Genomic DNA, 134,643 nt, shown 5'->3' with positions numbered 1-134,643 from the left:
TTTAGAAACTTTAGTTTCTCTTACATGGTGTCAGATCCTTATTGATTCAATGGCTAACTAAAACACAAAGAGAAGCAAGTATTTAAAAAAAGGATTCAAGGAAAAGTTAGAAACGACGGAAGCAACAATGCAACAAGTGATTCCCATATTTGTTGGAGAAAAATATGTTTTCTTGCGTATTAAAGTGACAAGAATTTTCAAAACTCGAAAATTATAGACAGTGATAGAGAATGAGGTTCCCTCCAACCGGTACAAACAGAGGAAACTCCTAGAATGTTGCAATTGAGAAATCAATGGGAAGAAGCATCATTACAAGATATGATGGCACTACAAATTCTTCAAACTGCTGTGTCTGAACAGATATTCTCTCTCATAGCACTATCAGTTACTTCAAAGGAAGCGTGGAATGCTTTGAAATCTGAATTCGAAAGAACTCCACAAGTTTGATTCATTAAACTGCAATCGTTAAGAAGGGAGTATGAAAACTTGAAGATGAATGAATGTGATAATATTAAAGTTTTCACTAATAAATTAATTGATTTAAGAAATCAATTGAAGGTTCATGGTGAATAGAAGTCAAACTATCAGATTTTCCAGAAAATTCTCATATCTCTCCAAGAAAGATTTGACAGCAATGTGCCTATGATGGATCAATACATAAGCATAAATGTTCCAATCAAAGTTGGAAATGGAGAAGCCGTAATGACAGCCAGGAAAGGAGATATCAATGTCATGAATAACAAAGGACAAAGAGTGATAAAGGATGTCTTTCTAGTTCCTGGATTAGAAAAACATTTTCTTAGTGTTCCGCAAATGATATCACGTGTATATCATGTTTTTTCAAAAACAAGTGGTGCATAATATCAGATCCTAAGGGGAAGAAGATTATAGAAATAGAAATGGTTTAGAAAAGTTTTACAATAAAGTTGAACTATTTTGAAGTAAGTGAAGGAATCGTTCATGAAGAAGAGATCATTTAAAAAATGGAATGGTGGAGATGTCAAGAGATGCGACACTTCAAGAAGATAATACATTTGAATCTACAAGAAGGTATCGATCAAAGAGTTAGCCACAAATGGCCCAAATGGTGCAGCTTGAAGATTTGGTTCAAGTACTTGAAGTTTCTTTTAGTGTTTCAGGTCAACTAAAATCACATGATGGAGTATTTGAGATCAATGCATGGAGAGATGATATAAGTGATGAAGTAAAGATGATAAGAACGAACACAACATACGAAAGCCAAGAAGAAAAATATTAACAAATTTGAAGTGGGTATATCGTATCAAGAGAGATGCATATAGAAATCCAATAAAGTACAAAGCAAGAAAGATTAAGGGTTTGAAGAAAACACAAACAATTTGGAGTTAAACAGAAAATCAATTAAGGAGAAGTGTTGGTTGTAATTGATTTTATTGAAAAAGTGCATGTGTTAAGAGTTGTGACTTTTAGTTAAATAGTTTTATTTAAGAGTTTTAAGGAGAAATAGACACAATTCTTCATTGAAGAGATGCAATGAAGAGATGCAAGTGTTCATTTTACAATGTTCCATTTTTTATAGAAACCCTTGTTATTGTGATGTAAAACAATATGTTCAGATTTTTATTTCCAATAATAATAAATAACTTTTTTGTTCATTAGATTTGTAGTGATCATAATCACATAGATTGTGATATAGAATTATTTCTTCTCTCTTTAAGAGATTCATCTCTTATTTATTTCTTATATTTTAGAAACTTTAGTTTCTTTTACATGATATTAGATCCTTCTTGATTCAAGGGCCAACTAAAATACAAAGAGAAGCAAGTATTTTGAAAAAAGGATCTAAGGAAAAATTAGAAACGATATAAGCAACAATGCAACAAGTAAAATCCCATATTTGATGGAGAAATATGACTTCTGACATATTAAAATCACAACAATGCAATAGTGATCACAATTATATATATATATATATATTGTGATATAGAATTATTCCTTCTCTCTTTAAATGATTCATCTCTTAATTCTTTGTTATATTTTAAAAACTTTAATTTCTTTTACAACTCAACATCTTATTTACTCACCGAAAAAACATCACATCGTTTAAACTAAAAACACATTCTGTCTTGGATTTAGTAAAAGAACCACAGCAAAACTTGAGGAAGTAAACCCAAATCCGATCCTCAAGATTTGGGTTCTGGAGCAATACACCAAGAAAACACCACACGAATTATGGTTACATTTTCGAAGCTGCAAAATATGACATCATTAACCGCTAGACACCAGAAAGATACCATACAAAATTGGATTAAAAAATAAGTTAAATGAAAACGAAAGACTATCAGTTGTTTCGCAGTTATGACGGAACGCGAACACTTGAAAGCAAGGAAACATCATTTGGTAATGTTATTATCGATAATCTGCATTCGCTTCCGGCCACCGATTTTATGATAGTTATTTCAACCACAAAATTAATAAGATTCTCTTGTTCTGATGACAAGTTGCCTTGTAGTATTCTTTGCATGTCTCAAGTTCGAGGCTTCAACATGCAATTTCAAACACATTTTATAAAAATATGCAAAGCAGCCAAAGAAAATTCTCTTGTTTGCAGTCTAAAAATATCTAAGACCGGCTCTGTTCCCGTTGAGATTCCTTTTTATACTTATTCTTGAATCTAAAATTCAAAATATGGCTCCACATTTTGCAATACACTATTATTATTAGGGAATTTGCATTGGATAACTATAAAACAATAATATATTAGTGATATGGATATTCACTATTACAATTTTTATAATGGCACCGATGCCCCTACGTCTATGTCTGACAATAGATACAAATCAAAGCAAATCACGCGCCTGAATTATGACTGGTTTGCGTGTAAGAATATCAAATATCGAAACCTTGAAACTGCAAGAAACCAGCGTATCATTTCACTCTCTGTCTCATCCGTGTAGCAAAAGAGATTAAACAATAGGGAATTTGCACTAAATACTTTTCTTTCATTTCACTTTCTCTTTCATCCGGGAAGCAGATGAGAAGAGATAATTAATTTTCCGATCGGTTCAATAATCTCAGATCAGATTAAGTTGGAAATGGTGGCTTCCAAGCTCGTAGAATCACCAACCTCAGCTGATAACGGTGATGATTTGCTGATTCCTGAGCTGATGTTCGCGCATGGTGAAGAACCTGTTGGGGTTAGGGTTCTAACATACCAATCTTCAAGAGCCATAGACTTTGTTGCAAGTTGGTTACTAATGCAGTTTTCATAATATGGAAGAAATAACTTGATATTCAACTTTGAAACCAGTTTTCAGTAGCGCAAGTTGGTTACTAATGCAGTTTTCATATTTAGTCATGTGCAAAATTTCCCAAATTTATATTCTTTAACAATTGAAGTGTAAACGCAAGTGGCTATTTGTTTGGGACAGCTGGCAAAACTTTATTAATATTAATAATCCCTTCCTCCTTCCTTGGCTCGCTCACAACACTTTCTCTTTGCTACTTTTCTTCTCTCTGTTATTTCCATGGCGGTTTCCCAGAGTTTAAGTTCTGTCTCATCCCTTCCAATTGACGGTCCTCCTTGTCATTGGTCCCGTCGAACCGTTGTGGTAATGGCTTGGACCGACGCAAATCCTGGGCGGCGCTTCTACAAGTGTTATATCCATGGATTTTTCAAGTGGGCGGATATGGAGGAACCACACGATTGGCAAAAACAGAGTCTTCTGGAGGCGAGAGACCAAATTAGACGACTGAGGGATGACAAGAAATCACTATACAACGAAATCGCCGAACTCGAGAAGCAGTTGGCGTTACATGCAACCAGAGGAGGTGGTTAACCCAATGAGGAGTCAGAAATTGATCTAGTCGGAATGCATAACTCGATCTACACTAACCGTGAGAAGATGTTACGCCAGTTTTTTTCATTTCATGGGGAGGTTTCATAGCAACTACGGCCATCATCATCTATATGTTGAAGCCCTAGATATAATCAGTTGTTTCTCCTTTGAAATCCTCGATCTGTTGTTGACTGAAGTTTGTATGCTTATGTTTTTGAATGTTATGTATTAGTTTTCTAAATGCTATAATCTTATGTTGTTATAAGTCTTTATTTTATGATGTTAAGCAAGTTGTCAGTTCTCGTTTGTTTTGAAATCAATATTATATGTTGTCTAATTCTGTTTATAATGTAATGTTCATTCCGATATTATGAAGTTTCTATAAGTTATTCCTATTATCTAACGTTGTTACGTGTATGATTTATTGTAATTATGTAACATTATGTATAATCATCACTAGGCATCTTAATTTGCAATTAAAGTTTTGATGTTTATAAATTGATGATATTTTCTTCTTACATTATCTAACTAAAAATATAACAAAATATAAGGGAATATGCCTATGTATAGATCAATGGCGGGTTTTCAAAGTTTCAAATTGTTATAAAAATATAAAATTGCAATCTCCATATGACGTTATCTTCCCCAGCATTTCTCTGACATTGTATCTAAAGAAATCTTGATACAGTATATTTGATAGGTGCGTTGATGGACGTGGGGGTTATTTTGGCAACGCAACCTCAACATTACTCCGATTCTGCAAATACATTCAAATTCTGCATTGTTGCCTAATTACCGGCCTTCATTTGGTTATTGAGGTAAATTGGCATTATTATTAACCACACAAGCGTAGTGGAGTGGTACGGCAAGTTTAGAAAGATGCTAAGCACTCGGATTCGAAATCTACTAAACTCAGATTTATCCGTGTGTGTGGCTAGGCGACATGGATATCTAATTCCCATTACGAATAATCTGATCTGTCTGGCACCGGTGGACATGTCCCCAGAAGATTAATCGGTTGGGTCTCGGCCCACCGGACATCTTCGGGTTATCAAAAAAAAATACACCATTATTATTTGATTTCTATTTAATTTGCTAAAAATCTCACATTTTGAAAGCTAGCAAGCTGACGGTTGAAAACATGACATACTCGTTGGTTTTAGAAACAAAACGTGTTATTTTTCTTCGTCAGTTTTATCTTTTTGATTTATTTACCTTTTAGTTTGTGTATTACGTCAAATCAAACATGATGAATGGTAAACAAAATTAGTTTTGACAGAAAAAGGATAATACTCTTTAGCAAAGGATAATACTCGCTATCTTTCAATGTTAAACAAAACCAGATTATTGCCACCACTCAACTTTTTTATAAAACCAGTGTATTGCCAGTTTGCCACCACTCAATTGTTTTATAAACTACTCGAAATTTGTTTAAAAAACATCAATATGTATATAATATATTATTGACAGTAACGGCCCTAGGTATTGATTCTATAGAAGTTATAGCTACAAATTTATTCTACCCCTTCATGACCATGGAAATTTGTTAGCTTAAAACACCCACCAGGTCTGATAAATATGTAAGATTTTGACAATATAATCATTATTAGAAATATTTGCTATAGCCATGACAAGTGACGGATGTAGGAAGCTAATTAGTTGGGGGCACAGTGATCTTTTGCATTATGATTTTTTTTAGAGTGGAAACATTTGATGAACTTTATAGTATTAAAGGAAGAAAATTTTAAAAAACAGTTGGGGGCACGTGCCCCATAACCGTTGTCTTGAGTCCGCCCCTGGACATGAAGTAGCCACGGATAAATCATAGTTATAATGTATAATTTTTCTTTTGCTTAAACAGTTATAATGTATAGTAATAATGTAAAAATCGTGATCATAAGAAAATAGGGAAAATTGGCGTATATACCATCACGCGCCCTCGATATTAAGAAAGTAACATTCATCTGTGAAACTAATTTCCATTCCAGAATTACCCCTATTCCTACATACCTAACCGACACTAGTTCTGACATAAAGCCTGTAATCCCACTTCCATCTACTGTTTGCTTCAGATAAAAAGTCATCTTCTTATTTTTACCAGTTTTCTCTCTTTCGTTCTCTCTCATGTCCTATTTCATATTTCTCTTTTTTTCTCCTCACATACGAAACGATTCTTATTATTTCACACTCATCTCACTTTTGATTCACCATCTATTTCATATAAGGATTCAATTTCTTGTGAGACCGATTGATTAAAAACATTTACATTGTTGATTTCTTTTAGTGAATTTTTTTATTTATTTAAAATCGAGACTAGCCACTGCGTTTGGGCTTCTTCTTCACCGGTGGACAACACCTGTCTGCGTTGTTCGTCCGCGTCGATGGCTCGAGCTCAGCCAACATCGTTGTTCACTCCGTTGTGTTCTCAGCCTTCGTCGTCGTCCAAATTAGCCTCACCGCAGAGTTGATCGCAAAAGCTTAGATGGTCTGTTTTTGCTTTATTACATGTATGGTCCTTAAATTTTGCCTCTTTTCTCCATTTGATCCCAACACTTTTGGATTTGCAGATATAGTTTCATTGACTATTGTTAAAAATAAAATTTTGCTTTAATTTTTCTCGTTTAACAATATGTATTATTGTTAACTACAAAATTTGCTTCTAACATTCTGTTTCTCAGTTAACATTGATCAGATATACTTATTACAATTATTGCTTACATACTAATGTTATTGTTAAATAATAAATTATACGTTAAATTAATTTATAACATCTACAAAATCATGTAACATCTACATGTTTTGTTAACAAGTTAAATTTTTTAATGTTAACAAATTGTGTACCATGTTAGCGAGACTATAGTTGATGTTATTTTACAGTTAACAAATTTTGTATCATGTTACAAAATTTGTTAACTCGCTAACATATTTTGTAACATGTAAACAAATTTTGTATCTTGTTACAAAATTTGCTAACCCTCCAATGTATTTTGTAACATGTTTAGTGGTCAAATTATTGATCAGTTATAATGTATTTCATCATAAATCCGAAAAAAGTATTTATCAGATTTTTATTTTTTATAAGTATATACCATAGTTTTATGCTGAGAAAATGATTTACACATAAAATTATAGGTGAAAAGAAAATTTAAAAAGAAAGATAGTGTAAAAATAAATAAATGAAGTGTGAAAAAAGAGCTAAGAGAGAAAATTTTAAAAGAAAGATAGTGTAAAAATAAAGAAATGAAGTGTGAAAAAGAGCTAAGAGAATTGTCAGAATCTTTGGACATTGAGTCCACGAGTGTTGACACAAGAAACCATGAAATTGTGTGGTTGGGATGAATTGTAGGACTTAGGGTCTATGACCAATGAGAGAGAGCTAAGAGAATTGTCAGATAATTTTTCTGACTTTGCACTGTATTGCAGACACAGGATAGCATTTCAGTTTGAGGTTATTTTCGTCATAAACGAAGACGGATTGTGCGAGTTGGGCCACAAACGTCAATCCTTGCATACAACGCCAATTTAAACCTCTAATATGGGTACTTGATAAATTGTCCCAAGAAAAAAAAAAAAAAAATATATATATATATATATATATATATATGAATTTCGACAATAAGATTTTTAGCTACGATTTTGTGCGTGTGGTTATTTACTCAAGACTATACCACAATCATTTCGTGAATAAATTAGTCCCAGTTTTGCTATTGATATTCCATGTATGATTATAACCATGATCCATTATTAAAAATTGTGTCTATGTCATATACTTTACAAACAAATATTTATTGAAAAATTAACAACCAAACGAAATTATAAAAGTATATATTAAAATTATTTATGTGTTAACTAATTATGTCATTTATCAGAAATTAATATATACTCAAATTGATTTAGAAATTGGTATAATTTATAAATTAAAAATTATTTACATGGTTTACAATTAGAAACTGATTTACAAATTAAACTAGTTTATTAACTAAACCTAACTAATCCTATCTTTAACTCCAGAACAACCACTGTGACCAAGCCATCCGATGCTTCTTATTAAGGGTGTTCAATCCGGATATCGGTTCGGTTTCGGTTCGGTTTTTCGGTTAGTAAAATACAACTACCATTCTAAATCCATATTTTACATCGGTTCGGTTCGGTTTATATACTGTCGGTTTTCAGTTTATTCGGTTTTATACCAAAAACATAATTCTTTATTTTGTGATCATATTATATGAATTTTAGAGTCATGTTGTCAACAGAGTCATTTATTAAAAATATTATATGTTTAAATAAAAGAACAAAAATATAAAAAACGCTTATACCATCTAATAAAATAATCAAATCTAGAATTAAAATCAAAGCTCAAAATTTTGAATAAAAGTAAACTAAAAACAAAACAGAAGCAGAAAACACTAAAGAAAATTTTTCTACTCTTCCATATTTAGCGTTCATCAAATTCATGTTTCTTCGATTGAACACGAATCTCTGTTCATTTATAGATTAAAAAAGTTTGTGAAGAATTTCTACTAATTGTTGTCCATCAAATTTATAATCTTTATTTCAATTTAGTCAATGCTAAAATAAAGCAAAAAGATCAAAAAGAAGACTAAAAAATAAGAAGCATCGGTTGCGATGAATTGTTATTTAATTATACTTCAAATGTTTTACAGATCATGACTTCTTTATTACTGTAAAAAATATGGTAATAGTTATTAGCAAACAAATTAACTTATGATTTTCATACGTCGTTATAAAATATATACATATTTACATGTTTCTATTTTTGATCGGTTTTATTCGGTTTATTTGGTTTTATCGGTTATATACCAAACCATATCCAAATCCTACGGTTTTTTAGAAAATTACATCTATTCGGTTTGTATGGTATATACCAAATCCAAACCATATTGTCTATTTCGGTTCGGTTCGGTTCGGTACGGTTCGGTTTTGCCATATTGAACAGCCCTACTTCTTATGCCTTCTCCGCCGCACTCAATCACCACTGTTGACGCCAAAACTATAACTTGCCTCCTCCGCCATGAAGATTTTTCTACTTTCTCCGCCGTTAAGCTTCTACTGACTCCGCCATTAAGAGTCAGCCTCCTTCATCTTCTTTTACTCAGAAGAAAAAAAACAAAATAGTGAGTGAGAGAAAAAGAGAAAGAGAGAGAACATATATAGTAGATGGATGCTCCTCAACTGTCACCGTTTCGTGTATCCGTCGATATCTCGTGTTACTGGAAACTCTCTAACAACGAAGAGGAGAAAGCCAAACACAGATAAAGCATAGATGTATTTAAGATGACGTCAATAAGAGTAAAAAAAAAGAGAGATGAAGAGCAAAAAAGAAGATGAAGAGAAGATGGAGAGAATTCGTGAGAGGATAAGAGAGATGAAAAAAAAACAAAATCAAATCAATTTGATCTATTGGATCAAATTATATCAACGTTTAAGAATAAAACTAGATTTTGATCCACATGAACGAGTAATTACTATAAATGTTTTAAATACATAAATTTTATATTAGTGTTATATATTGTGTAACTCTATAATATTATTGTCTATATTTATTATTCGGCATTATTAATATATAGTGATTTGTTTAATACATTTTACTTTACTCTTACTTTTATTACTTAGAATATATTTTTGAGTTATGTACGATAAATAACAATTTGAAATAATCAAATAGAGAAATTCCTCCAAAATATGTTTTTTTAATTTATACATTTTGAATATAATAAATTTTTAAAATGTATTTATTATTATATAAAATATATATGTTTAACATAATTTATATTTACATGTTGTGTTTTAAAATTTATACTTTAACATATATCATTTTAGTATTTTTTTGGGATTTATAAGTAAAACATTAATTTGTTTAAATAATTACCTTATTATTTTAGTAAATTTTATACATAATAACATCTATCATATTATTTAGTGATGTTTTGATATTACGCTTTTTTAATTAAGATTTCAAAATATTAGATCACTTTAATTTTTACAACATATATAGTTTGTTTTTCGTCGTGCAACTTCAAAAGATTATTCTATATTTATCTATGATTTTATCTTTTGTAAAATTTGAAATATTATCATTTTTATTTTGAATATTTATTTTCAAAATTGTAAATTTTATCAAGAAAACTTTAGAAAATTGCACCATTATTTTTGAGTTTGGAAGATTACATGAATTTAGATTTTACTACATTAATACATTATTTTATAGGGTGAATTAGGGAATTAGGCAACTTTTAAGTTTGAATTGGAAAATTGGGCAAGCCCAAGTTTTTATTAGGTTGTTAGGCAACCTAGTAGAGAGATAATAAATTTATGACATTTTTAACCTTTTTGCCTATTAAACTTGGCAATCTGGAAAAGTAATTTCGTGGGACCCAAAATCCACTTTGCCTATAAAAAATAAATTTTTTCCCACTCACTTTTAACAACTAACTTTTGTGGACCCCATAAACATTCTTTATTCATTAAACTTGTGGAACATATTTAATATTTAAAAATCATATATGAGCAACTACTTTTAATATAATACATGTTTTTTCATATATAAAGTCAACATAAATATATACGAATTAATATAAAATTGATGTAAACTCTAAAATTTATGAAAGTTACCCAATAAATTATACATTTTGACTCATAAAAGAAACTTTCATATTTATGAAATCTACCCAAATAAATGATAATTCATAAAATTATGTAAATTTATGGATAATTATCATAAATCTGAGTAAATTTAATAAACTTGGAAACCTTCATAGATCCTTCATTTTTTGCCAAAATGGCAGGAAAACAAATTTGTCTACATTTAATTTTAATATATTTGGGTAAATTTAATAAATTTGGAAACCTACGTGAATCTTACATTTTTTTGGTCAAAATTGATCTCACACTTTTTGTTTTTGCCAAAAATAGAAACACTCACGAAATGCTACATTTTTTTCCCAAAAATAAAATGACAAATTGGGATCTGGCGGCAAAGTGCATTCGTTATAATTTTTTATGTTTATAAAATGACAAAAATTGTTAATGAAATGACAAATTTGTTAATAAAATGACAAACTCTACACCTTTCACGATGAAGTGATCTAATAGCTTTAATTTTCAAGGATCATATCTACTTGCTAGAACCAATATAATCCCATATTGAGTACAACCTGCAGATTTGCAATCATCCCAAGTCCTTGATTAGTCATAGGTAGAGCCGTGCTTATACTCTATTGAAAAAGATATCCGCTATAGTGCTATTTCACTTCAAAAAATAGAGTTATCCTTAGGTTCACCCCTAGAGTGAACATTTAGGTTCACCCAACCAATAGGAATCAAGTATTTCATAATTAATATTTTTTAAAAAAGAAAAGAAAGTATTGTCAAGTTATATTATGTTTTTTAAATAAATAAAATAAAAACAAATAAAAATAATAGCCGTTACAAAAAATGAATTTTTGAAAACTATTTTTAATATCGTCAAAAACACTAAACCCTAAACCCTAAATCCTAAACCCTAAACCCTTGGGTATACCCTAAACCCTTAGATAATTTTAAACTCTAAACCCTAAACCCTAAATTCTAAACCCTAAACCCTAAATCCTAAACCATAAACCCTTGGGTATACCCTAAACCCTTTGATAATTTTAAACTCTAAACCCTAAACCCTAAATTCTAAACCCTAAACCCTTGGATAAATCATAAACACTTGGATAATCCTAAATTCTAATTCAAAAACACTAAACACTAAAACATTAAATCTTAAAAATACTATTATGGTTTAATGTTTTTAATTTAGGGTTTAGTATTTATCCAAGGGTTTAGGATTTAGAGTTTAGGGTTTAGTGTTTTGTTGACGAAATTAAAATCTTTTTAAAAATCTTTTTTTGCATATATTATTATTTTTATTTTTTTAATATTTTTATTTTAAAAATGTAATATAACTCGACAATATTTTGTTTACTTTTTTAAAAGATATCAATTGTGAAATGAGTGATTTCTATTGGTTGGTGAACCTTAAGGTTCACTCTAGGGGTGAACCAAGAATAAGTCCAAAAAATATAGGATAATTTGGGGCCTCCATGTCAAGTATCTAGTGATTTTTATGTCTTAAGAAGTTAAGACTCAACCTGAGTTTGACCAAATTCTCTCGCATAAACCTTTTATCTTAAATATTTAAAATCATCAACAAAACACTAAACCTAAAATCCTAAACTCTAAACCATGAATCCTAAATCCGGAACCCTTGGGTAAATCCGGAACCCTTGGATAAATCCGGAATCCGAATAAATTATACATTTTGACCCATAAAAGAAACTTTCATATTTATAAAATTTACCCAAATAAATGATAAATTATTCATAAAATTATATAAGGTGTACGAATATATAAGGTGTACGTATACATAAGTATACACAAGGTGTACGAATATATAAGGTGTACGTATACATAAGTATACATAAGGTGTACGAATACCTTAGGTGTACAAATACCTAAGGTGTACGATTACCTAAGGTATACAGAAGGTGTACGAATACATAAGGTGTACAAATATCAGCATAACCCATCTAATACTTAAGATGTACAAATACATAAATGTACGAATACCAACATAACCCATCGAATACTTAAGGTGTACGAATACATATATATATATATATATATATATATATATTTAAGGTATATGAATACATCGGTGTATGAATACATAACATATATGAATACCTTTTGTTTATATCCCTTATGGCATTGGAGAGTTTAAATAGATATTAAGTATAAAGTTTAAATAAATCTACGAATACAACGAGAGCACAGTGCTCTCCAAAACAATTATACGTTAATTATTTAGAAGTCACATTTTATTCTATATAAAATTTAAATATTTTGCTAATAACCTATTGGTATTATAATCTAAAATTTTGTCAATCTCATTATAAATGATCTAATTAACTAAAAGGTGGTAAAAACAATCAAATAATTTATAACAACATTTCATTTGTGAAAGCTGATATACCAAAATATTTTCATTAAATTCAATAAAATAAATTAACATATTAGTTTGATTGTGTTTTCATATATGTGAAGCACATTCATTTAGACAACATAATTTTTCATATAAAATTTAAGATTGTTTAGAAAGGAAATGTTGAAATAAATAAGTGAAATACATCTTATAATAAAAAAACTAAACAATTAAATATTTTTTATAATAAAAAGCTAAACAATTAAAAAAACTAAACAATTAAAGATTAAACAATAAATAATTGACATTAAAGACATCTAAAATGAAATATAATGAAAGATATCTTTAAAAAAAATACATCATATTTTTATTATGAAATATATAATACAGTTACAAAAAAAATCAATAAAATCGAAATAAAATCTAGATAATTTTATAATAGAAAAAGACATTTTCTATTAATTGTTTAGTTTTTTCAATAAAATCACAGCCATGAAAACTAGAATTTTAGATGGATATAAGATGTTTTAATAGAAAATAGACATTTTATATTATCTTGTATTATTCAAAGATTTTTTAAAAACTAAATTATTAAAAGATAATGAAATGTAATTTAAACAATTAAAATATAATGAAATATAATGAAAGATTTTTTTTTAAAACCAACAATTAAGAGAATGTAATATGTAATACAGTTACAATAAATTTCAATAAAATCGAAATCTAACCTAGATAATTTTTTCCATTAGATTACTTTTAAGAAATCAATTTTTAAATTTTAATAAACATTTTTAGTATTTATACTTTTAGTAATTAATAAATGATATATAGTATTTTTGTATGATATTAAGCATTCATTTTAATCATTTTTAGTGTATAAATATTGTATTTAGGTGCCATTAGGAATTGCATATGTATAAATTTCATAAACAGGGGCTTGAAGTGCACAGGGGCGTAATGGTTTTTTATTCTTCAGTTAAAGAAAACATTTTCTTCTTCTTTAGTTAATTACTGTAAAGGTGGTGGTGTAGAAAAGAATGAGAGAGAAAAAGAAGATGAGAGGAAAAGAAGGAGAGGGAGATGATTTCGTAGATGATGGTTGATGGTGTGAAAAAAAAAGAGAGAGAAAAAAAATGAAAAAGAAAAAGAATGAGAGAGGTGATGTGATGTGACAATTTTTATTTTATATATATTTTAATTAAAATGGCAAAGATGTAAATAATGAATCTGACAAAGGTCCCAAAGGATATTTAGACATAAGTTGACATGGGCAAATGCAAAAAGTTGCCCAATTGGCTAATTTAAACTTGAGGTCGCCCAACTGTCAAATTACAAACTTGCGATTTGCCCATTTTACCATTTTTTTCTATTTTATAAAACAATATTTGAACTTTTAGCAATGTTTTCTATATTTGAACTTTTGGTAATGTTTTCCAAATTTTTCTCAACATATTTTGTTATAATTAAAATAAAAATAAATTTATAATTAAAATTTGATTTGACATTAATTTTTTTAAATGAATTATTAAAATTTCATAGTTTTCTAATAACATATTTTCAAATAGTATATAAACTAAAGGTTATTATATACCATTTGTATATAAATTTTAAACAATATATTGTTGAGAGTTTCAAAATTTGTATAACACATCATATAGTTTACAATTTTAACACATTTTAATGATGAGTGATAAGTTATTTAAATGAAACAATTTAAAAAGATAAATTTGTTAATTTACCTATATAATATAAATTGGTTTATTATTTATGTAAATGATCAAATATGCCATATTAACTAATTCTTTAAGTGATGCTAATATGAGTTGTTAATAGTAGATAAAAATATGATCTTAAATTAATAGATTATATATGGTGATTCATACCCCCTTTTTTTACTCATAAACAACACTCATTTCACCATGACCTGAATACAAACTAGCTGACCAAAAGTGTTTATACCACTCATACAATGAGGCAATCTAGTTTGGAGTTCAGTCAGTAACTTGGACTTAATCCCAGCTTATTGAAACCCCCATTGTATTTGAGACCACTATGAGAATGAGATCACCCCAAGATCCGAAGTGATCCATCTCTTAAACCTCCTAAAATTGACTTCAGACACGACAACATTTACTAAAAGAGAGAGTACGTGATTAGATACGAGAATACAATTCTTAAATAAGCAAGTGGTACCAAAATATTGGCATGATGATCGTGACTCAAATGCATCTTCACCAAAGGCGTTTTCTCAAGATAATAACCGCATATCCTAGTTGTTCAATGTTCGGTCGTCCTCAGCCATAAACCGGACAAAAAGATCCAGACTGAAAAGTGGGCTCGACAACAAGCCTTGTGACAGTTAGCAATTTGTCTCCAGAAGTTTGGAGCTCGTACCGCCGAAGAACACGAACCGACCACCTCCAACGCTGGGATGTAGCAGCTCCACCACGTACCTTTGAGAGGCGAGCATCTCCGGTTGACAACTCCCTCGGTGGTCTTGATACATGATATCACCGAGATATCCCCGAGAACCGGAAGACATAGCTTCTGACCAATATTCCGACCAAATCTTCTCCGGTTGTTTCACCGCCTCGGGGTGGGGGGACGAAGTTCAAGCTTGAGAGACATCTCAGCACATCACGCGCCATCGTGGAAGTTAGAAATCTTAAAAAAATGAAAATTAGATCTGGCTCCTCCGAAACCCTAAATGACGACTTCCTCCTTCGCCAGCTTCCTAAGACCTCACCGTTTCTCCAAGGCTTGCCGAAACAAACCCCGTTGATCTCAAGCCGGCTGTCGGAGAGGTCCCATCAACCTCAGAGAAGCAAGTATATCAGCAAAGGTTGGACATGAAAGAAGAAAGCAAAGAGAAAACAAGGAGAAGGGTTTTCGGATTCTAGAGAGAAGGTAGAGTGTTTGTGTTTTAGAGAGAGAACTACCTTTTGTGATTCATACCTCTTTTAAATGAACCAAAAAAAAACAAGCTCTCTATTTTTTTTTTAATTTTATATAGAATATTTATAAAATGTCTTAAAATAAGATTCGGGGTTGAGATAAAATGTTAAAATTCAGGGTTACTATCTTTTAAATGCTATAACTTTTATAAATAATGGATATAAGTTTTATATTTTATTTATTTAGAATTTATGGTTTAATGTTTATATATATTCTATTAAACAGGAACATGACATATTGACAAATATAATGTCCAACTATGTATTTTATTTATTTAATGGATTATTCTATCAAATTAAATCAATATTAAACATAAATATTTTTACAAAAAACTCAAATATAAAAATTAATTTTTTTCAAAAAAATTAAAACAAAAAAATATACCCGCCCTTTGAAGGGCGGATCATAATCTAGTTTGAAGGGTTGAAATATAAATTGGGCTTTATATTTAAGATTAGTAAATAAGAATCATGATTAAGGATTGTATTCATGGTTTTGTAGTTTATAATTTAGTGTTTTATTTTTCCTATAAAGGTTAGTGTTTATGATTTTGTTTGGAATTTTTTTTGAGGTTTAGGATATGGTTTTAGTTTAATGGTTTAGTTTTATTTCTGAAGTGTATAATTTAACCTTTGAAATTTTGTATATAGGTTTGGGTATATACATATTATTGGAATTAGATTTTTTAAAAAATTCAAGATTTAATGTCTATGATATATGGTTTGAAGTATGTGGTTTATGATTTATCTTTAAGATTTAGGATTAAGTATGTGGTTTGAGATTACGTTTTGAAAAAGATTAAGTTTAGAGTTTTATGTTTAAGATCAGGAACTTACGTTTTAAAAATAACATAATTTCATTTTTTATTTAGGATATAGGGTTTAAATTATTTATTTTATTTATTTTGGTTTAAAGTATTTAGTTTAGATTTTTATATTTATAATTACTATGAATATTGGGGGTGTCAATTAGGTTGCAGTTGGGGTTCAATAAAGTTTTGGGTTTTTGAACTTCAGTCCTATTCGAATATTATAAAACTTGATTCTAATTTGGTTCAAGTTTATTTGAGTTCAATTTGGGTTTAGTACATTACCAAAAAAACCACTAAATTTTGAATTTTGGATCTTAATAAGTTTTTCAATCCTAAGAGATTTTTATATACTTAGTCAAAACCCAAAAACCAAATAAAGATTCAATGAAACAAATACCAAAAATAAAAAATTTGAAATCAAAAATTATCTTGTCACATTTTTTTGTTCTAGTGTAATTTTTAACAAATGAAATTAAAAATAAAAACAATGAAATTAGAAAACAAAACTCATAACTATGTGCAAGAACATTAAGCAAACAAACATCAAATTTAGTAAAATCAACTATATAGACGAAAGAAATGTACCAAATGCCAATAATGAGAAACTAAATAATATATAATTATTTCAAATCATGAAAACTCATTTGAATAGTTTCCCAAGATTGTTTCCAATCTTGAAAATTCTATTGAATAGCTTATTTAATAAGAAACTACTCAGATGGATTCTTAAGGTCTAAACTATCCACAAATTAATTTTATTTTTACATATTATTTATTTTATTACTTTCATAATTTTTATATATTTTTTTTTGCAAATTCTTTTATATATATTGAGTTGAAAATTTTCCAAATTTTAAATTTGATCAGGCAAAAAAATAACAAAAAATTTACAAGTAACTAATTTTGGTGATTATGTATAATGGAATTTTTTTTTAAAAAAAAAACGTGAGATGACATCTGAAACGTAAAAAAAATGCTTTCGAAATTTACCATACCGAACCCGCCATCCATTTTCACATCATCCGTTTGTTACATTGTGTGGCAGTGTCATTATTCCTTCTTTTTGGTCAAAGGCAATGTCATTATTCGTGGCCAACTTTTATGGCTTGCCACTTGTCGACTGGACTCATACTCAGAATAACATGGTACTATTGGCAGGCATGCATTTTGGTAATGCCCACACTTTTTTTTTTATCAACGCCCACATAATATAGAGTGATTTTGCTTTTTTTTGTAGCATTATCAAGATTGTCAAATTTTTCGTTTTCGCAATTTTTAGAAATGATTTTCCTATATATAATATTGGCCTAAAATATGGTTTAGAGAAGGAAAATATTATTAATTTACATAAGTTTAACTTACATTCATAACACTTTTACCAGAAAAAAGTTTAACTTACAGGGTTAAATTTTTTTTGGAACAACACTGTTTTATACTTATCTTACAAGTTTAATTGTCTTTTTCAGTTTCTCCGACGGTTAATTTCAAAATAAATTTGTACTTGTGATTGATAATTTTCTTACAAATATTTAAACGTTCAGTGGCGTTTCGTGTAAAATTAACGAGTAGGTATAATGTATGAGGTACATCAATAGATGAAAAAAGCAAGCGAAATCAATAGTGAACTTTCTAAAATGACTTTGGTGTTATTTTAATTTAGTAAAAAGACAAACACATATATGTATCGCTATCGTTGTTGATCGCAAATTCCACGTCATGGCCGCTCGTGTCGAGCCGCACTTCGAGCTTAATATGAACATTGAACTCATATTATAATGCATGGTTAAGAAAGTCATTATCTAATTCAAAATATCTCATGTACTTTAGTTAGTATGGTAATTAAACAGATTCGCCATGATAAGTCAAACTTTGTATACGTGTCGAAATGTTGTCATTTATCTGCTTTAAGTGCAAATTAAACCACGCTTAAACCGGCTGAATTATGGGGATCATGTATTATTATTAATTGGAAATATAGATTAAAACTTTATATTTTTAACAAAGAATAACTGATAAAATTTAGTCGACATATAAATTTGGGAAAACATTATTTATTATTATTATAAAATATATGAATAAAATACATTATTTTTATCAGCAATTGAATTTTAAAATATCATAATTCTAATATATCTAATATATTAATTTAGGGATTATCTACTATTTGAAGTTCTCATTTAAATTTTGGACTCTTTCATAGTTATTGCTAGAATATATCATGCCTCCTATACAATGCAACCTACCAACTTAAATTAAACCAAATCTTAACCAACATAGATTAGTTAAACCTAACCAGTAACACTTTTATAATATTTTTGGTTAATCTCTTAATATAATTAGATCATATAAAACTGAACCACTCTTAAATCAACGAGTTCCATATCATTCCAGACATAAGAGAAAAAATATCCGACTCATTTACAACGTAAGCATACAAAGACCGTATATGCTTATGCTCATTGATCTTCCAAAACCCAAATAATTGTGACATAAATCAACATAGGCTCATGTTCGTATCACTAACTTTACTTCCATATATTTACTCTTCACCTACATCATATCACAACATACACAGTTATGCAAGAACATGATTTTTTTTTGTTCAAACAACCAAATAATGGTGGCATATGGTCAGTAGATTTTTTAAATATGTTTTTTTATATATTACATTTTACGAGACTATGTGTATAAGTTTTTTTTGAAAAATGACATAACTATGTGTATAAGTTAAAAGGTAAAAGGTGTGACAAAATAAATTATTATACTAAAAATGAAAAAAGATTAAATACAAACTAATAACAAGTACAACACAAATGATAACACTATTAAATTCTATATATATTTAATAAAATATTATATATATGTCTAATATGTATATATATATATATATAAATGTTACACAAAATATATATAATATTATATACACATATTATATATACCATATATTATTAATTGAAATTTGACAAATCAATTTCCGCCATTTAGGGCGGGTCCTAATCTAGTAATTATTAAAAGAAACTATTTATAAATACATGTGGATACAATGGTGTACGTACAAAAGATTCCAGTGGATAAAAACCATTCATACTTGGGGTTTTTTTACTTATGCATCCATTTAATATACATGAGAGCTTAACGCCGACTCTCTCAAGAAAAGTGTCAAGCATCTCTCTTATCATTTTCTTTCTCACCAAATAAAGAAACTCCGATCAGTATTCAACCTATGGAGAGTACTGATTCTTCCGGTGGTCCGCCGCCGCAGCCAAATCTTCCTCCCGGATTCCGATTTCATCCGACCGACGAAGAACTCGTCATCCACTACCTCAAACGCAAAGCAGACTCTTCTCCTTTGCCCGTCGCGATCATCGCCGACGTCGATCTCTATAAACACGATCCATGGGAACTCCCCGGTAAGCTAAACCAAACCGGTCGGATCTGTATTGTTTTGGTTTTGATTCTGACTCTTGTTTCTTCTTACAGAGAAGGCTTTGTTCGGAGAACAAGAATGGTATTTTTTCAGTCCACGTGATCGGAAATATCCAAACGGAGCTAGACCAAACCGAGCAGCTACTTCCGGTTATTGGAAAGCGACCGGTACAGATAAACCGGTGATTTCAACCGGTGATGGTAGTAAAAAAGTTGGTGTCAAGAAAGCTCTCGTCTTCTACACTGGGAAGCCACCAAAAGGAGTTAAATCAGATTGGATCATGCATGAATATCGCTTAACCGATAATAAACCTAGTCTCAGATGTGACTTCGGTCACAAGAAAAACTCTCTCCGGGTAAATAATAATATTAAATATTATTATTATTTATGAATTCTTAATTAATATATTTTTCTAGGGATTGATGTTGTTTTTGATTGGTTCGAAACTCTGTAGCTTGATGATTGGGTGTTGTGTCGGATCTACAAGAAAAACAATAGTACATCATCCCGACATCATCATCGTCATCTGGATATAGATAAGGATCATCATCATCATCATTTTCACCATGACATGACGACCGATGATGATCTTTACCGTCTTCCTCTCTCGATTCCCGGTCAAAATGTTTCAAGAGTGAATATTTTCCCGGCGGGTTTCTCCGATAACAACGACCCGGCGGCTATATACAACGGAGGTGGCGGTTACTCGATGAATCACGATTTTGCAACGTCGTCTGGATTGAATCAGAAACCGAATATTCCAATGCCGTTTTGGGATCAAGATCCGGCTAAGAGGTTTAACGGCGGCGTTGGAGATTGTTCTGACATCGTCTCTTCAGTGGCGGCGGCGCCATTAATGCAGCAGCAAGGTGGGGTTTTGGAGGAAGGATTAGACCGGACCTCGTACCAATTAACCGGTTTGAATTGGTAATTATTGCCGGTCGGTTCGTTGTGAAAATTAGAAATCCAATTGAGATGGGTTCGGTTTACATATTTTGAAGATTTGTGTATACGGTTTGAGTAATTTGGGGAATTGGTTATTGTATAGTGGGGTTAGAACGAAGGAGATTAAAGAGATTAGAGAGGTGAGGCAACATATAGAACATATACAAGTTAATTTTATTTTCTTCTTAATTATGGTTACTATTTTCACTGAACGTAGGGTAGATGTTTCATGTCTGTATACTGTATAAATATAAAAGTAATAGTTGGAGATACTAGTATGTATCTAATTCAGATATTTATGCAATCGCACGAATGTTTCAATTGGTGCAAGTTTATTGGCGAAGAACATTATTTAGTACTTTATTAGATTCTGATATAAGTTTTCAAAGCGCAAATTTATTTTTAGATCAAACCAAATTTATTTGATATAAATTTATATTACTTACTGTATATCTACATTCAAATATTTGATATATATATTTTGATTCTGTTTTAATAGAACAGAAAGATAGATAATAAAACGACAATAAAAACACTTTCAAGATGAGATAGAAGTACTGTTTTTTTCATTTAAAATGTTTATAGATGGCCAAGTCCTGGAAGCTTAATGTCATGTTGAAGGAGTTTGATCCATGACCTACACCACCAATAATACATCCTTTTGAACATTTTATAAGGCGAACTCTCATAGGATTCAACAACACTAATTACCACTTGATTATTAATCGCCTGTTAAGACATGAATGGATAGTACTTCAAATACAATACCTAGCCGCCATGCAAATCCATCTCGATCGGTTGGTTATAAAAGATTATGTATGGATAGAACAAGTCTAACCAATATTTAGATGTACTTATATATGATTGCGAAAGTTTCATATTTTTTTTTAACCACTGATTTGGAATATTGCACGGTGAATATTTAATAAAATGACAATAAAAACACTTTTAAGATGAGATAGAAGTACTGTATTTTTTTTTCATTTAAAATGTTTATAGATGGCCAAGTGCTGGAAACATAATGTCATGTTGAAGGAGTTTGATCCATGACCTACACCACCAATAATACATCCTTTTGAACATTTTATAAGGCGAAATCTCATAGGATGCAAAAACACTAATTACCACTTGATTATTAATCTCCTGTTAAGACATGAATGGATAGTAGTACTTCAAATACAACACCTAGCCGCCATGCAAATCCATTTCGGTTGGTTATAAAAGATTATGTATGGATAGAAGAAGTCTAACCAATATTTGGAAGTTTCATATTAACCACTGATTTGGAATATTGCACGGTGAAGTTTATTCTTTTAGGTAAATGGTAGCTATACTTGATATCCTCGATCTTCAAGTTTGCTCCGACAAACAAAACTCACTAAAGCAGTCAACAACAAACAATTTCTAAAAGAGATATTCAGTATCCAAGCCGATGTAATCTGTTTCTCTCTCTTGTTTTCTTTAGTCTCCTTTGTATTTGTTCTGAGAATGAGGAAGCTGCTGAGTTTGCAAAGACCTCTCTTTTTATCTTAATTAATAAATCTTGTTTTGATCCGAAGAAAAAAAAAGTGACATGCATATAATTTATTTGCATTTAAAATCTCAAACTTATTGTCTTAAGAACTTTGTAACTCAAATAAAGAACTCGCTTTATTAAACTCTTCAAAAGAAACACTCAAAAACCTTTGACTCTCAAACTCAATCTCTAAAACTCTTAAAGGTATGCAACACTCTTGCAACTCTTTATATAGAGATGATAAGTCCTAAACTCATTAGAACTATGTTTTCCTAATCCTAATACTCTTAGGATAACTATAACTTGTACTCTAAGTTAAGCTTCATGATTATCTTCAACATTTTCCCCCTTAATCTTGAAGTTAACATTTTCTACACCAACTAGCTTTCTCATCTCGTGAAACTTTGTTTTACCGAGTGCCTTAGTAAACATGTCGGCTTTCTGCTCCACACCTGGTACATGCTGAACCTCTACTTGATCATTCTCCACGCATTCTCTGATGAAGTGATATCGCTTGTGAATATGCTTACTACGTCCGTGAAACACCGGGTTCTTTGTCAACGCTATCGCCGATTTGTTATTAATGCAAATCGTTACCTTCTTGCACGCCTGACCAGTGATCTCTTCCATGAGTTCTTGAAGCCATATAGCTTGCTTTGCAGCCTCAGTGGCAGCCATAAACTCCGCTTCACACGACGATAAGGCTACTGTCTCCTGCTTCTGAGAACACCATGTGATAGGACACTGATTCAGGTAGAAGATGTGCCCTGTAGTGCTTCTCCCATCATCTTTGTCAATGTTATGACTACTATCACTGAATCCAGTTAGCTTCATCTTGTCTGCTCGTTTGTATGTAAGTCCAAATGATGGAGTGCCTTTCAAGTACCGGAGTATCTGCTTCAGCGCGGCTGCGTGGGACACTTTAGGTTCGTGCATGTAGCGACTTAATAAGCCAACACTAAATGCGAGATCAGGTCGCGTATGCAAAAGATATCGCAGACACCCTATATTTCTTCTGAACTCCTTCTCATCGACGCTCTGTTCTTCAGGTGCTTTTGACAAAACCAAACCTGCATCCATTGGTGTAAGAACCGCATTGCAATCATCCATACCTGTCTCTTGAAGTATACGTTTCGCATATCTCGTTTGAGTCAAGGTTATCCCATCTTTGTTTTGCACAACCTCGATCCCTAGGTAGTATGTAAGTAAGCCTAGATCACTCATCTCGAAGATCGTAGACATCTGTTTCTTAAACTCGCTGATCATCGTAGTGCTCGATCCGGTAATAAGCAAGTCGTCGACGTATACTGCTACTAGGAGAAGGTCATCTTCTTCCTTTTTATGATACAAAGACGGTTCCTTCACACACTTGCTGAATCTTAACTTCTCGAGAGCTTTGTTTAACTTTTCGTTCCATGCTCGCGGAGCTTGCCTCAAACCATAAAGGGCTTTCTTCAACTTGTATACTTTGTTTTCGCTTCCTGCAACCACAAACCCTTCTGGCTGCATTACATACACATCCTCTTTAAGCTCACCATGTAAAAACGCAGTCTTGACGTCTAAGTGATGCACTTCCCACCCATAGCTGGCCGCAAACCCAATGATGAATCTTACTGTCTCAATACGTGCTACTGGTGCAAAGACTTCCTCGAAGTCTATACCATGTCTCTGTATGTAACCTTTCGCCACTAGCCTTGATTTATACTTATTTATGCTTCCGTCTGAATTTCTTTTGACCTTGAATATCCACTTGAGTCCTATAGCCTTAGCGCCTGCAGGAAGATCAACCAAGTCCCATGTATTGTTCTTGACAATAGACTCTATTTCATCTGCACAAGCATCTCGCCATACTTTTTCTTCTACTGCCTCAGTGAAATCAAACGGCTCCTCATTCAGAAGCAACAACAATCTCTCTCCCTCGGCTTCTGATAAACATATGTAATCACTCAAGTAGTTTGGCTTCTTGGTGATTCTAGTTGATCTTCTTAGATTTATCTCGTCACTGTAATCATCTTCTTCTTCAGACAAATCAACATCAACTTCTTTATCCTGTTTTTGTACCTCTGTTTCTTCTTCTTCATCTCTTATTCCCTGATTACCAAAGTTTCCAAACGTGATCTTGAACTTTCCTGGCTTGTCGTGACCTTTATTGACGTTGCTCCAGTTCCATGTCTTGTGTTCATCAAACACTACGTCTCGGCTAACCACTATCTTCTTGTTAGTAGGATCAAACATCCTATATGCTTTAGAACCAGGTTCTGTCCCAAGATGCACCAAAGTTCTCGATCTATCATCTAGTTTTCTTAGATGTGGTGCATCAACCTTTGCATATCCAATACACCCGAAGACTCTGAGGTGTTTAACGCTTGGTTTCCTCCCTTTAAACACTTCGTATGGTGTCTGGTTCTTCAAGGTTCTTGTCGCTACTCTGTTTATGAGATAAGTGGCGTGGCGTATGGCTTCTCCCCAAAGGTAGTTAGGTATGTTCATGTGCTTTAGGATGCTTCTTGTCATCTCTAATAGTGTTCTGTTACGTCTCTCCACTACCCCGTTCTGTTGTGGCGTGTACGGAGCAGTCAGATGGCGTTGAATTCCCGAGGCCTCACAGAATCTTTGAAACTCGTTAGAGGTGAATTCACCGCCTCTGTCAGTCCTTAGCGTCTTGATGCTTGTCTTAGCTTCTTGCTCAGCCATTATTTTGAAGTTTTTAAACTTCTGAAACGCGTCTCCTTTGTCTTTTAGCAGAATTGTCCACATGTAGCGCGAATGATCATCCACAAGTACAAATATATACTTGTTTCCTGCTGCAGTAGTTGGTGAAATCGGTCCACAAAGGTCAGCATGAACTAGCTCTAATACTTTAGAAGCACGAAAACTGGTTGCCTGTGGAAAAGTTTGTCTTGTTTGCTTGCCACGCAAACATGAGCCGCATATTTCTTTTTCAACATCTATCTGAGGTATCCCAAGGACCAGCTCCTTTTGTATCATCAGTTTCATAGAATCAACTCCAATGTGGCCTAACCGTGAATGCCATCTTGCAGAGTCACTCTGTATCTCTAGCTTTAAACACTTGTCATCGTCTATCTCCATAAGAACCTTGTAGAGTCGGTTCCTCGATCTGCTTGCTTTTACAATCAGTTTTCCATTCTTATCGTGAAGAGTAAGGTAATCTCCTCTCATCCTCACGTCACATCCAGCTTCCGTGGCCTGACCAAGACTGATTATATTGCTTCTCAGATTTGGCAGAAAGTATACATCAGACAAGAGCTTCTTCTCACCGGTTTGACTGATGAATAGGATGGATCCTTTTCCTTTAATTTCTATCCTTGAATCATCACCAAATCTTACTTTCCCTGTAATTGTCTCGTCGATGGAGCTGAAGTAGCTTTTGTTTCCTGTCATGTGATTGCTGGCTCCGTTGTCGAGGTACCATATCTTATCTCCATCCATACTTGACTCGAACTCTTTTGGTTTCACGTTTCTCTCATTAAGATAGACCACTTCGTGCATCATCAATGTATCTGCCTCCTGTGTATCATCTTCTTTGGTCTCTTGAACCTCTGATAACTTTAGCACTCTATCTGGACAGGTTGCAGCGAAGTGACCGATCTTATCGCATCGGAAACACGTTACTCGTGAAGCGTCTCCGCTATCCCAATACCCGCGACCTCGTCCTCTTCCTCTATAGTTACCTCGTCCTCCTCTACCTCTTCCTCTGTTCTCATTGTTGTAGTCACGTGGAGCCTCAGTGTTGGAGTACATCAATTTGTTTTGTTGATCATCCTGCGTCTCTTCTAGCGCTGAATTGACTCTCTCTTCGTATGCTTTCAGACGTCCCACAATATCTTCAAAGTTTGAGGTATTTAGATTAAGGAGTTGCTCTAACGATGCAACTATATGTATATATTTTTTGCTTGGTAGAGACGATAGAAACTTTTTAACCATCTTTGGTTCATCAATATCTTCTCCTAAGGCTGTTGATCTTGCTGAGAGTTCAGTGAGTTTCCCAACAAACTCATCAATAGTGTCGCTATCTTTCATTCTCAGACGATCAAACTCTGTTTTGCAAGTCTGTAACCTTGCTTCTCTTACTCTGTCGGCGCCAACATAACGAACCTTAACTGCATCCCATATCTTCTTTGCCGTAGTCAGATTCCCAATTTGAATAATTAGGGTTTCTGGTATTGCTTGGAACAACAGAGAGGTTGCCATAGTGTTTTTGTCGACCTCAGTTGTCTCTGTCTCGACTACTTCCCAAACCTTGTGAAGCTGGAGTACAACTTTCATTCTAATTGCCCAGACTGTATAGTTGGTTGCTGTCAGCATAGGGCACTTGAATGATGAGCCTCCTACTTCCTTAGGTTTATTAACAATTGTCGAAAGATCCCCCATGGTTCACGAACCTAAGCTCTGATACCACAATATTGTCTTAAGACCTTTGTAACTCAAATAAAGAACTCGCTTTATTAAACTCTTCAAAGGAAACACTCAAAAACCTTTGACTCTCAAACTCAATCTCTAAAACTCTTAAAGGTATGCAACACTCTTGCAACTCTTTATATAGAGATGATAAGTCCTAAACTCATTAGAACTATGTTTTCCTAATCCTAATACTCTTAGGATAACTATAACTTGTACTCCAAGTTAAGCTTCATGATTATCTTCAACAAAACTTACAGATCAGAGACTATGGAATAAAATTTACATTCAATAATAAAACCACATGACTCACCGGATCAATATAATACAAAAGAAGTTTGTTATCATTTGAATATGCAGTTATACACACGAGATAAGAAGACAATCATTCATAATTACTTGTAAAGATAATGAAAACCAGTAGACTTTCAAAACATCTGAAACTTGCTGGATATTGTGATAAGCATCAAGCTGAGCTTGTAGATAAGAAATTCAATTATTAATAGGAGAAATGTGTATGGTATAGTATGATGTGCGTGTGAATGAAGAATTGTGTTGACCATTGATGTCATTAGTGTACTCATCAAGAACTAATTATTTACCGTTAATTTGTAAAATCTAAAATTCTTTCATTTCACCAAATATCACTTAGCAATATGATTTGATTAGAAAAACATTGTTGATTTAACTTCTTATTTGTGATCATAATTGCCAATATAAAAAAAAAAATCCATTGTTTCTGAATGATATAATCGAAGATTTATGGAGAATTTTCAAATTTATTACAAATTTGATACCACTTTTAAAATTTATTTTGTAGATAACTATTTTCATAAATATCTTAAATTTTGTAATAAAAATTAAATTTTTTCTCCTGAATCATTTATTAATGTATAAGAATAATTTATAAAACTTTCATAGAAGTTTTTAAACCCAAATTCTACTCTCTAAATAATAAATCCTAAACAATAATTAATAAATTATAAATCTAAATGTTAAAATATTTTGATTAAATGTATTTTTGAAAAGTGGTAACCAACTTAAGGCTTTTAAAACAATTTTTCAAGATATTTTAGAAAATGCAAATATGAACCATAAAAGAAAAATAAAGTGAATACAAAAACGACCAAAGAAGTGCAAAAAAAGCCAAGACGGTGTTGCTAGTTGTTACCCTTTTCATTACAGATTACAGCTAATACGATTAGTTGGCAGAAATGTGAAAGCTTTTATTTTTTCTAAGTTTCCTTCTCATCGACAACCATTGTTTCGTAATTATTATACACTTTATCTGTGAATTAGGTTTACTTATATTTATTCAAACATTAACAATGAAAATTCATTATTACAATATTTTAAACTATAGGATCTTCAAAAGAAAAAGAAAAAGCCAGTCAGATTTGAATCCAGACCATACTGACCACTTCTTGTTCTGTAAGAAACGGACCACGTCAACGATATTTTGTTCTTATAAATATATATATGTAAATCATGCAAACCAATAACAAAGTTTTCTTTTCTAGAGACAGAGTAATGCAGTTTGCAAGAAGAAGATTCCCACAACGAGAAGGCCTAGAGATGCCGGCAGCAGAACCGAACCGTTCCGCCCGGAGAAATCACGGGTCGAGTCTAAGGACCCGGCTGGCATGCACGTGTTCAGGCCGGCCTGGCTCGGCTCGGTGCGTTCGGCACGGTTATATTGTTCCCAGCAGAGATAAGCTGATAAGGAGAGCAAGCGACGGAAACAGAGAGATATTGAAGCGAGCCTTGATGCCGTCTAGTCACCATCGGATGAGTCAGCGACGGTGGAATTTCCGGCCAACTCCAAGCCGACTCTGTAATATGTCTTCTGCTTGATTTATCTTTATCTTTCTTTTCTTGGAAAATCATTATTGGTTTTGCTCAAAGGTACCCATACAAAACCTTTTCTTACTTCATGTTATGCAAGTACAATTTTTTGATGGTTTGATGTATCGGAAAGACTTTTTATTTCCAGATCCAATCAGATAACAATGTGATCTGTTTTCTGAAGTTATGATATTTAAGTATTTAATAAAAATGTTTCAGTAGTTCAGGCTCTGGTTTATCTTATAAATAGATCCATCCATCTGAATATCTTTAACATCATTCTTGATGTCTACTTTCTGTGTTTATAAACTTTGTAACAATCATTTAATAAAGATATTTATGGGTATATTCAAGATACTGGTTAACTTTCTTACACATGGAGAGAACCATCCATTTGAAATTTTCAATATTTTCACCTCTTTTGTAACAATCTCAAATCTCTGGTCACTCTATTGTGGGCTAACTCTGTGTGTATATATATATACAATACCATGACCATAAACCCCAATCTTGGCATGCTGCTTTCTCATTCCTGTTATAAACCAACACCATGACTTTGTGTTAGATCAATGTTTTTGTCATCCAAATGAGAAAGTTTCAGGATGTAGTAAGCACCTTGGAGGGATCAATGGATGTAGTAGTAGAACTCGAAGAAGTCTCAATGACAGACTCCGAGATTCTAGCTTCTGATTTTTCGTTTGAGTAACTGAAATCAAGAAAAGTAAACAACAAAATAAGTTATATATATACTGGAGACTTGAAAAATTAGTTTGATACACTTACGTTGAAAGTATAGTGACCCAGATAAGTTCCACACAATCAACCCAGAGTAGCCGTTGTTCTACAGGAACCAAACCGTATGTGATCAAATGAGCAAACGGCCAAAGCTTCCACCCTGCCTGCATTAAAAAAAAAACAAAAGTATGTTTATTCCTAAATCTTAAAACCTACACAATTTAGGAGAGCCGGATCTAAGATTTAAGAGGCTATAAACATTTTCTAGTTAATAAATCTTTTTTTTTTGGTCAAACTAGTTAATAAATCTTTAAAATTTGAGGGTCAAGACGAATGTTTCATCCGGCTGCACATACATCTTGGCCATGCAAATGAGGGAGGACAGAGAGTTTCTTACTGTTAGCATAGGCAAGAACGTAGCTTTCAACTCTTTGAAGATGCTGAGAGGCGATTCAAGACGAAGAAACCCAAGAACCGTGAAGTAAATACTGTTCCATATAGCAGACCACACGGTTTGATCAAAAGCCACTTTAGCAGGAACCACCCACCAATCTTGAAAAGGGAAAAGCTCCTCGCAGAACTGGTAATAGAAATGAGACAAAGAGCCATGGAGAGTGAACCCCACTAGCCCTGATCTCAACGTTCTTGCTCTATCAATCTCAAACAAAGGTTTGCCTTCATAACACTGGAGACCAAGAAAGATTGTTAATACCATAAAAATTATCAGCTTAGAGCGGTAGAAAGAAAACAATAACCTGAGCTATCCAATCTCCTACAGAATACACAACTCCACTTATGACCATTTTGGCAAGAACAGGGTTTCTCTTTAAGGCTTCCTCGTAAGCAAGCCAGTTATGTTGAGGAGCGTATCTTAGTATCTCAAACAGTGTCCATCCCTGAGGATATAAAACCAATTAAAATAAAAAAACAAAGCTCAAGATTCTATACAAACCATTCAAGAACCAGAGTCATAATCTTTATTACTTGTCGTTCAAGCAACATCAGTATCAATACTTTTTTTTGAACACTCATCAGTATCAATACTTACATGCCAATAATCATGATCGATGGTGAGCAGTTTGGTGATGGCGTAAGTACCAGCAGCAAGAACGATCGTGGCGTTGATGCTCCTATCGATCATCTTCTCCATCTCTTCACTCTCTCTACTCTTGTCGTCTCCCATGTCAGCTGCTGCTGCAGAAGAAGGGAACCCTTCAAAGGAAAGCTGTTCAGCACCAAACCCAACAACCAACGGTTCGTTCACATCTCTCTCCGTCTCGTTGCTCATCACCACGGAGGAGCCTTCCTCGTGGTCCGTACGATCGCTGCTCTGCACTGGAACCACATCGGTTTCGTCATGGACCAACGCGCAAGAGACGCAGCTTCTCTGTTTGTTTCTGAGGAAGACTTGGGAGCGGTGGAGTTTCTGAGAAGGTTTCGAGAGAGGGATGAAGCTACGCGGAGAGATTGAGGTGTGGAGTGAAGAAGCAGCCATGGCGGAGAAGGAGAAGAAGCGAGTTGACTCGGTGGTAACTCTGAGTCAGACTCGCTCAGTTTCTCCGAGTTGTGGAGTTTTTAAACGGACGCTTATCTTTTATTACAAGATTTGTGAAGTCGTGAAGAGTTCCACGTAGCTGTGTTCTTGTACGATAATGTTAGATCTAATCTAACGGCTGTTATTTATTGTTTGACTTATTTAGGTATTTGACTTATATGATGAACGGTTACGATCAGAAGCTCTAGAATGTATCGGTCTGAACGAGAAGTACTGGTACTAGCTTATAGAAGATTCTTCGGATGATGGAAAGAGTACTGTCCACAAGTACATATATAAGATTCTTCGCGTAAATAAAATTTGAAAATAATTATGTCAATTGTCAAACAAATAAATAATGCTGAAAATATTCATAACTATAATAATATTCAATTTATATAATTCTCAAAATAATATGTGATGCAGATATTATATTAGTCCACAATATTTTTTAGTAGCCTTTTTTTTTGACATCGACTAATGCCTAGTAAGTAGTATCTGATTGTTCCCAAAGAAAGAGGACAGATATAAAAATAAAATTACAAAAGATACACTTGGTCTTGTGGCCTTCTTGTGGTTCAATTTAGTTTTGCAGATTCGATTGATAGTATGGGAACCAATCTAGTTATTTCAACATTAAAATATTATACATAGTCCCATACTATCAAATCCGACCTTAGCTCAGTTGGTAGAGCGGAAGACTGTAGTCTGTGACAGCAAATCTTTAGGTCGCTGGTTCGATTCCGGCAGGTCGGATATTAGTTTTGCTTTTTTTCTATTGCCTTGGATTAAGAAACGGCGTGGTGTTCTCATCTGAAAGTCACAGACGTTCTAAGAATTTGCTCCCGCACGCTTTGCTATCACAAGTGGGCTTTGGATACGATGCAACATAACATCAGGCTTCGTCCAACCCATTGCTTTTCTCTTCTTTTTTCTTTGCTCTACTCAGCACAGCCCAATAATTTTACCAACCATAGCCAAATCATTTTCCATTTTCGTTTTGGGCAAACTATTTTCACATAAGATTGAGTTAGCCATTTAGTGAACACTAGGGATATAGCTCCGCACTTGCGTGAATGTCTAAAAGAATTTTCGATCTGTGTTCATGAATTCGATATCTACCAACATTTTTTTCAAGAATATGTCAGACATAGACCATATATCCATTCAGATTTAACATCTGATACGCTGACTAATTGATATCCAGTAAATCCGCAACCTGTGTAAATATAAGAAAATAATAATCTATCACAATTTAGAAACCCCACACAATTGTAAAACCCTTTATTAAACATAGCGTAATAATATATACATATCCTCTCAGATCTATGCGAACTCTCTCGGTCTGTCCAAAAAAATTGTGTTTCTTTTTCATTGGTTTTTCCTGTAGTTATCAGCCGTGTAAACAATTTTGTTCGTCTCCTCCTTGAAACTACCAGTGTGTTCTAATTGAAATTTGAAGTATGAGAAATTAGTGAATCCCTCCATGGCGTACAGGTCTCAGCGGACAACTTCAAAAAGTAGAAAAAAAACATAGAAAGTTATACTAATCAAGTTTTCAGTAGGACTATGAAAAACTATCAATTTAAGGAGTTTCAATGATATGTGACACTTAATAGAACGGTTTAGAGTGTAATGTTTTATCATTGGATGTGAGAGTTAAGCGACAAAGTGGAGAACCATATGCCATATTCAAAGACAGTGCAAAAGAATAGACGATTAGGAAGTTTTTTGAGTATGTCTGACGCATCAGCCTCACCTTTTAAAAGTTATGTAGAAACTTAATGTCATAGGCCGCAAGTTAATTTAAAATGACCCAACAATCATTAATTCATTACATAATCACATTTGAAAACTCACTGCCGAGGACCGTAAAATAACCGGAAAACGTAATTCGGACACCAACGATGACGATTTAAACTGACTCAGTCTAAAAACCGAAATTCTTAAAAACTTAATTTTTCACTCATTTTATCCTATAATCGAATAGTACAGTGAAACCTCTATAAATTAATAATGTTGGGACTACACTAAAACTATAATTTTTATTAATTTATAGAGATTATTAATTTATCGAGATACTAATTGAATTAAAAATTCAATTTGGGACTATGAAATTATATTAATTTATAGAGATATTAATTTATAGATTATTAATTTAAAGATGTTATACTGTATATTTAAAAATTCATGAAGTTTTCATAAAAATGGCAAAACCGAAGAAACTGGTGTATAACTCTTGAAAAATTATGAGCTGTCGGGGTCAATATCGCAGAAAGTCTAAAAGTCTAAAGAAGTAGACGACTTGTAAAAATCATAATTGCCTTTCATTAAATTTAATCATAAAAAATGCAAAATGCACGTGTTCTCTATTCGAACCCGGATTGTGAGCTTTTTTAATGATACATAAACCACTGCACTAAGTGATATTTAGTGATATTCTTATGAATACATACTATTTTAAAACAAAAATATAAAGATGATTTCCATAAACATTTATTAAAATCTGATGTGGACACCTTAAGAAGAGAAAAGAGAAAAAAGTGTCTCATTATATATATGATTACTAGGGTTGGCCCGGACTACGCCCGGGATTTTTATTTAATTTTTAATTCTAAATATATATATATTTAACATATAAATATTATAAGCTATTATTAAAATATAATTTTCTAAAATTTTAAAATATTTAAATCACTCATTTCGTTTTGTCTTATAAAATTGAATTTTTTTTTATATTTTTGTTATTTAAAATTATATATAAGATATTGAGTAAAATGAAGAAAAAATAAGTTACATTTTAATTAGTTATAGCAATATTTCAATCACTTATCATTTTTTGTAACTTTTGTTGTTTGTGTATTAGGGTTGTGAACCGAAGTGATATGTATGCTATTAATTTATGTATCATCTTTTATTTGAGCATAGTATATGTGGCATGAGAATCCATATGATTTAAACCATCAGTTGGTAAAAACTATTATATGAAAACGTAAGGTTTTTGTTTTGATTATATATTTATAGTACGTTATTTTTTTGCATAGGTTATGAATCACCACTTGTTTTCAACAGCAACTAAGCAGGACCAATTGTTGAACGGCTTAAGATATGCTCAGTTAGATATACTTTGCTTCAGATGCATCGAAACACATCTCTGACTAATGTGGTTTTTAACGTATAGAAGATGTCATGTAGTGATGTAAACTATTTAGATCGTGTGATAGTTATCAGGATCAAATCGTATTGGTATGAATCACATAGGAATAATTTTTGTAAAGAAAAGAGAAGACTATGTTTGATCTATTACTTGCACACTTATTCGTATAGTATTAAATAATTTTTAGTAGACCCTTTTTCTTTCAAGCTGCGTATAAAAAACGAACCTTAGTGATTAAATGACATGATAAAAATATCAATTAATCTAAACTTAGACAAATTCTTTAAGTCGTTTGGACCCCTATTTCTATACTATTTTGTTATTTCATAGTTAACCAGAATTCTTTAGCGAGCGAGTGCTGCATAATATAAAGAAGAAGAAGTAAGCACTACAAACATGAAACAGTACATTCCATGGAAAAAAAATCGTAAAGATGCTCTCGAGACTTGCAAACTTGGTCACGTGAAAATGCAAAAAGATGATCCAAGCAACAAATTCGTTTTTCACAAAATAAATATAAACTAAAAAGTCTGAGAAACAACGCCAATCAATACTTTTAGTTCCCCAAGCTGCTTGCTTTGCCTAGCTGAATCTTTGATATTATCAGCTTCTGGAAACCATTCCGCAAACAAATAATGGTGATTATCATTGGTTTCAGGGAAGAAATTAAACCATCTTTCCGAGTGATACATATATATCTGTCTTATACTCTCGTAATCAAGTTTTTTTTCAATAAGCCCTCAAATTCGAGCCATATACTCTGGATGGTGACCTTTAAACTGTATCATGTCACAACGTAACAGCTTGGAAGATTAAGAGTAGATAGGCCTGGGCATAAAATCCGGAACCCGAAATCCGAACCGAACCCGAACCGAAAACCCGACCCGTTATCTGACCCAAAATGTAAAAATACCCAAATAGATCTTGTAGGGTGGTATAAAAAATATCCGAACCCAAAGTGTTATTAACCGAACCCGAACGGGTAACCCGAAAAACCTGAAACTAATAGTTAATATAAATATTTTGAAATATATATATAAGTATTTTAGTTATTAAATTTAATATTCGTGGTAATATGATATATAATAATAAATATTAACAATATTAAAAATATTTTAAGTACACAATTAGTTATAAATAAGTAATTTATAATCTGTTCATTGGAATAACAAGTCCACTCTCTATAATATAATGTATATTGTTTACAAATAATGTTTGTTTTTATACTTGATTTAATATTTTATTGTTATTTTAGCAATTTTATGTGTGATAGATTAATTTTTATTAATTTAGTTGTTTTTCTTTATGTTTTTCTTTAAGTTTTTCTTTTTTTTTATTTTGGTTATATCCGAACCGAACCGATATAACCCGAACCCGAATGATATATGGTTACTTTATGGGTTTTAGGATGCAATATAATTTTTAACCGAATCCGAAGTGTTATTATCCGAACCCGACCCGTACTAATGATTTTTTACTATGGGACCTAGGAACGTAAACCCGAAAACCCGAAAATCTGAAAAACCCGACCCGAACGCCAACGGGTACCCGAACGCCGAGGCGTAAGAGTAGATAAAGATTTAAAATTCGTTGGAAATGATGTAAAAACATTAGCCACCCTCATTTGTATTAGCGCAAATAAATTTATTCTAGTTCAGATATTAATTTTGAAAGTATAGAACTTAGTGCCAAACATTCTGAAATGGAGTAAATCTTATAACTGACAAGCAAGAACTCAAATGTTTTTAGCAAAAAAAAAAGAACGCAATGTAGATGTTTCAAAAGGAAAAAAAACACAAAGTTGTTCAGGAGAAACAAAAACAGAAGCAAAGACAAACCAACAAAAACAACTTATTCGTTAAAAAGCGGGAAACAGCATCCTCAACATCAATCGGCTTCACTCATGCCTTGCGGGCTTTCTTCACCTTCCGAGCAGCTCCATCATCATTGCTACCACCACAAGCTTCCACCTTAACAGGGACTGAGTTGCCACCGTCTTTTTCATCTCCATTGTCATCATCACCACCATAATCAATCCAAAAGAAGTCAAATATCTATGAATATAAAGCAGAGACGTTACTGGAAACTATAATGCTTACGTTGTCATCTAATTCAGGGTGTGGTAAACGGTCACCCGGTCAACCTCGCTGAGTATGCGGGAGATGGTGAAGGTCTGATGGTTAAGTTTGTTATATGGATGAAGAATGGTGGAAATTATCTACACATCAACTAATAGTCAGGACAATCATCTAATTACGTGAATATTCCTATGCGATATTGTTTAACAGAACTCCAAAAGCTACATATAAAATTTTAATACTCTAGTAATTACTCAGGTGTGAAAAATATGTATATTTTAAGAAAAACTTATTACTCATCAGAAGCCTGGAAATAGCTCAGCCAAATAACTACAGCAGAAACTCCCAAACACAACGGAAAATGAAAATCTACAATCTAAAAGGCGGAGATGGATTTAGAATTTAACCGGAGAACTATAAACAAAATTAGAACTTAAATAGTTTACAATGTTAAATACACTAACTGAGAATCAAGCAGGATCATGAGTTCTCCACCACGGCGTACATTCCTCGCTGCCCAGAAACGAAGCAGGCGAACTTGAACGGCGGAGAAAGAACGACCAGTCTGTAAGTCAGAGAGTAAGACCATTGCGTTAGCCATAATTCACAGTTTCTTGATAACTGTTTAGTTTAGAACGAAGGATGATTGAAAAGCACGAACTCATACCTATTTATAGTAGAACGTCATCGCCTTACAATCTCTAGGGTCGCGTTGAATATAGATCAGGTCTGGTTGATTAATGGAGGGTATTATGAGGGGAAATCGATAACAGTCTCATATTGAATCGCAAGAAGAAGATGAACGATCGGCTGCTCGATGAAGAATGGAGACGCCTATGGAGACGCGAGGAGCCTTAATCTTAAACGCATCGTTTAATACCGATAGTGTCTCTGTATATAGTTTGACATGGGCCTAATTAAGTGTAAAGTGTAGAGAAGCCCACGACTGAAGAAGACCAATTTTTGAGTTTAAACAAAAAGCCCACGACACATCCCGTTTAATGAAACGATGAGTTTTTGTGTATAGGGAACACGTGTTGCACTCTCCTTAACCTATTTTCTGAGCTGGCAAGAAGAGAATAGAGACACCTTTTCTTTATAGTAACAGATAGATACGTATTTGATGGAGTGTGGAAGTATCAATAAACATGTAACATCAGTGTGGAAATAATTTAACTCTAAACATGTAAAATCAAGTGGTTGCAATCAATTCAGCCATCGCAATGAACTCTTTGATTATGTTTAACTCTTTTTTTTTTGTGGAATGGTGATTTTTCTTTGACAGCAACCCTAACTAAATACTAAAGATCCAATTACAGCCATTTAAAATGTTTCAAACCTTATTACAAAAATGGATGATAGAAAATTCTCAAATGTATTCAATGATATAATGATGCATGCAGACACTTAAACATGGATGATAAAAAGTTCTCAACCATACTATGTTTAATTCGTTGATAAAACTATAATGATGCGAACACTTGGGAGAAAGTAATCAATCTTATCCCAAACATAGTTAATACTTGTAAAACACATTAGGTGTGTTAGAGATTGAACTTTCAACTTTTAAACAGGTTCCGTAATCTCAGAGTTTTCATTGAAGTTTCAAATATTAATTCACTTTATTAAACAATAAAAAATGAGTGCCGTTTGAAAATGTTGTACCATTTTTCAACATGTACATTAAATGTTTTTCTACGATTAAACAATATGATGTTTGTCATACCTGGCTGGAGCCGTGCCGTTTATCACCGAAATTTATTTGTACTATATGCATTAATAAATGCAATTTTCGTTGGTGAAATGAGAAGAAAACATATATAGTTCATATAAAACAAACATAAATAATTGAAGTTTTAGGAGGAGAGGTTTTGTCATGCATGACCTATCTTCTCATCTTTCTGAGAATGGACAATGACAAACTCAACATCCAACTGTTTTATTCACGTGTCAGCTACTCACACCTTCTTCATGATACAAATCCTTTGCCACTAAGGAAAATCATAATTACATAAATATGAAAGACTTCGTACTTACGTACCCTTTGTAATTTTCAAACCTATACAACTTTACTATAATTTTTTTTTGTTCTTGAGAACTACAAATAAAACTATTTCTTGCTACAATGTTAGTATAAGTTTATACACAAATAAAATTACTTTCTAATTAACATAGATGAAAATATACTAAAACACATTCATATAGTTGAGAAATTTTACACCTACAGTTTTATACCTTCATCTCTTTTCATAGTCTAATAAAAGATTAAAAAAATATTTTAGTCATAAAGTAGGATTAGTCTTTTTTTTACTAATAATAGATGTTATTCCCTTTTTGGATATAAACTATTTGTAATATTTTTATTTGATCGATTTGTTTTTTATTTTATTTTCTTTAAGTCAAGAACATGTTCTTTATTGAGAGGGCTGTACGTGTATATGGTCTAGTCTCTCAAATATTACTTTCTGAACTCCCCACACGAGTATTCGATTTAACTTTCAATAATTAATTACGCGTCCTATATTTCATTATTTATAAATTGAAAAGTTCCACAATACCATAAGTAACACCATCAAACTCCAAATCCACCACAACACCAAAAAAGAAAAAACAATCCCACAACATAATAAAACTCCAAACCCACCACTTCTACAATCAAAGAAAGGAAACACATAGAAACATTCCTCTCTGAAGCCGTATCTAAAAGAGTTCTCATTTCTGATTCTTGATTGGTCTAAACCTTAATCAAGAAGATATGGTATGTTTCTGTTTCTTGGTGGATCAGAAGAGGAAAGTGAAGCGGAGTAAACCGGCGGCAGGAACTTGCTCACGGTGCGGCCATGGTGCGAGCATCGCTGACATGAAGACGTCGACGAGATTTTGTTTCGTTCCAATTTACTGGAAATCTTGGAGAGCCGTCGTTTGCAGTTTTTGTGGGTCTGTTCTTAAGTCCTACCGTTGAAAGATTTTCTAGATTTTCATTATAATGTTTAACATAATTATAAAGTAACATATAAATATATATATATATCTATGTGTGTGGGTATAGAGATCATAGGTTTTCCTTTGAATAAAATTCTACGAGTCTACATGCAAGAGGGGTTTTGACCTGTTAAAACCTCTTGTAATTATTAAACGGAACAATATGGGTAGGGTTATCGTATACATATCATTAGTAAGGGTTAAAGTGATTAGTGTGCTGAATATGATTTTAATAGTATAGGATGTTATCTAATTTTGTATAATTATTTTCTTGATTATTATAACAAAGAGCCTTTTTGTTGTTAGTTGTTAGTAGCTTAAGTTATTTCTATCCATATATGGAAGTTTGAATATTTAGTTACGAAGTTTCAATGAAATGAGAATATTCGCTTTTGACTAATCTTCAATGTTCATATATGATGATCAATTTTTTCATTACTATAGTGGAACCCCAGTACATACCTACATATTACAATCCATTATCATTGCTGACTATCCTAAATTATGCTCTTTTGTTTTAGTATATTTAGCCTACAAGTGCAAATACGTCAAGTTCGAATATATAAGCTCTTCATGAAAATAGATTATACACGAAAGAAGAAACCAATTTTCTCATATTCTATGTACAAATTGTTAAATTTCTCATGTAGTAGATGAGATGGGATCTACTATAGAGTCCCAGTACTCATTATCCATCTAATCTATTAAAAGTGAAGTATATTTTGTACTTAATCCTGAATTTTGCACAATAATTACGGTGAAATATCACTGCTTTTAATTCTCGGTTACTAGCTATCTAATCTATTAAAAGTAAAGTACATTTTGTACTTAATCCTGAATTTTGCACAATAATTACAGTGAAATGCCGCTGCTTTTAATTCTCGGTTACCAGCTATATTATTATTCCATATCTAACCAAATTCAAACGTCATACATAACCAAGTATATCTCTTTTTTTTTGTAACAGACCAAGTATATTCTCGGTTAGGTATTATTTAAACAATCCAACTATTTCTATCCAAAATTCAATTAAATACTTATATATATACCATTTGGTTTAGGAACACATACACAATTGGTTTAGTGTTGTTAACATAATAGAATCAAACATTTCCAAAATTCAATTGACTACTTTTGTATACAAATTTTCTAAAACGTACCACAACAAATCGATCCATTATATAACATCGTTCTTCGAACATGCCATTATATGGTAGAAGAATATTAAAAATATAGTAAAACTAATATAATAAGTTAATAACCAATTATATCTCGGTTTTAATTATAATATATATGTTTGTTCTGCTTTTAAAGGAAAAAATAGATTGTGAATTAGGGGTGGCCTTTCGAATATCCATTCGTATTTGGTTCGGGTCTGTTTGGGTTTCGGGATTCCGAGGTCAAATATTTCAGTCCCATTCGGATATTTCTAAATTTTGGTTTGGATTCGATTCAGATCTTTGCGGGTTCCTTCTGGTTCAGATAACCCATTTAATTATTTTTAAAATTCATTATATACTTTAAATTTTTCAGAATAATATATTACATATAAATTTTAATAACATATATCAGAATACCTAAACTTAACATATAAATTGGTTTTATTTAAATATTTGGATAGATAATCAATAATTATTTTAAGTATTTTTGATGTTTTGAATATATTTAACTATTTTAAATATTTACATTTGACTATTTATATATATCTTAAATTATTTAAACCAACTTAAAAGTACCTTATATATTCTGGATGTTTTTATATACATTAAATCTAAAAATAATATATATAACTATATAATTTTTTTCAAATACATTCGGATATCCGAAATACTTCAGTTCAGATCGGATTCGGTTTCAGTTATCTAAATACCAAAATTTTGAATAATTTGGATATTTAATCAATTTCGGTTCGGATTGGTACTTTTTTTTGGATCGGGATCAATTTAATTTTTTGGATTCGAGTTTTTTTGCCAAATCATAATATTGAAATGAAAAATAAATAGCAATCACATTTTATAAAAATATATCTGCACGGGCGTGCGGGTCAAAATCTAGTATAAAATTATAGGATCATCCAATAAAAAAAATCACTTTAGTTAACAACTACTTTTGAATTCAAAGCCATAATCCATCAAAGAAGGGACAACTACTTTAAAATTGTTTTCTTTTTAGTAGCAAGTGGTAATATTTGATCCTTAAGAATATGATAAGAAAGAATTCTAACACTCATCAACATGAGAATCCCTTTTTCCGGATTAATCCGGTTCTCTTCACTTTCACGCTGTGTATCTTTTTTCTGAAACATTTTTTTGACTAAAACTTTCTTTCTTTCTTTATATACATACAAAAATGTTTTCCTTAGTATACATACAAGCTTTCTTTAGTATCTTTAAGATCTTTTCCTACAACTTGTAAATTTTTCATGTCATTTCGTCACTTTCACGCTACATACAAGCTTTGTTACAAAATAATTGCTTACTTTCACGCGTATTTTTGATATATATACTCGCAACTTATGGTACTTTCATGTCATTTTCTCAATATAAATTAGAACATATAGATGGAATCTGACAATTGGGATGCTTAGATCCGATTTAGTCTGATGAGAACATCATGGTGCATCTGTAGTTTAACGGCGTAATAAATAGCGTACCAAATTTTCAACCAGCAATACATTATCAACACATAGACACGTTCCCTGTCGGAAGCTTTCTCAAAGAGATGAGCAATGTAAAATAACTACGACAGGCATTTATTAATCTTCGTTAAAAGCTTATTGGTTGAACAAATGTTAGGCACACGTTAAGACAAAACAAACATTACTGATATTTTTCAATGTTTTTAAGGTGACAAAGACTATATATAACCTATCTCTATAGAAGCAAGGACCTAAAGCCATTAATTCGTCAATTTAAAAATATGTGAAATGGTCAATGATCAAAAAAATTGTTCGAAACATTTAGGAGTTATAAATCTATCATCAATGGTACGGGCAAAAGCCAAAATGAATTGAGGAAACACTCATTGTTATTTCTTCGCATTCTCCTACCTCTGATGGCCAATAAGCTTTTGTATTTGGTAACTTTGGGCATATTTTTGCTGTTTACGGTGTCACGTGTTTGGTGGGAAACCGCGAACGGACCACAAGGTTAGTATTCAATTTTGTATAGATCTACTTTGTTGTATGCATAGATAATATAATTTTGATACATGTTTGGTTGTGTGTATAGCAGCAGTTTACAGGAGAAACGAATGGTTTGACAAGCTTTTCGAATCTGGATTTGCATATCTTCGTGTTGGATTCCATGAAGATCAAAAGTATTTTAGGTCTTGTTTTCTCCAATAGATGATAATTAGTACATATCCTTCTCAGTGTCGCGTTTGAATACATTGTCGAGCAAACATGTATTTTTAAGTTTGTCAAAAGAAAAATATATATTTTTAAGAAATGTTCGTATGTTTTGGTTGTCTTGGGCTTCTTCGACGTGAAGACATTAATTCATGTGTGGTGGATCCGGGTCGGGCACAAAAGTCCAATAGCTTGGGTCAATCATAATAAGAGCATCCACAATGGTGTAACCCATTGTGGATACACCATCGTGGAATCCTTAGGATTAGTTTAATAATATTTTTTTTTTTTGAATAGTTAAAGATCTTCATCTAAAAAGTATGTCTAATGGTATTCCCGAATTAGGAGTTTTTAGGAATAAAAAATATTTTTTTTTTAAAAAGTGAAATTAATTTTTTTATTCCAAAAAATAAAATAAAATACAATAATTAAACATAAAAATACAATAATTATACATAAAGATATAATAATTATTCATCACCAAATTTGTTCTAAATATGCTCAATTAAATCTTTTTTCAGTGATTCATGTATATGCCTATCCCGAAGTTCTTTCTCGTTCTGATTGACAAATATGTTATTGAGATTTGTAGGCATGTCGGTTTGGGTTTCCACCTGTGAACTTCTGGTAACACTTCCTTCTTCAAATTCCGATATGTCGATGCGAGTGTATCCATTGCGTTCATTTTCGACTATCATATTGTGTATTATGATACATGCTCGCATAATCTTCCCTATCTTTTTTTGTCCCATGTAAGAGCCGGATTTTTGACAATCGCAAATCGAGCTTGCAAAACTCCAAAGGTCCGTTCCACATCTTTTCGGGCTGCTTCTTGTTTTTAGCAAATAACCGTGCTTTAGGACCTTGAGGACGTGAGATAGATTGGATAAATGTTGACCATTTTGAATATATACCGTCTGTGAGATAGTAAGCGAACTTATACTTGTGTCCGTTGACCACGTACTCTAACCTTGGAGCTCGACCTTCTATAATGTCATCAAAAACAAGGGATCGATCGAGGACATTAATATCGTTTAAGGTACCTGAAGGACCAAAAAAAGCGTGTCATATCCAAAGATCTTGTGAAGCTACAACCTCTAAGACAATTGTCGGTTTGCTTGATCCACGTGCGTACTGTCCTTTCCAAGTGGTTGGACAATTTTTTCACCTCCAATGCATACAATCAATACTTCCAACCATCCCAGGAAATCCGCGTTTCTCTCCAATGTCGAGTAGCCGTTGAAGATCCTCTGGTGTGGATCTGCGTAGATACTGATCCCCAGATAAATTGTATTATTCCATCAGTGAAATGATGTAAACACGAAAGTGTCGTGCTTTCACCAAGTCGGAGATATTCGTCAACCGCGTCAGCCGCCGAACCATATGCAAGCATACAAATTGCTGCCGTACATTTTTTTAGTGGAGAAAGACCAAGCCTCCCGGTAGCATCTGGTTTTTGTTGAAAGAATGGAACGTTCTTTGAGAGGCCATAGACAATACTCATGAATAATTCCTTGTTCATACGGAAACGGCGTCTGAATAAATGTGCTTCATATGTGGGATTTTCGGCAAAGTAGTCATTCCATAAACGGGTGTGTCCTTCTTCACGGTTTCGTTCTATATAAGCATGCTTCCTTTGCTTATCGGTTTGGGCCTCCAAGATGTTGTTGAATGTATCTTCGCATATTTCGTCGAAAACTTCATCCAATCTTTGGTTGAGTCCATCGGATGAAGATGATGACATCCTGCTTGAAAAAAAAATTATTTTAATCTATAATCTCAATATATGATTTTGAATATTTTTTTTTAATCTATATTTTTTATTTTAATCTATAATCTCAATATATGATTTAGAACATTATTTTTTTAATCTATAAGTAAAAATGTTGTATATATATTTTGAATTTTAATCTATAGCTCAATTTATGTTTTAGAATATTTTGTTTTAGTCTATATTTTTTTATTTTAATCTCAATATATGTTTTAGAACATTATTTTTTAATCTCAATTTATGTTTTAGAACATTTTTTTTAATCTCAATTTATCTATAATCTCAATTTATGTTTTAGAACATTTTTTTTAATCTATAAAGTGTTCTATATAAAGAGATGATGCAAGAGATGATAAGTTAAAATGTATATAAAGAGATGATGAGAAGCAAGAGATGATGTTGTATATAAAGAGATGATGAGAAGCAAGAGATGATACTTGTGTTAATGCAAGAGATGATACTTGTGTTAAAAATGATGATACGTGTGTTAAAATGTAAAGAGATGATACTTGTGTATATAAAGAGATGATGAGAAGCAAGCGATGCAAGAGATGATACTTGTGATACTTGATTGACAGAAGTGCTTCAGTCTTAAAAATATTACACTACAACCTCTCTGATACTTGATTAAACAGAAGTGCTTCAGTCTTACACTACAACCTCTCCGAGATGATACGAGAAAAAACAAGATAGATAATGAGTTTTGATGTAGGAAACAAGAGGATACAACTACAACTACTTATACTACATAACTGAACAGAAGATCCCGTGACTGTCTTGGTTCACATGTGCCAAAGACCAAAAGACTTTCCCATCTCCAAAGCACCCGTGACTTGGTTCACATGCCTACTGCTGAACCTGAAAAAAAGACAACAGTTAGCTAATGTAAAACATGATTGAAAAATATGCAAGATAGGTAATGTAAAACATGATTAAAAATATGCAAGAAAGCTACTGTAACTCCTAAACTCATACGACCAAGATAGCTAAATGACAATACCTAAACTCATAAAAGATCAGACATAAGTTTGAGTTTAAGAGTTGTTTCCATCTCATTGAGAGGCTCTTTTTTGGCAAGTAGACGTTCAAGGAGGTTCTGTGTTGAGATTTCTTTTTTCACTTGCATGATGGCCTCTATCTTCGTCAGAGCCTCTTCTTTACCACTCTTCTTCTTCTTAGCAGCCGCTTTAGCAGCCTTAACCCCCATAGGTCTAGCCTCTTCTCCCACTTCGTCTTGTGTATCAACCTCCAAGACTTTGCACTTATCCTTCCCACCGTCCTTAGCCACAAAAGTGGAGGACCATTTCTGGTCATGCCTCAGCTCCCTCCAGGCATGTTCCATGCTAAATCTCACCGAGTGCTGATTGAAGAAGCGGTCTAGTGCAGTTTTCATCACATCATCTTCGTTTTGACCACTTCTCTGCTCCCTCAAAGCCGCGTCGTAGCATCCAACGAACTTGCAGACTTGCTCATTAATCCTAGACCACCTCTGCTTGCACTGACCAAGCAGCCTAGGCTTTCTTCCCACCAGCTGGGGGCTTGCGTTGTAGTAGTCTACGATCCTGCTCCAGAACGTGTTAGCTTTCTGGTCATTGCTCACCACAAGATCTTTACTGGTGTTGAGCCAAGCACCAATGAGGATTTTATCGTCATTGGGAGACCATTTACTCCTCACCTTCACAGCAGACTCATCTTGACTGGGACCAATGGGACCACTCAACCAAACGGGTTCGGGGGATTCAAGGTCTACTGAATATTGACTATTCAGTTGGTTTACAAAACCAGGGGTCGTATTCATAGTGAGGGAATGCTTTGTGTCACTCTACTAGCAACACAAAACCTTAAGTAAGCGATCTAAACCTAAAGAAACATTTAACACAATAAATCTTGACAGGTAGGAAGGTAATCTCAACATTTAAAACTACAACTACAATAAATCAGACTAGTACTGATAATTAACTAAGCAAGACGGAAGTGATATATAACTATATTGCTTTAAAACTAACATTTAAAGCATTTCAGTATCATTTAACACCAATCAAATCTCACCAGTATCAAATCCTATACAAATTGATTCAGTAATCTCAACATTTAAAACTACAACTAGTATATGTTTTTATTATTCAAAAAAAGAGACTTCGAAGTTGATTGTAGAGTACCTTTTATTACAAACAGTCGGGACTTCAGATTGCCGCGTAAGACTTCAGATTGTAGGTACCCTTTGAAGCTCTTCCTGCAAACACACGAGATAAAAAAAGTTAAAAGCTTTTAAAAAATGCAGACACAACAATCAAAAGGAAGAGGACATAAACTCACCACGCAGAAAGATGAACACCAAACCCATTAACACTAATACAGAAACCAGTAGACAAACCACCATTGTCTTCTCTAGCTTAACCAGCTTCTGCTCACTCTTAATACCTTGATCCTTAAGCTGGCTGAGTTGTGTCTGCAAGTCATCACTCATCTCCTCCATAGCCATAAGGTCTGTTGAGTTGTGTCTGCTGAGTTGTGTAACAGCCTCAGTTCGAGGTGGGTACTCAGCCGGCTCTGTGATCATGTAGCTACTCTCAGCTTCATCAGCGTAGAGTGCAGCTTCTTCTACAAGAAGAGAGGTGATGTCGTACTCTGATGAAGAAGGCTGACTGTAACTGTAATCCTGTCCCATGTTAACCTGAAAGAGAAGAAGAAAAAATATTAATTTCACTGATAAGTCAAGAGGCAGAGCACAAGAAGCATCGTTTGAAAACCGTAAACACATAAGAACAAACGCAAAGATCATATAAGCCTCGATACAAACCAATCTCGTTTTGAAACCGTAAGAACAAACAAACCGATCCCCAAATCGAGTGATATCAAAATCGATTTGAAACCCTAACCACAAACGAAAAGATCCCGAAATCGATTGAAACCAAAACCTTTTTGAAACCCTAACCACAAACGAAATAATCCCCAAATCGATTGAAAATCCAAATCGTTTTGAAACCCTAAACTTCAAACGAAAAATCACCAAATCGATTGAAAACCAGAAAACGAACCCTTATTTGAGAGGAAACAAACATGCAACCTAATCTAAAACCGTAAATCAACAAGAAAAAACTTCAATTTACCTCGGGTTTTCACAATCGCGATTTCGCCTTTTCAGTGACCTTCGAGTCGAGACAAGTTTTTTTTTTTCGCCTTCGGAACAAATGAGATCGATATTTTTTAACTTCGCAAACACATGATCTCTCGGACCAATCACAGCGCGCCACGCCGCTAAGGATTGAGTCCTTAAAATCCTTAATGACGGACCAATCCTTAGCTAACTCGCGCCATTTAATATTTTTATTGCTTTAATCATAGGTTTATGCGCTAAGAATCATCTAAATCACACCGTTGCACATGGTCTAATACAAAAGAAACTTAGACCAGATATATTAGAACTTTAAAATAATTATTTGATGTGTTTTATAATTAAGAAAGTTTTTTCGAACTAGATTCAATTAATATTTGAATTAAGGTCTTTATTGGTACAACTGATGAAGAAATAATAGCATTATGCTGTAGAACTAATATGCTGCAAAAGTTATATGCTTTCATTAAAATCTTTAATAAGATGATTGGTAGAGAATCATCAGTATACAATTTCAAAATTGTTAAAATTTAATATATAATATATTTATTTAAAATAATATATATATATATATGTTTGTTATTAAAATGAATCTTATTTAATTATATAAATTAAATTAAATTTTAGATGACAAATTTTATTATTTAAAAATAAATGTAAAATTTATTTAAAATATAAATTTATTTTTGGATATAAAATAATTTGAATATTACTAAACAAAATCAATTAATTATATATATATATATATTATCATTATTTATTAATTGGTAAAGCAGTAAATGATTTATATAATATTATCATAAAATTTAAAATTAATATATAACATATGATTTATTTATTTCTAAATAATATAAATATGTTTATTTATAATATATAATATATAGTATATAAATATATATTATGTAATGTTATGTTTTTATTTAAAATAATGAATGATATGTGTAATTATATAAATTATATTATATTTAAATGTGAAATATTATTCTTTAAAAATATTTAATCTCAATTTTTATTTTTAAAATACTTTTATTACAAACATAATTTTTATGTTATTAAATAAAAATAAATTAATTATATATAATTTTTTTTATTTTTTTTTATATTCTAAATGCAAATGCTTTATCAAAAGCTCCATATGAGAGCATTGAGCAAAGAGCATTTGGAGAGCATTAGTATCTTGTAAATATTATTCTAAATTCTTTTGTAATAAATATTGATTGGATATTAACGAATATAATGTTTATGCTAATGCTCTATCAATCAAGCTCTAAATTGCCGTAAATTCTATTCTCTCTGTCACATTCTATAAGATCCTAGGAAGTTATTTTTCGTTTCATTTTATAATATGCATTAGTATGTGTTAAAAAAATCTGCTCTTTTTGCCAAAAAAAATTCAATGGAACATATAGAGATTTTTATTTTAAACCTTTTGAAGTTTTTATAAATTTTAATACTGACCATGATTTCAATTTTTTTTTGGTAAATCATCATTATGCTTTAAATCTTCTAACATAATTTAATCTATTAAACATAGGAATCCATTTTCACATCAGATTTAGTAAATACTAGAAACTAACTGATACGAGAATATATATATGAATTATTTCTAGATATCAGATAATAATTCTTTTTTATTTTATAATAAATATTTTAAATTTAATTTTTTAAGTTTTACTGTTTAAGACAAAAATAGATTAAGAAATTTTTTTATTTCTCAAAATGTTTTCTTTATATTTGTTTGATCTAATAAACAAAAATTATAATTATATCCTTACAAACTGTACACATAATTGATCAATACAACCATTGTTGGTAATTATTTACCTCTAATAATAATAATAATAATAATAATAACAATAATAATAATAGTAACTATAATAATAATAATAATAGTAATAATAACCAAACTGTGTGATTCTTGTTTAATCCTCTTATTATGATCTCTGACTGTTATTGACATAATATAAACTTTGATAAAGTTAATTATCAATTTATCATAATATAAAAATAACAGTAAACCGTTCTCCGACGAAGACATGTTAAATCATCGGTGACTATGTTTTAAGAATATAAATATTATGGATATCTGAGTATATGCGGATTCAAACTCAGACAAAATTTATTATCAATTTATCATAATATATATCATCACATAGTGGTAAATAATGAAAATTTTAAACTCCTTTATGATAATCAACCAAAAATTATACTGATTCTAGTTGTATATATAAGTACAAACCAAAATATATTTCAACTTGAGAGTTTTTAATTAATTTCACAAGAATTATTATATAAGCCAAACTAATAATATATTTCAACTTGAATGTCAGAGTTCATGCGGTTCCATCATTTGGTTACGCGATGCAGGAACATAGTTGTACTTTTATTTTTCATTTGGTAGTGCGCTTGTTCTCAACTAAATCACGTGGGAAATTACACAAAAGGATTTTGGGCAGATACGTATTATTAGTGTATCCAGCATCCAGTACAATATAGTAAATGAATTAGTGAGATATAAATGAATGGGAACTTGGGGGAAGTAGTGTAACACTTGGCTACCAATGTTGTTAGATATGAAGTGGAAATAACGCGTTTGCCTACTGGTTATGATTAATAGTATCTCACATGGACCAACTTGCTGTTCTTCATCATGGAGAGTCAAGTCAAATCAAGCTCACATTTTTTTTTCAAATATTTTAACAACGGATATTTTTATGGCAAAAGGTATATATATTAGCGTTCCGATGTGATCGCAAAACTATGTTCTGAGAGGAAACTAATTGAGCAAAGAACCCGATATGCGCATGGCACGTCTATTCATGCTACATATTTCGTTTATATGGTCACCTAGGACATTAAGAAATTGCTTTAAAATAACATTTTTAATAATTCCGAGTATCCGGCTGGCCGATATCCAACCGGCTAGTCCCTTGGAAGTTGACCACCGGCGCCAACCAGATCGATTGCTCGCAAAGAAAATATACCTATGTTGCCTAATCATGAATAAATCTGAATTACCGCGAATTCGAATTGAAATTCCTTAGAAACACTTAAGATGCCTTGCACCACCTACTAGACCAATGTGGTTTTTAAAACTACATTTTCCAGTCATTAGAACACAAAACGCATCGGTAATGCTATATGCAAGGATCTATATGACAATTTTAATTATTACCAAAAAGAAGTAGAATATGAACTAGTTAACAACAATAAGCTGAAAAACAACTTACACATCATAAGTTACAAATTAAAGTTGTAAATAAACAACGATTACAAGAATCTTAAATATTCAAATTGAAGAGGACACATGGGATGTTTGAGAAAATTAGATATCAGGAGGGTTACCGAAAAATCTTATCAAAACCTAACAAATATTAACAGCCTTAAGATCTCTGTTCCCTTAATTTAACTCTTTTATAAACAAGGACTCAACTTATGTCTCTCATGTGACCAACACCACATCCTCATTTGACCTGTCTTTGGTCTAACCTTGTCTTCCTCTACAAAGCTAAATAGAAAAAAATTAAATACTAATGACGTTGAAATTAGTATATCCCACGTGTCAATATGTTGTTGGGCTTTGTTTAACCAACTAGACAACACATAAAACCACAAAGACATTACATAACCATCATTTGCACCAAGCGTATTATAAATATTTTCTATAATCATAGGCAAAAAAAGAAGAAAAAATACAAATGTCAAAGGAGGGTTTAGGACATGAGATTACTGAGCTAAGATTGGGGCTTCCAGTAGATAACAATGCTGAAAGATTAGTTAGCGAATCGAAGAAGACAAAGAGGGTGTTCTCAGAGATGATGATACCATCATCATTAGATACTGACGGTGATAACAGCGTCATTTCGTCTGTCGACATTGTCAACGGTGAGGTAGAGGATGACTCTGCACCGAAGGCTAAGAGTCAGGCGGTAGGGTGGCCACCGGTGTGTTCTTATAGGACAAAGAAGAACAACAATAAAGAATCATCCAAAGCGATAGGGTACGTGAAAGTGAGCATGTATGGTGTGCCATACTTGAGGAAGGTTGACCTTGGTTCCAGCAAAGGTTATACTCATCTAGCCACCGTTCTTGAGAAACTCTTCGGCTGTCTTGGTCTAGGTTCGTCCTGTTTCATTTCTGTGATTAATATATATATTGTCATGCTGGAGAAAAGAATCCATCATATTGAGAATCGGATATGAGATTTAGAAAAACACTAACATTTTAAATTTAATCATTATAGAAAAACAGTTCGACAGTTTCGAAGTTATATGCGACCTATATAGTTTAAAGTTTGAGGTCCAAAACAAATGTTACATTTGGTTGTACCCAGAAAGGGCCCTCATCCTATTGTCCTGCTCATCTCCATTACAATTATCAAAAAACTATGAGTTGGAGCCTTTCGCGTATAAATTTTGCAGGAGTGGCATTGAAGGAGGGGGAGAAATTTGAATACGTTATTATATATGAGGATAAGGATAGAGACTGGATGCTCGTCGGAGATGTTCCTTGGCAGTACGTTTATATAACCCTACATTACGTGATCATATTTTGCTTGTATTACTATCGATTATCAACCTTATTGAAATAAAATAGTCACATGCAAATTTTTCTTTTAAAAAGATTCAAGTTTTCTTTTAATGTTGGCAGGATGTTCAAAGAGTCATGCATGAGGCTGAGGATCGTGAAGAGATCAGATGCAACCGGTTTTGGTCTGCAGCGAGATTTACCAATGGAGTGATATTCATCGATGATGATCTATAGTTGACCATAAAAGGTTTTAAAAAATTGAGTTAAGTTGTCCACTATAGTAGATTTTCAAGAATTTAATTTTTTTTGATGATCATAGTGGATAAAAGAAATGTTTGCTTCAAGAATAAATAAATTTCTTGATGATCATAGTGGATCATATTGTATGTTTTATATTTACCTTTAAAGGTTTTTTAGTCTCACGTAGACTAAGATCAATACAATGTAAGTTGTTTTTTTTAATAATCAAGCTGTATTATTGCTTATAATCCTATATAGGATATGTTATAGTTTTCTTTTATTTGCGGATCCAGAAAATCAGATTTTCTTCTTTTGGAGCAAATTGTAGAAACCTATGAACCTTTTCAAATCATTTAAAAAATCAAAAAAAGAAAACGTAAAAGTTTCACATGCACGTAAAGTTGGGTGAAGTTTCTAACTACTTTGTCGGTCCAAATAAATGATGCATATCTTTATTAAATGATCATATCAATGTAGGTAACAGATTTGAAGTTTATATATACTTCACACAATACAATGAATCCAACTTATTGTCAAGACACCGAAAAGAAAAAAATGAAGGCACCTTCACAACAGGACATGGCTTACTTCGACCACATCAAGAAACGGCAAGATGATAAAGGCTGTTTATACGCAACGTACGTACTACTATTGTCTCTTCTCTATCTTTTTGTTTGTCTTGTAAATTCTTCTTTTAAATTTTGTAGTTCTTGATGAAATTAACTGGATATATGTTGTTGCAGCCTTTACGGATTGTTCTGTTGCTGTTGCTGTTACGAGACATGTGCTTGTTGTTGCTGCGTCTGATTCTTATGATCATCTTACAATAATATCATCTTTATGTCTCTTTCTTGTTTTATCCAAATCTTTTTCAATGTAATAAAGCGCCAAAAAATAATAAAAAGTAAAGCGCCAAAAAAAGCGAGTAATTGTTTTTGGGTTAATTCGGTTAGTTTTGGGAATGGATAAGTTCAGTTTGGCTTGGTTCTAGATTAAAATATGTAATAAAAATAAATAAATATAGTTTTTAATTAATATTATATAGATTTGTATATTTTATTGTTTTGTGCATGTAGTTTATTTTTCCAAACCTGCATCTAGTTGAGTGAAAATATTTTATTGATGTAAAAGGACGTTCTGGAAGCAAGCAAACAAGAAAGCTTTTATTGTTTTTACATTCCACAGTAAGTTTTGAGAGCAGATTGAGATCTTTGTCCAGCTTCTGTGTAGTAGAATTGAAGGAACTCAACATGATCAAAGGGCTTAAAGATTCGAGGATGCTCTACGTCCACGAGCTCATCTGGTGAACTCACGATATGTCCTGCTTTAGGAATCGAGAACAGCCCGAGTGAGTATCTTGTCTCTGTTCCAGTCATCATGACACGGTGATATGGAGAGTATAATCGACCATTCAGCAATGCCTACGACATACAAAAACATCAATTAGCTGTTATTAGAGCCGGTTCCGAGTATAGCTAAGTAAAACATTTTGATCAAAAAAAAAAAGCTAAGTAAAACATTGATCTTGTGCTTCCAAAAATTTTAAATTAATATATATGAACATAAATCTCCATATCGTATTAGTTTTTTTTTTGTACTAATAAAGCCTCTAAAGTTTCAAGATCATGTCATGGTTGTTATTGTTGTCAAGCATTGATTCTGTTTTAAAAGGAAGTTAAAACCAAAGGCTTCTTACGTGGAGAGAATCTCCTATCATGACGATGAAAGAGTCTTGTGATGGCTTCACTTTGATCCAGTTGTTGTCTTTGGTCTGCACCTCCAGACCTTCGACATGGTTTTGGTAGAGTATAGTGACAATGTTTTTGTCGGTATGAGCATTTAGCCCTAGTTTGGTCTCTTCTGTATCAGGTCCTTTGTACTTCATAACTCGAAGGAGGTAGTTCGTTGACTGAAGATGTTCATCGATGTACTTCACGAGTCCAAAGCTCTCCATGATCATTCTTCTTATAGTTATGTCTAGCTCTGATAACTTCTTTGAAAACGAATGAATCGTTGTGCTGGTAGTAACAAAGTTTTGATCAAAAACATGTTTATGCTAATGGTAATAAAGAACATAAGCCTACTGACCTGAAGTTGTTGTTGCCTTGAGGCCATAGCTTTTGAGTAAAGGCTTCAACTTTGTCTACAACATCAGAGTCATCAATGCCCATGCTCTCGTACAGTGGAACCATTGGGTATTGACCCACGTATCCATGGAAAGGTTTCTTGGATACGTTCCTCAGTTTGGTCTGTAAAGGTAAGTCGAAAAGCTCTTCCAAGGCCTTGAATATCGATTTCCTTAGCTCGATAGGGACTTTATCAAAAGAAGCCTCGAAACAGCCATAGTCTTGTAGAGCTTTCTGGACATCAGCTTTGGTTAAGTCCCATTGAGGATCTCCTGGTTTTAAGTTTTTGTTTGAGAAATCAATGACCGGGAGGTGAAGAGGAGTTTCAGAACCCATTTTCTTAGAGAAAGATAGTTGGATATGGAGTTACTCAAGTGAAATGTAACAAGCCATATATATGTATATTATATTGAATGAAGCCTCAAGGAATCTGTGTTCTGATGATTCTCCGCACAAGATGTCAAATGTCTATATGGTTATGTAAAAGCCATTAGTTTATGTAAATAGGTGAATCAGTTTCAATATACAATGTAAATATATTTTTATGTTTTTTTTTATCTCCATTTCAGAGAACATTGTTTTTTCAGCAACAGTTGTTACCAAATCTCTCAAGTTGAGAATACTCATTCTATCTTTTTCCATGTGGAATAAGAATATTATGACTCTGAAGTCAATTATTCCAGAAGCAATTGAAGACAAAACATCACTATCACGTCTGGTATGAACTTTGTTTTATTCTGAAAACACAGAGAATAGTTTTTTAGGTCATGGATTTGATTTAGAGAATGTTCTCAAGCTAAGACATAACTTTATTCGATTAGATAACATATGGAAACACAACTCAAGAGTCAAAAAGAAAAGAAGAGAAGTTTTCTTATTTCATGAGGCTACAATAAGTCCTGAAACCAGATATATCTCTCCTTTGATCCCTTGCAGGTGAACTTATAGCATTCCTCAAAATCAATGTACTCAGTTTATACTCCGAAGGACTGGAAAAACCAAATTTTGTTCTTTTTGGAATTAACACAACAATGGAGAGTGGAGACTATGGAAAAGTCGGAATGTGCTCCTATTTCAACGGACTGCTATTCCATGGGGAAAACCTTTACGAGCTGATGGAAAGGAATGGTACGAGAACACTTTGGTCATGGATACACCCGGAAGGAGTTATCATGGGAACTATACTAATACCACGCACTTGAAGTGGAAACGATCGATAGAAGGATGAGTGAAGTGTAATGTTGATGCCTTTTTTAAAGATACAAACACTCCTAGTCAAGCAGGTTGGGTTGTTCGCAAAAATTTAGAGAAACAGCACTGTACAGGAAGTTAAACAACCACCAAGACACTGGGATGTGATGTGTCTCCAAGCGGTGTCACCGAAGAAGATGAAGCTCAGAGACAACTCGAACCTTAAACCACCTCGCCACTTGCGGGTTTCCGAGAACCGGAATACGGTAACTTCACACTGCTACGCTAAGAGGATACTCTGGTGACAACAGAACATCCAAATCAAAGAGAAACAAAAGCTGAACCATTAAAGAAGCCGGCTGAGATTCAATGGAGACTAGAGTCGAAACCAAGGTAGAGGGACCTTGTGCAAGGTTTAACTTTTTCAAGAACAAAAAAAAAAATAATTTGCAAAACAGGACACTAATTATGTAAAATAGACCTTAAATCTTAACTAAAAAATTCATAAAGTTTTGAGCTACATATGATTCAAGGTTAGGTCTGGAAACAAAAATTCAAGTCCATAGCATCTTTAACTGTCACGATTCATCTTCTCACGAGCTTCTTTAACAAGCTTCACCATCTGAAACACACACCAATAAAATTAAAACAATAAAAAGGGGGCAAATATGATGAATTAATATATAGCATCTGATCAATTACCTCAGCATTCACAGCTTCCTGTTTTACGAGAAAACGTTCGGACACGACCCCACAATCCCTTGCCGCATCATGAATCCGTCTCCTAATACTTCGCTTATCGTTATAGGCTGCAAGAGTGAGTTTCCGTCCATCAGATCTATATCTATTTTTGTTCCAACGAAATTTTAATTAAAAAAAAAAATCAATTGGAATCTACTACACATACCAGCCCAAACGGCACCGCACGTCGCTGACAAGACTAGCGTCATGTAGCAACTCGGTAGCTTCTGTATCAGCTCTTCTGACAAGAAACGTCTCATGCTCGACAACATCATCGCCATATAGGAACACGATTATCTTCTTCGCCGTCTCTTTCTATTTTCCTCTCTCCCAACTAAATTATTACAAACTTAAAAGTTGCCCAATTTGCCAAATTTTTCTTACTTATACAGAAGCAGCGGCGGCACTTATTAAGCACCGTCAATTTAATAGAATTTTAATATTGGAGTAAATTGTTAGGATATACTATAAATCTGTAAAAATAATGACTATGAGATAAAGGTTAAATACATATCAATTAATTTAACCTTAATTTATGTGAATAATGTTTTTCAAAATCCAATTTAAAGGTTCTGATAATATTTTAAAATAATAACATATTTTATTATAATTTAATAAAATTCATATTTTTGGTTAAACTTGAATTTTGAAATGAAACACATATTAAATTTACGAAGATGTATGAATGACTCAAATGACTGTAATCGTTGGAAATGTCTTGAATCTAACCTAAATCCTCCTAAAATAATTATAGACTGCCATAGATTTATTTGGTGAAATTATTGACGAGTATTAATTTATATCTTCCTAATATGAGAAATATATTAGGCATTATATTTCTTGTGACTAACTAAATTATACACCTTATACTAGATAAAGGCTTGTACCTTATGCGAATTAATATGTATCTAACTAACTCAAATTTAACATATATTTTTAGTTTTAATCTAAATTATTTTATTAGTTTCAAATTTAGAATTAATCATAAAATATAATTTGTCTTTTTATTGCAAAGCAACATATATAATGGTTTGGTATTTGCAAAAAAATTAATTTATTTTATCTCCAAACCACACATGTAAAAAATATCATCATCGTAATAACCTAATAAAGTTTAATTAATACTTTAAATAACATAAAAATAAATCTATAAAATTAAACCATAATTACCAATTATCATTGAAATCTATAAAATCTTCTTTATCAAAATCTTAATTGCATTTTATAAGAGTTTCTTCATTATAAGAGTTCATTGTGACACATATCTTATTATATAAAGTTTAGTTCTTCAAAATTACTAATTAATATGATCATGGCACTTGGAATTTTTATATTTAAGATTGTGACATGTATTAAAATAATAACAAAAGATATTTTAAAAATATAATTATAAATATTATTTATAGTAATTTTCTATTTTTAAATCCTAAACAAAAGATAATTGTAAAATATTATCTGATAGTAATTTTCCTTTTAACATTGTGACATATGTTAAAATATATAATGATTAAAATATATATACTAAAATATAAGATGATAAAAAAGAATTTTATAAAAACAGTAATTATAAATTTATTTAATAGTATAAAATAATAATTTAAAAATTGTTTCGTAGTAATTTTTGTAGAAATTTTCCTTTTAAAATATCATAAACAAAAAAGATCTGAAAATATTTTATTTAATACTAATTTCTTTTACTAAAATCCTAAAGAATATATAATTTTAAAACATTATATTGAGTTTGGTTCTTCAAAGTTGCTAGTTAATATGATTAAATATATATAGTGAGAATTATAAAATTGATAAAAGTCTATGATAAAAATATATATTGATAACAAATTTTTTTTCTGAAATTCTAAAGAGAAGATAACTATAATAGGTTATATGAACGATTTTCCTTTTCTAACATTTTAAACAAAAATGTAAAAGAGTATTTAATATTATTTTTTATTTTTAATTGTAAATAAAAGGGAGATTTACAAAATAGAACTTTTAAAAACTTACTTAGTAAAGCATTAAGTTAGTACATAAGAATGTGTATAATGTTGTCATTGACTAGATTGGTGTATTTGACTTGCATTTCATTTTACTTTTCATTCAATTTCTTATTTTGAGTTGTGTTGAGTTAAAACGTTTAAGTATAGTATATTATTTAATCTTAAGTACAAATTTTATAACATTCATCTATGTACTATGATTATAAAATATAAATATTAATTTGAATTTATGTGTAAAAACGGGTTTAATAAATCTCACACAGTGTATGCAAAATAATCATAAAACTATAATAATAGTTATTATTTTATGTTTTTTGTATTAAACTAAAACATCAAATAAATTCCGTTGCAACGGGCTCATATCTTGTTAACAAAATATATAATAATTAAAAACATACTTGTATTTAACTAATTTTTTATAAATTATATATTTCTTGTAAAAGCTTGATTTTTAATTATAAGGGCATAACATTATATTTATTTGGACTCATATATTTTATTGGTAAGATGATTCTTCACATAAAAGAGATGAAAACTTCTTTTTAAAAATAATAAATAAAAGATATTAAACAATTTAATATTATTAAAGTAAACATAAGATGAATAAAATTATAAAACATCAAATAAAATCCGTTGCAACGGGCTCATATCTTTTTAACAAAATATATAATAATTAAAAACATACTTGTATTTAACTAAATTTTTATAAATTATATATATATCTTGTAAAAGCTTGATTTTAATTATAAAGGCAAAACATTATATTATTTGGACTCATATATTTTATTGGTAAGATTATTCTTCACATAAAAGAGATGAAAACTTCTTTAAATAATAAATAAAAGATATTAAACAATTTAATATTATTAAAGTAAACATAAGATGAATAAAATTATAAAATTATTGCTAAAATTTGATAATTCTCGTTAATAATAATTATTCTTGAAGATAATGAAAGATTTACTAGGGGTTTGCATTATATACAACTTTTCCCACACGTCATCGGAAAAGAAAGTTCAGGGGTTTGCGATTTAAATATAGATTGGGGGGTTGAGGAGCAGCGGCGGTGCACTTAACCCTAGTTGCTAAATCTCAAGTACTGGAATCTAAGAAGATGATGACGTTGAGGGCACTTGCTGTTAAAGGGACACTAGCGTTCCTTGGATTCAAGGCTGGTATGAATTGGTTCTTCTCTCATTATTATAATTCAGTTAAGAGCAAACAACTTTGGTACAATTCTTTTTGTTTTGGTCTTCTCTTTAGGAGTCGCCATGTACCCTCCATTGCCGGTAGATGTAGAATCGCCGCATGTCGTCTTTTTGGGTACGCACCTGAACATGACGAAAGAAAGGTTGCAAGCAGCGGAAAGCAATATGGAGAAGAATCTGAAAGACATCAAGGAGTATCTTACAAAGGAGTAAGGGGAAGAGCTTTAAAATAATTTGTGTTATGATCTCTCTTGTAGGTTGAAATAATAATTAACTTGACTCTTTTGCCTGTATGCTTTCCTTTCCTCTGGTGAATGTAACAATGTTCAGCTAAGCTTGGTTTTCGACTAATATATAAAGATATTTGTGTAAAATCATTCATTGCCACTTGGTTTTGAGAATGCGTTAAGTTCCTTCATCATAATTTTTTTTTTTTTTGATCAACTTCCTTCATCATAAATTTAAAAGAACGAAAGCTAATATAAATTGGATTTGGACAAATCCAATTTTTAATTGATTTTAAGTTGGAAACACATAACTCTTTAGCTTTCTCTTCTAAACCCATCTTTTAATTCACAAAAAACCCCATCTTTTACATCGTTTTGGCGAAGTATGGTTAACATGTTTCTTTATGTACTGTATGATAGTATGAGCCTCCATTCTTAGCTCTTCCTTCTTTTCTTCGGTTCCTTGGTATTTCCTCATGCTAATGTAGTTTTCATCGAGGCCAAAGCTCTTCACTAGAGTTCTCCAGGCCAAGAAGTCTTAATTCTGATACCTATTCAGACAAGCTTTTTGTACATCGCCTCTAACTGAGTCCCACTCTTAAGTTCCAGGCTACTAGGTCTCCACTTCTTAAATCAATGACTAGGAGATGAAGAAGAAATTTGGTTTCAAAACTCATCATTTCTTGTTTTGAAGACCGCTAGGGTCCGATATTATGCGGTTGGATATTAAACATCATTAATTATTGTTATCATAGTGTCCACAGTGAAGTTCTATCTTCACTATTAATTTATTCTGATGGAGATGGGTTTACATAAAAGGTTCGAAATAGCAAATCAAACAAGTTTCTTCTTATTCTTGTTTCTATTTTTGAAGAAAGACGTTATTATTGTATTCTCAAAGGCCACAGTAACCCCTGAGTGAAGCTACATCTCTCCTTCCAGGTCCCTCAGTGGTGAACTGAAAGTATGCTTCAAAATCAAATGGCTTATACAAACGAGGATGTTCAGCATCAACCATTTCATCTGGTGCACATATCAAATCCTCTGTTTTCGGAACAGAGAACAATCCAGCTGAAAATCTTGTGTTCGTTCCCATCCTCATCACTCGGTGAACACCAGTAAGCACCCGACCATTAAGAAGCACCTGAACAAATACTTGTTACATCATGAACATTAAAATAAGAATCGTGATTTTGAGCTTACGTGTAGTGTGGCTCCTCCAAGAACGATGAACGAAGAATCTTGGGAAGGATTGGCTTTGATCCATTGTTTATCATCACTAGTTCTCACTTCGAGTCCATCTTTTACATCGTTCTGACAGAGTATGGTGAGCATGTTTCTGTCTGTATGAGTCTCCAGACCTAACTCTTCTTCCGCTTCTTCAACTCCTTGGTACTTCATCATTCTCACAAGACATTTGGTCGAGTTCAAATGTTTCTCTATGTAGTTTTCATTGATCCCAAAACTCTCCATTATCATTCTCCTGGTCATGAAGTCCAGTCCAGACACTTTCTCGGAGAATGACATGACCGTCTCACTGCAGAAACAGAGTTATTTTAGAGTTCTGTTTCAAGTTAAGAAGAGAAGAAAAGGTTTAAAGAACCCTAAACCTGAAATTTGCATTGCCTTGGGGCCAAAGCTTGTGAGTAAATTCATTGACTTTATCTTCATTTTCTGCAAAGTCAACACCCAAGACTTCAAAAAGAGGTAAAGTCGGAATATGACCAACATATCCTCTGTATTTTCTCCTTGAGACAACTCTTTGTTTGGTCTCTAAAGGCAGCTGAAAAGCCTCCTCGGAGACATCGAAAACCGCTTTTCGAAGTTCAACAGGGACTTTGTCAAACAAGGCCTCAAAACATCCATACTCTTCTAGAGCTCTTCGGACACCGCCTCTCACTGAGTCCCATTCTACAGTTCCTGGTTTTAGGTTTGGACTTGTGAAATCGATGACCGGGAGCTGAAGAGCAGGAGTGGGTTCCAAGCTAACCATTTTTTTTTGTTTTAGAAACTTGTTGTGTGTTAAGATATCTCTCTATGTGTTCTTATATATGGTTTTGAAGACCACTTGATCTTTAAAAAATATTATCATACTTTTAGGTTTCACTACAAATTTATGGTGCCTGGCGAACTTTTTTGTTTTAAATCTTTATAATGTAGAAAAATCGTAAATTTGACACTTATTGTTGTAATACACAACTGTAGAACGGTTTTGATTGGCTCAAAATTTATAAATGATCTGAACTTTTTATCCTACCTTGTTGAAAGTGAAACTTTGTAAGTACGGAGCCAATCAGATAACATTCAGATATATAAAACATTATCATTTTGATCAATGGGATGCCATTCAGATTTAACATTATCACTTTGCATCAATCTTTCTATGCATAAAGCTTTTAAGATACCTCTATATGTTTTGTGATAAATTCTTGGGTTCACCCCTAGAGTGAACCTTTAGGTTCACCCAACCAATAGAATTTCGTTATTTCATATTCAGTATTTTTCAAAAAGGAAATAAAATATTGTCAAGTTATATTATCTTTTTAAACTAAAAAATAAAATAAATAAAAAATAATATTAATTTCAAACAAAAACACATTTAAAAAAAAATTAATACCGTCAGCTAAACACTAAATCTTAAACTCTAAATTCTAAACTCTAAATTCTTGGGTAAATCTCAAACCTTTAGGTAAATCCCAAACACTTGAATAAATTCTAAATCATAGAGTTTAGGATTTATCCACAGGTTTAAGGTTTATCCAAAGGTTTAGGGTTTAGTATTTAGGATTTAGGATTTAGGGTTTAGTATTTAGGGTTTAGGGTTTAGTGTTTTGTTGACTGTGTTAAAAATATTTAAAAAAAAAATCCAAAGATTTAAGATTTATTCAAGGGTTTAGAGTTTACAAAGGATTTAAAGTTTATGATTTAAGGCTTAAGGTTCAGTGTTTTGTTGACGGTATTTTAAATATAAATTTTTTTTTGCGACTAATAATATTTTCTATTTTTTATTTTAAAAACATAATAAAACTTGACAATATTTTGTTTCTTTTTTTAAAAGATATTAAATATAAAATAAAGAAATCTTATTGGTTGGGTGAAACTAAATGTTCACTATTGGGGTGAACCCAAGTATTTCTCATATTTTGTGGCCTCGTAGAATTTTATGAGAGCTGTGCTCTCGAATGGCTTATAAATATGAGGATGTTCATTTCTTCAGGAGACGAAACCGTGCCCGTGACGAACGGAAAAAGGCTAACTTCTATTGTACATGTCTTCTCACCAGCCATTGTCAGTCTATGTTCACAAGAATGTATATCGTCATTGCTCCAACCCTAGATAAATCTACGTGATTTTTTAAATAAACAAATCCAAAGTTCGTTGTTAAATATTAGGAAGGTACGTGGGTTTTCATCTTAAAATCAATTAGGAGATGTCACCGGCCATGACAACATAATTGGATGCGATTTTCAGCGAAATCCATTTACCGTTCTTTAGTTTAACTTCTAAACCATGCATATCAATATGCTTATAATCTGGTATAGGTATTAGTTAGCCGGGAATCTCAAATACCTTCAACTTCCAATGATAAAATCTCCCTTTTTTAACTTGTAAATGTAACCACATTAAAATTTTTGTGTCGTTTACTTTATGAATCTCTGCACTGTTTTCTCGCATCCGTTCTAAATAGATTTGGGCACAGATCGAATAGTAGTATATTTTTCAGTATTTATGAATTTTTTGTACTTCACGGATATCTGATTTTTTTTTGCTTTTTTTTGTTTCACAAAAATACGAATATTCGATTTTCAAGATATCCGATTTTTTTATATATTTACTGATATTCACGGATATTTACGGATAATTCATCCAATTTGTTCAATACAAGTAATTTTTAAAAATAATACCAATTTATATTTTAGAAATATCTTCCACATAATAAATATATAAAGTAAAAACTAATGAAATTATATGTTTTCTTAATTTTAAAATTAATAATTTTTCTTATAAAACAAATGTTTGTAGAAAAATGTAGTTTTGTATAAAAAATAATATTCATTTTTAGTTTAATATTTTATAAGTAACTTTTAAAATAAATTTAATAAATTATATGTTAAATAATAATTATGTAATATTATACATTTAAATTTCTATATTTAATTACAGATATACATATATTTGTATAAAAATCGGAGCGAACTGGATATTCGTCTCTAATTTTTTTAGTATTTGTGATTTACTTTGTTTTTAACGGATATTGATTTTTTAGTATTGGTTTTGCTTCGAAGACTTACAGATATTCAGATTTTTTTCGAATCAAATCAAAACGAAGAACGAATTGAATCAAATTAACTGATAAAATGTCGAGTCCTAGATATAGAAGTTATACTGAGGTAGCGAAAAGAAAGTTTTATCAGTGTTCTCACGAAGAGCTAGTTTGGAAGTAGATATTTGGAATTAAAGGCAGCTTTACTGGTAAGTTTGTAAAAGAATTTACAAAAAAAATAGTTAAAATATATAAGAAATAGGAATATAGAGACAGGTAAGACACTATTCTTTAACCCAATTTGCTAATTTTTAATAGACATTCTCATAACATTTGTCAATAATTCATTAGTTAAGAATATTTTATTGTGAAAATATTAAAGATTTCTAGACAATGCTGGTGGCCTAAGTCGAGAAACCTGAGCAGAGAAAACTATGATTCACTGTGCTCTGAGCATCTTCTTTGTTCGTAACATAGTCAACTGCAAGACCTTCTAAAAGAGGGAACACGTGCATGATGCATCTAACTAGTGTTGCCATGATACGGTTCTCGGTACATCAATCAATCATTTGTCTCCGTTGGTAGACCAAACAGTTTCACCAAGCAACCGTATTCGTCCGAAGCTCTACATACATCTTTAGTTTTAGGTTTTGGCTTCTGAGATAAAGAACTGGGACCTTAGCATTCAAGATTGATTCCATTATGGTTGTTTCTTTGATATATTTTGGGACCTTTCAACTTGAGATATATAGAAGTTTAATTTCAGAAAAAATTATGTGTATAGTCCAATGATTTTGAATAATTAATAAGACTAGTATAATGTTTTGTTATTACTCTAAAGGGCTCATTGATCCACATTTTTTTTTTTTGAAACTGATTGATCCACATATTCCTTTGAAACTTTGTCTACCAAACCTATTTACATCTCGAATAATTTTCCATTCTCGCTAATCCCAGATTTATATACACATAAGATATGATATATAAGAACCATATTGAATACATGAAATTAAAAGGTCTCCCAACGAAATAAAATTCGAAACCTGGCACACAGAAATGAAAATCAACATGAAAAATATTCAACACGCACTAGAAGAATATGGATGTCTGAACATATTATAGTAGAGAAGAGAGAGGGAACCAATAAGATGCCGTTTTCATTTATAAAAAAACATTGGCAACTTGATCAATCGTCTGACTGTAAAGATGCTTTTTCGATACCGCAATATGCTTTGAGAGTTGACGTCGCTTCACGGCCTTCTTTGGTTGCATAGAAGTTTATGAGAGCGATGTTATCGAAAGGCTTGTACATGAGAGGATGTTCGTCGTCCACAATCTCCTCAGGGACCGAAACCAATCCCTTGATAAAAGAGAAAAGACCTAAAGTGTACCTTGTCTTGTCTCCTTCCATTGTTACTCTATGCTCACAAGAACGTATCCTGTCATTGCTCCAGCCCTAACCATATCAACAATTATGAATGTTCATGGGTTTCTATCATAATACTGACTAAGCTATAAAGTAAATGACTGTTTTGAGCTGTTTGGACTCGTTTGGTTGTTAATCTACGTTATATCTATATAGATATGTATTTCTTTCTTAAATTAAAATTCGTTGGTCAAAGATGAAACTCAACAAATAACAATTTTAAGTACTTAAGCAAAACTCTTTTGTTAATTACAAACGAAAACGCAAGGAGAACATTAAGTTTGCCTTTGGCTTTTGTGTACTTTTTTGTAAAACTTAATATGAAAAACTTCAATATTTTATACTTACAAAAATATGCTTTCTATTTTCAATTCTTTTTTTTCAAAACAATCTCATGCAACCGTAAACACAGAAATTTCCTAGAACAATCGGAGTTTTAAATCGAATTTATTTCAGTTACCATAGAGATGTCACCAGCCATGACAACGTACGACTTGGGTGAGAGTTGAAGAGAAATCCATTCACCGTCCTTCGATTTCACCTCCAAACCATTGACACCGTTTTGGTGAAGTATTGATAAGAAGGTCTTGTCTGTGTGCTGAGGAAAAGCTGGCATCGAGATAGACTCTGGTGGAGCCAAGTACTTGAGGAATTTGAGTAAGTAAGTCTTTGACCCTACATGTGAATCATAGTGTTTCTCCACACCGTAGTTCTCAAATATCATCCTCACCACTAGTCGGTCTAATTCGGCAACCGCGTTAGAGAAACCGTGAGCGGTTTCGCTACAAAGTTTTAAGTTCAAGCAAATATAAGAATGGTTCTGCTTCAAACCTATTGAGTTGAGTTTAAAAAACAAAACAATAATATAAATAAAGTATTCAAAATTAATTTGAAGGAAACATAACCTAAACACTAAACTAGAGTGGAAGACAATGTAAACCAAGACACAGAGTTGGATAAAGCAAAGTGAAATATTAACTTTGTACTACTACTAAATATTTAAAAATCAATATGGATAGATAGTCTTTTAAATTGTTTACAATTTGTTTTATGTCCTGTTTTCCAAAATTTCGTCTCTAAAATTTCAGGGTTGGTCTTGCCAAAATCAAACCATTAACCGTATGCTCGTATATTTAATTAAACAATCAAGCTCTAAACATACCAAAATTGATGGTTTCCTTGAGGCCACATGAGATGAGTGAATCTTTGAGCCTCTTCTTTGTTTGTAACATAGTCAATGCCAAGACCTTCATGAAGAGGGATTACAGGCATTTGACCTACGTAGCCATGGTACGGCTTCTCGTTCACGTTCTTCCTCTTTGTCTCCGTCGGGAGATCGAACAGTTCCTCAGCAGCGGCGAAGATTGAATCATCTAGCTTCTGCGTTACTCCGTCGTACAAAGCCACGAAACAGCCGTATTCCTCCAAGGCTTCACAGGCTTCTCTAGAAATGGAACGCCACGTGGACGTGTCTGGGTTCAAGTCCTGTCCGCTCGTGAGATCAAGAACTGGAACTTTAGAAGTAGACTTCACGGATGATTCCATTTGGATGCTATGTTTCAAATGTGATCTTTCTTGATTTTGTCAGCACCAACTTATATAATTTCAGTTACAAAAAAAAACCTATATAATTTCTTGACAATTTATTAACAGATAATCATATGACTTTTTTAGTTGTAAAAAGTCATATTTTATATAATTAGGGGGTCCAGTCCTGATTAAATAAACCGAACCAAAAACTGGAACAAAATCTAACCGAAAACCGAATTGAATTTTAATATGGATAAATATAGTGGTAAATCTTTTTTCTTTATTCGAAAATTAGAACTACACCCCCAAACAAATCATAAACATAAAGGTAAAAGTATACCAAAAAGTCGAACCTTAGTTTAATTTTCTTAAATAAAAATGAACGCCTTTGATGAAAACACAAATCTAACAAAACGCAAATCTAACATTAAACCAAACCTAACCAAATTGTTCCATTCTATAACTAAAACCGAAATTTTGGAAAATGTGAACCGAAATCAAACCAAAATAGAATTGGATATTATATTTTATAATGTGGTAATGTGGTCCCCCAAGTATGATGACTAGTGGATATTAATATATAACGTGGTCCAACGTAAGGGTGAGGACAGATCGAATAATACATTTTTTTAATATTTATGATTTACATTGTACTTTACGGATATCTAATTATTTATTTGTTTTGTTTCAAAAAATACTCGAAAAATATAGATATTCAGTTTTTAGATATTCAGAAATTTATGGATATTTGCCAATATTCACGGTTATTTATGTATATCTTATCCACTTTATTTAATATAAATAAATCTACTAAACATTATATAATTTTTTACATAATATGAAAGATAAACTAAAAATTAATGAAATTATGTGTTTTATAAAAAAATATTTTTACAAAAATTTCTATAAAATTTTTATATTTTTCTTAATTTTATATTTATAAGTAATATTATAAATAAAATTATATGTTAAAATATTAATTATATAAGATTTTACATTTGACACTCTATTAATTATATATATACATCTATCAGTATATAATTTGTAGCAGATTAGATATCCACCTTTAATTTTTTAGTATTTGTGATTTTTTTTACTTTTAACAGAAGATGATTTTTAATATTTGCTTTGTTTCAGAGATTTACTTATCCAAATTTTTCAAATCAAATCGAAATGAATAATAAATTAAATCAAATTTAACGGATAAAATGCCTAGCTCTAGTCCAATGACGGATTTTGGTGACTAACTATGTGGTCCATAGGTTCCGCTGACTAATACTATATCAATATAGTGATGTTTTGTTTATACTCTAAAACGAATAATTGAAAACTAAGAAGTAAGATCCCTTCAATATTTGTCTTGTAATGAACAGCCAAAATCCATTTTCATCTTAGAGGATATTCCAAATACAGTTTTTTTGACATTATATATATTAATAAGATATGATCCATGAGAAAACACACCTAAATCCTGAAAAATATAACAATTATAATGTCTTCTAAGATCCCTACCTTAGATTTCTCAAGCGAAGATTTGAAACCGGGCACAAAGTATTGGGAATCAACAAGCAAGAACATAAGACAAGCACTTGAAGAATATGGATGTTTCATCATAGATCTTCAAGACAAGACTCCTTTAGGTCTTCTTGACCAAGTATTTGGTTCTTTGGTCGAGTTGTTTGATCTTCCGACACAAACCAAAATGAAGAACAAATACGATAAGCCTTTAAATGGCTACGTTGGTCAGATTCCAGCTCTTCCTCTTCATGAAAGTCTTGGCATTGATAATGCCACTTCTTTAGAAGCAACCAGAAGCTTCACCGGTTTGATGTGGCCACAAGGAAACGAACACTTTAGGTATGTATGGAAAGATCGAATCAAGTTCTCCCTACCTTTTATGTGTGTAAAGTTGTTTTACATAAATTTTAAAAGTATATTAAATGTTTAATTTTATATCTATTTGACTATAAAAAATTTATAGTTTTATTTTTATTTTTATTAGTCTAATTAATTTATGACATTTATTTCTTAACAAAATTTTAGTTTAATTAATTTAAAAACGGAAGGTGTATTGATTTTTTTATAAACTTCAACTTAACTTGATTGGTTTGTGCTAGTGAATGTGTGCACAAGTATGCGGAGTTTGCAGCCAAGCTTGATCAAATGGTGACTCGGATGGTTTTTGAAAGCTATAACGTCGAGAAACACTACAAACCATACATTGAATCAACCACTTACCTTCTCCGTGTGCTGAAAAATAGTGCACCGAACAACAATAACCCCAACTTAGGGTTTGTCACACATACAGACAAGAGTTTCACAACCATACTTCACCAGAACCAAGTCAATGGTCTTGAAATGGAAACTAGAGAAGGAGAGAGAATCAATATAAATCTATCATCACCTTCACTCTTCATGATCGTTGCTGGCGATGCCTTGATGGTAAAGTTAAAATACAAATTCTTAATAGTACATACAAACATATATATATATATATATATATATATATATATATATATATATATATTGAACTAACTTAAGTGAATATACCCTTTAGGCATGGAGCAATGATAGGGTTTGGTCTCCAAGACACCAAGTTCTAGTGAGCGGTGACACAGACAGATACTCTATTGGAATGTTTTCATTCAACAATGGAACACTTCAAGTACCAGAAGAGCTAATTGATCATCAGCATCCTCTAAAGTATAAGCCGTTTGATCATATTGGTCTACTTCGGTTTTACCGTACGGACGTAGGTTACAAATCAGAATGTCCTATCAAAGCCTATTGTGGTATATGAATCACTTATGCATCCAACTATCTAAAGCTTCATATATGTGAAATGCAATAATAATAAGAGAAAAATAAGTGTAATTTTACTCAGGTAAAAACATATACTCCCCCGTTCCAAAATATAATTGCATATAAAACACCCATATTAAAAAGTTCCTTTTATTTTTAAAATATCTTTACAACTATGAATTCAAAACACTTAAGTAATTGCAAAATAGACTATATAATAAAATTAATAACATGGTTTCTAGTAAAGTTAAAATTGTGTAAAAATATGAAAACATTTACATATTGAAACAACAAAACTCCTTTCAAACATCTTATATTTTGAAACGGAGAGAGTATATAGTTACGTGGTATCAAGACATTAATATTAGCACAACAACATCAAGAAACAAATCATTCTTCATTATCACTGTGGTTTCCATTGGCACAAACTCCAGAAACCATCTCTGATTCAGACATAACTCTCTCGTACTTAACAGAGCGAGAAGGTAGAATCCTAAACCGACCAAAGCTTAAAGCTTGAGAAAGCTTGTCATAGTCCCATCTCTGCTGAACAAACACAATAACCGCAAGCAGAACCGCGGTAACCGGTATAGCTACATCCCCAAACTTGGAGAAGAAATCGAGATTCGGATTAACAAACTCGTGTTCCTCTCCAATGAAGTAAGGGTCAGGAACAGAGCCAACGAGGTAGTCATAGACGTGAGGGAAAAGCCTCACTAGCGTGATCCCCAAGTAATACAGCTTCCTTAGCGGCTGCTGCTTTGAATCAATCTGCCAGACAAAGTTAGCAATAACCTGAGGGAGCAAGAAGAAGTCTTGAACCAAACCAATGTACTCCTCTGTTTCTGTTTGCCACCAGTTTGTACCAACAGCAGCTCCATACACTTGAGTAAACCTCTCTGTCCTCGCTGGATGAAGAACCAAAGCAAGTATGTAACCTAGCGCGTGTAAGAACAATGAAACGAGAAGCACACGGCGATCACTAGGAACTTTATGCGGTTCTTGAGGTGTTGTTCTAGTGACTAATCTGACACGTGACTTCCACACTTTCTGACAAAGCCTTAGAGTTAGTAGAAAGCAAACCATCACGAGAAGCTTCACAGTGTAATCAATCACATTAAACCACTGACTCTTCTGTAGATCATAAGAAGGTGTTTCATAAGCCGTTGGTGAAGCTGCTTTCCTTTTAAACAGAGCTTCTGCGCCAGTGATCAACGGCAAGCTGTAACCAAGAGCTTGAACTCCAAGCATCACAAGCGAAACGAAAGGAACCGAATCTACATTCGTTCTAACGTAAAACAGCTGGCTAGCAATGCAACCAATAGAGAAGGTCAAAGTGAGAACTCTGAGGATCCCTTCAACGCCAGCGCGTGAGAGAATGTCCTCACGCTGTCTTCTGTAAAAGATAGGTGTTGTCTTGAGCTTCAACGGTTTGAAATAGAGAGGATCATCGTCAGGTCTTTTGCTGGATATGGAAACCTTAGCCGTTGGATCAGCTAACCATCTTGCCTTGATGGGAGGGTAAGAAACCACAACGTCTACCAAACAATCTAGCCCGGATTCAAGATCGCCGCTCGCTGACAAGACTTCCCACGAGGCTCTCACGTCTCTGCATCCCACTAGATACATTCTTCCCGTATGCTCGTCGTAGAGACCTTCCAAGTAGATCTTAGAAACGTTACCAAAACTTTCCCCCGTTAGTGAGATTTGAGCTGAAACATTCAGAAGAAGCTGCTTCTCAGTGTACTGATCTTTTGTCTTGTAAGGAACACTACTACCACTCTGTTCCTCAATGGATTCATTAGAAGAACGCCAGAAGAGACCGAACAAAGGACCGAGCGAAAGAACATCCATCCCCAAGTTGGTCACTGACGTCTTCTTCTCGGTGAAAGCAGGTGTGTGGAAAGTCAAATCCTCAGCTAGAAGAGACAAGCTGGAAAGAGAATCCTCAGAGTCTTCCAGCTTGGGGAACTTCATCACCGACTTCTTGATTATCGTTCCGAAAGAGAACTCCTGGTTCCTCTCGAGAATACCCCCAGCTTCATCAGTTTTCGAGTAGCGATAAAACGGATGCTGAGAAGAAGAAGACTGGAAGTAGTTCTGCATATCCATAGGCTCAACAAGCTTCTCAAACGACAGAGGAGAGAAAGAAGGAGTCAGATTCTTCTCGGTGTTGAGACAAGAGAACGTCCCAACGAGTATACTCCTCTGCCGTATCGAAAACGTTGTAGGAATATACAAACACACACGAGCATTGCATAAATCTACTTCACCACGCCTGCAAGCAACCATACACAACTCCCCGCTCGACTGTTTCCAAACCCCTTCGGCTGTAACCGTCATGTTATCAAGCGCTGATCTCCTCCCCGAGAGGTAAAGATTCTCACTAGGACGAACCGCACGGAACACAGCAGAGACTTTCGTCACAGCAGCGTCATCTTCTAGACAATGTACATTTTGCATATAAAGGTTCACGTCTCTAAAGCTACCGTCTGTGGAATTAACGTCTCCGTCAGACGCGAACGGACCTAGCTTCCTGCAGAACGCATCGGTACCGTTGCATTTCCAGTTAGGTAGGACGGTGAGAGGAGTCTGAGAAACAACTCTTTGAAGAAGGTTACAGAAACCTTTCCCTTTATAGACATCAATCCCACTAATAGTACTACTAACGTTTTCACAAGCGTTTGATACCAACTCGTCCGCGAGGAAACTGTATTGAACTGACTTACTCAACTGAGAAGAGATACTGATTCTGTCGAAGTACTTTAGATTTGGTTTCTCGTTAAGGCTCTTGAGATCTCCTTGTATCGCCCGTTTGGTTAATGTGAAGGTTTTAGGGTAACGGAGAATGAGTCTGATCTGATCGTCTTGGAGAAGGGGAGGCGTGTCGTGTTCTTTAACCCATCTCCACGGATCGGAAGGAGACTCGTTGTTATCGCGAGAAGGAAGCATCGTCTCGCCGAGCATACACAAGACACGTTCTTGATCGTTATCATTCTCAACATAAACCCCTTGGAAATTGATTTTAAGCTGAGTATGACTCGGCCAGAGCTCGAACTCGCGACCTCCTCCTCCTCCTCCTCTTAGGTCGTCGAACGCCGTGATCGCTAAGAGGAGGACGCCGTTGACGCCGACGTATCTCTTGGTTCGGTGCGGGAGATCTAGATCTGTGATGCGGAAGGAGACGAGATTCAGAGGCTTTGTTGAGGTGATGTTGGTCTTGTCGAAGGGGAGGATCGGAGAGTCGCCGCCGGCGGGGAGTTGTGACCAGTCGCCGTTACGGAAGGAGAGGCTTTTCTTGGCTTTGCGGAGATCTCTGGAGATTGGATCGATGTTTAGGTCGGAGGCTGAGGATAAGACTGATTTGCAGTTTCTTCGTACGTCGGTGAGACGATCGTAGCTGATCTTCGGGGAGAGTGAGGGTTCGTACTCGCTGTTGAATGAAGATGCCGGTGTAGATTCGGAGTAGACAGTTGAGTAACCTAACTCCGAGAAGGCAGCGAGTGTTAGTTGGGAAGAGGAGTAAAGAGAGGAGAAGAAGATCAAAGGAAGGAGATTTAGCGTTTTCATTTTGACATTAACTGAAGAAGAAGGAGTCTTTGGTCGAAAGTAAAAGGGGAGAAAAAAAAAAGACAGGAACTTGCGAGTTCCGACAAGTTGATTTTAGGACAGAGATGGAACGTTGATTAAGGGTCGGAAGAAGAAGAAGCTGGAAATGGTGGGGATTGGTTATGAGTTTCTGTGGAAAGTTCGATTTGGTGAAAAACTTGCATTCGCAATCACAGATCGAGAGAGTGGAGAGAGAGAGAGAGAGAGAGAGAGAGAGATGATTACACTCGAAGTTAAGTCGCATTGAACAGAAGAACAGTCGACAAAGAAAAGTCTTTTTAATATTTTCCATCTTTAATTATTTTTATCATTAAATCTGTATTATTATTAATTTTTTTGTCGTCCAAATCTGTATTAAAAAGGGGAAAATTTGGAGAAATACACTCAAATAAGATTATAATTTGAAAACTACATCCTTATTATTATTTTTTTGAAAAATACACTTATATATATATAAATTTACCTAATTGTCCAATCTTAATATTTCTAATATATTTTTTTAAAAATTGTTTTTTAAATCCAATTTCTAATATATTGTTTAATTTTACTTTTTTAAAACAAAAAATCATTAGAGAATCTAGCTAATATCCTTTTAATATATCTACACAATATTATTCCCATATTTTTTTAATAATATCTTAAAATTTTTATTATTTTGAAAAATAAAAAAACAAGACATGTATCGTCTTCTCGTCTCCTTCTCTCGTATCCTTTCAATTTCTGTTTTTTCCTTTTTTTTTCTTAGTTTCACAGATTCTTCTTCATAGAGGTTTGTTAATTCATTTTTAATTTGGTTCTATTTTATTCTTACAATAGTTCTGTTTTAGAATATCATGATGCATTTGGCTAGAGTTTCAAGAAAGTGGAAGATGAACAAAGAATCATGGAAATTTAAGGAAACTTCTTTTAACAACGTGACTTATTTATATAAGTTGAAGAAAATAAATAAAGGGATATATAAACTTCATGACAAAGTCAAAACAAAATCATAATTTACATATTTATCTTTGTTATTATAAAATTTAAATGGTAAAATAACATATTTATCTCAGCACACATATTTATTTTAAACAAAATAATTTTAATGATACTATTTTTATTAATTACGAATTTATATATTAATTTCGAAATATCTTGGATAAAATGGTCAATTCATAATTAAGAAAGTGTATTTTTCAAAAAGTAAATAGAAAATGTAGTTATCAAATTTCATATCCTAAATAGGGTATTTTGCAAATTATCCCTTAAAAAAGTCTGTATTAAATATTAATATTATATTTCACAATTCAAAAAGACAAAAACTATTAATGAAAATAGATATGGTTATAGCCTTATAGGTCGTAAAAAGCATGATCACACAGAGAAATCAAGTCTCTCGTAATCAGGTCTCACAAACACATTAACAAGAATTCATAATAATTGATTTATTATTAATATATTTATTATTAATTATTAAGATATTTTGAAAATAATATATATTTAATTATTTATTGTAAATAATCAAATATATCATATTAAATAATTAATAAAAATAGTTCAATATGATTTTTGTACTTTTCTTTTAATAGAGAAGATTTTAGCTTACGTTATATATTTGTTTGAGATATAAAATAATAATAATAAAATTTAAACCCCAAATTAGTCTGTTAATTTATTATTATTTTATTTTGAACGCATGATTAACGTCTTAAAATAAATGATCGTTATCACAATTAGGATAAATATAGTTTTCAGTGAATGGTTGACTTGACTTATAAAGATTCAGGAGGCGTGTTAGACGGGATATGTGCTTATGCGGTTTCATTGACTTGACTTATGTAACACCTCATCTCATCTTCTTCCAAAACAAATTGTACGAAGAAGCTAAAAGTGCAGCAACATGGATCAAGAAATTGATAAAGCTAAAAGAACATGGGAAGTTTGGCATTCTCTGTACTATTTCAAGAGCTAAATTTCATGATGTTTCTTGTGATACTGGCTCTGAAGTTAGTATCCTGTGTCGAAGTACATCACCAGCAAATCTCCATTTGTTCAAAAAAAAAAAATCTCCATTTGGTGTTTTTTTTTGCTAAAAATCTCCATTTGGTGTTGTCAACAATTTAAATGTGAAAGTTAGAAATTGCATTACTTATTGACTTACATGTTTTGGAGATGGAAAATTTACTATGTTTCTTCTTCTTGGAAGAGCTTTTCTAGCCACAATGGATGCAGTAGTTGATATATCTAAGGGTATAATCTCTTTGAAAATATTGATAAGAATATCTTCTCCAAAGTTGTGCGACCACGCATAGATATTCATCTATCTTGATATATACAATGATCCTATGCATGTGGCTGTTTCTCATGTAGATTCATGTGAAAAACAATGTCAAAGAAATCTTGGATGGAGACATTGGAATAAAATCACATAAGTCCGGGGGAAAAAGGATAAAAAGAAAAAGATGAAGAGTAAAAAGATCAAGGTAGGGCTCTGTTGTGGGTCTAACCCGCCCCGCATGACCCGTAATCTGCGGGTTTCAATTTTTTTGGTTAAAAACTCCGATCCGCACAACCCGTGTAAAGATAAATTTATACCCGTACCCATTCCGTTTAATTTTGCGGGTAACCCGCGGGTTATACTTTTTTCTAGAATAATTATTTAATTTTGCGGGTAACCCGGGGGTTATACTTTTTCTCGTATTTTTAGGAAATATATACTTTTTTTACAAAACAAATCATCAAAAAACTTTTTTAAATAAATTTTGCGGATTGGCGGCTACCCTTGATTCAAAATCCCCCAACCCACATCCGTCCTGAATAAAATATTTATAACCCGCATCCGAGAATTGGTTTTTGCAAACGGTAAACGGGGCGGGACCCGCAGGCTAAGACTCAAATTCTCAAGCCTAGATCAAGGGATATCCTCATTTGACATTGATTACTCAAAGCTGTTCAGGTGGGGTCATTGAATACAAAGTGCGTTGAAAGAGTTTTTCACAGCCTTTCGAGAAGGTTCAAGCTGTTTTCACTTTTGATTTGAAAGGAAAAATAGAGGATGCAGTGGAAGGTTTCATGAGCAGTGTGAACAACCGCTGAATATGGTCTTGAGACTCGTTTTGGATTAAGTCCTCAATTTCATCTGGACGAATATGGTCTTCAAACCCAGATTCGTTCGACACCATCTTGGTGTTCATCGACACATGACCCACCCACAAGTATTTGTTTTACTTTTCTGAGTTTTTTTCGATTTTCTTTGTTTCTTAGACTGTATAAAACTGGGAACAATGTTGTTTAAGTTTATGAGAGGTATTCACTGACATTGTGTTCTATTGTGAGTGTCAGTTGTATCGTTTTATTGAGTCAAAACTGAGTCAGTTGGGAACTATGAGTTTTTTTTTTTGGAATTAATCATCTAACTATTTACATAGCACGATTATTTTCAGCTATTTATTGTAGACTGTATATGATATGTCTACCAATAACATCCATGCTTGTGAGAGTGTCTGAAGAATTCAAAACTGTCCTCCAACATTAATCTACTTGAATGTCTTGTCTTGGAGCTTGATATGCACTAGATTGGATTCCTTGTTCAAGTCTGAAAAGACAATTCTATGTGAGTATGATTCTCCTTTCTCTTCCCTTCAAATAAAGAAAAAAAACCTGAGAAAAAGAAAGAAACATAATAAATAATAAATGTCAAAAAGAAGTGAATCACGTGCTATTGTCAATCACCGTTAAAGCTTGCATCATGGAAGCATGTCCAAAAAAAATCAGCCGATAAAAAAAATAAAATGATATCCTATATAGTAGGGATAAATTGACCGAGTGAACCGAGAAGAGAGAGAAGAAATGAACAAGATTACTGTCTGTGAGATCAGAAATCTCAATGTGTAAAGAGTTCATTTGTCATTTGATTGATATTCCCTCGATGAGTATGCATCTTAAGCTCATAAATGAGGTCAGTGATGGTGAATTTAGATATCTTTTATGAATTGTGGGCTATAAATGGTTAGGTTACTAAGCTGAGGTCTAGTACATGGAAGTACTTTGTAAGATTAGTACTACTTGCAACATGTAATGGTGAAAGTGATGTATGTAAAGGATATGTGAGGTCATGCATTGTCAAATCTCTTCCAAAGGTTTAATCTATATTTTGTTTGAGGGCAAGAAAATTAAGGAGTTGATACATCATGTTTTTTAAGGTTTTGACCATAATATAAGTTATATTTTAAAGTCTTTATGTTATAGTCATTTTTGGAGTATTTACATGTCTAGGTATGTTTTAGATCAATTTGGAGGTTTTGGAGCTATTTGGATCTTAAAAAGAAGTGATGTTGAAAAGACCAAGTCGATATCAATCTTTGAGGCTAGTGTCGATCGACACCGCCCTTGATGTAGGTTACACCCATGTTAATCAAACAAACTGATGTCTTTAAAGTAAGTTTCAAGAAATTACAGAAACTCTAAAAATTTCCAGTATTTTTAAGAAGAGTCCACGAACGTGTTTAACCCTTACTATTTTCAGCCATTAGGCTACACTTTATTTTTATTTTATAGATTTTTGGACATACAGGTCATATCTCTATGAAAGATTGATTTCAAACTCCAGTATGTCATTTTATATCTTAATATAATTTATTCAAAATATGATTTGTGTTTATTGGTCATGTCTAAGTAAATCACCAGTTATATTTAGGAGTTTCTAGGGTTTATGAAGGATTGCTAGATAGATTGAATTGTTAGGATAATCTTATAAAATTTTATATGGATTGAACTTAATGTTAGATTTGGATTGACAACCTGGAATCTGGAACTTAGGATAATTGGTAGACACAATAGTGTTATTGATTATCTAAATTAATCGTGCATGAGTTAATACATATTCGCAAAGAGATTTGGTTTAGGGATTTAGTGAACTTATCAAACTTGATCTTATTACTTATCTTAGTTTTATGAATTTGCAAAAAGATAATGAATTCTAGGATCTATACATAGATAGTATTTGCAACGAGTTGATTGATTATAGCATTGTGATTTGAATTCAAGAACTCATCTTAGTAAGCCTCTGGACGATTTGTTCGTCAGGAAATCTTAATTACCTGATTGATTTTCCTAGTTCTAGCGCTTTTCCCATTTCTTTACAACTTATTTACTTTCTTGATATTTACTGTTTTCGTATTATTGATCTAATTTAATCTGAAACCAATAGTCTATTGTGTGATCCCTAAGTGATACATCACACTCTAAATTTCAGAGTAGCTCAAGAGTAAATTTGACCATATCAGTATCATCCAGATCTATTTTTTCATGCAAAGGCTACATTGATTTGTGAAATAGATTATGTGGTATATATATGTTGATGAGCTATAAGAATCCTTATAAAATATTTGACTGATGCTAGATGGGGAAAAATATTTTCAATCATTAAATTGTATCTTGTATACTAGAGCAGAGCTTGAGAACTATATCATTCTCAAACTTATCCAATAGGAAATTCTAAGTTATTTTAGTTTTTTTTTTAAATATATATTAATTTAAGTCATTTTAATATTTCTTTATAAGTAAAATTAAAACAAAGAATAAGATATTCATATATTTATTAAAAACATTTATGACTCAGACATGATAAATTTTATCCAATTAATACTATCATATGTATATATATCAAATAAGATTTCATTTTCTTATGTTGCAATCTTATCAAAAGGTTGTGTAAGAACTTGACATATAAGCATAACTTTTATAACATAATAAATTGTCTCAAATTCTCATTTTATTATTATTTAAATCAATCTTAAACGAAAACATGTAATAACTCATAAGTTTTTAATATAAGAACTATATTTTAATTCCTGTGACATGCTGGCGGTGTATCTTTGCACTTAGTTGACTAGGGACTAAAAAATGTTGAGGTTTAAGAGGAAGATTATAGTGGACTGTACTTCAGTTATGTTGTTTCTGGAACTTGAGTAAAGAGTTTTATGATTCAAGCCTGACATTAATTTTCATTTAACATTATGTCAATTGAATTTATAATATTCAAATTACATGAATCTTTGGATACAATTAATTAAAATTTTATATTTTTGTTGAACTAATTTGTTTTGGCAAATATGTATTTGAATCCAACAATTTTCTACAATATCTGAACTATCTATTTTAGATGAAGGAACTATACAATTATAAATAATTTATAAAATATTTACAGATTTTAAATTTTATGAATTATTTCTCAGAAGATTTAAAATCCTTGTAAATAGTTTCATAAATCTTAATAAATGGTGTTATAACTCAAGAAAATAATATTTTTATCTATGATAAATAATTTATAAACTTAAAAAATGATTTAACAATTTTTAAAATATTTTTATAAATACTTATCGATGATTTTTAATTTAAAATAATTTACAAACCTGTTAAATTTCATAAATGTTTTCTAAAATCCTACAAGTGATAAAAAATTCTTCCTTATATCTCTTTATATATTGATTTGAAAACTCTTATTAATGATACAATAATCATTGTTGATGATTTACAACCTTAAAAGTGATTACCAAATATTTAATAGTTATGAACTATTATATATCGTTTATAAACCATTAGAAATGAATCAATATAAATGACTCAAGTATTTTTTACAAAATCTATATTAATCACCATAGATGATTTTAAACTAATGTAAATAATACATAAACTCGTTATATGATGCATAAATAGTTACTATAATACATTTTATTAAAATTATATGTTTAATATATGTATATGATCACTTATATAGGAAAATAAAGCTTTTTACGACTGTTCATAATAGAAAAATAAAGCTAGTATATTAGTTTTATTAACTACTTTTTAACAACATACTTCATATAATTTATAAATAGATTATTAGTGAAAAAAATAAATATTTGATGAAGTATTATATATATTTCCATAATTGATACCATTAGATACAATAAATGACTATGCATAAGATTATATATTTTTTGGTAATTAACATTAATTGGTTGAAAGAGATTTTTGTTTAGTTTTTATTCAAATAAATAAATACTAAAAATCATTGACTAATGAAATTATAAAGACTGACACATCAGCAGAAGTCACTTCAATTAATATATATAGGAGGATTCAACTATTTTCTTTTCTGTATATAACCTTAGCTTATCTGCTATAACACGATTATATATTTTTATATGAACCTAGACAACGTAGACTAGTTTGTCACATTACTTTTGTTATGGGAAAATTCTTGCTACCCCATATTTTAGTTCTAAAATATATTATATGTATATTAGAGAAGCATAGAGATTTTTATCTGAAAATTATAATAAAATTGAAAGAAACATATAACTTTTTAGTTTTTATAAACAAAAATCATATTCATATGAATTAAACCAGATAATTCACTTTTATAATATATATAGGAGGATAATTGACTGATTATTGGATAATATAATAATAATAATAATAATAATAATAATAATAATAATAATAATATTAAAGTAAACTATATGAAATTATGCCAACAATGTCACTGGTCCACTTTCAACTTTCTTGTATTTTTAATTCTTGTTCTCTCGTTTTCTCTGTTTTAAATCGCTTGTTTTTTTCCTTGTCTTTATCAGCCTTCAATTGTTTTTCATCGACCTTGATATTTATTCCATCGGCCTCCAATTGTATTTGTCGATATTCTTTGGTACAATAAAGAGCGTCACTGTATTTTTATGATACAAAAACACAATCTTTAATTCATCTATCGTATAAAACTCTAAACATATAGAGTAATTACATCTATATAGATTTCTTTCATGAGTTGGAATTAATTTTTATTTGACACTATGTCATCTGAATTTATACGATTCAAATTACATGAATTTTTCGATAAAAGTAATTAAAATATTTATTTTTTAAAAACAAAACTAATTTGTTTTGGTGAATATGTATTTGAATCCAAAATTTTTCTAAAATATCTGCACTATAGATTTTAGATGAATAAAACTAATTATTTAAATATTTTCAAAATTAATCAAAATCATCCCCTTTTTTTTTGAGCAACTGAATTTTTTTCATAAAAGAGGCCTCAGGCCCAAGAAGTGATAACATTTGAGAGACAGGCTTTGGCTAGATTGTCTGTAAGCCCATTCTCAACTCTAGGAATAAAGGAAAAGAAGCAAAACGAGAAGGAAGAAGAAAGCGAAACGATGTCCGATAAAACTCCGTAGAGCTGCATCGGCTTGGAGATCGATTCAATTGCTCTGATGAGCGATAAGGAGTCTGATCGGAGCCAGACTTTTGAGATGCCAAGGTGAAGGGCATGATAAAGAGCTCCCCTGACCGCTAGGGCTTCAGCCATGATCACCGACGGGACCTGATGATGATGTTGGTGTCCAGACGAGATCAGCAGGGGAGTGGGGGAGTCGAAGATCCAAGCAAGACCCGCAGCTGAAGTCTCTGCCTTCCAAGCCGCATCCGTGTTGCATATCACCGTATCAGGGGGAAGCGACGGTGGTCTTCTCTGGATCTGAGTTGTTAGCGAAGGTTTCACCGCCGAGCCTTGCGCGATAGTCCATTCCCTTGCATCAGAAAGAGCTTTGGTCATCGTCAGCAGAGTTGAGGCTGGGCGTTTTTCAAAGAGCAGTTTGTTTCTTGAGGTCCAAATGTTCCAGCACACCCACGAGAAGAGATCTCCGGTGATACCACACGGTGGTAGACATTGCCAGTTTGCAGCAGCCGTCAAAGCGTCGGTGAAGGAGTGGATGAGCATGGTGTCAAAATCTGTTGCTATTGGTATCAGACTCCAAACTTGCCTAGCGAAGGGGCAATGGAGAAAGATGTGTTCTGTCGTTTCCACCATTCCACAATGTATGCAATTAGTGTTCAGCAGCATTCCTCTCTTCCGGAGATTATCACCCGTTGGCAGAGCCCCTTTAATTGCCTTCCTGAGGAAGAGTTGCAGCTTGGGGGCTGTGAGGGAGTTCCATATGTAGCGATACCAGTTAAAAGGGGGGGGGGGTAGAAAGTACCATACTGCTGTTCTGAGATCGGTCCGACATTGCAGCTGCATAGCCTGATTTCGTCGAGTAGTGTCCTGAGTTTGACGCATACCAGATGTAAGAATCTCTAGCTCCTGTTTTACTAGGCTTCAGTTTAAAAATATCCTCAGCAAAATCTGGCAAGATACTAGTAACCATATCCTTATTCCACTCGCAGGTTCCTCGTACAAGTAGGTCAAACACACGAAGATCGCTATCCCCCTCCTTTATAGGCCCAAACGGGATACAGTGAGCAGAGGTTGAAATCCAGGAGTCTTGCCACACCTTTATTTCTGTTCCGTCTCCTATTACTCTTCCCAGTTGAGAGATGAGAAGATCACGGCCTGCCAGGATACCTGTCCATCCGTGTGAAGCTCCTTTCGAAGGCTTCACTTTTAAAAGGGAGGTTTTATGACAGTACTTCCCAAGGAGAACTCGAGCTAACAGACAGTCGGGATTGGTTATCATTCGCCAAGGGAGCTTAGCCAGAAGCGCCGTGTTGAAGGTTTGGATATCCTTAAAACCTAGACCTCCCAAGCCTTTAGGTAAGGTTAGTTTATCCCAAGCTAGCCAACACATTTTCTTTTTTCCCGTGTTGGAGTCCCACCAAAAGCGCGTTAGGGCTGATTGAATCATATCGCATAGCCCTATAGGTAGTTGGAAGCATGTCATAGCAAAGGCCGGTATCGCAGAGAGGACCGCTTTGAGTATCGTCATCTTGCCAGCTGAAGAAAGAAATCTGGTAGACCAACTTACGGCTTTTAGTTTGATTTTGTCAACGATGGAAGTGAAAAGATCTTTCTTCTTACGACCGAAGAGCTCAGGGAGTCACAGGTATTTCCCAACCCCTCCTTCTCTAGTGATACCAAGGATTCTTTTGACTTCGGCTCGCTTTGCAGGTGTGGTTCTTGCAGAAAAGGATATAGAAGATTTATCGGTGTTGATGCGCTGTCCTGAAGCGGCTTCATAGAGTGCCAAGATCTCCTTCAAAACCAAGCAGCTGCGATTGTCAGTGGGGATGAAAAACATGGTGTCATCAGCAAACAGTAAGTGATTCAAACTAGGACTGTTTTTTGCTATTTTGACTCCTGGTAATCTTCCTTCCTTTTGGGCTTTTAAGCAGAGCCCTGAAAGGACCTCACTGCAGAGGATGAAAAGATATGGCGATAGGGGATCACCCTGCCTTATACCTCTCTGTGGCACCACACACTCCATCACTGCATCGTTTATCAAGAAGGAGTACGAGACCGACGTCACACACTCCATAATTAAGGTAACAAACTTCTCACAGAAACCCAACTTTTCCAATACACATTTTATAAAACCCCACTCTAACCTGTCGTATGCCTTACTCATGTCAGATTTTACAGCCATGGAGCCTCTTTTCATTGACTTCGTGGTTTTCAAATAGTGGAGGATCTCATGTGTAATAAGCACATTATCCGAGATAGCTCGACCAGGTATGAACGCCGACTGATTCTCCGAAATTGTGTAGTGTAGCATTGGTTTAAGCCGTAGTGATAAGAGTTTAGAGATGACCTTGTAGTACACGTTACATAGTGCAATAGGACGATAGTCTGCTACCGAGATAGGGCTAGGAATTTTCGGAATGAGTCTTATGTGTGTGGAGTTGATGGATTGGGGCAAGGACCCATTCCTAAAGAAACACTGAATCTCGCTTATCATTGCAGGCCCGGTGATGTCCCAATTTGATTGGAAGAAGCTGGCTGAGAATCCGTCAGGCCCGGGGGCTTTGTCAGGATGGATGGAGAATAGAGCCGCTCTGATCTCTGCTGCAGATGGAATCACTGTAAGCATTTCATTTTGAGATGTTGTGATCTTTGCCCTAAGTGCACTCTCAACCGTATCTGAGCATTCGGTTGCAGACGCTGTGAAAATGTTAGAGAAATATTTGGCTATTACAGCAGCAATCTGATTCTCCTCATAGACCATTTTCCCTTCTGCAGTTTCGATTGCCGACAGACGGTTACGAGCACGTCGACTACGAGCAGCAACATGGAAGTATTCAGTGTTTCGATCCCCAAGAGTCAACCAGAGTTGTCTGCTTCGCTGCTGCCAATACTCCTCTTCGGCTTTGTATGCATTAAGAAGAGCTCAGTTGATAGAGGAGATAGCCGAATCATCCGCTGCAGCCTTTGATAATTCGGAATCCAGGTGGAGCTTCAGGTGATCTATCTTCTTCTTACTGTTTAGGTACTGATCTCTGCTCCAATTCGCAATGGCTTTGCGGCATTTAGAGATCCTTAGCATGACCTCTAAATTCTCATTTTCCTTCCAGACTCTGTCTACTAACTCCTTTACTTCAGGGTTATGGCGCAGGCGTCGGTCATAACGGAATAGGCGATGTGATTTCAGCTTCGTGGGGTCAAACACAGAGAGCAGAGGCCTATGATCTGAGCCTTCATATAAGAGGTAATGACATTTAGCTGATGGAAACAAATCTGACCATTCACTGTTCACTAACGTTCTGTCTAGTCTACAGTGAACAACGTAGGTTCCTGTCTCCTCAGACCCCCTGACTCCTCTCCAAGACAGAAAGTTCCCGGTGTGTTGAAGATCAAACAGGTCACATTGCGATAAGAAACTCCTGAAGTCAGTGAAGGTACTCTCCGCTCTCTCCTTACCGCCTGACTTCTCAAGATTGTTTATAATCTCATTAAAGTCGCCAGTCAGGTACCAGGGACCAGTTCGAAGAGTGGATAGTGATGAAAGAGCGTCCCAAACAGCCTGGCGTTGTCCTACCTCCGGAGCCCCATAGGTAAAGGTACCGAAAAACTCCACCTCTTTAAATCTTATCTTGGTATCAATGAAGTTATGATTTGCAGTCAAGATTGTAACCTCTATGTGCTCTTTCCAGATAAGGGCGAGACCTCCTCCTCCATGACCGTGGGGAGAGACTAAGAAGTGGGAGTCGTAGTCGAGATCCTTGAGCTCCTGCATCACAAAGCTGTCCTGATTCTTTGTCTCCATCAGAAAGCAAATATCGGGTGAACAGCTTTGAGAGAGCTCCTTCAAGCGCTGGACTGTTCTGGGGGTCCCAATCCCACAACAGTTCCAGCTTAGTACAACTAAGGAAGAGGATTTCCGGGGATGCGAAAACCCGGAGTGCTCGATGCCGTCATCGTAGCTGCAGGAACCGTTGGAGTACCCTGAGAATTCGAGGCCGGAGGTGGAGTAGCTCTGACTCTTGCAGCTCTTGAAGGAGTACCATTCTAGCACCCTGGTGATGCTTGTATTTTGGAGAAAATACGCTTTTTTGCACTGCCTCCAACACACTTTGCATTAGCTGTTACTTTTTTTGGTCCTGGAGGTCTTCCTCGGCGTTTGGTAGCAGTTTGTTTAGGTGGGAGGCCGGAGGAAGAAGTGGAGGGTCCAGGTCCTTGCTCAGAGAAAGTGGGCTGCGGCAGAATTATGACGCTTGGAGGGGCCTGAGTCTTAGTAGCTGCTTGAGAAGATGCCAACGTGGCTGCTGCGATAATACCAGTTGCTGTATTAGCCATCAAGTTTTGTGTTTCGCTCTGGATCACTCTCAGCCGCCTTGCTGCACTTTCGGTTGGATCCGCGCAGTGGATGTACTGCAAGGTAACATCTCTCAGTTCTCCCAAAACTTCTTCAGTAGATGGGATGCTTGGTTGCTTAGAGAAGGCACTCTCATGCAGGTTCCTTTCGAGGGGAGGGACAGGAGTTGTAGGAGTTCTTCTTAGTGGAGGAGGAGGAAGATTGGGAGGAGTCGCTGTTTGTTCCCGAGGCCTCCATTGAAGCTGAGAGTGTTGAGGAAGCTGTGGGGACTTCCTTGTAGACGCATAGGGCCTCTTATCGGAGTTTGGATTAGAGAGAGGTAGTCGCGCCTGAGGGGGGATACCAGGGGAGATTTTGTTCTTGAGAGGTAAGACCCTTGAATTCTCTGCTGTAATCCTATCACCAAAAGGTCTTCCATGTCTGTCTACACGTTGCTGAAAGTCCTCATTCTGGTCTCTACTTGCAGATAAAGTTAATGCTGCATCGTGGCGGGGTGGAATAGCTTCCCGTGAGGAGTAGCGTCGACTCACAGGTTCATTCCTAGGTAGCTCCAGAGATCGATAATTCACGTCGCAGTAGCGGGAGGAGTGTGTGATTTTCTTGCAGATAGAGCAGTAGTTTGCTAAGCTTTCATACTCAAGGGAGATTGGGACTTCTTCACCTGAAGAGAAATCTACAACAGAGTCCATGACAAGGGGCTCCAGCGACTCGAGGAGAACCCGGATCCTAGCAGAGGTCTTAGTGATATCATAGTCCTCCATCAGACCAAGAGCGTCTCCAACTCTGTAAGCCATATCACGATGCCAGAAGTGTAAGGGGAGGCCCTTCACAGTAATCCAGAATGGTATCTTGGAGGGGAAGGTACTGGAGATAATAGGTTCCCAACGCTCTAAAACCATCATCCAGTTGTTGTGGTGATAAGGCCTGTTGAGGAGCACGCATTGCAGGTCTTCATCCCTGTCAAAACGGAACTGGCAACACCCATTTCCTAGGTCAGCGCCGATGACTTTACCTCTAAGCGCCCACTTCTTGGGGAGATAAGTGATGAGTTCATCCATGTTCTGTTCTCTAGGGTTAACCAGCCTACCGATGAGGGTTTTTTCGTTGTCTTTTACCAGCTCAGAGAAGTCAAAGTCAGGTGCTTGGATGCGCTTCCGTGTAGAGTCGGAAGATTGCGTGGCGACGGTCTTTCCTTTTTCTGCTGCAGAGAAGCGACGAGACGCCATGGAGAAGCAGTGAGATTTGAGAGATGGGGACTTAAAACTCGCTGGAGCCGAAGGTGTTGTGGATCCGACTGTGAGGAGTACCGTCGACTCACCGTTGGTCCAAAAGGCCGGAGGGTTACCGGCGTAACAATTCCTTATAAATTATTTAACTGAATTTAGATGGGGACAAATATGTTTCAGTCATTAGATGGTATCTTATATACCAACAAAAATCTTGCAAACTATATCATTTTCAATTTTATCCAATAAAAATACTAAGTTATTTTAGATTTGTTTCTTAAATATCTATATTAGTTTACTTAATATTTAATATTTATTTATATGAAAAATAAAACAAACAATAAGTTATCATATATGTATTGAATTTTTTTATGATTCAGACTTGATAAAATTTTATCCAATTAATTTTATCTTTACTATATATATCAAATAAGATTTCATTTGCTTATGTTGCAACCTTATCAAAAGGTTGTTTAAGAACTTGACACATAAGCATAATCTTTTTAACATAATAAAGTGTCTCACATTCTCATTTTATTATGATTAAATTAAACTTAATACTAAAAAGTATAATATCTCATAAGTTTTTAAAATGAGAACTACATTTTAATTCCAGTGAAATGGTGGCGGTGTATGTATGCGTGTAGTTGAGAAGGCACTAAGTGGTCGAGGTGTGAGAGGCAGATTATAGTGGATTGTAGTTCAGTTATGTTGTTTCTGGACCTCGAGTAAAGAGGTTTTATGAGTCAAGCCTGTTAACTAAAGACTAACATGAAAGACACACATCCTAATAAAAATCAATCATAAACCAAGCTAACAGTGTGTCACTACAATGCTTGAGGAATATGACATATAAAACTCTGAAGGGACAGAGTGACTACATCTGTATAGATTTCTTTCATGAGTTGGCATTAATTTTCTTTTAACACTATGTCGTTTGAATTTATACGATCCAAATTACATGAACTTTTGGATAAAACTAATTAAAGTATTTTTTAAAACTAATTTGTTTTGAATCTTAAACTTTTATACAATATATGTACTATCGATTTTAGATGAATAAAATTAATTATTTAAATATTTTTAAAATTAATGAAAATCATCCTCAACTACTCAAAACTAGGTATATTGATCTATAACTGTCCAAATACATGAATCAATTATACCACTACTCAATATAGTGAGAGTGTTCTTTGTTATAATAAATCTAGTGATGATCGTACATGTAGTGATTTAAAATATATTATAACCATAGGTAAGAGTACAATACATATATATATATGCAATAACTTAATTCATATTTAACATTTATTCAATCATTTTTTCTGTATAAAACCTTAGCTTATCTGCTATGACACGATTATATATTTTTAAATGAACGTAGACAACGTAGACTAGTTTTTCACATTACTTTTGTTATGGGAATTATTTTTCTACCCCATATTTTAGTTTTAAAATATATTAAATGTATATTAGTGAAGCATATAATTTTTTATTTGAAAATTATGATCAAAGTGAAAGAAACATATACACTTTATTAGTTTTTATAATCAAAAATCAGATGCATGTGAATTAAAACATAAAATTCACTTTTAGAATATATATAAGAGAACAATTATACGACTGGTTATTGGATAATAATAATAATAATATTAAAGTAAACTATATGAAAGTATGCCAACATTGTTACTGGTCCACTTTCAACTTTCTTGTATTCTTAATTCTTATTCTTTCGTTTTCTCTATTTTTCATGGCTTGATTTCTTTTCTTGTCTTTGTCAGCCTTCAATTGTTTTTCATCGACCTTGATATTTATTCCATCGGCCTCAAATTTTATTTGTCGACATTCTTTGATACAATTAGGAGGGTCACTGTATTTTTATGATACAAAACCACAATCTTTAATTCATCTATCATATAAAACTCTAAACAGATAGAGTAACTACATCTATATAGATTTCTTACATGAGTTGGGATTAATTTTTATTTGACACTATGTCATCTGAATTTATACGATTCGAATTACATGAATTATTCGTTAAAAATAATTAAAATATTTATTTTTAAAAACTAATTTTTTTTGGTGAATATGTATTTGAATCCAAAATTTTTTTACAATATCTGCACTATAGATTTTAGATGAATAAAATTAATTATTTAAATATTTTCAAAATTAATCAAAATCATCCCCAACTACTGAAAACAAGCTATATTGATCTATAACTGTCCAAATACATGAATAAATTATACCACTACTCAATATAGTGAGAGTGTTATTTGTTAAAATAAATATAATGATCGTTCACGTAGTGATTTAAAATATATTATAACCATATGTTAAGAGTACAATATATATAGGCAATAACTTAATTTGTATTTAACATTTATTCAACTGTTTTTTTTCTGTATATAACCTTAGTTTATCTGCTATCACAAGATTATATAATTTTAAAAGAACCTAGACAATGTAGACTAGTTTTTACATTACTTTTGTTATGGGAAAATTCTTGCTACCACAAATTTTAGTTTAAAAATATATTAAATGTATATTAGAGAAGCATAAAAATTTTATATGAAAATTATTATCAAAGTGAAAGAAACATATCCACTTTATTAGTTTTATAAACAAAAATCAGATGCATATGAATTAAAAAAGAAAATTCACTTTTATAATATATATAGGAGGATAATTATACGACTGGTTATTCGATAATAATGATAATAATAATAATAATAATAATAATAATAATAATAATAATAATAATAATAAAATAATAATAATAATAATAATAATAATAATATAATAATAATACTAATAATAATAAGGTAAACTATATGAAATTATGCCAACATTGTCACTGGTCCACTTTCAACTTTCTTGTATTTTTAATTCTTGTTCTCACGTTTTCTCTGTCTTTCATCGCTTGTTTTTTTTCTTGTCTTTATCAGCCTTCAATTGTTTTTCATCGACCTTGATATTTATTCCATCGGCCTCCAATTGTATTTGTCGACATTCTTCGGTACAATAAGGAGCGTCACTGTATTTTTATGATACAAAAATACAATCTTTAATTCATCTTATGTAAATCCACTAATATATATATATATATATAAATGAATAAAAACATACTTTGCTTTAAAAAAAAGAATAAAACGCATACTTGTACATGTAGATATCAGCTTTATTTGGATCTAGCGTTTTCTTGCAACGGATACCTTGATTTTTGAAATAACTTATGCTGTATAGATCTGTTCGATTAGCCATAAGAATTCCTTATAAATTATTTAACTGAATTTAGATGGGGACAAATATGTTTCAGTCATTAGATGGTATCTTATATACCAACAAAAATCTTGCAAACTATATCATTTTCAATTTTATCCAATAAAAATACTAAGTTATTTTAGATTTGTTGCTTAAATATCTATATTAGTTTACTTCATATTTAATATTTATTTATATGAAAAAATAAAACAAACAATAAATTATCATATATGTATTGAAATTTTTATGATTCAGACTTGATAAAATTTTATCCAATTAATTTTATCATTAGTATATATATCAAATAAGATTTCATTTGCTTATGTTGCAACCTTATCAAAAGGTTGTTTAAGAACTTGACACATAAGCATAATTTTTTTAACATAATAAAGTGTCTCACATTCTCATTTTATTATGATTAAATTAAACTTAATACTAAAAAGTATAATATCTCATAAGTTTTTAAAATCAGAACTACATTTTAATTCCAGTGAAATGGTGGCGGTGTATGTATGCGCGTAGTTGAGAAGGCGCTAAGAGGTCGAGGTGTGAGAGGCAGATTATAGTGGATTGTAGTTCAGTTATGTTGTTTCTGGACCTCGAGTAAAGAGGTTTTATGAGTCAGGCCTGTTAACTAAAGACATAACTGTCCAAATACATGAATAAATTATACCACTACTCAATATAGTGAGAGTGTTCTTTGTTAAACTAAATATAATGATCGTCCACGTAGTGATTTAAAATATATTATAACCATATGTTCAGAGTACAATATATATAGGCAATAACTTAATTTGTATTTAACATTTATTTAACTGTTTTTTTGTATATAACCTTAGTTTATCTGCTATCACAAGATTATATATTTTAAATGAACCTAGAAAATGTAGTCTAGCTTTTCACATTACTTTTGTTATGGGAAAATTCTTGCTACCACATATTTTAGTTTAAAAATATATTAAATGTATATTACAGAAGCATAAAAATTTTATTTGAAAATTATGATCAAAGTGAAAGAAACATATACACTTTATTAGTTTTTTTTATAAACAAAAATCAGATGCATATGAATTAAAACAGAAAATTTAATTTTATAATATATAGGAGAATAATTATACTTCTGGTTATTGGATAATAATGATAATAATGATAATAATAATAATATTATTAATAATAATAATAATAATAATATAATAATTATAATAATAATAATTATAATAATAATAATAATAATAATAATAATAATAATAATAATAATAAAGTAAACTATATGAAATTATGCCAACATTGTCACTGGTCCACTTTAAACTTTCTTGTTTTTTTAATTCTTGTTCTTTCGTTTTCTCTGTTTTTCATCGCTTGTTTTTTTTCTTGTCTTTATCAGCCTTCAATTGTTTTTCATCGACCTTGATATTTATTCCATCGGCCTCCAATTGTATTTGTCGACATTCTTCAGTACAATAAGGAGCGTCACTGTATTTTTATGATACAAAAATACAATCTTTAATTCATCTAATGTAAATCCACTAATATATATATATATATATATATATATATTATATATATATATATATATAAATGAATAAAACACATACTTTGCTTAAAAAAAGAATAAAACGCATACTTGTACATGTAGATATCAGCTTTATTTGGATCTAGTGTTTTCTTGCAACGGATACATTGATTTTTGAAATAACTTATGCTGTATAGATCTGTTCGATTAGCCATGAGAATTCCTTATAAATTATTTAACTGAATTTTGATGGGGACAAATATGTTTCAGTCATTAGATGGTATCTTATATACCAACAAAAATCTTGCAAACTATATCATTTTCAATATTATCCAATAAAAATACTAAGTTATTTTAGATTTGTTTCTTAAATATGTATATTAGTTTACTTCATATTTAATATTTATTTATATGAAAAAATAAAACAAACAATAAGTTATCATATATGTATTGAAATTTTTTATGATTCAGACTTGATAAAATTTTATCCAATTAATTTTATCATTAGTATATATATATATATATATATCAAATAAAATTTCATTTGCTTATGTTGCAACCTTATCAAAAGGTTGTTTAAGAACTTGACACATAAGCATAATTTTTTTAAGATAATAAAGTGTCTCAAATTCTCATTTTATTATGATTAAATTAAACTTAAAACTAAACAGTATAATATCTCATAAGTTTTGAAAATCAGAACTACATTTTAATTCCAGTGAAATGGTGGCGGCGTATGTATGCGCGTAGTTGAGAAGGCGCTAAGAGGTCGAGGTGTGAGAGGCAGATTATAGTGGATTGTAGTTCAGTTATGCTGTTTCTGGACCTCGAGTAAAGAGGTTTTATGAGTCAAGCCTGTTAACTAAAGACTAACATGAAAGACACACATCCTAATAAAAATCAATCATAAACCAAGCTAAAAGTGTGTCACTACAATGCTTGAGGAATATGACATATAAAACTCTGAAGGGACAGAGTAACTACATTTGTATAGATTTCTTTCATGAGTTGGCATTAATTTTCATTTGACACTATGTCGTTTGAATTTATACGATTCAAATTACATGAACTTTTGGATAAAAATAATTAAAATTTTTTTTAAACTAATTTTTTTGAATCTTAATCTTTTCTACAATATCTGTACTATCGATTTTAGATGAATAAAATGAATTATTTAAATATTTTCAAATTTAATGAAAATCATCCTCAACTACTCAAAACTCGGTATATTGATCTATAACTGCCCAATACATGAATCAATTATACCACTACTCAATATAGTGAGAGTGTTCTTTGTTAAAATAAATCTAGTGATGATCTTTCATGTGGTGATTTAAAATATATTATAACCATAGGTAAAGAGTACACTATATATATATATATATATATATATATATATATATATGCAATAACTTAATTCGTATTTAACATTTATTCAACTGTTTTTTCTGTATATAACCTTAGCTTACTATCACACGGTTATATATTTTTAAATGAACCTAGACAACGTAGACTAGTTTGTCACATTACTTTTGTTGTGAGAATTTTTTCGCTACCCCATATTTTAGTTTTAATATATATATTAAATGTATATTAAAGAAGCATAGAATTTTTTTTTTTGAAAATTATGATCAAAGTGAAAGAAACATATACACTTTATTAGTTTTTATAAACAAAAATCAGATGCATATGAATTAAAACATAAAATTCACTTTAAGAATATATATAGGAGAATAATTATACGACTTGTTATTGGCTAATAATAATAATAATATTAAATTAAACTATATGAAATTATGCCAACACTGTTACTGGTCCACTTTCAACTTTCTTGTATTCTTAATTTTTATTCTTTCGTTTTCTCTATTTTTCATGGCTTGATTTCTTTTCTTTTCTTTGTCAGCCTTCAATTGTTTTTCATCGACCTTGATATTTATTCCATCGGCCTCAAATTTTATTTGTCGACATTCTTTGATACAATTAGGAGGGTCACTGTACTTTAATGATACAAAACCACGATCTTTAATCATCTATCGTATAAAACTCTAAACAGATAGAGTAACTACATCTATATAGAAATCTTTCATGAGTTGGCATTAATTTTTATTTGACATTATGCCATCTGAATTTATATGATTCGAATTACATGAATTTTTAGAAAAAACAATTAAAATATTTTTTTTAAACTAATTTGTTTTGGTGAATATGTATTTGAATCCAAAAAATTTCTACAATATCTGTACTATCGATTTTAGATGAATAAAATTAATTATTTAAATATTTTCAAAATTAATCAAAATCATCCTCAACTACTTAAAACTAGCCATATTGATCTATAACTGTCCAAATACATGAATAAATTATACCACTATTCAATATAGTGAGAGTGTTATTTTTTAAAATAAATATAATGATCGTTCACGTAGTGATTTAAAATATATTATAACTATATGTTAAGAGTACAATATATATAGGCAATAACTTAATTTGTATTTAACATTTATTCAACTGTTTTTCTGTATATAACCTTAGTTTATCTGCTATCACAAGATTATATATTTTTAAATGAATCTAGACAATGTAGTCTAGTTTTTCACATTACTTTTGTTATGGGAAAATTCTTGCTACCACATATTTATTTTAAAAATATATTAAATGTATATTAGAGAAGCATAAAATTTTTATTTGAAAATTATGATCAAAGTGAAAGAAACATATACACTTTATTAGTTTTTATAAACAAATATCAGATGCATATGAATTAAAACAGAAAATTCACTTTATAATATATATATAGGAGGATATATATACGACTGGTTATTGGATAATGATAATAACAATAATAATAATAACAATAATAATAATAATAAAAATAATAATAATAACAATAATAATAATAATAATAATAATAATAATAATAATTTTAAAGTAAACTAAATGAAACTATGCCAACATTGTCACTGGTCCACTTTCAACTTCTTTTTTTTTGTCATCGACTTTTACAGACTCAACTAGACTCTGTAAACCATAATGGTAGCTCTGCATCCATGTGCACAACAAAGGACATTTGTTTCCTAGCACTGCGTGCTAAGCCATCGGCCTTCAAATTTTGTGTGCGAGGTACATGAATGATATCCAAGCTGTGGAAGGATTCTTTCAACGTCTTGATATCTTCTAGATAATTAGCAAACGCTGGCCACTCCTCTGGTTCAGAAACCATCTTTACCAGTTGCAGACAATCTGTCGCAAACGTGACCCGAAACTGACGCAAATTCCTCATGCATTCCATTGCCCATACTAAAGCTTCTGTCTCCGCATGAAGAGGAGATAGAGAAGCCCTTATATTCCGTGCTCCCATTAAACCTGTGAAACCTTCTAGTGTACTATACCATCCCTGGCCCGAGAAGACTTCCTTCTCCTTCCAAGATCCATCCACAAAGCACCACCTGCCAGGAATTATTGGGAGATTCGGCTGTTGTGGAATTGGTGCTGGCAGTTGCACTACTTGGGCCTCGGCCCAAAAGCGTGCTTCTGTTACCGCCAGTTGTAATGTCTCCCGTGGATCAACATCCAGATTACTGAAGACCTTATTATTTCTTCCTTTCCAAATATACCATAAGATCCATGCAAATTGATGTTCTTCCATCTCCGGCTGTATTCGCCAAAATAGATAATCCATATTTGTGAACAGAGATTCTGTTGGGAAGAAGGTTGAGTTAGATGGGATATTGGATAGTGCCCAAACCTGACGCGCCGGAGGACATTCAAAAAACACATGATTAATTGATTCCTCCGTAGCCCCACATCTATCACAGTACAAGTCCCCTGATAGCCCTCTCGCATTTAAATTCTTCCTGACCGATATACATCCAGATACCAATTGCCAGAGAAAATGTTTGATCTTTGGCGGGCACCGAACTTTCCAACAATGTGCTTTAAGTAAATCCACATTGGGCCCAAATATTGTGGCCGGTTTGGCTGTATCTGGGTATACCCGCTCCACTTGATATCCTGATTTAACCGTGTACTTTCCATTTTGTGGGAAGTGCCATCCATCTCTATCCCCTTGGGTAAACCTACTCAGAGGTATACTCTCTATGATCTTTGCATCTTGGGGATCCACTAATTCCTGTATTGCATGAGAATTCCAGACTCGTAATACTGGATCTATCAGTTGATCAACCGTAAGATCAGGATTACCATGAAGGTTGGTGATTTGATTTTTGTTTGCTGGTCTCGGGCGAGTGGTTGGGAGCCAAGGGTCATTCCATACAGATATGGATGACCCTGTTCCCACCCTTTTAATTAGTCCTTTGATAACCACTTTCAACTTTCTTGTATTTCTAATTCTTGTTCTCTCTTTTCTCTGTTTTCAACGCTTGTTCTTTTTCTTGTCTTTATCAGCCTTAAATTTTTTTTTCATCGACCTTGATATTTATTCCATCGGCCTCCAATTGTATTTGTCGACATTCTTCGGTACAATAAGGAGCGTCACTGTATTTTTATGATACAAAAACACAATCTTTAATTCATCTAATGTAAATCCACTAATATAAATAAGTAAATAAAATACATACTTGTACATGTAGATATCAGCTTTATTTGGATCTATCTTTTTCTTGCAAAGGATACATTGATTTTTGAAATAACTTATTCTGTATAGATCTGTTCGATTAGCCATAAGAATGCCTTATAAATTATTTAACTTAATTTAGATGGGGACATATATGTTTCAGTCATTAGATGGTATCTTATATACCAACAAAAATCTTGCAAACTATATCATTTTCAATTTTATCCAATAAAAATACCAAGTTATTTTAGATTTGTTTCTTAAATATCAATATTAGTTTACTTCATCAACAATAAGTTATCATATATGTATTGAAACTTTTTATGATTCAGACTTGATAAAATTTTATCCAATTAATTTTATCATTAGTATATATATCAAATAAGATTTCATTTTCTTATGTTGCAACCTTTTCAAAAGGTTGGGTAAGAACTTGACACATAAGCATAATTTTTTTAACATAATAAAGTGTCTCAAATTCTCATTTTATTATTATTTAAATTAAACTTAATACTAAAATGTATAATATCTCATAAGTTTTTAAAATCAGAACTGCATTTTAATTCCAGTGACATGGTGGCGGTGTATGTACTCGCGTAGTTGAGAAGGCGCTAAGAGGTCGAGGTGTGAGAGGCAGATTATAGTGGATTGTAGTTCAGTTATGTTGTTTCTGGACCTCGAGTGAAGAGGTTTTATGAGTCAAGCCTTTTAACTAAAGACTAACATGAAAGACACACATCCTAAAAAAAATCAATCATAAACCAAGCTAACATTGTGTCACTACAATGCTTTAGGAATATGACATATAAAACTCTAAAGGGACAGAGTAACTACATCTGTATAGATTTCTTTCATGAGTTGGCATTAATTTTCATCTGATACCATGTCGTTTGAATTTATATGATTCAAATTACATGAATTTTTTGGATAAAAGTAATAAAAATATTTTTTAACTAATTTGTTTTGATCTTACACTTTTCTACAATATCTGTACAATCGATTTAGATGAATAAAATGAATTATTTAAATATTTTCAAAATTAATGAAAATCATCCTCAACTACTCAAAACTAGGTATATTGATATATAACTGTCAGAATACATGAATCAATTATACCACTACTCAATATAGTGAGAGTGTTCTTTGTTAAAATAAATCTAGTGATCGTTCATGTAGTGATTTAAAATATATTATAACCATAGGTAAAGAGTACTATATATATGCACTATCTTAATTCATATTTAACATTTATTTAACTGTTTTTTTTCTGTATATAACCTTAGATATCTGCTATCGAACGATTATATATTTTTAAATGAACCTAGACAATGTAGAGTAGTTTGTCACATTACTTTTGTTATGGGAAAATTTTGCTACCCCTTATTTTAGTTTTAAAATATATTAAATGTATATTAGTGAAGCATAGAAATTTATATTTGAAAATTATGATCAAAGTGAACGAAACATATACACTTTATTAGTTTATATAAACAAAATCAGATGCACATGAATTAAAACATAAAATTCACTTTTGTAATATATATAGGAGAATAATTATACGACTGATTATTGGATAATAATAATAACAGTAATAATAATAATATTAATAATCATAATAATAATAATAATATTAAAGTAAAATATATGAAATTATGCCAAAATTCATATTACTTTTGTCACATTACTTTTGTTATGGAAAAATTCTTGCTACCCCATATTTTAGTTTAAAAATATATTAAATGTATATTAGAGAAGCATAGATATTTTTATTTGAAAATTATGATCTAAGTGAAAGAAACATGTACACTTTATTACTTTTTACAAACAAAAAATCAGAAGCATATGAATTAAAACAGAAAATTCACTTTTATAATATATATAGGAGGATAATTATACGACTTGTTATTGGATAACAATAATAATTATAATAATAATAATAATAATAATAATAATAATAATAATAATAATAACAACAATAATAATAATAATAATAATAATAATAACTAAGAGGACCGCGTTATAATTCAAAACTTTTTTTTATATTTTGCGAAGTTATAAAATTTATTTTATTTTTTAAGGTGGGTTATTTTTGAGATTGGAAAGAATTATTACGAACCCTTTATACTATTTAAATTAAAATACTTGAAAAATGTTGTATTAAAACTTTAATTTTAATTTTATTATAACAACACATTTTAGTATTCTATCTTAAATCTATGAATATAAGGTGCAACTTTATTTTGTGACATCCATTTTTGTGTTTGTAGAAAATAGTTTGAAATATATACTTTTTGTGTTTGTGGAAAATAGTTTGAAATATATGCTACAAAGCTCTATTTATATTTTTGGTAGATTCCAATTTATTTTACAATATGAGACTGAAAAAAAACACAATATATTTTAACCCGTTTTGCATGTGGTTACTTTTTATAATAAAATTATAAAAATTGATTTGATATTGTGTTCAACCCATTGTATTTCATTAATATTCTACATATTTAATAGAATAACCGCAAAATATAAACTTGTAGAAACATCAAACACAACTTGATTCATTGTATAACATAATAACTAAATAAAACATATCAAGAAATTTTAATATTTTATTTTTTAAGTACAAATATAGTAATCTAATTTAAGAAATAAAATAATATGTTAAAAGTAAGTATTTTAAATTAAAAAGTGTGTACATGGATAAGAGTTTTGGAGTTTATTCCAGAAATTATAAACACAATCTCGAGAAAATAATGAGTTAACAAAAGTATGAATGTATATTTTTCAAAAAGTTATAGATATCTCTCTGACTTTAAACAAAATAACATTTGTTATCTTTTTGCTCATAAATTCCTGAAATTATGGAAATTTGGTCCATATGCAAAAATAGTTTGAAATATATACTACAAAGCTCTATTTATATTTTTGGTAGATTCCAATTTATTTTGCAGCATGAGACTGAAAAAAATAAAATATATTTTATCCTATTTTGCATTGGTTACTTTTTATAATAATATTATAAAAATTGATTTGATATTTTTGTTCGACCCATTGTATTTCATCAATACTCTACATATTTAATAGAATAACCGCAAAGTGTGAACTTGTAAGAACATCAAACACAACTTGATTCATTGTATAACATTATAACTAAATAAAAAATATCAAGAAATTTTAATATTTTATTTTTATTAAGTACAAATATAGTAATCTAATTTAATAAATAAAATAATCTGTTAAAAGTAAGTATTTTAAATTAAAAAGTGTGTATATGGTTAGGAGATTTGAAGTTTATTCCAAAACTTATAAACACAATCTCGAGAAAAATAATGAGTTAACAAAAGTATGAAGGAATATCTTTTCAAAAATATTATAGATATATCTCTGACTTTACTCAAAATAACATTTGTCTTATAAATTATTTGACCGAAGTTAGATGGGACAAAGATTTTTCAGTCATGAGATTGTATCTTATATATTAGAAGTTTAGAACAAAGCTGGTGAGTAATATCATTTTCAGGTGGAAGCACTGTAGCTTAGTGGTCAAAATTTAAAGGTTTTTACACCCAAGTCTAGGGTTCGAATCCCAGGCGACGCAATTTCTACACCAGGAGGTCTGGGTTTCAATTCTCGGAGAAGGCAAATTATGCAGAATATTGGAGACAAGTCTTACAAGGGATCTTCAGCATGGCGCAAAGAATACCGTCAGGAATGGATTTCATAGGACGGCTCAGGGTGATGCAATCAGACATAAATTCTCATAAGGCAGGCAGAATGGTCAGCTGTAATATCGTCTATGTAATGTTTCTCATTGTTTTTAATAGCATAATAAACCCGACAAAAAAAATATATCATTTTCAAACTTATCCAATAATAAATGCTAAGTTATTTTTAGATTTGTTTCACAGTTAGGTATATTAGTTCAAACTTATCCAAGAATGTTTTGGGCTTGCACTTTACCCATATACCCAGTTACCCACTATGCAGCTGATGCCGAAAGCTTGAAGGCTTGAAGCACTAGGAAACTGAAAATGAACAAAACATAAGAAACTATATGAAAGAAGTGCCTGACAAAAGAAAATTTGAGGACATGTAATGCTTTGAAAACATGTGGTTGAAGATTAAACAGACATACAAGGTATAGAAGAAGCTAAGAGAGAAAGTTTCAGTGCATTCTCTTTTCAGAAAGACCCCAAAAAGCAAGAAGATTGATTAACGAAGCTTATCCCACAACTCATCCATATGACTTATTATTAGCAATGAAAATATACAAGTATTAGCTTGACAAGAGCTTCAATATAAATGCAGAACAGCAACATAAACAAAAACAAAAATAACAACATAACGGAAAATAAATAAGGACATGATAAAAAGAAAACTCTGTTTGTTTTTCAAGACATTGATTTTCTCCACCTAGAAGGTGTTCTTCCTTTGACAAGCTTTGTCTTCGTATTACTAGGTGTCTGAGTCTCATACCCAAAGTATTCTTCTCTTTCTCCATTATCACCAAACTCTTCACCATTCTTATCCACAACGCTAACGCTAAAACCACTTCTAAATCCCAACTTCTTCCACCTAAAAAAACCTTTACTCCCACTACTACATTTCTTCTCAACCAGCTTCTCCAACTTCATTTGCATTGCTTCAAACTCGCTCTTGAGCTTCGCCACATCATCTCTCAGTCTCTTTATCTCCATCTGCTGGACATTCATCTCGCGTTTGGACATGCACCGAGCTGGACCTGACTCTGAGTAGTGTGAACTAGAAGGGTTTGGACTGAACGTTAAGCCGCTCCAATCAATGTTGTTGTGACGGCTACGACTCATTTTCGCCTGCTCAGTGAGCAGAACTTGAATAACAGTTCTAACCGGTAAACGATCATTCTGCGCAACGTGAAGAGATGCCTCCACTGATAGCTTCTTGCTGTCTATTAGTCCACAAAGTCTCTTTCTTTCTTGCTTGGTCACTTTGGGATGTGCCTAAACAAATAAGCCAACTCTATTTGAATAAAACCCATCACAACTTAAAGCTTAAAGTTTCCAACTATGGAATTGCCGATCTACTCATTGTCAATACTAGCTCTTGACAAATTAACATAAATCAAATCAAACTAAAAAGATCAAAATCGAACTCAGAACTGAATGGATACCTAAATATTGGTTGTTTATATATTTAAAAAATCTTAATTATATTTAATTTTGAAAAAAAAATTAGAAAATACTATTTATAAATTGATTAAAAATGAATTACCCAATATTTCATCCAAAATCACCAAATTATCTCTACTTTCTACTTTAACTATCCGAAAAAACAGAACAATATACTATTTACATAGTCAATACTATTGAATTAGAAGCTCATAAAATTTGACATTTACCTTGAGGTAGGTATCAATTGCGCGGTACAAGCCATCTTCTGTTCCACGAGCATGGTTAGGGAGAGCCTCTGCTAGGGAAACAAACTCCACGAGACTTAAATCGCCGTCAACGGCCACTTCAGCTAAGTAAGAGTCGACAAGCTTGGCCACTTTAACAAGAGAAGCACCAGACTTGACTCCTTCGTTATCTAACCCTGCGAACTTCTTAACCAAACGAGTCACTAGCTCAACGTCTAGCAACGTCCCGCACGTGTGACTGAACGAAGGTATCATCAGCTCCTTGAGCGAAGCTTGGTCAAGCTGCCACGAAACCCTCCCCTCGAGCTCCGCCTTGTAGTTATGATCTGCTCCGACGAGGTTCGCCGTTCTGAGGAGACGGAGTAGGAAGTCGCAAGAAACAGAGTCTTTCTCCGGCGGGATGATGCCGATGAGTGTTTCCACGTAGAAACGTTTCTTCATAACAAACGCCGTTACGGAGAAGCTCTCCGACTGTAGTTGCTGCTGTTGTTGGTTCGGACCATCGGGGCTTGTTGTGAAGATGTCGGAGAGGTCAGGGAGCCACTTGGAAGCGTAATGAGTGATGATGGAACCGATGAGATCGGGACGAACACCTTTGGCTTTGATCTGAGCTATGGTCTTAACGAAGTAGTCAATGTCGTGAATGCTACTTTCGTCGAACAATGAACATTCCATCTCTCCGACGGTGGTTGTCGGAGATTTGACGGAGATTGTGGCAGATTCCGGTGAAGATGTTTTCTCCATGTCTTTCTTTCAGTGTTGGATGTTGCAATGTGTTTGTTTGTAAAGTGGGACAGTAGTTTATATAAAAGTGTGTAAGAAAACTCACGGACGTTGTTGCTCTGTTCTTGAAAAAGTCTTCATCGAAACGTCATCGTCTCATCATGACTCTCAAGGCTAAACACCAAAGGATATAACAAATACTTGCCATTTCCAATAAAAACAATCAAGTTAGATATTAGAAATCCACAAAATAAGACAAAACCAAAAAGAATCCAAACATATTATTGAGATTTTATTACAATTTTAGGAGATTAAAACATGGCTAAATCATTTCGAAAAAATTTATTATACTATGTGTCCTTAGATTATAAAAGTATCATAAACAGAACATAGAGATAATAAGATTCAATAATGGAATTAATATTACATGTAGATGTAGTTTTGGGGTCGAGAGTATTATCATTTTGAATTTGGATCCGAAACCCCCTCATAGTCCAAAAAACAGGTTATAATAGAAAATGATTTTTTTATATTGAAGTATCTGACTAATAATATATAAATCTGTATAAAAATTATCTATATATTTTAGTAAATAGTGAGGAAAATTTAGTATTATGTGTAATATCATAAAATTCATTTTGCCTTTATAAAACAAAGAAATATTATTTCAACATCTAGTTTACTTTTTTAATATAATCCATAGATCATCCAAATCGTAAAAACCAAACTAAATCTAGAGATTAAAGACAAGAACCAACTTTTTAATCTCTCCTAATGAAAAAAAATTAGGGAGCTGAACTTCTTCGAAATCACTAGGTCAACCCAACATTGGTGTCGAGTTTAATTTTACTGAACAAAATGTAAATCGAACTTTAATGATCAGTTACTTGTTTTTCAGAACACAAAGGCTTACTATTACAGGACTAAAAGCAATAACTTAATTACAAAAACAGCCATATAACTTATACTTCACAAAAAAAATTAAAGTATAATATTATCTATTATTTACAAGTAATTTAAATATTATCTTTTATGCATGAATTAAATACAAGATTAACTATTTTCAAGTTTTGAGAGAGATCCTAGTATCATAATTTTCATTTTTCTTACTGTTTTTTTTCTTTCTTTTAGTGTAGATGTTGCAGTGTGTGTGCAAAGTGTGTAAGCAACTTACGGACGTTGCTCAGTTCTTGAAAAGTCTTCATTGAAATGTAATCGGCCATCATGACCATGAAGGCTAAATTCCAAAGGTAAGAACAAATTCTTGCCATTTCCTATAAAACAATCAAGTTAGATCTTAGAAATCCACAAAATAAGACAGAATAAAAAGAATCCAGATAAACTATTTAGATTTTCAGGACAATTTTGAGGGTTCTTAGTGCTAAACAAAATTGTTATAACAAAAATTGATATTTTCTGTTTAAAAGGTAAAAGGCTAAATCATTAAAAATTTTGAACTACACTAGAATTACCATTAGTAAAACCTAAAAGTCATATAGTCGAATGAAGTTTAGAACGTAACTGATATTACACAATTTTGGGTTTGAAAAATTAAATGACCAATTTCATCCCAAAACTTTTTGGTAATCAAAAACATATTATGATTACGGTTAGTTTGTAATAAAATTCTAACAAACTAATTTTCATTTTTGACATCCTTTTAATAACCAAAAGAAAATTGCAGTTAATTGGTTAGGCACTACATCAAAGGTTGAAACCGACCTTTTCTTACGTACTATAGATAATTAAGCTTTTTCATGCCAAATATATAATAACAGAACAAGAAAAGAAAGCCACAAACTTTGTAATCGAACGACAGGAAAACATTGAAGCTAAAACATGTGTAAAAAATATGAGATGGGTCATATGGCTGGTTCGGGACATAATCCTACCGTTGTAGAGGATTGAGAGGCTGAGAAGAAGAAAGAGATAAGAGATTATGTGAAGACAAAATCTTCTTTCAATTCCAAAAAGATATTTAGAAGATAACAAATATTATTTTTCTTTTACATAGAGGGAATACGTACAAACATGGGAACATAGACGTGTCCTTAATATTCCTTTAGGACAATTAACGTACGTGTGGATAAAAAAGAGTCGATGAACAGACAAATGTAATTAAAGCCATCTCTTCATTTGAAGGTGATGCATACACTACAAAACATTGTATTGTATATGTATGGTCCCGTTTTGTTAATTTTATTTGAGTGATTAGAAGTTTCTGCGTCGGTCGGCATATTTTTCTAAAACAAAGTCTAAACCATGTAGTTAATTTTTCTTTAATTACAAAGTAAATCCCTTTCAACATGACTTGAACAAGTTATCTAATAGGAATTTTGAAGATCACACGTGTTGGAGACTGCTTCGCTTTCTTCTCAAACCCCATCAAACAATATAACTCGGTATATTAATTTACAAAAAAAAAACGCGGTATATTTTCTTTGAAGAGTTTGAGGACGGACCAATAACGAAAAGGATAAAAAAACAGTAAAGAGAAAATAAGTTATTGATCGGTTTTTTTTATTTTTATAACATCTATTTTATTTATCTTGAATGAATATGATCATCATGTAGCAGACCAGACATATAATTTGGTACATAAAAATGAAACAGAAAATCAACATCATCTACTACTCGTTTTGCCAGACAGTCAGCTACCTTGTTCGCATTTCACGAATAAACACGCTAGAGAAGTTGTCCAAAAAAATCATTTACGTACAACACCGCAAGAACAAAAAACTTAAGGTTTCTTTAGCAAACAGCTTAGCTTTGTTTTACCGATTGTAATAATAGGTTTATCTAGAATAAAATAAGTTGTTCAAATAATCCATCATGGTTAATTTTCACCATCAATATATCAGCCAAATTAAGATTAAACCAACATGTGTTCCATGATTTGGGCCTTTGACCTTGGTACAAATCCGCGGTCCAAAACCTTGTAAAATAAACGAGAGCATAACTATAGGCGGATAATTTTCTTTTTCTTTAAAAAACATACCGATTTTTTTTTAAAATAATCATTTTCCCCCGGCAAAAATTAAAGAAACTAAAACATCTATTATTTTTAAACAATAAATAAATCTAAAACATCTAACACTTGAAAAACGGAGACATTATAATTTTGTAAATGACGCTGATTCGTTAGTCGTTACTACAGATGACTTCTACCAAAATTTCATTGATGATGATACCGTTGAACAAGGAGACTATAAGCACGCGGTTTCAACTTCCAAGGATGAAAAACGGCTAGAAAAAATATAGCCGGTAGAGACAGGAGCCCAATGCAGAAAAAGAGAAAAAATCTTTATTCAAAATCTGACCGTTGTGGTAGTATTATATAAACTCGTCACTTCTCCCTTGTACTTCTATTCAGATTATTACAGATTTAGACATTCCCTCTGAAAAGAAAAGAAGAAACCCTAATTCCATCTCTCACTCTCTCTTACTAGCTCTCTTTGATTCGATCTGATATATATATATATATATCATGGAAGGAACCAATGGATCGGTAGTGCTTGAATCGCGGCTATAATAAGCTGCGCTCTTTCTCCTCGTGAGTACCGTTTTCTTCGTTTAATCGCTTGGTTTCGGAATCGTTGTCAGTTTCGTTAAGCGTTGATTAGGGTTTCTGTTTGAGAAGCAAAATTAGTTGATAGTTTGATTAATTGCATGTTGAATCAAAAGATATAACTTCATTCATCTTTTTTTTTGTGTGTGCAAGGAGATGGTTTCAAGGTAGAGACAATGTGTAAACTTCAATGAAGGTGAACAAGAAGAAGATTAACCAATAAAGGTTATTGCCTAAACCAATCAACAATGATTTTATTATCTATTGCATAGCAGGAAACTTTTGCTTTAAGATTCAATTTTTGTAATCTTTCTGAATTATGCAGGATCTAAGAACCACGTAGCTGCTGCAACTGTTGCTTCACAACCGGAGCCCCATATAGTATCTCTGAGGCCAAGAAAGAAGAAAGTTGATACTACTGAAGCCATCTTCCAAAAGGACTCAAAGTTCTTTATTTATCTATCTTTCTTTTGGGGAGTCCCAAAAACATATCTGCTGGCACTACTACCAATCTGATTATTCAGTATAAATTAAGCCATCAAAAAAGCAAAAGCTAGATGATGGAAAATCAAGACTGGTGAGCCAAATTTTTCAAACTACTTATCTCACTGCATGACTGGAACTGTTTCCTCCTCCTCATCATTTGTTTTTTTGTTCTATTTGATATAGTGCACGGATCAGGAAGTTGAGCCAGATGCTTATGTTGCGGTGATGGATGTTATCTTGATTGGTGGTTCAACAAGGATCTATCTATAGGCGTGCGCTGGGTTCCACACTTCCTCTGCATATGATACAATCCATTTGTTTAACCGCTTGACGCATCTACTACGCCTATGGAGCAAGATGATGAAGAGAACATAGAAAATCTAGAGGTTTGCTCATCAGGTTCGAACTTCTTCTAGCTTCTGATACGTGTTTGCTAAGTCTTCTTTTTTTTTTTTTTCTAAACATTCACTTTGAAAGGTTCGACGTTCTTTTAGCTTCTGATACGTGTTTGCTAAGTCTTCTTTTTTTCCAAAACATTCACTCTGAAAAAGGTATAGTGATTCGACCTTCTAGCATTCAGATACGTGTTTGCCAAGTCTTTTTCAATATATATTTTACAAAAATATTTTTTACTTGCTTTCTAAGTCCTTTTTAGTATATATTTTACAAAATATTCACTAGTCTTTTTCAATATATTGAAAACAAACCAAGTTTTTGCATCTAGTCAATTGATTAATATGTTTTTTTGTATTGTAAATTTGTCACTTACACTAACTTTCAAAGTTTATAATTTAATATGTTTTGCAAAGTATTTTCACGTCATAGTCGGTCATATTAGTCAATTGATTAATGTTTTTTTGTATTGTAAATTTGTCACTTACAGTAACTTTCAAAGTTTATTTTTAATATGTTTTGCAAAGTATTTTCACGTCATAGTCGGTCTTGTTCCCGTTCTGTTTTGGATTCAATAGGTTTTAGGTTAAGATGGACATGACTATAGTTGATTAAGATTTTGCTAATAGTTATTTCAAGACTCTCGAACAATCCTACGCGAACATGATTAGTGCTATGCCTAAAATGATATATTGACGCAGACGCAACTCTCTTCTCCATTGACGCCGTTGCCTCTCTCTCTCTCTCTCTCTCTCTCTCTCTCTCTCTCTCTCTCTCTCTCTCTCTCTCTCTCTCTCTCTCTCTCTCTCTCTCTCTCTCTCTCTCTCTCTCTCTCTTTCTCTCTCTCTCTCTCTCTCTCGAACTCAGCTCTCTCTGTCTCTCTCGATCTCTTGAAGCTCTCTCTGTCTCTCTCTCTCTCTCGAACTCAGCTCTCTCTGTCACTCTCTCGTAATCTCTCTCCTTTTCTGGGTTTTGTTTGCTTACTACTGTTTAGAATGCTAAGTGTTGTTTCTTGTCTATTGCGTATCATTTTGTCTGAGAACTAAAGTGTTCTTGATAAACATTGATATATTTCTATCTGTTTTTAAGAGTTAAGACTGTTTGATTTTCTTTGCTAGTGTCCAAGCTTCTGTATTTTTAACAGCAGCTGTTAATTTCCTTTAGATGTGTCGTTGTGGGAGCTATTAATTTCCTTTAGATGTGTCGTTGTGAGAGTTACCGATCCCTTCGAACTCTCTGCTCACTTTTGCATAAGGAGGGGCCATGATTTGAGCCTAATATTTTATTATTTTGGCATGTACGAGCAGTTTATGAGTTTGATGTTTGGTGTTACTGATTTTGATGTTACTGATTTTGATAAAAGAAGCTCGTTTCTTGTAACATAGGTTTCTCTGTTTTTGATATTACTGATTTTGATGTTCTTCTCTGTTGTTATATGTCTTGTTTTGAAATTGTCTTAAGTTCTGAAATTAATGGGTTTTTGTCTTTTTTTCAGGTCTTGAGTTCTGAAATTACTGATTTTGATGTTCTTCTCTATGCTCCTTGGTGCTACTGGAGTAAACGTTTGGTAAAAGGTGTGTAGTTGTGTTCTTTTTTCTGTTGACATTTGTTGTTTTGTTCTTCAAAAGTATGTGTCTTTGAGATGGGTTTGTGTCTGATGTTGATGATTTATTGATGCTAGTGATGGTCTCTTGTATTGTCTTTGCGTTTATATTTGTTTCACCACCATTAGGCTTGTTTTGTTGCAAGAAGAGGTCACGAGTTCTTGTTTCTAGCTAGCTTCACACATCTTTTTTTGATATCCTCTATCTTTGTTGATGCTTCGGTTTGTGATAGCGCTATGTGTTTCTTTGATGGGTCCTTTGAAGTAGTACAAGCGTGAGTATTTTTTAACTTGTCACTTAGTATTTTTAACTTTGGGTTGGTTACGTTGGTATCATTGTATTTCTCTGCCAATGGTTAAAGCATTTGGTTCATGTTCTATCAGTTAGATAGGGATGTCTTTGCTGGGGATGTTTTACTGATTCTTTTTTGTTTGAACCCAAAGATGCAGAAACATGGTGATTTCAAGCTTCCTCAGTTCTTCAACTATCCTCCATACTTCCTCGGAATTATCTGATAAATGATCAGAACAGCAACTGAGTTAAACACAGCATGATAGGACGATTCTAATGAAGGCCTTGAAGCTGCTAGAGAACAAGGGCAAGCTTGCATTGTTCAAAGGAACATCGGCTGATGATGAAGGCTTCAAGTTCTCTTTCTGAATGCTACTCTCTGTATAAAAGAATGGCCAACAGAAGCTCTAACTCTATGAAAGAATCACTAGATATCCACAAGGATTTTGCAGTTGATCTTCCAGCAATCACTATGTATTAATTCTTTTAAACATATTTCTATGCTACTCTTTCAAAAGTTAAACAAAAAAAAACTAAAAAGAAAAGCATGTTAAAAAATAATGTTATATTTGACCAAAATTTTATTACCAAGTAAACATAATATTTTTACGATGTAAATATATTTAAATTATATTTTATTTATTTAAAATACAATTTTACAAATTTTTAAAAACAAAATATGAATAAATAAAAATTGCCGCAGCGTTTTATCAAACGAACATCATTTAAATTTTTCTTTGATTATAACTTTGATTATTATTTATATGTTATAGTTATTAAAGACTTGCTGTAATATTTTTTTATCAATCAACTTAATTTCATATTTCTTTTATCTTTAACACATATTTGCCTTATTTGTTTGAAGTGCTAATTTCGAAAATTAAATGTATGATTTAGTTTTATGACAAAAATATTGTTATAATTGTATATTTGACCAAAAAAATATTACCAAGTAAACATAATATTTTTATGGATGTAAATATATTTAAACTATATTTTATTTACTTAAAAGACAAATGTTACAAATTTTTAAAAATAAAATATGAATAAAATGATAATAGCCGCAGCGTCTATCAAACGAACATCACTTAATTCTGCTTCATGCGTCGGCGTCAGCATCAACTTCCTGTGTCTTCGAAACGAACAACAATCAGCGTCGGCGTCGGTGTCAGCGTCAGCATCAGCGGCAACCAAACGAACATCAGAGTTTGACGCAGCCGCTGACGCCGAAGCCGACGCTGACGCTAAAACCGGCGGCAATCAAATGAACAGGGCTTTGTAATCGAACGACACGAAAACATTGAAGGTAAAACATGTGTAAAAGATATGAGATGGGCCATATGGCTGGTTAGGGACACAATCCTACCGTTGGAGAGGATTGAGAGGCTAAGAAGAAGATAGCGATAAAGATTATGTGAAGACAAACTCTTCTTTCAGTTCCATTAAAAAGAGAGATGTTTTAGAAGCGAACAAATGCAATCTTTTAGTAAGTACAAACATGGGAACATAAACGTCTCCTTAATATTCTCTCAGGACAATTAACGTACGTGTGGATAGAAACAGAGTTGAAAAATAGACAAATATAATATTTTTTTTTGTAACACTGACAAAAAAATAGACAAATGTAATTAAAGCCATCTTTTCATATGAAAATGATGCAAGCACTACACAACAACATTGTATTGTGTGGTCCCATTTTGTTATCTTTTAATCGAGTAAGAGGTTATGGATTGGTATATTTTTTGGACGAAGTAATTCAACTCGCGTTCAATCCAACGCGATTTGGATGGATTTCTAGTAGAGACAGCCCATATCAAAGTGGTAGGCGAGACATGTGAATGTGTTGTAACACTTTTTCGCAGTTCAAGTCTCCCTCGAAACAAAATAACACTTTTGTAGGAAATATGGATTTGAGTTTTTAGCCCAAACAAATTAATATGATAATCCACGATTCGGCTAACTCTAGCATTAATAGAAAAACTAGAGTTTTGTCCAAAAAAAGAAAAAAAAAACTAGAGTTTAACAATCAATTTGTTTTGATTGAATACTTAGGAGTAAAGTTTTTGGACCACGTTGATTCTTATAAATATTAATTACAATGATAATCCTAATGGACTAAATTTATTATCAAAATATTGTTATTAATATCTTTTTGTTAATATTTATTACCAAATTCCTTACTATCTAAAAAGGAAATATCTTTAATATATATAAATGAATTTCCTTTTATATAACTCAAAAATGAATTTAATTAATATAAAAATACTACATCATTATAAATGTATATATATATATATATATATTTATTTAAAGCACATAATTTAATAAAACGATTTTATATATAGAAATAGATTAAAATATATGTAAGACTATTTAGGAAAAACTAATTTTATATACATATCAAAAGAATGTAATATAAAAATAAATAAATTTAATATTTGAATATATAGCAAAATTTCTTATATTATAATATTTCGTTTAGTAAAAAGGAAATTCCTTTAAAATCTCAAATTCACAAAATATTAGAATTTTTAATCAAATAGGTTAAATCAATTTTCTTATGATATTAATATATCTAATATCTCGTTAATAAAATAAATCCATGAGTTAGTCAGAAATATTTTTTAAGATATTGAAACAATTTTTCTTATTTTAAAATTTGCTCACGTTACTTAGAAATATTTATGTAGGATCTTTAAAAATAATCTTATTTATAATTTCATTTTATTTATAAAATCATAATTAATATTTCACTTTATTTTATATCTTTATTTAAATTTATAAAGCAATAAGTTTTCTTTTTTTTATTAAAAATTCATAACCTTATATGGATGTTCATATCTCTATATAAAAAACTAATTCTTTCAAATTTAAACCATGAACATAAATATTTTAATATCTATTATCTAAGATTCTATCTTATTCATAGTATATCATGTTTTCTCTGTTAAAACACAAAACATTAAATATGTTTTTACAAGGAATGTTTTTGAACATTAAACAGTCTTAGTTGATTTATGTTTATGTGTGTTTAAAAAGTATTTTAGTGTTATAGATTAACAACTTAATTAGATGATAAATTTTTCAGTTCAGCTGATAACTTTTCAATGTAATACTATATTTTACAATAACGCAATTCTAAACAGGTTTTAAACAATATATTGGAGTTTTGTTAGTTTGTAAATTTTATAAGTGATTTGTGCATTTTCTAAAATTCACAAACCTAATAATAAATAAGTAAAATCCAAAACTACAATTAAAATAACTATACAAATGATAATAAACTGATTACATTAAATTAAATTCAAATTAGAATTATAGAAACAAATATTATAACAGAATTGAATATTTTTCAACAGCAAATACATCATAACATCACAACTCATTAACTCATAAATAACAGATTTAATGAAAATAATATAAATATAAAACTAAACTAAACAAAAATAAATATTAATAACTATTACAATTTTGTTTTTAGTAGATATTTATATACGCGGGTGAGTCACCATATCAAATATGATGCAGTATCTCAAGGTCTTCAATCGTTGATCTTTTGCTCCGATTTGAAAGTCCTCATAGAGCTTCTTACCTCCCAAGATAGATGTGTTAAGTGGTCCTCAACGACATGTGAATCCTATGCACTTCCTTTGAGTATATTCTTGAATGGAGAGGCTGAATCTCTCGCAAGATCAACTCTATCAAATTCGCCACATCATGGCTGAGAACTATGTTATTCCCATTCAGTAATGCATGGTTTGCTCCCAAAAAAAACTACTTGGTTTGTGTCGTCCACCTTCAGTTTTTTTTTCCATGCTCATATAAACATGTTAATCTTATAAAAAGTGTCAACCCAAGATTTAGAAAGGGATTCTGTAATCCATGATATATATAAGTTTATTATTACATCCCAAAAGTCATGTTCTTGGATAAAACACAAACAACATAACAACTCGAATCAACAACCACTATGAACCATGATATCAACGCACATTTCTCCTCGCAAAATGTAACTTTCAAGCTTGCTTTTACTTAGATCCATACCTCTCAACCCTCTCATCAATCCACTCTCTCATATCCTTCAACACGATTGCAACATTCTCATCTGGCTCTCCCTGAATCAATGAATGGTACATCCCATCATACAGCTTCAGTGTTTTATCAGCGCTAGATGCCTTCTCATATAGTAGCTTTGACGATGAAGGACACGTCACTCCATCAGCTGTCCCGTGCACCGTCAGAAACGGAATAGTTACTCTCCCGAAGTTCTCCTGCACGTATAGAGTCTTCCTTAGTAACTCTCTCATTGTTCCAACTCTAGGCTTCCCTGTGTACCTGTAAAGCAACATCCAGACTTGCTTTACAATATTGGTCTAAAGAGCATTGGTTGCAAAATAGATAAAAGAAAATATCAAAGTCTTAAGATTCTAAGTACTTTATGATAGTAAACAATTTGAACAATTTAGTAATAAAAAAATTAAATCAATTTTCAGGCTATGCTCATATGTAACAAAACTAATGTTTCACTTGGCTATGCGCAGGACCGGCTCTGCTTGATCATTACATCACTGAGCTATATATATGTTTGCTTCCAAAAGTTTTTTATAATACCTTTGTGGGTTAGCTGCGATGATCTTGAGCTTTTCCGGGTCATGGATAGCTTTGCCAACCATCTTGTTATCCGGCATTGCAGCCCACGTGTCAGCCAAGCCAAAGAGGAGACCGTAGGCGAAAAGATGAGTCTTGCTCGGTTTCATATCCTCCGGGATAACAAAGAGAGGAGCCGAAAAGATCAAACCGGTCCAAGTATCCGGTTCGGATTGAAAGTACATGAGAAGTGTGGCAAGACCTCCCATAGATTCACCAAAGAGGAAAGCAGGGAGATGCTTATACGGCTCGCTGTAACGTACATGCTTAAAGAATGACAATGATGTTGCTGCAACTTTCTCCATATCACCTGACAAAACCAAACAAAAAGGCGTGTTTCAAGGTCTGTACTCCCCCCAAAACATATTCAACTCTTCAATTAGAAGATTCAAACCCTAATTTGCAGTGAGACTTCAGTTTCAAGTATTCTCTTTGTTTTGACTAACATTTTTACAGATTAACGAAAGTTAAGATTTTCAATTAACCAATAAGATTCAAAACATAGTTCAGAGAACGAACCTGTAGCACAAAGATCCTAAAGATTTTACTTTTCTTTTTCTGTAACAAATTCAACTTAAAACCTTAATATACAGTGAGACTTCAGTCTCAAGTAATCACTCTGTTTTACCTTAACATTTACACATCAACTAAACTTGAGATTTTTCAATTAACAAAATGATTCAAAACAGAGTTCTTCAAAAAGAAAACAGAGCAGCAAACGAACCCATTAGCACAAAAGATCCTAAAGATTGCATAAACACATTCAACTTAAGAAGCCTAATCTACAATTAGACTTCATTACTCTGTTTTCCCAACATTTAATTGAAGAAGAGATTTTTCAAAAGATTTCAGAAACAGAGTGGAAACAGAGTAGAAACAGAGCAATTTAAACGAACCCAAGTAGCAGCGGATGCCATCGGAGCGGCCGTGACCGAGAAGATCGGCGGCGAAAACGGCGTAGCCCCAATTGGAGAAACTCATGCAGATCTTCTGGAACATCCAGCTCGTGTCGGATCCGTACCCGTGAGACATGTAAACCGTCCCTTTGATCTCACCATCTAAGGGAAGGAAGCTCTGCGTGAAGAGCTTGCCGTTGGGTGTTTCGAAGTAGGATTTGGTGTTGCGCACACCTTGAGATGTGTAGTACTCTTCCTCCGGCATGTCTCCCCAGAAATACGGCGGCGGTGTCGCCGGAGGAGCTGAATTTGTTGACTTATCCCCCTCAGACGACATCGTTTTTGCTTCCTTTTCTTCTTCTTCACTGAATGGTTGGTGGAGTTTGGAAAAGTGAACGCACGAAGGAGACGAATGAGTATATATATACAAGGTATATTAATTAAAATTGATTAAAAAGATAATTAGTATATATTTAAAAAGGTTGTATTCATTTTTTATTACAGAACAATAAAAACGCTATGTATTCGGCCGTTTCTGACAAAGTAAGAAAAAGAGAATCATCATGCCACATGTGGTAAATAATCACTTCTTCCCTTAAAATATTCTTCTCTTTAATAAGAAAAAGCAATAACTATACATCAAAGTTAAAAAAAAAATTAACTTTTCTAAACAAGAAAATAAATCTTTTCTTCAGAAAAACAAGAAAAAATATCTAAACATCTTAAACTTGAAAACCGAGACATTATATTTTTCTAAATAACTTTGATTTATTTATTAAAAATGATCTTTTATTTATTTCGGAGTGGTATGAATATCCATAAGAATTTAATGTAATAATATATGATTAAATTTAAATAACTGAAAAAATAGGAGGAATAAATGATTGATTTCTCCAGCTCACCAACTACGCTGGGGTGGGTCGGATAAGGTTTTGTGGGGTCGGTAGAGTTGGTGCGCAAAGTTGGTGTCAGGATCCGGCCCGACTTGACCTGGGTTATGTTGGATAAGTCACCTACTCCAGTTCGGTTCGCTAGTATGTGCCTACCTAACCCCATTGATTATACCGTCGCTCCGGTTTTATTTCAGCTGCTTGGGAAATAATTAATCAGTGGGCATATACAAATAAATATGTTTTAAAACCCATTGGGCCTTCTTCTAGTATAAGTATTGGCCATTGTTTTTTTTTTGTGTGCACATTGGCCATTGTTTGATACTCTCTTTCTACACAAATCTTATCTATAGTTCATCATAATTGTAATCTTATTTATATGCTGACGTAAATTAAATTTCTAATTATTATTTGTAATAGTTGAAAATTTAAAACTGATAAATAATATCAAGTGATTATTCACCTGGGAGATCTCAAATTAAAAGTTATACCGTTTATAATCATTGATACCCTTAATGAATTTATTAATTATATTTAATGATCAATTAGATTTGTTCATCATATTATCATTATCTATCAGTAGTATTTATTATGTTAATCTAAAATTTATAGATTATTATGTAAGAATATTATTTTGTGGATAATTATCTAAAAATAATACAATAAAAAGTGAAATTTTATATTTATAATATTAATTAGTTATAGTGAAAAAAGTAAAAATTTAATATAAAAGCTGATATAATCATTAGCTTTTTTTCTGTAACACGATATGATCAATGGCTAATCTTAGTGAAATGTGCTTTTAGAAATTTTGATTATGTAGAAAAAGTGTTCGATAAGTGTTGCTTCAGATCAATAATATTTTTTGATAAGTGAAGCATACATTGAATAAAGTTTTAATGTTGTAAACATATATACTATTATTTTACCAGAAAAACATATATACTATTGAAAAATTCCTCCATGATGATTTTCTTCTGTCACTGAATTAAACATTTGTTTATATAGGACAAACATACAAACTTTAAATGTAACTTTTTTTGATGACTCACACAAATTTACGTGATTCTCGACAAACAGATTATCGACAAACAGATTAAAGTCTCTGCTCACTGTAGTATTTTGTGAGTATATCTACTAGTTCACTTTTTTTTATAATCGTCGGAATCCGGCGCCCAAAAACAATCGATTAATTCTACGAAATTTCTAGCAACCACGTATTCTTATTATCTAAAATAGTTTGGGTAGCTAACAGTATTCAAACTGCAGATTCATGGGATTATCGCTCAAGCATCACTACCCCAAACCCTCTGGTAAAATCTACTAATTCCTACCAATACTATAACATTTTCCATATTGGTATGAAAAGTCCGTTTTCATGAAGCATTTGACTAATCTACGATTTGGTTCTGTCATACGTCGTCTAGCTACATGTAGCAGCTGATTAGGGCACATGACCTAAAACAGATTTTATACAGCCATTATAATGCGGATTCCGAGAACACGAGCCCACCAAAATCACATGATCAAACATGGCTCAATGACAAACGACTTAAGACAGTCCAATTTTTTTTTTATCATTATGAACTTTCAAGCATCTTCTATCGAATTTTCATACAGTCCAGAGTAGGATACTCTGAGTAATTTCTAAGAAACAACGTCATACTCCTCACAGCATCTGCAAGCTTGCTGCAAAGGTATGATTGCGATCGAACGGAAAGCACATTATCCCTTAACTTTATTCACACAATCAGAAAATTAGGAAAAAGCTGTTGGAGATAATTATTCCAAAAGCAAATATTTTTGTTTTGAGCTGGAGGATGCAAATTTCTTCTCTTGTTTAAATGCCTTCCAGCTTCATAATCATATTTTCTTTATGTTTCTGGATAAAATGGAAAGATTCTAATAAATAGTATTTTTAAAAAAATTAGAATATGAAATAATCTAACTTAGATTTTGAATATAAACCCCCATAAAAGAGACGGTTTAATCATAATTGAGTAAACAATGTTTTAAAACTTTAAACAGAACTATAAAAGATTTTGTAAAATGTGATAAAAATTCTGATGGTAAAATTATCGTTTTGATAAAAATTCTTTGTAGATTTTACTGTTATAGTTGATTGTGTAATACATATATTAATAAATATTAGAAGATTTTGTAAAATGTGATAAACATTCTGATGGTAAAATTATCGTTTTGATGAAAAAAATTGGTAGATTTTACTGTTATAGTTGATTGTGTAATACATATATTAATAAATATTGAGTTATTCTTGGGTTCACCAAACAATATGATTTAATTATTTCATATTCAGTATTTTTTTTAAAAGAAAGAAAATATTGTCAAGTTATATTATGTTTTTAAAATATAAAGATAAAAATAAATAGTTGACAAAAATGATAAAAATAAATAAAAATAATAATAGTTAAAAATTAAATATTTTAACACCATAAATCCTAAACCCTTGAATAAATTATAAACCCTTGGATAAATCCTATACCTTAGGGTTTATAGTTTATCCAAGGATTCAGAGTTTAGTGTTTAAGATTTAATATTTAAGATTTAATATTTATTATTTTGCAGACGGCGTTAAAATATTATAAAAAATCTTTTTTTGCAACTAGTACTATTTTTTATTTATTTTTATCCAAGAGGTCAGGATTAAGGGTTTAAGAGGATGTATTCAATTTAACATTTGATGTGATTTGATTTTTAGCGGGGTTTTAGATGATTTCAATAAGTTGTAGAGATTTAAGTGATTTTTTGTTAAACTACTCTAGAATATCACTTAAAACCATGAGATTTGATTTTTTTTTAACTAAGAAACTTCACCCAAACACTTTGAAATCATCTAAAAATTTTAAAACTCAACAACTTAAAATATTTTTAATAACGGTGGATTCAGAGTACTTTACGAAATGTCAAATTCAATAACAGTAGATTTTAAATGAGTTTTTAAAATTCATTTTCGAATAATAGTGAATTTTTCATTTTAAAAAATCACCTAAAACTCTCAGTTAAATAAACCTCTCTTAATGTTTTAAAGATTTAGTGTTTATTATTTTTGATTTAAAGTTTAAGATTTATCTAAGAGTTTAGGGTTTATCCAAGAGTTTAGGATTTATGGTTTAGTGTTTTGCTGACGGTGTTAAGAATATTTAATATTTCTTATTTTATTTGGCAACTATTACTATTTTATTTATTTTTAGATTTTTATTTTAAAAACATAATATAATTTAACAATGTTTTGTTTCTATTTCTGAAAAATTGAATATGAAATAATTAAATCTTATTATTTGGTAAATCTAAAAATTCATCATAGGAGATGAACCCATGAATAACTCGCTAAATATGTGTAAGAGAATTACACATACTTTAGTGATAGAGAAAGGCTCTGCAGACCAATCAAGAGAATAATATAATTTGATATGAGAAGGGTAAGTAAAAAATAATTGTAGAAATAAATGAATATTTTAATATCGATGGAAGCCATACAAAAACAATACTATTTTTTTATAATAAATATCATTTTACTTTTTTATGTTACACAAAAAATATCATTTTACAATTTCAACGAAATTATTTTAATTTCAGCTGAAAATTAATTGCAAACTACATTGATTTTATAAATAATTTTATTTATCTCAAATATTATTGGTCAAAAAATATAATTGATAATAATTTACATATATTTCCGTCATTTTCTTAGTATATGTGAAAAATGTCAAAGTGATAATTATTCAGAAACGGAAAGAATAACAAATAAGAAAATAAATACTGTATATTCAGATAAGCAGCTTCCTCGTATATTATTTCCTCGTATATTATTGACATTCATAATTGGAAAAGTACATAAATCGGCGTACCCATTGTTTTCATTTACTTTTAAGCAGGAACATGCAAGGGAACACAATTATTAATTATTGACTTATTATAGTATTAAAAATAAAATCGTTTACTTTTTATATATAAAGATCCCGTAATTGATGTCAAAAAGATTCTGTAATTATCTATTCATAGACAACATCTTGATTTGCTCTGCCAGCTAGGTAGATGGCTTCATAATTTTTGGTCTGATCTATTGATTTCAATTATACGAACGAACAAACTTATATTCGCTCTCAACTTTTTAAAATTAAATGTTTTAGAAAATTCCTTTTCACAAACATGATTTTATATTCTACAAATTATTATTATTATTTTATAATAATCAATTTAATTTTGTAGAAAATAATTCAATTTGTTAAGTTATTAATGTTATCACAAAATATACTAATTTTATGATATATTAATCAATGCGTTTCAGTGTAAAACAAAATCTATTAATATAAAACAGATATATAATATATATTTTTAAGTTCTTTGAAGCCTTTTTTGTCAACGAACTGTATATAATTTTCTTTTAAATGATGGCTGTTATTTATAAAAGAAAAAGAGAAAGAGTCAGTCTATGGATATTCAATAATTATGATATCATTTATTTCCAAAAAAGTCAGGATTGAATAAATTTTGACATAATATATTTCCAAATTATTCTATTAAAATGAATAAAAATGAATAAATAAATAGTATAAGCTGATCAGAGAGGGGTAAGGAACACAAACACAGAAGAAGATCGCTGGAAGAACCTAACCTCCACATGCTTCTTCTTCTATATGCCACTCTTCCTCCAACACACATATCATTTCTCGTCTTTGCTGTCTTTGGGTCCATCAATCATTAAAATATTTTCCACTCATAAATTTACTTTATCTTACAACTCATCCAATATTTTAATTACACGACAAGTAGGCTTCAAAACATATATACTTTTGTCTGAATATTATGTTTCGAAGCAAAAACAAACTTTGAAAACATTCTGATCTCCGGAGAATGCTCCACGCTTCTCCGCTGCCACTGTCAATAGAATTGAGAAGAAACCAAAGGGCGTGATAATGGTGGCGTGGAAGTCGTGGATTGTAGCCGAGAAAGCACGGAGATGTTTACGGACCATGTTCTTTGTGGCAGCAATGACGGCGTCTCTGTTAGCTTCGTCGTTGCCGGTTCTGATCACCGTGGCTGATGTTGTGGTTCCTTGTGTCATCGTCTCCAGCATCACGTGCCTCACGTGCCACTCCGCCTCAGAACATCTTCGTCAGTATAGTTTCAAGACCTCTTTCATTGATGTACCACTCATCTCGCTTCTGAGATCTCTCGCCATTATCTGTATGGAAACATTCTCTTTCTTCTAAAATCAAGCTTGCCATTCGGTTAGTTCGGACTTTTCGGGTCGGTTAGTTGGGTCCGACCGAAAAAGTTCGGTTTAGTTTCAAATTTTTTGGTTAAAAGTTCCAAAAGTTTTGGTTAAAGTTGGTTAGTTTGGTTAAAATTGGTTTATGTTTGATTAAAAAAAATACTTCATCCGTTTCCGAAAATAAATTTTTTTAGATTTTATTCTTATTCCACAAAGATAGATTTTCTATATTTTTAAGGTACTCTTGTATACTTTTGAAAAACATTAATTATGAATATTCGAATTGATTAAATTTTATTAGTGGATAGTTAATAAAAAATATATAGAAAAATAAATAGTAAATTAAATTGTAAACATTTATTATATTTTTAATAAACGTGAAAACTATAGAAAATCTTATTTTAATAAAAATTTGGGACCCGGTGCATTTGCACCTCCAGCACTACCATAGAGCCGGCACTGGTAGTATTCATTTAGAAAATCAAAGTAACCCATCTAAAATCATAACCTGATATTTGTTCTGATTCATTAAACTTCCATTAACGATGATGAAACAGGTCTCTCTTGGTTATGTGAAGACGCAAGATTAGCTTATGGTCCTTATTTAGAAACAGTGATGTCACTTTCCTTTGGAGGGATTATTCTTCTTTTGGTTAAAGCTTTTGTGTTCACTATGAAACCTCACGAGGAAGGAAAGGTCTATCACCTCAAGATCTCATGGGCAATGCCTGTTTTGTTACTATCATCAGCACTTTTCGGTTTAGCTCACGTCGTGGTAGCTTATCAAAAGACTTGTGGAGCAAGAAAGAAGCTCATGTACCACAAGATTGACCAAGAAGCTGTAAATATATTTGACTCTCTTGTTTTGTCACCTATCTTGAGATGATTGCTAAACTCTTTCTTATGTTTTTCTTCAGGTTCTCTCGTCTAAATCTGGTTTCTTGGGTTACAAGAAAGCTCATCGCCAGTCTTTCACTAGGTCAAACTGCAAAATCTTAACCTTTGCCGGTGATTTCAGACAAAACTCTTTCAGGGGAACAACTTTGGACAGAGAAGAGGTGATACAACCAAGACTACTTGCCAACGCCGACAGTTTATTCATAAAGATCCAGGGGCTAAATGTTCATTACAAGAAGTGTTCTGCAGCGGAAGTGAAGGCAAGAAGGGTTAGACAACTAGACAAGCAGATGTCAAACTTGGTTGTGCAAACTCAAAGCAACCATTTGTACAGAAGCTACACCATTCAGCCTGATAGATCCTCGCTATATGATCCTCTGTTAGCGAGCTATCCAACTCCACCCATTAGCTTGTTCAACAAGGATGATATGAATCCTGGTGATAGTCTGGAGAGAGATGAGAATGTTGGCATAGTCCTAGTCCATGGGTTTGGAGGAGGAGTCTTCTCTTGGAGACATGTTATGGGAGATTTGTCTCTTCAGGTTGGTTGCAGAGTGGTTTCCTATGACCGGCCTGGTTGGGGCTTGACCTCTAGACTTATACAGAAAGATTGGGAAGGAAGAAACCTACCTAACCCTTACAAACTTGAAAGCCAGGTAGATCTACTACTTTCTTTTTGTGCCGAGATGGGCTTTTCGTCGGTGGTGCTTGTTGGCCATGATGATGGTGGTTTGCTTGCACTCAAGGCCGCTGAAAGAGTACAAGCATCTACGTTCAAAAGCAGTGTAAGAGAATTTTTACAAGTTTATTTATGACTCTTTGTTACTTGCCACTGACGGCACCTTTGTTGTTGAATGATCCCACAGGTTTTAATCAAAGGGGTGGTGTTGATAAACGTTAGCTTATCAAGAGAAGTAGTTCCTGCCTTTGCTAGAATACTTCTTCATACATCACTTAGGAAGAAGCACTTGGTTCGTCCTTTGTTGAGAACAGAGATAACCCAATTGGTGAACCGGCGTGCATGGTGTGATACCACCAAGCTAACCACTGATGTCTTAATGCTCTACAAGGTAATCACTATATACATAACGTCCATTGATACTTAAAAGCAGTTAAGTTAATGCCTTTCATGTGGGGTTGTTTGTTTCAGGCTCCTCTATGTTTAGAAGCTTGGGATGAGGCACTGAATGAGATAAGCAAGTTATCATATGAAATGATTCTTTCACCTCAAAATGCATCAGCTCTGTTAAACTCCATGGGAGATCTTCCTCTTTTAGTTGTTGCTGGGGCTGAAGATGCTCTTGTTCCTTTGAAATCATCACAAGCTCTGGCTTCTAAACTCACCAATTCTGTAAGTCTTCTATCCATCTTCTCACCAAAACTTGGTTTCCGCACTTTTTTAATCCAGTTTTTATGTATGTGTGCGCATACAGAGATTTGTAGCAATACCCGGATGCGGACATCTGCCACATGAAGAGTGTCCTACAACACTTGTATCCGCTCTCGGCTCCTTCATTAGCAGACTGATACCTAAACAACTGCAAGAACTCAGCAGCTCTTAAGGGATCCAAAACTCCCAACTAGATTTGCTACAAGGGGAGGAGAACCTTACCTCAGGATCACATTATCTGCACAAACTCCCAACTGAATATATTCTTCTCTGTGCCTCTTCTTATGTATCATGCAAATGTAAATACGATTCATGTTCAGACTATTCAGAGAAAACACACAAATCTTTACCCACTGATTTGCTTACAAGCTTCTAGTCAGAAAATGAGTTTTAGATAATCATCAAATACATAGGCATAACACAAAGAGATCCATCCTAAACAAAGAGCTCTCTCACTAGCGTCTCTTCTTTTATCAAACACAGACTCTCTCTCGAGAGAGATACTTAAAAGAAACAGAGAAGTAAGGGCGAGTGGTTAAGAATCTATTATTCCTTGGCGGATTTGTTGATGAGAGACTTGTGGATGTGAGGGATAACACCACCACCAGCTATAGTTCCTTTGATGAGAGTATCGAGCTCTTCATCTCCACGAATCGCTAGCTGCAAGTGCCTCGGGGAGATACGTTTCACCTTGAGATCCTTGCTAGCGTTACCAGCCAACTCCAAAACTTCTGCGGTCAGATACTCAAGTATCGCTGCGGTGTAAACAGCTGCAGTTGCTCCGACCCTCCCGTGAGCAGTGGACCTTGTCTTCAACAGCCTATGCACCCTTCCTACAGGGAACTGCACACACATAAAAAAAAGACAATTAGCCACAACAATGGAGCAAGATTAATTACACAAATCATTAAAAAAGAATCTCCATTGCTAGAATGATTTGTAAATCTCAATAGGCCCACCAGTGAGAAACTTCACAAGCTTCAACACTCAAATCAAGTTAGCTCTTTTATTGCTGTTTACAACCTTTAAACTACTCTCAAGTACCATCACAACAATGACTAGCCCTAGACGAAAAAAAATAGCCCTAGACAAAAAAAAAAACTCAAACTTTCTATTTCTATAGACCTAATCTCAGTATCCCAATGTTTCATCTGATAAAATCAAAATCTAGGTCAGAACCTCGTAGATCCGGCCACTTATAAGATTCGATTCCCAAAGATAAGAGACTTTGAATGTTTGGTACCTGAAGACCAGCTCGAGCAGAACGGGTGATGGGTTGTTTCTTCTTGTCCTTATCCTTCTCGCTACCGCTGGGTTTCCCCATTATCAATCCTTTAGCTCCTTTCCCCGACATTTTTCCCGCCAAAAGTCTCACAATTTGGTGCGCTGATAGAGAGAAGAGGAGAGAGATCGCAGCAGAGGAGACAAGAGAGCTCGCGAGAGTCGATAGATGGTTCGGTTCCCACAGAGATCGAGAAAGACCAGTTGGCGATTTTACCCCTCTACATCTACGCTACTTACAGCTTCAAAAAGCCCAAGCCCATTAAATACAGGTCATATTATTATCATAAATTGCTAAACGGGTCTCAGTGTTTTTTATAATAACGGGAAATATCCCATAAAATTAAAAGGTAACTTTTACAACACATTTTTCTTTTCTCTGTATACTTCAGTCTGGAAACAAGATACATCAAATCTGAGGCACAGTCAGAAACCAAAACCTCACAGAAGCTTTTGTTTGACCCTTAAAAAGACCCATGCTTCTAACACAATCTGACTTGGCTCTGGTCTTACTAAGTACAAACTCACTTTTCTAGTATAATCATAGAAATGTTTGAGGTTCACTCACCAGTACTCTCTTCGCCAGCGTATAAATCAAACACTTGGATCCACATATCCTCTTCACCAGCAACAAACTTTTCACTAGATATATATATAAATTAGTAAATATTTAACTATATTAATTAAAATTCCATGGAACACATATAAAATATCTATTACTAGGTGTTTTGTCCCGCACATATAATATTATTATGAATAATTATGTCACATAAACAAAATCACTTTTTGATTGATTAACATTTAATTATAAATTATTCTATGTCTTAATCTTTTATAATAGGAGATATTATTTTCTAGATCTTCTTTTTAAATCTTTTTTATTTTTATAATTTATCATATTAATTTATAATCAGTCAGGTGATATAAAATATAGTCTAATATTATTAATATAAAATTCGTTTTAATTATATAATAAGTCAACTACATAAAATCATGAAGAACATAACACATAAGCAAATTCTTCTTTAATAATAGTATAACTAGGTATTTGGTCCAGACATAATTATCCAACTAATATTTATTAATAAATGTATTATAAATTTAAAAGCCAGCAAATTAAATATCTTCATACACTTATAAACTCAACATTGAATTTTACATCAATTTTTTCTATATAATGTAGTTATTCACTACAACATATATATTTTTATTGCATAAAAATAGAAATATGTAAATATTATAGAAATCTCTTTATATACAATGTTTGCTGTATTTTTTTAATTTTTTTTGTTTCATCAACTATCAAGATCTTCAGTTATACTTATCAAAACATAGTTTATAATTATTAAAACGACTAAATGATTTTTTTTTATTTATATTTTTTTGTCAGCAACCCAAACAGCTTTTTAATTTATAATTAAATTTCCTTTTTACCTAATAAATATATATCTTCATAAGTTTTTTTTTGACAACATATATTTTCATAAGTTATCTTACTGAAAGATAACATTAATTTGGATAATGATACAGAAAACATGAGTTTTATCAAAAACGGTTTTTTCCTTTTTGAATATCTATATTATTAAAGTTGAAGTATACTTTGGAGATGTTTGGAAACAAGTATAGTATTCTAAATGAAAGTTGTTTGGAAACATGAATAGTATTACATTAATTATATTTCTATATTTTAGTTAGCTTAATAATTTTATTAATTATATTACCTTAACGATAATACACATCATTAATTATATTACATTAATTGTATTTCTATATTTCAATTAGCTTAATAATTTTAATAATTATATTACCTTAACGATAATATACATCATTAATTATATTACCATAATAATAATAATGCAGATTTTTATTTATTAGTTAATCAATATAGATTTTGTGCCAATTATAAAATCAAAAATGTAAATAACTAAATTTTATATATGGTTAAATGTTCGATTTAGTAAAAAAAATTATTTTTGTTTCAACCGGTGGAAAATAACGTAACCAAAAATATTATTCAAAACCATGTTTTTATGAATAAAATAATAACTTAAATAAAAATAAAAATGTGTTACATTTACTGTCACTTAATTTTTCATTTAATATAATTATTTTACTAAATAAACAATTTTTTATCAGTTTATAAAATCAGTTAGGCATGAACATTAATACTATTAAAATATTTCTTATGAATATGGTCTTGACTTTTTCAATTAATTACAAATATTGTATGTACCTTTTTGCCAGCAGTATTTGCAACCAATAAAAAGTCATTATTTTGTAATTACAGTAAATAGTATTTAATAATTCAGTTCTTAGCCTTTTTAAACATTTTGTTTCTTAAATATTTGCACCATATCTTTCCAAAAAATCTTTCACGTTAGTAATTATTTGAAAGCATTTATTAAATGAAACCTCAAAAGAAAATCAAGTTTAAATAACAAATGATTAAATCAACAAAATCATAATACGGGTCTGAATTATCTCAACATCTTAAAAAATAGTTTCATTTAAAATAAAAACTAAATCACATAAACTAAATTTAATAAAATTATAGAAAATGTTTTGAAATGCACAAATACTTTTTTTCAATACAGAGAGTGTTGAAGATATAAAATATTTTATTTAAATTAAAAAAATCAATGTAAAATAAGTTTAACTTCGGGTTCAATAAATAAAATTATATTACGGATTAGAATTATCTAGAGTCTTCAAAAATTTAGTCATATTTAAAATAATAAAAATAAGTCATACAAGTAAATTTAAGATAAATTTCATAAAATTTAAATATATAATTTATCAAAAATCATAATTTTTATTACGTAAAATAATTTTCCAACAAGAAAATACCCGCCCTTTTTAAGGACGGGTCAAAATCTAGTTGTTTATTATAATTAATTCGTGTTTAAGGGCTAATTATATAGAAATGATATTAAATAAATCTAATTATTCATGCAGGCATAAACATTTTATAGTTATTTATTAATACATTCATTACTAGTTAAAATACTATAATATTAAATTATTATTTATGTTTTCCTTTTTCAACCAATTATTGTATATGTTTTAATTTGAAAATTCTTACCTATAAATTATTACAAAATTTATTTGTACACTATATTCATTATTAATAAATAAATATTAAAAATCATTCAATATTCTCTTTTCAATTATATCAAATAATAATTGTACTTGATTAATGTTTAGTTATTTTTTTCTGTTTTTTAAATTTTAAATTTTTATAAAAAAAATATTTCAAGATAACAACACAATATATATAAGAAGTATCTTTTATTTTTAAATATATATTTTATATTTCAGATAATTCTTATTTATTATTAATTTTAATCAATTATCTAATAAAAATAATTTAAAGTCGTTTTTATTTTTGGAGCTATTTATATATTTTATTCATTAAGGGTATTAACGATATTCAAAATTTATTGTACACTATATTCATTATTAATAAATAAATCTTAAAAATCATTCAATATTCTCTTTTCAATTATATCAAATTAATAATTGTATTTGGTTAGTGTTTACTTATTTGTTTTCTGTTTTTTTTTAATTTTAAACTTTTATAAAATATATTTTAAGATAACAACACAATATATATAAAAATTATCTTTTATTTTAAATATATATTTATATTTCAGATAATTCTTATTTATTATTAATTTTAATCACTTATCTAATAAAATAATTTTAAAAAATCATTTAAAGTCTTTTTATTTTGGAGCTAATTTATATATTTTATTCATAAGGGGTATAAACGATATTAACCAGTCTAACTTTCAACGTGGTAACTCGAATGCGAAAAATCACTTTGCAAATAATAGTATAGAACAACACAATATATATAAAAATTATCTTTTATTTTAAAATATATATTTTATATTTTAGATCATTCTTATTTATTATTAATTTTAATCACTTATCTAATAAAAATAATTTAAAGTCGTTTTTATTTTGGATTTAACTTATATATTTTATTCATTAAAGATATAAACGATATATCTATCTATACTACTATTTGCGAAGTGATTTTTCGCATTCGAGCTCTCACATTGAAAGTTAGACATATATATATATATATATATATATTGTTGCGATATTTTTAATTCACATTGCTATGCATGTTTTATTTCTATGACTTCAAAATTTATTTATATAATGAAATTTTGTAATATTCAAAAAAATAGCTTTTGATTAACAAAATATTGCTCAATTCTTGTTTTTTTCTTTCCCATGTAGCTTTTTTTGTTCTAAAAGTTTGATGTATTTAATTATGATCGATAATGCCTCTTGTGGAAAACAAATGTCACCGGAAAAAAGGTTTAGGATCTTCCTATTTTTAGATATCCTCCTCAACTCCTTGACCAAGCAACTCTTGGGATAATACGTCCTAAAAGGCTAAAACTATTCGTCTCCACAAAATTTGGCCATATCAATCGTCAAATTGTTTTCTACGTGTCAATGGAATGCTTAGATCCAGGGTTTTACTATAATAGAACTTTCCAATTGTATAAATACCATATCAATCCGTTCAAGTATTCCACAAATATACATTTTGAACTAGAGAGTTATTAACATATCCAAAACGAAGATGTCGTCGAACCAAGAACTAAGCTACAATGCCGGAGAAGCCACCGGTCAAGTTCAGGTAAACATACAAACACAAAAGGAAAATTTCGAAGGATATTGTATATAGCCATAGTTGGATGTCCAACATATATAAGATGAAAACAATAATATGAGATGACCGAGTGATCTATTGATATCATATTGTGCAATTTTTTTATATATATAAGATTTGCATTTTTCCAAAATTATATTTGAGACCCGAAATTATAGGGTTGAAGTGAACTTAAAATTTTTATTCTAATTTCTTAAACTTTGACTATAAATCAATTTTCTAAATGGGATTTTCTCAAATGAATTATACATTTTAATTTAGATAAAAAAAAAAGAATTATACATTTTAATTACAGCTGAAGAAGGAAGAGTACTTGAACAAAGTATCACACGCAATGAATGAGAGTGCTGATCATCACTCACACTCACACGCGGAACACGATCAGAATAATCCTTCCCTAATTTCTCAGGCCTCCAATGTCATTCAACAGGTATTTTTACTTGTTTTTCATTATTATTATAAAATGATATAGCCATGATTTTTATAACATATTTACTGTTAATTTTGGAGTGTAGACAGGAGGGCAAGTGAAGAATATGGCACAAGGAGCAGCGGACGCTGTGAAGAACACTCTTGGGATGAGTCCAGCCACTAACAACCCTAGCAGCCCGGCGGGCACGACCCGCCCGAGCAACCATAGCTCCAAAAATCTTTAAAAGAAGTTGTTTTAAGAAATTGTTGGCCTGATCTTCTCAACATAAATAAAAACTTTTTCATTGTGTTTGGTTTGCTCTATTTCTTCTCTGATTTTTTTTTTTTGTATTTTTGTTATTGTAAGTTGAGACATTATTACTCATCATAAATTTAGTAAGGGCTTTATTTATCTTATGAATGATCGTCAAATAATATCATCTATTTCTTTTTAATTTATATAAAGAAAAACCAATGCATTATTGGTCCAGCTTGATCCTGTTAATGTAAAAAAAAGAGGAAAGGGATGCATTGAGGAGTCAACACAAAACTGATGTTAAAGTGCTAAACCGAGAGCATGAAGAAATTGTGAATAAAACGGTGAAGGAGGATTCAAAGCGGCGTAGTAAGATATGGCACGGACGAGTTGCCCTTTTTTGGCATTGAGACACAGAAAAAAGAGCTGGGGTATTGTATTATAGACAAACGAGAAGAATTTGTAACTTCTTCAAGGGAGTGGGATAAGTTTTTAGAGCAAGAGAAGAAGGAAGAGGAACGTGGACAGTCTCTCAAATTAGCAAAGAAAGAACACGTTCAAGTGGAACATAAGAGGTTAAAAAATCTGAAAGTTGCATTAGAAGATATCTCCACTGAAGTTTTTAGATGGAAGATGGCAGTGCGTTTCAACATGAGTAATAAGGAAGAAAGTGGAACGGAGAATTATAGTATGATACATACAACTGATGAGATACTAATTGTTGGAGATATTGATAGAGGTTATGAAATTGCTCTAGATGATGGTATAGATGATGGTAAGAGCGTGGCAGGACATATATTTTTTGGTGGTGGAAGATCAATTACTTGGGATTCAAGTAAACAACAGACTGTTGTGTCACCGTCATGTTGAGCTGAAGACATAACAGGGACAGAAGCTATGGAGCAAGCTATATGGCTTCAAGAGTTACATCGGCATACATTCTCGGAAGTGAACAAAGAAACGACATCGTGAAGAAAGCATTTGAGAAATTAAAGTTCAAGAAAATGAGAAAACTTGCTAGAGTTCAATATGTAAGTGAAGATGAGTTCAATCTTAAAGGGGAGAATGTTGGGATAAGCTTGAAGTATTTTAAAAGCAAGCTATTATTTTCCTACCGAGTTATGGAATAGAAAATTATCTATTTGTATGATTTTTAATGAGTTTAGAAAATTATGAGTTATATACAAAGAGATGCTAATGTGTAGCATAACTTATAAATTTTGTGATTGAGATTAAAATCTTGAAGTTTTGAGTTAGTTTTCTCAAGAGATTAATAAAAAAATTATTCTTATTATTGAGTTTTTATACAATTCGAGATTCTATAAAGTAAAATAAACACACACTCTTTATCTTTTTTCATTGAAATAATATTTTATTCTTTGGGGTTGCAGATGTGAGTATGTGACGAATAAATCGATAGAAGAAACCGCAGCTGTGATTCTGTGGCTTTACCATGACGGTAGCGACAGTAGTACTTCTGTACCTTGTATATCAAAACGCTTCTAAGCGGTAACAGTTTGCTGTTTGCTAGAGTTTCATTAAACTGCAACTTGAACTTGTATGTATTGAAGTTGACGTTTTTTGGATTTCTTCAAGAATTTTTCTATATATACCTAATAGTCATACTGTCTACGTCGTCAATATGGTAAATTATTTCTACTTGATTACGTGTTTTTGATTTTATGATTGCTAGTTAATCTGTTCATCCACATGAGTAATAGCATGCTAATACATGACGCTTGCTACCTAGAAAAAAAAGGTTAAAACGTAGCGGTCAAATGATGGTTGTAATTGGAAGAACATGAAAATAATGCATGTGGGATCAAATTATTGTTTGTGATAAGTTGATAACGTCCAAAACTCAAATATTTCGTTGACAAATATTATACACGTTGCGATAACGTCCGATAGTTAAAAATTTCATTGACAAAGATTATTACATGTAAATAAATACTTGATAAGATTAAGAACAGATATTTCATTAAATACTTGCAAGTGTTTAATATACTATTTTAAACATATTTTTATAGGTTGACCCAAAAAAACATTTTTGATATTTTATGTCTTGTTTCAAAAAGGGTTTATATATGTATTATCAAAGAAACTTAATGAAAATTATTTTTTAAAAACTTTGGTATATGGATATGATTCAATATATAAATCGATAAAACCGATTAATTAAAATATATTAATATATGTGAAATTACAAAAAAATGAATAACAAATACATAATTTATTTATTAATATGATATTCATAATTTTATATCCTAATTTAAAACATTATTTTGTTTTTCTTATTCTTATCAAATTATATAAAACATGTTTTTACTTTTGTCGATACATATTTATTTTATAATATAGTTATTTAATAATATTGTGATTTTTTTTGATAATTAAATAAAAAAGAAAGTAAGCAGTTTTAAATTAGAATACAGAACATATATTATGTTCTAATAAATTTGATTTATAACTATATAAACTAAAATTTGTTATAAAAAGATAATTAGTTATATTTTTGGTATAATAATTAATTTAATAATATTCTTTATGCATTTTGATATATAATTAATATATAAGAGACTCACAAAATTTACAACTTAGAATTCGCTAATAACTAATAAAGAAGAAAGCAGAAGAATTGGAATAAATATGAATACTGAAAAGGATTGAAAGTAACATAGGATACCAAACCCGTTTGCAACAATTATGATGATCACAATCTGCAGCCCATCAAGATCTTCTGCATGCCGGCCAAGAGAGTAGCATGAGCGAAAGCCCCCCGATTGGAGCAAATTGGCCAATGACTACCGGCACCACTTTATCCATGCAATGACAATAACGTGTGCTGAAATATATATATATATATATATCATCAAGATCCAGAGGATCCACTTGATGAATGCACTTTCAGTTTCTATCCTTATATATATACTAGGGTAATAAAAAACAAATTATGCAAATTATTTTAAATATCTAATTTATTTTTAACTAAAGTAGTACTAAATTTTATAGTTTTTACAACAGTTTTAACTGTTCATTTTAGAAATCATATTTTTCTAATTATTATGAAAAAATAAAATTTTTCTTTTCGTTACACATTTTTGAAAAACTTATGATTTTACGATGTAAAAAGTAACTTATTCATTATAACTACAAATATTTTAAGATAGATAAATAAATAATATGAAATTATCGTTACTTTTTATACTTATACATGTTTTTTTTTTTGAGAAAGAGTATACATATAAATCTTTTTAGAATCTTATATGCATTATCATTTATGGAAATAAAGCTAACCATGTTATTTGAAATCAATATTACTGGCTAACTTATAATATATAATCCTGACGATATTTTTTTATATATTTACTATATTGATTGTTTTTTGTTATTGAATACAGTTTTTAACAAAACTCATTTTGCTCTTTCTAAAACAATTATTTTCTAATCGGTCCAAGTATAGCTTCGTTTATGGGTTTCACTGAAAACCTGAATAATTTTAACATAATAATTTAGATAATACCCAAAATAACTACCCACAACTATACCCGAGAGAGACACTTCCGGTCTCTATTGTGTTTAGAAATCTCTAATAATTTATGGGTTTTATTCTTCACCCTCGTTCGAGTTGATCACCCCTAGAGTCTCGCTCTCAACACTATCATTAAACCATTCTGTAAACAATAAAAATGATCCGTCTTCATTCTTCACCCTCGTTCGAGTTAACAGTCTTGACATGATGTTATTACTAATTAAAAACCATTACAGAACACCATTTTTGTGAGTATACAAATAAAATCAAAAACTTTTAACATATATATATATATATATACACACACTTGCAACAAACTTGAGATTGATCTATTCACCTATTATGAGAGATGCAACAAAGTTGAGATTCACCAATAACAAAGTAAGATTCACCTATAACAAAGTACGGAGGATATATCTTTTCTTTCAACAAAGTTGCAAGGAATACAAAACAGAGAAGAAACAATTTTGTTTTTCCAATGTTGCAGTATAAAAATCTGCAGAGATCGTGCAGAGGAATAAGCTTGATATTTTTTAGGACGAAATTCTTAAACATACAGAATCTGAATCCTCTGCTCTGGCCTCTGTAGTTCAAGTTGATCAAAGCAGAAACTGGACTTAACAGCGATTAATATAAGCCGGCCGGTCCTTTCTTCTTATCATCCACACAAAGTATGCTTTTGTACTTATCGTCCCCTAAATCCACCATAGTTTTTGAGTTCTCCCATGGTTTTCATACAACTGCATCATCACTATCATAACTAAAGAAACTCATATCGTGTGGAAAGCTAGTAATGAAAAAACAAAATGTTATATGATTTTTACCGTTCATGGTCAAGAACTGCTACCACTTTGGGAGATCCAAAGTAAGTCTGGTACATCTGATATAAAAAAGTAACATTCTGATATGCATCAACCAACAATACTTGTTCTTCACTATCAATGTTTACATCCTTACCTCAGATCAGATTCAAAGGTTATTACTGTCGCCTTGTTCTGTCAAAAGCTCTTTTTGCTGAGGTTCTCCATGTAGTCAAATGTCTCTAACCCTTCAATCTGAGGGCTCTTTTGACGTTTCTAAAGAAAGCAATGTTGAGTCGCCATCTATAGCAATTTAGTTCCTGAACTCAAAAAGGAAACACACATAGAATTCAGAATGTATAAAGTTAAAGAACATAAAAGACATGATGATGGTTTACCTACACCTGTCAGGCCATTGCTTTAAGTCCTCATCTGATGGTTTGAGAGGAAGATCAACTAATGATTTTTTTTTAAGAACTCGTTTGAGTAAAGAAGAGGTATATTGTCATTGATTACCCAGATTTTGTTCCTTGCAAATCTATGTTGATCCAGTGAACCACAATCTACAAACTTTAGACACACACAGAAACAACTCAATTACAATGTTACATTCCAAAAGATACAACAATGACAATACTAATTTAAAATTACATGAGGATAACAAATCTGAACGTACTTCCGCAGTGTTAGAGCAGCGACCGGATTTGATGGCTTTCAATCGGCAAGGAAAGTGTATGAAGTCGCCATCATCGGAATCAGATGTTAGAACTCTTCTGGATCGCGTTTGAGTTGTGCTGTCCATTGTTGAAGGATGAGATAT

The 134,643-nt window shown here is 31.9% G+C and overlaps 16 protein-coding genes, 3 long non-coding RNA genes and 2 other non-coding genes across 26 annotated transcripts in view; 10 read left to right on the top strand and 11 right to left on the bottom strand.

Moving 5' to 3' along the window:
* The first annotated feature begins 19,611 nt into the window (after positions 1–19,611).
* Positions 19,612–21,228, top strand: LOC108841358 (NAC domain-containing protein 18). The gene is made up of 3 exons (XM_018614125.2): positions 19,612–19,962; positions 20,033–20,334; positions 20,434–21,228. Exons 1-3 carry the CDS (start codon positions 19,776–19,778, stop codon positions 20,908–20,910), a joined length of 966 nt encoding a protein of 321 aa, XP_018469627.1. The 5' UTR covers positions 19,612–19,775; the 3' UTR covers positions 20,911–21,228.
* Positions 21,229–28,171: 6,943 nt separating this feature from the next.
* Positions 28,172–29,191, top strand: LOC108850697 (uncharacterized). 2 transcript variants are annotated; one of them, XM_018624209.2, is made up of 2 exons: positions 28,172–28,290; positions 28,380–29,191. In XM_018624209.2, the coding sequence occupies exon 2, from the start codon at positions 28,390–28,392 to the stop codon at positions 28,711–28,713; it is 324 nt and encodes a 107-aa protein (XP_018479711.1). In that variant the 5' UTR covers positions 28,172–28,290; positions 28,380–28,389; the 3' UTR covers positions 28,714–29,191. The 2 variants fall into 2 exon arrangements, with proteins under 2 accessions (XP_018479711.1, XP_018479764.1); XM_018624262.2 differs by having other exon boundaries at positions 28,184–28,290; positions 28,386–29,191.
* On the bottom strand, positions 29,028–31,034 carry LOC108850619 (uncharacterized). The gene is made up of 6 exons (XM_018624130.2): positions 30,488–31,034; positions 30,195–30,335; positions 29,837–30,124; positions 29,488–29,603; positions 29,320–29,410; positions 29,028–29,236 (listed from the first exon to the last, which is right to left on the bottom strand). The coding sequence occupies exons 1-6, from the start codon at positions 30,932–30,934 to the stop codon at positions 29,231–29,233; spliced, it is 1,089 nt and encodes a 362-aa protein (XP_018479632.1). The 5' UTR covers positions 30,935–31,034; the 3' UTR covers positions 29,028–29,230.
* Positions 31,035–31,643: 609 nt separating this feature from the next.
* Positions 31,644–31,729, top strand: TRNAY-GUA (transfer RNA tyrosine (anticodon GUA)). The gene is given in 2 exon segments: positions 31,644–31,680; positions 31,694–31,729. It is a non-coding gene; the product is annotated as a tRNA-Tyr (tRNA).
* Positions 31,730–35,825: 4,096 nt separating this feature from the next.
* LOC130512694 (uncharacterized) lies at positions 35,826–37,747 on the bottom strand. Of its 3 annotated transcripts, none has more exons than XR_008946289.1 (3): positions 36,876–37,497; positions 36,505–36,773; positions 35,826–36,348 (listed from the first exon to the last, which is right to left on the bottom strand). It is a non-coding gene; the product is annotated as an uncharacterized LOC130512694 (long non-coding RNA). The 3 variants fall into 3 exon arrangements; XR_008946281.1 differs by having other exon boundaries at positions 36,673–36,773; positions 36,876–37,376; XR_008946272.1 differs by having other exon boundaries at positions 35,826–36,773; positions 36,876–37,747.
* A 607-nt stretch (positions 37,748–38,354) lies between these two features.
* Positions 38,355–39,590, top strand: LOC108852301 (uncharacterized). Its single transcript, XM_056988804.1, has one exon. The coding sequence runs from the start codon at positions 38,964–38,966 to the stop codon at positions 39,168–39,170; it is 207 nt and encodes a 68-aa protein (XP_056844784.1). The 5' UTR covers positions 38,355–38,963; the 3' UTR covers positions 39,171–39,590.
* A 146-nt stretch (positions 39,591–39,736) lies between these two features.
* Positions 39,737–42,647, top strand: LOC108854848 (uncharacterized). Its single transcript, XM_056988810.1, has 2 exons — positions 39,737–42,338; positions 42,427–42,647. The coding sequence occupies exons 1-2, from the start codon at positions 42,245–42,247 to the stop codon at positions 42,534–42,536; spliced, it is 204 nt and encodes a 67-aa protein (XP_056844790.1). The 5' UTR covers positions 39,737–42,244; the 3' UTR covers positions 42,537–42,647.
* Positions 42,648–45,092: 2,445 nt separating this feature from the next.
* On the bottom strand, positions 45,093–46,108 carry LOC108849591 (glutathione S-transferase T2-like). Its single transcript, XM_018623156.2, has 2 exons — positions 45,333–46,108; positions 45,093–45,168 (listed from the first exon to the last, which is right to left on the bottom strand). Exons 1-2 carry the CDS (start codon positions 46,106–46,108, stop codon positions 45,093–45,095), a joined length of 852 nt encoding a protein of 283 aa, XP_018478658.2.
* Positions 46,109–51,068: 4,960 nt separating this feature from the next.
* On the top strand, positions 51,069–53,235 carry LOC108857670 (auxin-responsive protein IAA6). Its single transcript, XM_018631685.2, has 4 exons — positions 51,069–51,544; positions 51,847–51,940; positions 52,076–52,833; positions 52,939–53,235. The coding sequence occupies exons 1-3, from the start codon at positions 51,124–51,126 to the stop codon at positions 52,164–52,166; spliced, it is 606 nt and encodes a 201-aa protein (XP_018487187.1). The 5' UTR covers positions 51,069–51,123; the 3' UTR covers positions 52,167–52,833; positions 52,939–53,235.
* A 61-nt stretch (positions 53,236–53,296) lies between these two features.
* LOC108859928 (probable 2-oxoglutarate-dependent dioxygenase AOP1) lies at positions 53,297–54,770 on the bottom strand. Its single transcript, XM_018633832.2, has 3 exons — positions 54,284–54,770; positions 53,892–54,213; positions 53,297–53,616 (listed from the first exon to the last, which is right to left on the bottom strand). Exons 1-3 carry the CDS (start codon positions 54,655–54,657, stop codon positions 53,368–53,370), a joined length of 945 nt encoding a protein of 314 aa, XP_018489334.1. The 5' UTR covers positions 54,658–54,770; the 3' UTR covers positions 53,297–53,367.
* A 5,678-nt stretch (positions 54,771–60,448) lies between these two features.
* Positions 60,449–61,680, bottom strand: LOC108858455 (probable 2-oxoglutarate-dependent dioxygenase AOP1). The gene is made up of 3 exons (XM_018632378.2): positions 61,296–61,680; positions 60,889–61,222; positions 60,449–60,829 (listed from the first exon to the last, which is right to left on the bottom strand). Exons 1-3 carry the CDS (start codon positions 61,676–61,678, stop codon positions 60,581–60,583), a joined length of 966 nt encoding a protein of 321 aa, XP_018487880.1. The 5' UTR covers positions 61,679–61,680; the 3' UTR covers positions 60,449–60,580.
* Positions 61,681–64,907: 3,227 nt separating this feature from the next.
* Positions 64,908–66,981, bottom strand: LOC108857341 (deoxypodophyllotoxin synthase). The gene is made up of 3 exons (XM_018631324.2): positions 66,538–66,981; positions 65,836–66,157; positions 64,908–65,405 (listed from the first exon to the last, which is right to left on the bottom strand). Exons 1-3 carry the CDS (start codon positions 66,918–66,920, stop codon positions 65,136–65,138), a joined length of 975 nt encoding a protein of 324 aa, XP_018486826.1. The 5' UTR covers positions 66,921–66,981; the 3' UTR covers positions 64,908–65,135.
* A 1,337-nt stretch (positions 66,982–68,318) lies between these two features.
* On the top strand, positions 68,319–69,785 carry LOC108860022 (2-oxoglutarate-dependent dioxygenase AOP3). The gene is made up of 3 exons (XM_056988797.1): positions 68,319–68,762; positions 69,023–69,347; positions 69,463–69,785. The coding sequence occupies exons 1-3, from the start codon at positions 68,398–68,400 to the stop codon at positions 69,703–69,705; spliced, it is 933 nt and encodes a 310-aa protein (XP_056844777.1). The 5' UTR covers positions 68,319–68,397; the 3' UTR covers positions 69,706–69,785.
* A 120-nt stretch (positions 69,786–69,905) lies between these two features.
* LOC108807277 (uncharacterized) lies at positions 69,906–73,565 on the bottom strand. Its single transcript, XM_018579546.2, has one exon. It carries the CDS (start codon positions 73,275–73,277, stop codon positions 70,098–70,100), a length of 3,180 nt encoding a protein of 1,059 aa, XP_018435048.1. The 5' UTR covers positions 73,278–73,565; the 3' UTR covers positions 69,906–70,097.
* Positions 73,566–100,656: 27,091 nt separating this feature from the next.
* LOC108840218 (root phototropism protein 3) lies at positions 100,657–102,616 on the bottom strand. The gene is made up of 2 exons (XM_018613055.2): positions 101,812–102,616; positions 100,657–101,413 (listed from the first exon to the last, which is right to left on the bottom strand). Exons 1-2 carry the CDS (start codon positions 102,571–102,573, stop codon positions 100,826–100,828), a joined length of 1,350 nt encoding a protein of 449 aa, XP_018468557.1. The 5' UTR covers positions 102,574–102,616; the 3' UTR covers positions 100,657–100,825.
* A 3,319-nt stretch (positions 102,617–105,935) lies between these two features.
* LOC108824708 (uncharacterized) lies at positions 105,936–109,473 on the top strand. Of its 2 annotated transcripts, XR_001945227.2 has the most exons (6): positions 105,936–106,105; positions 106,274–106,345; positions 106,446–106,697; positions 106,790–107,005; positions 108,495–108,573; positions 109,047–109,473. It is a non-coding gene; the product is annotated as an uncharacterized LOC108824708 (long non-coding RNA). The 2 variants fall into 2 exon arrangements; XR_001945225.2 differs by having other exon boundaries at positions 105,936–106,345.
* Positions 109,474–112,753: 3,280 nt separating this feature from the next.
* On the bottom strand, positions 112,754–114,839 carry LOC108814390 (caffeoylshikimate esterase). The gene is made up of 3 exons (XM_018586954.2): positions 114,438–114,839; positions 113,506–113,851; positions 112,754–113,229 (listed from the first exon to the last, which is right to left on the bottom strand). Exons 1-3 carry the CDS (start codon positions 114,772–114,774, stop codon positions 112,923–112,925), a joined length of 990 nt encoding a protein of 329 aa, XP_018442456.1. The 5' UTR covers positions 114,775–114,839; the 3' UTR covers positions 112,754–112,922.
* A 5,087-nt stretch (positions 114,840–119,926) lies between these two features.
* On the top strand, positions 119,927–123,203 carry LOC108811975 (uncharacterized). The gene is made up of 6 exons (XM_018584104.2): positions 119,927–120,535; positions 121,121–121,404; positions 121,481–122,245; positions 122,327–122,530; positions 122,611–122,811; positions 122,894–123,203. Exons 1-6 carry the CDS (start codon positions 120,265–120,267, stop codon positions 123,020–123,022), a joined length of 1,854 nt encoding a protein of 617 aa, XP_018439606.1. The 5' UTR covers positions 119,927–120,264; the 3' UTR covers positions 123,023–123,203.
* Positions 123,175–124,351, bottom strand: LOC108811985 (probable histone H2A variant 3). Its single transcript, XM_018584113.2, has 2 exons — positions 124,094–124,351; positions 123,175–123,693 (listed from the first exon to the last, which is right to left on the bottom strand). Exons 1-2 carry the CDS (start codon positions 124,202–124,204, stop codon positions 123,397–123,399), a joined length of 408 nt encoding a protein of 135 aa, XP_018439615.1. The 5' UTR covers positions 124,205–124,351; the 3' UTR covers positions 123,175–123,396.
* Positions 124,352–129,119: 4,768 nt separating this feature from the next.
* LOC108857005 (uncharacterized) lies at positions 129,120–129,690 on the top strand. Its single transcript, XR_008937501.1, has 2 exons — positions 129,120–129,254; positions 129,340–129,690. It is a non-coding gene; the product is annotated as an uncharacterized LOC108857005 (transcript).
* Positions 129,691–133,371: 3,681 nt separating this feature from the next.
* The window catches only part of LOC130512656 (uncharacterized), a 1,481-nt gene continuing 209 nt past the window's right edge, over positions 133,372–134,643 (bottom strand). The window contains exons 1-5 of one of the 2 annotated variants that reach the window (XR_008946237.1): positions 134,500–134,643; positions 134,222–134,393; positions 133,981–134,143; positions 133,848–133,903; positions 133,372–133,774 (exon numbers count right to left, since the gene is read on the bottom strand). The exon at positions 134,500–134,643 is cut by the window's right edge and continues 209 nt beyond it. This is a non-coding gene — a long non-coding RNA (uncharacterized LOC130512656). The remainder of the gene's footprint in view (positions 133,775–133,847; positions 133,904–133,980; positions 134,144–134,221; positions 134,394–134,499) is intronic. The other variant, XR_008946232.1, reaches the window with a different exon arrangement.

The sequence above is a fragment of the Raphanus sativus genome, chromosome 1 (genome assembly GCF_000801105.2).
Source record: "Raphanus sativus cultivar WK10039 chromosome 1, ASM80110v3, whole genome shotgun sequence".
NCBI classification, from domain to species: domain Eukaryota; kingdom Viridiplantae; phylum Streptophyta; class Magnoliopsida; order Brassicales; family Brassicaceae; genus Raphanus; species Raphanus sativus.
Note: the sequence above shows the minus strand (reverse complement) of the source record. Positions and strands in the feature narration are given on the sequence as shown.

What these genes read in the sequence shown, in the direction of transcription:
- LOC108841358 (XM_018614125.2), top strand. Translation starts at nt 19,776, where the DNA reads ATGGAGAGTACTGATTCTTCCGGTGGTCCGCCGCCGCAGCCAAATCTT. An exon ending in CGATCCATGGGAACTCCCCG is followed by an intron (nt 19,963 to 20,032) that starts GTAAGCTAAACC and finishes TTCTTCTTACAG; the next exon opens with AGAAGGCTTTGTTCGGAGAA. An exon ending in ACAAGAAAAACTCTCTCCGG is followed by an intron (nt 20,335 to 20,433) that starts GTAAATAATAAT and finishes GAAACTCTGTAG; the next exon opens with CTTGATGATTGGGTGTTGTG.
- LOC108850697 (XM_018624209.2), top strand. Translation starts at nt 28,390, where the DNA reads ATGCAGTTTGCAAGAAGAAGATTCCCACAACGAGAAGGCCTAGAGATG.
- LOC108850619 (XM_018624130.2), bottom strand. Translation starts at nt 30,934, where the DNA reads ATGGCTGCTTCTTCACTCCACACCTCAATCTCTCCGCGTAGCTTCATC. An exon ending in TAGGAGATTGGATAGCTCAG is followed by an intron (nt 30,125 to 30,194) that starts GTTATTGTTTTC and finishes CTTGGTCTCCAG; the next exon opens with TGTTATGAAGGCAAACCTTT. An exon ending in CGTTCTTGCCTATGCTAACA is followed by an intron (nt 29,604 to 29,836) that starts GTAAGAAACTCT and finishes TTTTTAATGCAG; the next exon opens with GCAGGGTGGAAGCTTTGGCC.
- LOC108852301 (XM_056988804.1), top strand. Translation starts at nt 38,964, where the DNA reads ATGGTATGTTTCTGTTTCTTGGTGGATCAGAAGAGGAAAGTGAAGCGG.
- LOC108854848 (XM_056988810.1), top strand. Translation starts at nt 42,245, where the DNA reads ATGGCCAATAAGCTTTTGTATTTGGTAACTTTGGGCATATTTTTGCTG. An exon ending in AACCGCGAACGGACCACAAG is followed by an intron (nt 42,339 to 42,426) that starts GTTAGTATTCAA and finishes GTATAGCAGCAG; the next exon opens with TTTACAGGAGAAACGAATGG.
- LOC108849591 (XM_018623156.2), bottom strand. Translation starts at nt 46,108, where the DNA reads ATGAATACGACCCCTGGTTTTGTAAACCAACTGAATAGTCAATATTCA. An exon ending in ACTCTTAAACTCAAACTTAT is followed by an intron (nt 45,169 to 45,332) that starts GTCTGATCTTTT and finishes TCTTTTTTTCAG; the next exon opens with GTTCAGCAGTAGGCATGTGA.
- LOC108857670 (XM_018631685.2), top strand. Translation starts at nt 51,124, where the DNA reads ATGTCAAAGGAGGGTTTAGGACATGAGATTACTGAGCTAAGATTGGGG. An exon ending in CTTCGGCTGTCTTGGTCTAG is followed by an intron (nt 51,545 to 51,846) that starts GTTCGTCCTGTT and finishes TAAATTTTGCAG; the next exon opens with GAGTGGCATTGAAGGAGGGG. An exon ending in GTCGGAGATGTTCCTTGGCA is followed by an intron (nt 51,941 to 52,075) that starts GTACGTTTATAT and finishes TAATGTTGGCAG; the next exon opens with GATGTTCAAAGAGTCATGCA.
- LOC108859928 (XM_018633832.2), bottom strand. Translation starts at nt 54,657, where the DNA reads ATGGGTTCTGAAACTCCTCTTCACCTCCCGGTCATTGATTTCTCAAAC. An exon ending in CAAGGCAACAACAACTTCAG is followed by an intron (nt 54,214 to 54,283) that starts GTCAGTAGGCTT and finishes TGTTACTACCAG; the next exon opens with CACAACGATTCATTCGTTTT. An exon ending in TGATAGGAGATTCTCTCCAC is followed by an intron (nt 53,617 to 53,891) that starts GTAAGAAGCCTT and finishes TGTATGTCGTAG; the next exon opens with GCATTGCTGAATGGTCGATT.
- LOC108858455 (XM_018632378.2), bottom strand. Translation starts at nt 61,678, where the DNA reads ATGGTTAGCTTGGAACCCACTCCTGCTCTTCAGCTCCCGGTCATCGAT. An exon ending in CAAGGCAATGCAAATTTCAG is followed by an intron (nt 61,223 to 61,295) that starts GTTTAGGGTTCT and finishes CTGTTTCTGCAG; the next exon opens with TGAGACGGTCATGTCATTCT. An exon ending in TTGGAGGAGCCACACTACAC is followed by an intron (nt 60,830 to 60,888) that starts GTAAGCTCAAAA and finishes GTATTTGTTCAG; the next exon opens with GTGCTTCTTAATGGTCGGGT.
- LOC108857341 (XM_018631324.2), bottom strand. Translation starts at nt 66,920, where the DNA reads ATGGAATCATCCGTGAAGTCTACTTCTAAAGTTCCAGTTCTTGATCTC. An exon ending in CAAGGAAACCATCAATTTTG is followed by an intron (nt 66,158 to 66,537) that starts GTATGTTTAGAG and finishes AAAACTTTGTAG; the next exon opens with CGAAACCGCTCACGGTTTCT. An exon ending in TGGCTGGTGACATCTCTATG is followed by an intron (nt 65,406 to 65,835) that starts GTAACTGAAATA and finishes TGATATGGTTAG; the next exon opens with GGCTGGAGCAATGACAGGAT.
- LOC108860022 (XM_056988797.1), top strand. Translation starts at nt 68,398, where the DNA reads ATGTCTTCTAAGATCCCTACCTTAGATTTCTCAAGCGAAGATTTGAAA. An exon ending in CAAGGAAACGAACACTTTAG is followed by an intron (nt 68,763 to 69,022) that starts GTATGTATGGAA and finishes GGTTTGTGCTAG; the next exon opens with TGAATGTGTGCACAAGTATG. An exon ending in TTGCTGGCGATGCCTTGATG is followed by an intron (nt 69,348 to 69,462) that starts GTAAAGTTAAAA and finishes TATACCCTTTAG; the next exon opens with GCATGGAGCAATGATAGGGT.
- LOC108807277 (XM_018579546.2), bottom strand. Translation starts at nt 73,277, where the DNA reads ATGAAAACGCTAAATCTCCTTCCTTTGATCTTCTTCTCCTCTCTTTAC.
- LOC108840218 (XM_018613055.2), bottom strand. Translation starts at nt 102,573, where the DNA reads ATGGAGAAAACATCTTCACCGGAATCTGCCACAATCTCCGTCAAATCT. An exon ending in CAATTGATACCTACCTCAAG is followed by an intron (nt 101,414 to 101,811) that starts GTAAATGTCAAA and finishes TTATTTGTTTAG; the next exon opens with GCACATCCCAAAGTGACCAA.
- LOC108814390 (XM_018586954.2), bottom strand. Translation starts at nt 114,774, where the DNA reads ATGTCGTCTGAGGGGGATAAGTCAACAAATTCAGCTCCTCCGGCGACA. An exon ending in TGGCATCCGCTGCTACTTGG is followed by an intron (nt 113,852 to 114,437) that starts GTTCGTTTAAAT and finishes TGGTTTTGTCAG; the next exon opens with GTGATATGGAGAAAGTTGCA. An exon ending in ATCGCAGCTAACCCACAAAG is followed by an intron (nt 113,230 to 113,505) that starts GTATTATAAAAA and finishes GTTGCTTTACAG; the next exon opens with GTACACAGGGAAGCCTAGAG.
- LOC108811975 (XM_018584104.2), top strand. Translation starts at nt 120,265, where the DNA reads ATGGTGGCGTGGAAGTCGTGGATTGTAGCCGAGAAAGCACGGAGATGT. An exon ending in GAGATCTCTCGCCATTATCT is followed by an intron (nt 120,536 to 121,120) that starts GTATGGAAACAT and finishes ATGATGAAACAG; the next exon opens with GTCTCTCTTGGTTATGTGAA. An exon ending in ATGTCTTAATGCTCTACAAG is followed by an intron (nt 122,531 to 122,610) that starts GTAATCACTATA and finishes TGTTTGTTTCAG; the next exon opens with GCTCCTCTATGTTTAGAAGC.
- LOC108811985 (XM_018584113.2), bottom strand. Translation starts at nt 124,204, where the DNA reads ATGTCGGGGAAAGGAGCTAAAGGATTGATAATGGGGAAACCCAGCGGT. An exon ending in CTGCTCGAGCTGGTCTTCAG is followed by an intron (nt 123,694 to 124,093) that starts GTACCAAACATT and finishes ATGTGTGTGCAG; the next exon opens with TTCCCTGTAGGAAGGGTGCA.